General features: G+C 42.1%; 1 protein-coding gene, 2 long non-coding RNA genes and 1 pseudogene across 19 annotated transcripts in view; 1 reads left to right on the plus strand and 3 right to left on the minus strand.

Moving 5' to 3' along the window:
- Positions 1-1916: 1916 nt before the first annotated feature.
- On the minus strand, positions 1917-15692 carry LOC148005615 (uncharacterized). The gene is made up of 4 exons (XR_015620607.1): positions 15526-15692; positions 14572-14655; positions 9075-9213; positions 1917-4190 (listed from the first exon to the last, which is right to left on the minus strand). It is a non-coding gene; the product is annotated as an uncharacterized LOC148005615 (long non-coding RNA).
- Positions 15693-55886: 40194 nt separating this feature from the next.
- LOC148005616 (uncharacterized) lies at positions 55887-116131 on the minus strand. Of its 6 annotated transcripts, none has more exons than XR_015620600.1 (7): positions 116059-116131; positions 98681-98806; positions 97871-98031; positions 86018-86345; positions 84449-84582; positions 69143-69264; positions 55887-56260 (listed from the first exon to the last, which is right to left on the minus strand). It is a non-coding gene; the product is annotated as an uncharacterized LOC148005616 (long non-coding RNA). The 6 variants fall into 6 exon arrangements; XR_015620602.1 differs by lacking the exon at positions 55887-56260 and adding an exon at positions 56796-56918; XR_015620603.1 differs by lacking the exon at positions 84449-84582.
- Positions 116132-121575: 5444 nt separating this feature from the next.
- On the plus strand, positions 121576-123067 carry Phb1-ps14 (prohibitin 1, pseudogene 14; annotated as a pseudogene).
- Positions 123068-133988: 10921 nt separating this feature from the next.
- LOC148005617 (uncharacterized) overlaps positions 133989-144179 on the minus strand; it is a 20641-nt gene continuing 10450 nt past the window's right edge. For 2 of the 12 annotated variants that reach the window (XM_087551732.1, XM_087551730.1), the window contains 3 exons: positions 138289-138370; positions 137050-137233; positions 134006-134997 (listed from right to left, as the gene is read on the minus strand). In XM_087551732.1, the coding sequence (XP_087407858.1) occupies positions 134966-134997; positions 137050-137233; positions 138289-138370 (298 nt within the window). In that variant the 3' untranslated portion in view covers positions 134006-134965. Of the gene's footprint in view, positions 134998-136644; positions 137542-138288; positions 138498-144179 lie in introns of those variants that run through there. The other 10 variants (XM_087551737.1, XM_087551736.1, XR_015621393.1 and 7 more) reach the window with 8 other exon arrangements.

Raw genomic sequence — 144179 nt, forward strand, 5'->3', positions numbered from 1 at the left:
ACTCAAATGATGTTTTACTGAGGCAAGACCCATGGGAGGACAGGATATGTAATGATTGGAGAAAGTATAAATAAGATCAATGGACAGTCACAGGGTGCTTACACAGCTAGGGGTGCAACACTCTGTCTGCCTCAAGTTTTCGTTGATCTTCACTTCATTGAGAGGGATGTCAGAGAACTCACGGCCTTCCTGAGGGACCTGGTTGCTTCAGCTGACTCATGTTTATTCCACGGATACCTGACAGTTTCTGCTGGATGGTGCTGCCACCGCTGATCCGTGTTTGGTATTCTGACATTACTGAGCCTGCCAGCTAGTATCCTGATAACTGAGATTGGAATTGTCACAAAGAACTATTTATAAACAGGCCACACCCCTTGTCCTACAGGCCACACCTCCTTGTCCTACAGGACACACCCCTTGTCCTATTTACCATCTTTTCTCCCCTACCTTTGGACAGTGGGCTAAAGGGTGTGGTTGATATTTGAGAACCCTTATTAAAGTACATTTAAAAAAAATGTAAACTGACACTAACTGGTAAGGTTGATAAGGGAACAAATTCCTTACTCTGGAAACATTAAATTGCACTTATTTCACTAGTCATTCAACACTCAACAGAACTGAAAGATGTGTCCACACCACACTTTATCTACTGCCTCTGTACCACTGAACCCCATCTGAGCTCAGCTACAAAACCTGATCTCCATTGAAATGGGAGGCTTCATTTCCAGTCATAAACATCCCCTGGTAGACAACCTACAGAGATGTAAGGATTTCATGGTGAATGTAAAATTAGACTTGTGGTAGCTCTCAGAAAGGACTGCTGTTTAAAAATTCTCTTTAGTTATTGCCAAAACTGTTAGCCATCACCCTTAAAATTCCTATCACCATCCAGAAAACAGCTCAATCCTTTAGGATACTTGAGATCTTAAAGCTAAAGGACTTCTCTTTCTAGATGGCTTGTGCTTCTCTTTTCCCTCTCTTCCCTACTCCAGTATCCACTAACTGAAAGCCCATGTACTTAAAAAATAGGCTTCAAGTTACTATGGTGCCAGGACTCCTTACATCTCCATGAAGTCCCTGTAGCAATTCTGTATTCTCCATAGCTCACAGCTCTACCAGCAGGGCCCCATCACAACTAAGGAAGACAGAGTTACATGTAAGAAGCCTGCATTTCACTCCCACGTGTGTCCACGTGTGACCATAGGCAGGTCAGCATGCCTCCCACTTCACACCACTGTAGAGTTGAAGTGCTCAAATGAGAGTGCAGGCTCCAGTGAGGCCTATGACCATGAGGCCCATGCTTGCTGGCAGCCTGCACAGTGGAGGTCTCAGGCCTCCCTCAGTTACAGCTGGAGCCCTTGACTGGCAGACTCTCTGCCATTCCTTGTCTGGTTGATCTGGGCAGAAGTCTGAGTGTGCAGAGGACAGTGTGCAAGTGTTAATCCCACCAACAGACATTAAAGGTCATTACCCAAATGGCTGTTCGCTGAAGCGGGGTTTGAAAGAACATCAAACATAGGAGAAAATGGGATTTACATAGCTCAAGAACTGCAAGGCTACAGAGCTTTCAAGGGTTGGGAAGTTTCCAGAGGAATTTTGGTTACACAGGAGCTTGGCAGAATATCTCACATTTCTCCAGTAGAACATCTTATCAAAGTGGAGGCCAGGGGATATGGTGTGGAACATGTCAAATTTCGGAAAACTGGGTCAAGACCTGGTCAAACCCAAGTTTTACAGAAAACAGGAAAAAACTTATTTTGACCCCATTTTGACAAAATGGCTTCTAATCTTAATATGGAACCAGGGCAGTGCTTCACAGAGAACAGTGTGCAGAGGGCATAGTTTGAAGAGGGCACAATGTTTTCAAAAGCCATATTAGGGGCTGGAGGAAAGTCAGAGAGCCAACCAAGTTTTCACCTGGGTATTCATGAAGCTCATTTTTAATCTGAAACTCATCCTGCAGTTGGCTTTTCACAAAATAAATTCTCTATACGTCAAACAAGGAGAGCTGGGAGCAACTGGAAAGCAGTAGATGAGGAAACAAGGAAAAAGCAGGTCCCCTGGGCTGAGGATGCCTGATGCTGGGGAAAGGCTGGCACTGCGCAGCTATGTTTGGCCACCATGACGTGTAGTAGGGTTCCAGGTTGAGGGTCAGAGACTAGCAAGCCAATCGTAAGAGGTCACAGCGGCCACCCATTTAAATGACAAGATAAAATGGTATTTTCAAAGTACAAATGGAGGATCAATTTGATGCCATTTTGATGTCAGCAGGCAAAGCACACTCTGTTCTTACTCAGAAATGCCTTACTTGTCGTGGTAATAAATAAAAAAGCCGCTCGGGCTCCCTTTGACCTGGGTGGACTGTGAGCCATTCCAGCATGGCAGCCTGCCACCCTGCCCTGCCCTCACTCAGGGTTCCTTGGCAGGTTGCCACCACACCAGGCATACTCATCCCAATTCCATGGCCAGCCCAGTGCATACTGCCATCACACTTTCTTAAACTCAATCAAGTCTCCACATGAAAGAACACATCATACAATAATCTCTGATCCAATTGATAAGATATAATTTGCCCATTGAGACAGCACAAAAATCCTATACACACCCATCTCTTAAAAATAGTCATAACAACCTGTATCTATGCACAGAGAAGAATCTTAACATCTGCCACCTTGTTCTCCCAGCTTCTTCTCCTCACTCTGGTGCACCCTCTCTCCTGCTTTTCCCTCCCTTTTAAAACCTCTGTTCTCACCTCCCTTCCTTATTGTACAATGACAGGCCTCCTTTTATCTTGTCTGCCTTCACCTGTATAATGACATCAACCTACACTTCACCCTTTCTGTCTAACTAAAAAAAAAAAACTTTTTTTCTCAAATATAAGCTGAGCACAACTGTTATCATTTTTCAATTTAAAAGTATAATATATACCTAACTCCCAGTCCAACATTTTATCAGTTAAACAGAACATTTAGTTATTTATTCCAGCTTAAGAGAGGCTTAAAGTCTATGTTATATCCTGGCTAGCTTGTGTACTATCTGATAACTATCTAATTAAATGTGTATTCTCATCATTAAACAGCCTGAGTAGGCTGTGACTATAACTTCTTTCAACCCTGTCAGAAATCTGAGAATGACCAATATTATCTGAAAATATAGAAAGCCTAATATGGCTCTCGAATTGAGGCTGGCTGAAGAGACAATTGTCTACTTGTACAGTTCCTGAAGTAACATGTGAGAGCAGGTCTTTAGCCTTCTGGCCTAGGATTATCTGACAGACTTTTGAAATACAGAATTTCAAAGGTCTGATCACTCTGGCTCAGCAGAAATTATCAGTTGACTATTCTGCAATGTTTCCTCTCTGGACAGTACTTCCTCTGTAGAAGAAACAGGCAATTTCTGCCCATTGGCTACCTAGTCAATGTATTACCTCACCTGGAGGTGAAGGTGTTCAATTTCTTCTTTGAATCCACTAAAGGGGAGCTGTTAGGAGCAGACATGTCTCAACAAAAGATAAATAACAATAAATGTCATATTTTGTGCATTTCTATCTATACAAAGTAATCTAGACTGTTGCTGTTAACTAGTCTCAGCTATTTCTGATGAGAATACTTTGAAAATACCCTAACAGTAAACTATAAAATCATCAATTTGTTATTTGGCCCTTAATTCCCGTGTTTAATCATCTCAGATTAGTTTGCAATTGTATTAATAAAAGGACTGGTTCCAATCCTTGTACTTTTAAATTTTTTGTAACAATAGAGGAAAGTTATGCCAATGAAAATCTTAACTTGTATCAAATAGACTCTATACCAATGTAAAGATTATAACTTTAGCTTTGTAACAAATGTAAGTATTTTTACCAAATGAGATTATGGCTGTACAATCAATTCAAGCTAATTCCTCCCTGTTAAATTATGACCATTTCTAAATTCTCTAGAAAGGCAACCTTAGAATAACCACTTTCAGCTTCCCAAAGTTTAGGGAATCAGGGCCATGACTCTTCAATAACTTCTTCAAGCTATATGTGGACATTGCGATGCCCTTGGGGGCAGGGGAAGGGGAAGGGAAAATGAGAGAGTTGTTGTATCCTGATGTCTGTCTTGACTGGAACTGGCTGAAAGTCCTTGAGATCAGGAATCCAATCAGGCCAGTTCAGCATTCTGATAATGAGCTTCACAAAGCTGCACATTCTGCAATATATAAATTTCAAAGCAGAATTTTAGTATCAAGATATCTTTTTGTTTGATTCTTTTGAATTTAGTTTGTCAGGTGGTCTCCCTTTATCAAATCTAATCAGTATAACTCTGGAAGGTGTCCAAAGCCTAATGACCCTTTTTAAAAACACAAAGACAAAACCTTTTCCCAAAATACCATGTTCTTTAGTCTGTAACCATAAAAGCTTGTATCTTGCACTCTCTCCCAGAGAAATAATATAACTACAAGACTCATAGTCACACCCACTATGAAAATTAAAACAATTTTTCAAGAAAGGAACTAAGTTAAAATATACTATATGAGCCTATTTAGGCTTTTCTAATCTGTCATGCCAGGAAATTAACCCAAAATTCCCGTGGAGCCCACGTTTAGAGAATATGAGTCTCCTGTTGTGGTAAATATCAAAAATAACCACAAATCCTCGCTAGTTGCCATCGACAAGCCATTGGCATTAGCGGGTTAATTTATAAAGCAATCTAAACATCTTTTTATTAATACCAATACCAATAAGAAGTAAGCAATTTGCAAACCAAGATTTTAGCCCAATATACATCTATTTATTAAGCTCTCTACCTGGAGCATAGAATTTTATTTATTTATAACTTCTATAATATATGTCTGTATTCACTCTGCCTGGTGTACAGACTTTTATTTATTTCTACTTATTTACTTTATCTATTTCTATTTATTTAGTTCTAAATCGTGGATGAAATTCCATGATTTGGACAAACTCCTTATTCTAAAAGCAAATAAACCAGCCTTTTAAATAAATAATATTCTAATCAACATCCACTAAGGAAGCAGGCAACTTCCATTTTTTAGTTCTCTGTGGCTAGGAGCAACCTGTTAGCTCAGTCTGAAGAGCCTGAGACTCTTAATGTCAGGGTGGTGGGTTCATGCCCAACTTTGGGTGCCACTTGTTGTGGTAATAAATAAAATGGGCGCTTTTCATGACCAGTTCCTGCGTATACTGCTCCGTGCTTTCTCTCCTGGGCTCCCTCTGACTTGGTCTGTCTAAGAACCATTCCAGGATGGCACTCGGTCACCCCACCCTGTCCTCACTCACAGTTCCCTTGGCAAGCATACTCATCCCAATTCCATGGCTGGCCCAGTGCATGCCGCCACCACACACTGTCTTGAACTCAATACAGTCACCATATGAAAAAAACACAACACACAAAAATCTCTGATCCAATTGATAAAATATAATTTGCTCATCGAGACAGCACAAAATCCTTAAAAATCCAACTCTTAAAAATAGTCACAGCAACCTGTATCTATGCACAGAGTAGAATCTTAACATCTGCCTCCATGTTCTCCCAGCTCCTTCTTGCTCCAGCGCTCTCTCTCTCTCTCTCTCTCTCTCTCTCTCTCTCTCTCTCTCTCTCTCTCTCTTGATTTTCCCTCCCTTCTAAAACCTCTGTTCTTGCCTCCCTTCCTTCTTATTCAATGACAGGCCTTGATTTATCTTGTCTGCCTTCACCTGCATAATAACATCAACCTACACTTCCTCATTCCTGTGAGACTCATGCCTCTCTGGAGCCTGCCCTATAGTTGAGGATACTCAAATTTATGATGGAATATCTTATATAAATAAGTGAAATCATAAAAACTATTTAGCTTAGCAACAAAATCTTTGAAATTTGTATGATTGGCAACCTCACATCTGCAAACTCTCACAATGAACCAATCTTTTATTGTGAGGTCCAGTTGTTTGTAGGTTTCAACCAAAACATTGCTGGGGAGCCCTCATTAACTGTCTTTAGAAATAGGAAACACCAAGACAAGATGAAGCTCCCTTCTCTCTGAAGCCTTGGTCCCAAATATCATGGCATACCAATTACCTTGTCTGTGCATGTGAGAGAGATTTTACTAAGCAGTCACAACTTGCCTATAACTTGTCACACAGACTAGACTAACTTCAAATGTCTTGAGAGACATTATTTACCTTGAAAATTTGTATTTAATGAACCCAGAAAACTGTGAAGAAGAGTATACTGCAGAAACAAGCCCCTGCCTGTACTAGGTTTTATTCAACATGCATTCCCATATCACTCTCCCCAGCTTGAACTTGTCTCTCTAAACAGCCCTTCAATGAGAAGGCCAGTTGACATCTCTAAAGTGGATTGCAAGATCTTCAATGACTTACTTGCAACACATGAAATGTGTATGCCAGCCCACATTTCCTGAAGTTTAGTGCAAATGATACTCTACTAAAAGGAAAACATAATCACTTTTAAGGCAGAAAGCAGCTTTCTTGGACACTCAAGAAAGATGAGAAATTACTGGTCACAGACAATGGCTATGTTGAGAATCATGGGTGTTTCATACTGGGTTACTATAACTGAAAGTTTACAGAGGCTCAACCTCTTCTCATGACCATCCCCTTTACATAAACCTACGTCAGTCAGCAGCATTTGACTTTCATTCTCTTGCTTCCACAGACTGCTCAGCCTCAGTCTGCCAAGCTTGACATTGATTTGTCCTTGTTAATGCTAGCATGTGAGCTAAAGAGTTAGCACGCAAGAACGGCATAGGAACAGCTGAACCCACCTCTGCTAAGGCAGGAACTGCCACCTGCCTCTCAGGCTTACACCCAACTCTGCAACAAGGAAATAGCAACAGTCTTAGCCTGATGATCTAACACTCTTCATCTAACTGTTGACACTACTGCCACCCTCTCACAGCAATTCCTCCTTTAACACATTTTGATTGTGTTAATAGGGACATATCATAACTTCTGAAACTATCCCTATTGGAAAACCTATTGCAATGGTTACAGTAACAGTGGTCACTATCCTAGCCAGAATTCCAGGCCTCTTACAACATTTTGCAGCCTCCATGAAGGGGTACATGCCAGTAAAATTTGACCAGGCCCACTAAAGAAAGAACTTAGAAGAAAGAGTTGATGACTAGGAAATTGGCATTCTTGTAGCACACACAAACACACACACACGCTCACACATGTACACACAGAGAACATTATGAAACATATATGGATAAACTGAAAAGTGAATTTCCCATCAGGAAATGTGTCCAGAGCAATTCAATAAGAAGTGAAAGAATGAAAACCATTAAAACAAACAATCAATCCAAACAGAATAGCCAGAGCAATGACAAGAAGCAAGCTCAGTTTATGGGTGAAAGAATGTAACCTCATGGTAATATAGAAGGAATACGACTGGTATCTTAAGAAAGCATGATCTTCAAACAAGATTATAGCCTTCCTTTTTGACAGGTCCCGTCAAATGCACAGACCAGCTTCCATTTTTCTGTGCACCACACTCTGACCTGAATGTTGCTGGTGAAGCATCAATAAATAAATGGGTTCTGAAATCTAAGCTAGACACACTTGCCTTACTGTGTTGCATGTTGATATCTTTACACAGCTTCAGTGAGTTTTATGAAAGCCACAGTGTCACTCAAAAAACAGTTTAACATCTTGATCTCATCCAGGTCAATGTTTTCTTTGTACTTTTGAATCAATAAAGTTGCTCTGTGTGTGTGTGCATGTGTGTGTGTGTTTGTGTGTTTTATAAAAAAGCTATAATGCTTTCCATCACCTTCCCCCCCAAATTCACATTCATGTTAAAGAACTCAGTGTCCAACTTCTCAGCACTTATGAATATCATACAAGCATAAGGAAATAAGACATCAGCAATATCACAAATGCAATGCTGGCTATTTAAATACAGTCAAATCTCTATCATTTACACAAATGGATTCAAATTACTAACATATGTTTGCATGTGGTCTCTCAGGTGCATAACAAATATTAGTTGGTGTAAATACCAAGTCAATTTTAATAAGTACTATTTGTACAGAGTCTGAATTGTGCTACATGCTAAGTACAAATTTGTTGAACTAATTAAAACTATAAAGTCACAATGCATACATTAACATAGCCAAGCAAAAGTGTTAGTATATCCTCTTGTACATTTTTTCTGTAAATATAGTATCAAGTTTGAGTGTCGATTGACCATCATGTTCACCAACCAGGCTGTTTCAATAACGAAATCAAAAAGTATCCATTTTAGGCTTTCTTGTACCTGTGCTTCAAGTGCTTCCTGAACAGGTTACTGGATGCTCTAAATGTGTTATTTCCATGTGTATGGTTCAGATTACTTTTAACAACATGATTAAAAGTGATTGGTTCAGGATAGCTTCAATCAATTAATCCATTAATTAATCGAGTTCATTAAATCCATCAAAAAGTTGAGTTCTCAACTGAGTGGACAATAGAAGGCAGGAGTCTAAGGGAGGGAAAGCTTCACTAGCAATCTGCCTTTCAGGGTATATTTGTCCTTGACCCCCTCTTGTTCTTTCTACTCAGCTGGATGAGGTGACCAAATCTGCACTTTCTTCTGCTTCCCACCATGAAGTTCTGCCTTCCTGGGGTTCAGAAACCACAGAGCAAAGACAAGTACACTGAAGTCCCCCAAATTGCCATTCAAAACAAGCCTGTCCTCTTTCTAGTCAGATATTTTGCCATCCCAACAAAGGCTAGCAAACACACCATGCATGGCCGCACACTACTCTAAACACACAATAGACTTGTCTCATGTAGAGACAGCGTCAGCCGGCTTTATTAGCCCATGTTACTAATATTCAAATTATAAAAATGAGCTTATTTCCATCTTTATTCAACAAGCATTCTTTGGATAACAATTGACTTTCTTTGTACACCAACGCACACTGGCACTTAAACAGACCCTAATTTTTAAAGTCTGTGTGGGACCAAGGCATTTGTTGCAAGCCTTGCTGGTGCTTACTAAAGTCTGTGTGACAATTACAGTCCTAATTGTCCATTAGTAAATGGCCGTTGTGGTTTATTATGAATAGATCACTCTCCCATTCACCTTTGTTCATTTGCTGTGGAGACACCTGGAGGGAGGATCATCTTGCAGCATCCTGATAGGCCATTGTTCATCGCAGGCTGACACATATGGTGCTAATGGCAGGAACAATTAAAGGCATAGATAAAGTCATGAGAGGTGCCTGGGAAGACAAAGCAAGTGCCATTATATCACTGGGTGAAAGAGAAGACTCTTTCATGAAGCAACAATGGAAACCAATATGGTATCCTTTTATGTTCCTCGCCAGGAAGAAGAAGCCAGAAGAGCTGAAACCAAGTTATGTATTAAGCAGAAAGGCAAGGAGGAAGAAAGAATGAAGGAGAAAGGGGAGGGAAGAAGAAAGAACCCAATTTCCAAAATTCTTAGTGACCAAGTAATCTTTCTTTGCTTTGGCTTAGTCATACTATATTTTGCTTTAAGGTTTACTGCTAACAGTGATAGATCTGTCATTTTAAATTGATTGGCAGCTTTCTTATCTCTAGTTCATATACAGTTAAGTTTCTTTTACATACAAACCCCATCTACAGAGGAAGAGCGAAAAGGTGTAAGAAAGCTCAGAACGATCTCTGTTTTGAGAAGCATGTCTTTACACCTCATTAGTAAGATCAGAAAAGTAGCTGGGCTTGTATTATCTCTCAAACTTTACATATGTGTGCATGTTAACTTAAATAGAAAGGCGATTAACATGTTGTATATGCTTATAATCAAATGGTGCATGTTAGACATAGTTGGGAAAAAATATATGACTCCATCATGACTTGGGAATGTTGGACGGCATGCTCCATGTTTATGGAAGTTCCCACTAGTAAACGAATTTAAGGGCATTTGAATTCTACTATGTGAGTTCCATATTGACATTTCCAATTAAGAGACATATCAACTATGGTTTCAAAGTAGAATATAACTCTAATCTATTTATAAATAGAACTCACATATGTGTTTATTCATAATAGAAGTCACATCTCCTAAGGTAGCAGATTATCTCCAAAATCAGTAAAATTCGATTTGTTCCTGAGGTGTCTATTCCCTAATGAAGGCAATAAATAGTATTCCCATCTTTTAGAAAAATATAAAGTTGATGCCTAATTTCCTCTTTCTTCCACCCATTAATCCCATAGCCTTTTGCCCATTGCTCACTAATTACAATTAGCATCTGAACATTATTGAATGCCACACATGAATGCAAGGAAGCAACAACTAGGCTATGACATAACCTTCTATTCTGACATTCTAATAAGTAGATGCATTTCAATTATTTATGATATACTATAACATGCCAGTAAATGCTTTCTAATGCTTTTTGTAAAGGCAATGAAGTGTTGATAATTTTAAAACTCTTAGGTCTTGTTATTAAGTTGTTCACTAGAAATGTAGTGAGAGCATGGATTGAATTATGAGAATTAGATCTCTGGAACTGCAATGTCAGAGCCATTGCAAGGTTACTATTTCTGTAACTAATTGTCCTAGGAAGGACTTCATTTTATCCTGTGCTGACATCATTGCTCTTACATTGCTCCTTAGAAGGGACTTCCTTCACGTTATCAGTAAAAGCCACATGCCTCTTTTATGTTCATTCCAGTGACTCACATTTTGGGAAAGAGCCTACCTCTCAATGTGCCAGTAATGGATTGAGTCCCTTTGGATCAGTAATTTCAGTTTTCTAGACTCTTGCCATTCGGAGTGTAGTTGGAGTTTAGGTTGTTGTTGGTGTCTGACATTGGGCACCCAAATAAGTGACTGTCCCATTGTGGAGAACAGCTCACTCTGACTTCTTGCTTATAGGCCTGTGGTTGGAGAACTCTTGCCGTCAGCCTAATGCCCCTGACCTGATCCCCCAGCTCATTACTAGACTTTCATCCTTACCTGCTTTAATATGTTCCCATGACCTGCCCAAGGTTCATTCATTCTCTATTCTGGACCCTCCCTTCCCAATCAGATCTTTCAGGGAAACCACTCATTTTGGTCCCATCTTGTAGAGTGGGAAGAAAATCTGATGAAAAAAAGAAAACACACACACACACACACACACACACACTGTGAGTTTTATTTGATTTATTCTTTAAATTAATTTCAAGACATTTAGAATATTATATTGATAAGTAAAAATAAGATACAAAACTGCCTAAATGAAAATTTATTAGTATTTGTTTGAAAAAGTAGTTCTTAAAATTGAATTAAAATCCAGCTGCTTAGATACACTAATAAGCTATCATTGTTTTAATAAGTGCACATAGCTAACATCTGCCACAGTGTATCACATACACCATCTGATTCCACACTGGAGAGGATGGTGAAGTATGTGCAACCTTACAGTCCCTTTTTTATTTGCTCCTAATAGCAAACTCTCAAAGCAGGGCATTGTCTTAGTGCTTTTCCTGTTACTGTAATAAAATACCCAGGCAAAGCAGCTTAAAGAAGAGAGGGTTGTTCTGGTATCCAGTCTGTCATGGCAAGAACATCAAGATGTTAGGAACTTCTAACTGCCGGTTAAATTGCTCTCCACAACCAGAGAGCAGAGTTAAAATTAGGTCATTAATATTCAGGATTTAAATCATCATCTTTCTGACTCTAAATACTCACTAAACTATGTCGTAAAATTATTAAAAAGGGTGTCTTTTATCCCCACTAGATCCGGTACCACAGTGCCCCATGATAGCTGATAGATATCTTGCCAGAAGCACACATTCCAACTCCGTGGCAGCCAGTGTTTCTGCCGCCACACACTCTCCCAAATTCTCCACAAGAAAGAACGCACAACACAATAACCTCTGACCCAATTGATAAGATATAATTGCCCACCTAGACATACAGAGCCCTGTACACATCCGTCCCTTAAGAGCATTCATAACAACCTGTAAATACAGAGTGGAATCTCAACCTCAGCCTCCATGTTCTCTCCACGGCTTCTCCTCCGTCTCCTTCCATTCGACTCTCCTCCTCTTCCCTCAAACTTTTCTCCCTCCCATCCTTCCTTCTCGTCCAGTGACAGGCCTCGTTCTATCCTGTACCCGCCCTCACCTGTATGACATCCTACAAAACTAGATTCTGAAGCATTAACACTGTGAGCATGTCCCTTGACATACAATTTTGTAGTGGATGACTTGTTTCTACTTCTTGACTCCATGGATGAGGCTAAGTATTTTAAGGTGTAATCACTAGTCACTTTAAGGTCTGCCACCAGAGGTGTCAGGTCACAATTTTGTTTCCTAGAAGAGTTACATCACATCTTTGGGAATCAATAGTTTAATGCTAAAATTATGAATAAAATAAGAAAAACTGAACTAATACTCTTTGACTCAAAGCTTTATGTATAATAGTCATTTTGCAAATAAGGGGAAGAATGGAGATGATTTGGTAAGTTGTTTCTGAACTATCCTCCTATGTTGAGCAGTGTCTTACCCTAAGCATCTTAATCCCTTCATTTCTACTAAATTCCTCCTTGATTTACTGACACCGTCTCCTACTCTCTTGATGCCTTATGCAGTATGGAAGTAACATGGTCTCCATGGTGTGCATGACCTGGTCATTTATACTGTCATCCGGAAGATGGCTTTGTTTTAAAGTAGCACTGGCCTTTGACTCAGATGCAGAGCTCGGGGTTGCTGGGATGGCAGCTTGATGGCGTGACACATATTCCAGACCTGCAGCTTACCTGTGCTACCAATTGTCTACAGTTAGAGCATAGAGCATACAGAAATTATTCAGGGGAGATGAATGTCTCATAAACAAGATTAACGATTCGCTTACAAAGTCACTGATTCCCCAAACCAAATTTTTGAATGATTTACTGAAGGTTTTGATGCCCAAAAGATGAATATTCAGTACCAATGTATGACTTCAGTTTGCACCCAAATTATTCTTCTTTTGATCACATTGGTTCTGCTTGGCCTCGCTTTAAAATTTGTTAGGGAAATCAGCACTGGTCAGTTTAATTTCCAAAACCGCCATGCCATGTGTTTGAGAGGTGGTGGTGGAATGGAGTTGCTGTTTCTCAACTGTGCTCACAAAATCCCTCCTCTCAGTGGGAACCCATTTCCACACAGAGTGGTCCTCAGTGTGATGTGCACACCCAGACATCCTGAAAGGGCTGACTTATCACCCTACACCCGGCACAAGACAATGAGCTCTGTGGAGGATTTCCCGCAGTAGCAGTTCTAGAACACAAAGACGGCAGAGAAAGGGGAAAGGGAGAGGGAGAGAGAAGAGGAATAGATTTTTATCTGTTGTTTCTTTTCTTACAACAAAAGATTATTAGCTAATATAGAAGTCTTTTTCTGTTTCTCTTTTTGTTGTTGTTGTTGTTTTGTTAGTCTTTTGAGACAGGCTCTCTCACAGTGTGGTTTATATTGGCCTCAAAATCATGGTAATCCATCTGCTGTCCATTTTGCTTGTCCCATTTCTAAAGAGAATCTATAACGATGTATTGCTGTGACAACTCTCTGGGGTGCAGGAAACCATTATTGCAAGGAAGTTCATGCACTGCTATCATTTAAACTCCTTTAACATGTTACACCTTTAAAACACATAAAGTAACTCAAGAATATGTAATATATAAAGTAGCTCCAGAACATGGCAACACTCTCCACCTACTATACAGGTGTACTGTTAACCCAAAGAAGCAAACATAAAATTTATAAGTTATAAATAAACAAAGACAGTAGTAGTTCTGATTGACTATATGTCAGGCTCTTACAAGATTTTTTTTCTCTAACTACATTCTTCTACAACCCTGTGGAGAAAACCTGGGGCTTAACCCATGCTAAGCAACCACCTTACCACCTCAGTCACACCTCTTGGCCAGATTACAATTTATTTTAAATTTAACTTTCAAGTCTTGTAAGAGCTTTCTAGTTCATCTGTTTATCTGTTTTTACTTAAGAAGATTATAGACTGTTTAAGGAATTATTATGTTTCACCCCCCCCACCCCCCCAGAGAGCCTAATGTAGTACTTGGTAAACAACAGATTAAAATTAACAAATAAATCACATCTCCCATCTTTATTTACTGGATGTACTTCAGGAATAAGGTACCAGAAAGACATGGGACTAATGGCTAGACCCCTGAAAGATGGGCAGAAGTTGAGGAGCGATAGCTTGTGTGCTCCTGTTCATGACAGGACTGTGTACAAATGATTGTTAGCAGTGCAGATGCTCTCTGCATTTCTGTCTCCCTCCCATGCCTTCATGTCCTACTAGTTAATTGAATAAAACCTGTAGGCCAGGCAGAGAGGAGTATAATTCAATTCTATCACTAAACTCTATCAGTAAAATTATATAAAATTATACTGCATTAACTCTATATTAATCATAGACTCAATCAACAGGATTGAAAGGCAAAGCAAAGCTAATCGATTTATTAAGGATATTTTATGCTTTTTGGACCTATTCCTTAAGCTTCTTCATTCAAAGCTAATTTGTTTGAAAGCTTTACCACTCTATCTGAAAGATAGTGGGCTCCGGGGTTCTCAGAGTCTGTGTATATGCACCCAAAAGTACTCACCACTAGTGGCCTGCTTATGAATGGACGAGGGAGCTTCACCCCAGCTAAATAGGCTTTCCCAGCTCTGACACTCTGAAGCCAACACTGTCGATGAAATGAATGAGACATAATTACATGTATTCCCTCGCGCCTGTGCGCACACAGCACACCTAACATGCACTTCCCCACTGAGACCTCTGTATAAATGCAGCTGTCTCTATATTTTGTATACATTTCAGAGGAAGATGTTCCATTGTAAGTCACCCTCCAACAGGAAGAACATAGGATTAGATCTTGTTGCTACTTTTATTTGTTGTATTTTTTGTTGGATTATGTTCTTGTATTATAGAGGAAAATATGAAGGACTTGGTAGCCTAGGTGATATTTCACTAAAAGCAAGCTAGCAAAAATATGTATTTATTTATCCAATGGCATGTATAAGTAATGGGAGAAAAAATGTCACCCTACTTGTACACTTCAGTCGGCCTCAGTGCACTCACAAAAGTTCAACACTTACTTACAATAAATGAAATACCAGCGGGGCCTATCGATGATACATGGACCTGAACTAGTATGTCAAAGAAATCAGGTTTGATATTTTAACCAGGATTATGATAAAACCTTTCACTGTTTGGGCTAAGAAACAAGCATTTAAAAAAAATAGATAGTCCTTAGAAAACACTGTTAAATCTCTCAAATCTGATGCCCCGTTGCCCATACCCAGCACCTGTGCCGTGACCCTGCAAGTTAAAGTCTCCAGGACACAAGGTGGGTGGCCAAGAGAATCCACTAGGCCATTGGGGTTGACCCCAATTATCTTTTATTGTAAATGGGCCATATGTCAAATTCCAAGATAAATTGGAAACATTTGATCCATCTCCTGTCCTGGATTGATCTTGGAGCTCACTTTCCATGCTTTTAGGCCTCTCATTTAGGACCCTTTGTCTTTGTATTTTCAGGAAAAGGCGCACTTGCCTTTATTGGCTGAAGAAGATCGTACTGTTAAGAATACTTTGAAAAGAAGAGACTTTAGAAGCTGGAGCATACTCTGTGGAAAAATAGCAAAAAATGGCCACACACAAAATTTAAATGGCCACACACAAAATTTAAGATTATTTTTACACCGACTTCTTCATTGGAATCTACAGAGAAAAAAGGAGAAAACAAAATTCATTACCATGCTCACCCATCCGTGATGGTGGCTTCAACAAATCTCCCTATTTTCCCAAGCAAATATCTGCTACCTTCATGCAAACCAATACAAATAAATACCTCACACAGGAAAAACAATGCCCTCGTGGGCCTTTAAGGTATATTTGGAACAATGTTTTCATAAGATAGCCTACTAAACCAGCTACAGGACTTTGATTTATTCAAAAATGAAAATAATATTAAACCAACATGATCCAGAAGCAAATAGATACTGCATGCATACTCCAGACGATATGATTTTCATAAAACAATTTGACATTAAAACTAAACAGCTTAGCAAAATAGGACATTCACGCCCCACCCCCCACCCCCAATTACCGTGGACCACAGCAACTCCACGTGCACGTCTAAGTTTTAACCACATATTTACTGTCTGAGGAAGGGCCCTGCAAAGCAATGCTTTTGACTTCAAATTAAGGACAAAATGAGATTTTTATTTTATCATCTAATTTGAAAGGGGTTTTGTCAACTTCATCAAGCACCTGCAATTAGAGAATGTGTACAGTTTATTAAGTGCGTTGTCTCTCTTTGTTTTTCTTTTCTATTCTTTCTGTTTTACAGGCTTTTCTATGGACATTAGCCTGATTGATTGCCTTGAAACACTATGGCCACATTTGTATTCATTCAATTATCGCCGAGTCATTGGTTCTGAAACCAGAGTTCTCATTTCTGCCCCGCAGAGGACACAAACAACTGCTTTTTGCAGTGGGAAGACAGCACAGAGCAGAACAGGGATGCAGTAAGAAAGCAGGAGCTCGGTGACCAAGACGGGAGCCGGCTGTCATAAGAGAAAGCCGAACCCTGCTCACTTCCTGTTCGACCTCAGGTGCTTCTTAATTTTGAATTCTGTGTCATGAAGGAGTGATGAGAGGTAGCTGTCATGCTAATGGCCTCACGTGCCCTCTGGGTGCCCTTGAGTCACCCCTAGTCATATCCACTGACTGCCTCCTCTCTGTTCCAGGCCTATTCCTCTCACGTGACCCTGTCTTCTTTCTGATGTGCTTTCCTTCTCTGGTGCTATCCTGTGTGTTATATAAACCCACAAAGAGAATCACTGGATGCTGAGGAAGAAAATGTTGAAACATTTAATTTACCTTAAAATGTACACACACACACACACACACACACACACACACACCTAATGGTTTTTCCACAGTAAAGCATTAATAATAAGAACGAAACAAGATCCTCATAGTGTCAGTGGTCATTAATGATGTATTCATTACCAAAATGTGTAAGCGTGAGACCAATGATGTATTCCTATACAAATGAATTAAAATATTAAATAGTGGGAATATATGATGAATTTATTTTCCTTAGCAAGCTGGCCCTTTTTAAGGACTTATTTCTGTGAATAGTATCTTATTTAGGAGACCTAGAGGCTTTGGCCACATGAGTCATCACAGTCCTTACACTGATGCTTTAAAAGGAAAACAAAAGAGAATTTTAATTTCACGAGAACGACAAGATAAAGTGACCATCATTGGGACATAAGAAAAAAAGTAACCAATTGTTAGGCTCCTAATTGTTTAGCCAGTCATGATTTCAATATGACCTAAAATACATGACATTATATGTTTATAATAGAAATATAAAATCTATTTTGAAAAGCAGTTTTCTGAAGTTTCGGGGAGAGAGTGAACTGGTTCATGCAGTAATTACTATCATCCTGACCTTTATCACCAACCGTGCCACGGACCCAGAGCCAGCATTTACGATGACCTCGAGATAGATGATAGGCTTATTATGCACATAGGCTCCTCAAGAAGCATTCTGAACCTTAGAAGCAGATTCCGTACTAGGAAAACATCCAGTTGGTGATCACAAGAACCCTAAATTAGAAGCTCCCACTCTGAGGTATGTACCCAAGGTGCTTCAGCATGCAGACAGGTAAGCCCTGGCTATTACACAAATGATTCCATCTTTAGGACCAGTCTTCATGTAGCTATGAGGTGAGGGTCCCTAACAGACTTACACTCCGAAAAACTATTGCTCGGTATAAATTAGCAAAGTGAATCAAATGATTTATAGTTAACTCAGTCATTATTGACACATACAACTTTTCAAAGAAATATTATGTGTTCCCTTAAGATTGAGGGACAACTTGTTTAAAAGGTGAAATATGATATTCCATTTACAATAGGCTAGAATCCTGTGTTATAGAAAAATAAGGGGAAATGGGGGAAAATGCAGAGAGGGCATGAAAGAGGAGAAAGAAGAGAAGGAGTAATAAAGAGGAAGAGAGAAAAAGAGGGAGGGAAAGAGGAACCAAAGGAGGGAGAGAGGACAGGGAGGGAGGGATGAAGAGAGGGAAGGGAGGGAGGGAAAGAGGGAGGGAAAACATCAGATAAAATCCAGAATATATTCTTTTATGGTCTCTGTTTTCTTGTGAAAAGTTGTGTTCAAACCTGTAAAACCATGTATAAACATAAGGCGTGAGAAGAGTCAGAGTCTGTTTAACCCAAGCTCCAAATGCTGGCTCTCCAGGTGCAAATTGCCACAATGACACCAGTATCTTCATTGTCTTTAGAAATACATTTTAAAATTGTAATGGCTACCCAAAGCAGAAATCTTATATTCTCGTCATTGCTATTTTATGACAATCCCTTAGAAAAATAAACTCTAATGTCCTCCCTCCACTATAACCTGGCAGTCTACTTCAGTTCAAAATACAAACTCATTTATTGAGCCCCAGCTCAATGTGCTCTGAGCAGAATTCCAAGGGTCAGGAAGGAAAAATGTGATCGGAATTTCTTGAAAAGGGAGAGAAGCAGCAGGTGGGTTTTGTCAAGTGGAGCACTGGACCCAGGGAATGGGATGATGAAGGACACAGGAAAGCAGGTTGAAGCTAAAGTATTAAAGAACACATATTTTGTGAGAAGAAACTGGAAGTTTAATTCAGCAAAAGAGAATTACCATCAAGATGTGTGTGTTTGTGTGTGTGTGTCTCTATCTGTGTGTCTGTGTGTCTGTGTCTGTGTGTGTGTGTGTGTGTGTGTGTGTGTGTGTGTGTGTGTGTCTGGTGTGTGTGTCAGTGTATGTATATGTATGTGTGTCTATGTGTGTCTATGTCTGTCTGTGTGTGTTTCTGTCCATGTGTCTTTGTGTGTGTGTGTATGTGTGTAAGTATGTATGTATGTGTGTGTAAGTATATGTGTATGTCTCTGTGTATGTCTGTGTGTGTCTATGTCTGTGTGTGTGTAAGTATGTGTGTATGTCTATATGTCTGTGTGTGTGTTTATGTATGTCTGTGTGCTTATATATGTGTGTGTGTACATATGTACATGTCTGCATGTATATGTCATATGTGTTCATTTTGCTCCTTGGTTGGCTTGTGGTCACTGGTTTTTTTCTTGCTGTTCATTTAGAAGAAATATGTTGAGGTTTGAATTGCTTCCTACATCCAAGTCTATCTAACTGACCTTTTAGAGTTGGGGAGTACAGTGAGGAGAAATAAAACCAGGAGTGAGGCTGGGAGGAAGGGACCGATGAGTGCTGATGATAAAGAGGACAGCCATGACAAATGAAGATACAGCTTGTGTGACAGCAGCAGAAATGGGGAAGAAGGGAGACAAAGAGAAACAGGTCAATGACACCTGGTCAATGGCTCAGACTTGAGGGTATAAACAGTGTCCTGATTTTGAGCCCTAGGCTAGGGCTCCCTGAACTGAGATATAGAAGCCTTTGAAGTAGATTTGGAGGGGACAGCACATTCCATTCAACGTATGTAACCCAAGGTTCCCCAGAGCACTCTAGTACAAGCACACTGGAAGCTTAAGAGAAGCAGAAACTAGACATGCAAATCTAGAAGTCTCTCCATAGCTGAAAGCCTTGACAAGGATAAAATGCCTTGATGATACGTTGATTCTGAAAGAAATGTGGAGATAGAGGAGGTGGACCTTAACTGCAGCTGGGTTTCCTGGATTTTGAGTGCACTTGTCCCAAGGTACCCAAACCTTCCTTTTGTTTTCCCCAACTCATTTATAACCCAAACACTCTTCTATCATTACCCCATTGGACACAGTTGTTATTCAGACATTCAGACAAGAATGAGTGATTACAGTTACCTTTGGCTTTTCTTGACCTCCAAATTCTAAAAACTGTTCTTCATGGATGTATCTTTTGGCAACTCCATCCCTGAGTAAAGGCCTCCACTATATCTGATAAGAGCTGTTGAGACCTAGCCCCAGGTGCGCTTAGCATTCCTGCCCCAATCCATTCTGTCTTAGGTTTTCCTGCTATGAACAGACACGATGACCAAGGAAACTCTTCTAAAAGGACCACATTTAATTGGGGCTGGCTTACAGGTTCACAGGTTCAGTCCATTACCATCAAGGCAGGAAGCATGGCAACATCCAGGCGGTCATAGCACTTGAGGAGTTGAAAGTTCTACATCTTGTTCAGCAATCAAACAAAAGAAGATTGATTCTTCCATGCTGGGTGGGGCTTCACAGCCCAGCCCTACATTGACCCACTTCTTCCAACAAGGCCACACCTCCTAACAGTGCCATTCCCTGTGTATGGGTCAAGCATATTCAAACTACCACACTTCTTTTCATCATTTCTCAGTTCTATCTTTCTCAGAGTGGAAGTTTGTCCCATGTGGTACCCACAGTAAACTATTCAAAGTGAAACTGTGGCAGAACTTCTTACACATAGATGTCTTTTCCTCCTGAATAAGTGCTGGTGGTCCAATGTCACTTATGGGAACTCCTCTGTGATATTGGGTTTTAACTATCAAATTGATATAACCTAGAATCAACTGAGGAGAGTCTCAGAAAGGGACAAGGGACATGCTTTCTCTTCTCTTGACTATGGATATATTATTACCAGGTGCTAACCTGAAATTCTGAGCAAAATTAAACTCTATTCCCCTAAGTTGTTTTTTTGGTATGGATATTATTTTAACACAGAAACAGGAATGAAACTAAGATTCTGTCTTCTTTCGTCTTAGTACTTAGTCTCTGCTGAGCTGTGGCCCTGTGATCAAAATGCCATCTCGAGGTCCTCAGCAACTGTAAGGAATCTTGAGTGGAGCTAAGGAATCCTGAGAAGCATGCTGAAGATCAATGGCAAGGGTGATGACGGGATCCTGATGATAACTGCAGAAGGTAAAGACCTGGAAAACAACAGCCTAATGTGATATTGCCCAAGTCCCTACTGTGCTACAAGAAAGGCCTAGATCTGCCAACTCAGAGCTTCTCTTCAGGCGTGCCATGACACACACCCTTGCTGCTTCCATTCAAGCTTCTAACTGGCTTTGTTAAAGAAACTTGAAGGTTCCTGATTTGTGGATCTCTCTCTGGATGAATCAGTCTTGCTCATCTCTGATCCACTGCTGAGAGCCATGTAATCACCATAGAAGCCTCCCTCCTGTAGGGGCCAAGGCCTAACCTCTAAAGCCATCTCATTAGCATTGCGTATACAGTTCCTAGGTTGTGCATATATTCTCCTGTGTATACACAGCTCCTGGGCTCTGTGTATATTCTCCCAGAGCCTCATATTTTCTGCCACAATCCTTATTGTTTTCTACATAATATCAACTATCTGCTATCTGACAATTTGCAGCAGTGGTAGATCTTACTAGCTACCCAAGTCTTATTGTACCTTATGGAAAACATTGTAGTTAAAACGTAATTAACAATATCATCCTGAAATGCAGTCCTGAAAATGTTTAGACCGCCCAAGGCAGTGATAATCTGTGAGCAAACAAAGATTTCAGAAGGTAGAACAAAGCTGTCAAAGTGTGTCCTTCTTCCAGGCTCAAAACACTTAGAGGATTCTCACAGAGTGAAGGCCTGACACTGTCACCATTTCTAATTTAAATATTTTTTATAATCATAGAACTTGTATGTTCGTAGGTAGGGTGGTCATGTGAAAATCATGCTCTGCCATTTCAGAAGGAATGCGGAGAAAGATGAAAGGTAACTCGGACATCCAGCTCTGCTGGAGTGGGAGGTGTTACCACGCCTTCTCCAGCTCACCACAGACCGGCTGACAAGAACCACAGGCTATATCACTGAAAGGGAGGAAGCCACAGAGCAGTGACACTATCTAGTGCTTTCTATGGAGAATAACAGAAAATGGGCAAAAGCATTGGACAGTGTGGGTCTTCCAGCAAAGCAAAGCAGGACAACAGTAGAGGAAAGGCAGGAGTGGAAAGAGAGAAGGGGGCTTCAGCTGGGTGTTGGCAGTATTTAGCTGCTTCAGAACAAGTCAAGAACAGCTGTAGTTGTGCCCAAATAGACATTGGGTTGATTTCTTGTATGAGGTAAGAATTCCTTCCCTCTACGTATACAGAAGCTTCAGAGTTTGTCGTACTAAAATGAATATTTCATACACATGCCCTTGACGGTGTAGAATATTGTGTAATCATAAAAACACAGTTGAAGCAACACCCAGTCTGCTTTCCACCAGAAAACAGCTAATGAGAAGACAGGTTACCAAAATCATTTGGCTGACCTATCACCACCAAAATTTTACTTCCGGGTTAGAGGGTTGAGCGTGGTTTGTTTTCTGAAAAGTACCATTGAGGTAGTTTCTAACAGGAGCATAAAACCTATTAGGTCTCCAGTGGTGCCTGAATGAAAGGTGCTGTGTACTAAAATTATCGAATTTCACCATATGCTCCACTCCCTCACAGACGTGAGAAACAGCTGGGTCACCTTTGGCAAGCAAAAACCTTAATTCTCTCAAATCAATAGCTTTTAGGAACCACATTTTATACCTGAAGAACTTATTTCTGACTTTTGTTCAGAGTGGCTATTTTCTATATTCTTACCTGCATATGTCAATTTTCTTTTCTAATGGCATTTAAACTATTTTGGAGGAAAATATAGAGCATATCTTTGTCACCTAAGGGAAACTTACCCATATAGGTTGGTACCATACTAATTCATCAATATCCAGAAGTATTATGAAGAAACTGTTTGAAAATTCTAGCATAGTACCAAAGTTTCATTCATTCACCACATGATTGATTGCATATACATGGCAAAAATGGATTCATATTTCAGAATACACGTTACTTTATATCCCTCAAAGACAAAGTACATTTGCACTCAATATGCATTTACAGGATAATATGACACAGGTGTGGCAATGTTAGAAAGGAGACAGCCAGCCATAAAGAAGAAAAATAAAGGCTTTCTTGAGAAGAAACTCAGATTTCAGAATGGAGTTCTGGATTTGGAAGCAGGAAAATAGCCAAGTGTGAAAGATGTTTTTCATATTAGAGGGAAACTTAGGCAACCAAAAAGTCTCATGGGCGAGCGTCTTAGCAGGACGGGTAACACAGAATTTCATTTATAGCATCTGAGGTGCTGAGTTAAGCAATAGAAGTCCAAAGACAGCTGATTAGGGAGCAGCTACTGCAGTACAGAGGGAACTTAAAGATGACATACTTGGGGAGATAACACACCCATTCCACCCCTCTATAGCACCCCACATGTCTACCATGTTAAGACGTAAGGTTCTGGTCTATTCACCATTCCACCCCTCTATAGCACCCCACATGTCTACCATGTTAAGACGTAAGGTTCTGGTCTATTCAAAGTTGATATAAAATTTTGAAGTGTGTCAATATTTATAGCTCACCCAAGTCCTTTTTATCATTATATTTATGCACATTCTTATGAACAGTATTGCTTCACGTTAATCTCTAAAACAGAACTCATTGGTCCTTAAGATCTGTTCATGCATCACACCTGTTAGTAATCTGTAAGATGGGAAAATAAATCATACTAGCCATTAGATCAAAAATAAAAACTACAGTGAATTTTTTCTGTCAAGATTAGAAACTGCACACACCAGAGAACCTCTTTCTGCAGTTGGAAAATGCCAGGAACAACTGTTTGAACTGAAAACAAGTGCATACTTGTGAATGAATCTTATGGGAATGAAATGAAAGATATACGGGAGACTGTTTGTCAATGTACCAGAGCAACAATGATGAACGGGACATTAATGAACAAGCATAGCATTTATAGAACAAAGTGGCTTTACACAGATCTCTTATTTAATGAGATAGTATTAGTTGTATGGATTTTGTATCTAGTTATTGTAACAAACCTACCAGGCAGATACCCTGGAACATATGTTCCCCAAAAGCTTTCGATTTGATGGTTAGCCAGTTAAGACCATGGGCTCAGGTTAAGCTAGTATTAGTTACAGTACTGAATAGCTGGATGGATTTAGACAAGCTCCTTAACGTTTCTATGTTTTTGTGATTCTTAGCAACAGGAGAAAAAGGTTAGAGAGAAGCAATGGTTACTACACCTAATCCATCTAGAAGAGTGCTGGAATATGTTGCACCTTCAAGCAGGAGAGTCATATGATAATCACCACCTTAGAAAGGTCAATCATATCTCACATGATAAAGACAACTTTGAGAGATCCAGGAACTCAAGGAGCCTGCAACTCTCAAGGTTCAGACTTGCGGATTGAATCCCTGCATGTGGAGTCTATAGCTGGATGAATATGAAGTCTTCACCAACTCTTTACATAGAAAAGGGCTGCCATTTACAGGGCTGGGTTTTATAACATTGAAGTCACACTTATTTTTAAATTTGAATCTGTATGCACAACTCTGTACATAGCTCTGACTGATATTTTAGGATGATGTCACAATTTTATTCAATACATAGAAAGTAAAATTCTAATTCAGCTTTCACTGGAATCATTTCTCATGACCAAACTTTCCTACCCTCAGTGTATGCAATCTCTGCCCTGTTACATGTTTCTCTGCAGAATATGAGATATCTAAAATATATCCTTCATCTCAAAAGTTCTTTTGGTGGCACAGAAAACCCCTTGCAGCCTTTACCTGGAAGGCAGAGTTGGTGTCTCTGCAGGCTTGGTGTAGCCAGACACCAAGTCCGGAAGTGATGGAAGACAGCAGCTTCTGTTGGCAGCAGTGGGGACTGGAAATAAGAATCTATGAGGGCGGACAGGGACACCTTCAGTACCCTCTATCAGGGCTCTTGCTGAATTTCAGGGTGTTTGACCCTTTTAGAACCTGCCCTTGACTGCTATGCCTCTTCTGTATTTCCATCCTTCTACAGTTTGATTTGACCCTGAGGCTCTTCTCACCTTTGACTTCTCACCTCTGACCCTATGGCTTAACTCTTAAGTAGACTGTAGCACTTTAAACAGCATTTGTTATCTGACCTCCATGCGTGCTCCCTTTACGTCCTCTTCAGCTGCCTGCTTCTACCTCAGTTTAGAGGTAGAGGCTCATTGGAAAGAATCCTTGACCTGTGCTGTTCCCCCTCCTCCTCCCCCTCTCCCACCCCTCCCCCTCCCCCACCCCCTCCTCCTCCCCCTCTTCCTCCTTCTCCTTTCTCCTATTGTAGGATTGGAATAATAGAACCTTCACTTGTCTCTGCTAGCTCTCAAAGGAATACCCACAAATTGTTGTAACAAAGCCGGAATAGTTCATGAGTTCATGTCAATAAATTCTGACATTGTGAAAAGACAACTTGTCTGTAGATGTTTCTGGCAGGGGCATACATGACAATTTGCAGAATCTAAACAAGAGGGTTTAATAGGCTCCACAGAGGCCATCCATTCTTTGTGTTGACTTCAGTTACATATTCCTTTTTGCACAGAACACTTCCTTTGCCTCCCAATGAGTTTTCTCTAAGGATAGGCTCTTCATATTTCTGATATCCTTTCCCATGAAAAGGACTGCTGGTTGTTTCTACATAATCTGCCCCTGACGGACTTGCCTCCCTTTATAGTCTGGTGGCCTGTAATTCTGTCATGTGCAGATGACTTTTCTACTAAGCAGATCACTCAAAGGTCACAAACACCAATGTACCTAGAGCACCCTACACAGTAGCTGGTGAATAGAGGTCCAAATAATTATAATGAAATATGAAGAAAGGAGTAATTTGTAGGCTCTGAAGTTAGATTCTGTTTCAGCCCTCAGCTCTGCATTGCCAATGGCAAATGTCTTGATCTCTTCGAGCTTCGATTTTGTTTTCTGTGAGAAGGGCATTTGAGTTTACTATGAGAATGCAAGCCATTCTAACACAGTATCTGTTTCAAGACCGACAGATGTTAGTTAACTCTCCATCTGTTTAGTTGTGGAATAAATATTTATCTAGAAGCCAGAAACCTATTGTATTTATTACCAATGAATTGTTATGAAAATTTTGTCCTTGGAGTATTTTTCGGAAGATGGCAGCTGTCTATGGGAAACAGCATCCAAGGAGAAACAGGTATAAGTTTAAAGTCCTCAGGAGTTTGGAGGTAAGAGGAGAGAAATAAGAGTTTAAGGAGTTAGGTTCTAGGCCCCTGTAGGTAACTTTAGCAGCTTTTGTAAGCCTATGACTGGATCAAAAAAATCAGACAGGAGCTATGAGCTGAGGAGTAACAATAACTCCTATAATTTAATAGGATAACTCCAGAGCCCAAGCTGATCCAAAAGTCTGGTGACTATTACAAAGCCCTATCAAGTAATAAAAATTACCCACACAAGCAGACAATTCTGTCTAGGGTATGAGACAGGTATCCAGAAAAGGATAGGGCTTGATAGGACAGCTGCAAGTCAAAGCACTTGCCTAGAATCTATTATCCTAATCCTTTAATTGGGGAGAGGAGGCAAAACAAAACAAAACAAAACAAAACAAAAGCAAAAATAAAAACAAAAAACCCCAGCTTAGATGATGTTATAGCTGAGTGAGACGGAGACAGACCATGGTATCCGTTTGGTATGAACAATGGCAAGGGGGAAAGTGGGAACCTGAGAACAGCTGAAGCTTATTCTGGTGTATCATCATCTGCACATAATATGTGCACTGTGGACAAGAAACCTACAGGGATATTTAATAACCTGGAAGACAATGAGCGTCATGCACCAAAACTACAGCTCAGCCACTTAGACGCAAAGGAGAAGTCGAAAGCAAGGCGGAGATGCTGAGCTGGACCTGGTCTTTAAAAGGATAACTTTGGCATCATCAAAAAGCATGGACATCCAAGTTAGAATCAAGAAGACTAATAAAGCCATCTAACCCTTCATTAGACTAAAAAGACTTTCTGCCATTTTTTCTACAACACAGAGAAGGCATAAATCAAGAAACACTTGGCCGTGAGCTTGACTGTATTCTGAACTGACGATAAGAGGAACGTGAAGCTGAAGAAAAGTCAAAGGGGCCAAAGGTCAGCTTTGGAATGGGTCACTTAAACAAGAACATGGTGACAAAAGATACAAGTGTCCATGGAGAAGACAGGTGATACAGATTCTGCTGAGTATGGAACTTTCTTTAGGGGTGTGTGTGTATATATGTGTGTGTGTGTGTGTGTGTGTGTGTGTGTGTGTGTGTGTGTGTGTGTGTGTGTGTGTGTTTCCAATAGGCTTTAGCAATCAGAAGCAAAGCTAGGGTTGGTCTAGAATTAACACTCATTGGACAGAAGAGACATCACGATTAACAGGGGAGGCAACCAGAAGATGTCTATAAACAGAACAGAAGGAAATGTTGGGTTCGGGGCCTGGAAAAAATGCAGAAAAGCAGAGGAGAAGTTTCAGAACTGCGACTGCAGCCCATGAGGACATTGACCCTAGAGAAGCAGCCAACAATGTCCCTGCTTAGGAGGCTCCAAGAAGACAGACAGATCACTGTGTGCTGAAGAACTGGGGTTTGAGAATAGAAGATAGCACACACCATCTCAGGGGAGGTGGCCAGGAAGCCCTCCTTAACCTGAGCTGGGAGAGCAACTTACACCTAATCCTCTCAGGAAACTCTTGCTCCTCGATGGTCCTGGTGGGCCATGAGTAATCTGGACAGTACCTCATAGGGAGGGCACAAAGTCACTTTTTATCTAGGTCCATGAAATAGATGGACAGCTGCAGCCGAGCTTCCTGGGGCAAGACCCTTGGCTGCACTAGGAACTTGTCTGCTCTGCCTTCTTTCCATGCTGGCAGGATGGAGGATGAAAGGCCTGTACAGTATTTAGTTGAGTCATCAAAGTCAAATGGGAAACATTTTTTCAACAATAAAATTTTAGTCAAGCCAGGAAAGCCAAGGCCCCAAGGGGAATAGCAAAGGCCAGTACTGACACAGGGTAAAGTTTGGATGAAGTGGGATATTGCTAACTTCATTCACATGGCTGCCTGTGTTTCTGCAACAATCAACGTGAGAAAGGAAAAGCCAGAAAGAGTTGAAGCACAGCCACCACATGGCCATGTCTTCCAGGCTGGCCGGCTTCATTTGGTCATGGAAGATGGTGGGGTTAAGAACAGTAATATACAGATTCCTCAACATTCGTGACACTGGGGAAAGCATCCATTTGACTTCTATAAAGATGTGCTGTTTCTCAAAATGCAGCATGTTGCGGGACACTTAAATGTGTGCAACTAGAGTTGGTTGCATCAAGAATCCTATTTTTGCCTCCCAGCGGAGAGCCTGCATTGTCCATCCGGGCACACCTATCCCTGTCCTTATTCATACATGGACAGACTGAAGGGATTTGGAGATGGGCTAGTTGCAATTGTTTTGCAGAATCAGGGGGTGGTTTTATTTCAGACCTTGCCTTTATCTTATTTCACAGCTTGCTAGCATGTGCTTCCACAGGAGCTGCACAGTTCCCGTGCATGAGGGGAACCATCCTCACTCACCCCATGTGGGTTCATCAATACCTCCCTTGGACTGCAGAGCCCTTAGCCATTTACCCCTCAAGACATTTCTCATCTAATACTTTGTATAGATTTTATACTTAGAGTATGTCTGTCTCTCGGCATCAACCTCCACGAGCAGGGTACAGAAATAGAGAGACCTTGTCACCTTCCCTTGATGCCACTAACCCTTTGGCAGTCAGCCTGACAAGATGAAACAGCCAAGTGAGTGTGGCTCGCTTGTATTCAGACAGTGATCTCACTGTCACTAGTCACACTTTACACACTGTCCTTTCACAAGCACAACCAGACTCTGTGACAGACATTCAATACGGTGAAGTCAACTGATGATAGCCATGCTTGGAGGTGTTCTAAAATGATATACAAGGTTGTTGTGTGTTGAGTGTAGAAGAAATTAGATTGGGTATCTTCAATAGCTATAACCGGATAAATGCGGGGAAAAGTCACCTTTGAAATTCCTCCCATTACAGGAAAAGGAGGTTCACTTAAGAATTTATTAGAATGATCGGAAGGTGTTCTTTCTACATCTGTAACTCTGCTTGGGCAGCTGAGCCTCAACCATGACTATATAGGATTATACCAGCGCCTGCTGACAAGATTGAAGAAAGTGAATACTAATACCAAGATGTAGCCAGTACCTGCTCTGGGGCAGACCCAGGGCTATATGTTGTGCTAAACCTTGCCCTACAAGGCAAGCAATTTTATCTCTGTTCCACACAGGAGGGAACAGAGCAGTTTATTCAAAAGTCATAACATTTGCAAGTGTTCCAGAACAGCTGTTTGGGGATTAGTTGTGATTGGGAGTTCAGAGTCCCCCTCCCAGTATAAGTCAGCATCGATCGAAGCTCTGCTTCACCATGGGTCTTCAGTATAGGGTCATTTATGTTTGCTCCATAAACTGGAAACATTGATATCCAAACAACCTGTTTGGAATTTAGTTCTAGTGCCTGAGCTCCCCTCCTTCACTCACTTCTTATGGTTTTGAAGTGTCTGCTGTAAATAAGTTAAGCAGTAGCCAACTGAATACCAATAACCACTCAGAGAAACAACCTTGCCTTTTTTATGCTTAAAGTTCTTGGGGGAGTGGTGAGCGTGGGGTGGGGGTGGGTAGGTTAGTGCAAATTCTCTGAAGTAGATTTCCTTTGAGTAATCTTAACTGCCAGAAGATGGTAGGGACAATCTAAGGAGAAATGGAAATCAGAGAAATGTCAGTCTGGGTGGCCACATGAAGGAGCCACGGTTGTGCTGAATGGAAAAGAGAGGTGGGGACCAATAGAAGAAAACAAACAAACCAGGTTGGTTGGTTATATTAGATATGAAAATTCTAGGGCAGTTGTAAAATGAAATTGAATTCTTTGATCACCACATCAAAGCTGGTGTTCTGCACCTCCTGTAACGAGCCTAGCGTACCCTAGGGCATCTATGTGAGAAGTGATGCTCTCCCTACTATAGCACCTTGACCAGCATTGGGATTCATAGCTGATACAGTCTTCCGGTTAGAGACTATTGAACATGCAAACCTCATCGTATTCATTCTTTGTTCACTGCTCCATATCCACAATAGCCTATCAACCAAATTCATGGTTTCAACTGTATATGTTGAGCTGCTCGGGACAATTACTGGAGACTAAAAATTCTGAGACACTTCTTAGAGTATCAAAGAGGGTGTCCACAGGTTTCATGAGGATAAGCTATTGCTTCTCAAATGGAGTGGTTAATATTTCTTGGCAGTCTCAACCTGATCTGGAATCACCATGAAAATACTCTTCTGGGTATTTTTATGAGGATAATCCCAAAAAGGTGTGAGACAGAAAGACCCACCTCAGGGGCACCACTGCTCACAGAGAGCTCAGAGGCTGCACCAGCATTCTTGGGTCTTCAGGACCCTGAACCAATTTGGTTTGAGGTTCAAAACAAATGTTCAAGTCCCATTGCAGACCTATAGAATCAGAGAGTCTGTTGAGAAGAATTCATACATCTCTAGTTTTCACACTCGAATTTGACTATTGCTGAGCTCTAATGATTGTAGCTGAGACTATAGCAATGTCTCTAGCAACAAGAAACATTGGGGGTTGGGGAGGGGGAGTGTTCATCCTTGCTTGTGTTACAGTGGACTAAGAAACCTGACCTTGGAAGAAGTAAGAAGCTAGAGTATTGAGGATATAAGGCAGTGGTTTTTAACCTGTAGGTATGACCTCTTTTGGGAGTCGGATGTCAGACATCCTGAATATCGGATATCCATATATTCATAGTGGTAGCAAAATTACAGTTATCAGGTAGCAATGAAATAGTTTTAAACCACTGATGGTTTGTGAGATATTTTAATAAAATCACTTTATTCTAATCACCACAGCTGATTTAAAGAGTCTTGTCAAGTGCCCACAGACCTAACCTCTATCCATCCCCGTGAGCTTTTCCTTAACTTAGAATGGTCATTCTGAAGCAATGGGACTTCAGTAAGAATTTTATAATCTCACTACCAGTTACTTAATGTTTTATGGTTTTTGCTAGTTCAATACCTAAAAAGCTGAATTCATTTATCCAGCATGAAAAAAGAAAAGACTATAACAGACCTGAAATTAGGACAAAACAAAACCTTTGTAACCACGTTGATGACTGCTGTGTCCTTTAGACCACCCGGTCTCTCCTTATCCCCCTTGCTCTTTTTTCTAAACCTCACACATACCCACTTACTGTTTACAGAGACACATGTTATATTACTTTGGCAGTACGATACAAGACTGTAGTTCTCCTAGAGGCTCCCCAGTTCAAACTCTGGAATATCCACCCAAAATCAGAAGAGGGAGCTAGGTATTCTTGTACACTAAGTCAAAAATTAGTTCATCATAAGGCTGGAGATATGGCTCAGCCTTTAAGAGTACTTGCTACTCTTAAAGAGGACGTGCTCCACTCCCAGTACCCACATGGTGGCTCACAACTGCAGTGCCAGGGAGCCAATGACCTCTTCCAACCTCCTCAGGCCTACATGTGGTACACATACATCCATAGAAAAACATTCCTATACATAAAATAACTAAATATTTTTTAAATCAATTGGTTCTGCTTTTCCAGAGGAATGTTATAAGAAATCTACGCTTTTTTTAAAAAAAAATTAATTTTGATAGCTGTTGGAAACAAACCCTGAAGGTATGTCTGTCCACCAGCACTTGCTATTGTTTCATGTAGCACAATCAGACCCTCGGCTGTGGAACTTGCAGTTGTAGACGTCTGATGTGTTTGTGTTTTGTTCTGAGATAGTAAAATATTACTATGGGAAGGAGAATTATTATCTCCTCCTTGGCCATTCCTGTGTTCCCCACTTACCTCAATAGAGCCCTGTTTTTCAGGGAGGTTCCAGTGTGTTCAGTTACCAAGAAGTAATATGCAAGCACATTTTGCAGCCCCCCTTCTATCATGGAGTAATTACATGAAATAGTTCAGACAGCAACATATGAGTAGAGAGAACAAAACCACACTTCAAATATATCATGTGTTTTTAGTTTTTTCCCCGATTGTACAGGGATACTGTAATGAATTACATTGTACATAACAATGATTGTAGACAAGTAATGTAATGAGTGTAGTGGTTTTATTAAGAAAATAATACAATAGCACTAGTGAATGATCAAGGAGGAGAGAGGTAACACTGCCGGGTCCCAGTATTATTGTCAAATGCTCTGCTAGCCGTTTAGTGTGAAGATCTCAATTACCCTGCAACTCAGACATGATTTTTTTCCCATTTTTTTCAGGGAGGAAAACTGAGATTCAAAGGAACATGTAACCATGTAACTGTTCTGAGGTCATGGGAGAATCAATGCCACTTTTTGTTTTTAACCATACCACCAAGGAAAGCAGGTCTGAGGATAGACTACTGCCGTCCAGAATCATCAACCGCTGGGGCTCCTGATCAGCGTGCATTGCTGTAACATCACATTGGCAGGTCAAGAAATAATGCAAGCCACAGGGTTGATAGACGATGAGCCAGACGGGCCATCAGGAAGTCAGTGGCAGCATTCTGAGCCAACTTTAATGATGTAAGGGAGTGGAGACACCCAGAATGGCTCTTCTCACCCTAGGCCGCCCTCTTGGCACACAAATCTCCTACTGCCATCATCTTGCAGAGGACTGAGATTTCCTTCCGATAGCGTCTTCAGCTCTGGAGCACACATGAGCAGCCGGACCACCTTTTAAACACTCCTATGGATGCTAAGGGGAGTTCAGAGATGTGTAGGAAGGTGGCTGAGCTCAGAGTCAGCCTGAGGTTCCAAGGCTCCCTGCCAAGTTTTCACCTATATCAAATCATTCAGCAGGCTTAAGCGCTCTGCCTTTACCCCAAGGAAAAGACTTAATGTGATTTAACTACAGTTAGGAATTCCAGTAGACACTTACTAATGCGGCATAATGCCTTCCATGAGTAGATGAAGAGCCGTCATCTTGCTGACCTCAGAGCTCCACTCACAGAACAAATCTGGGCCACTTAGGTAAAGTTTAAATGTATTTCGTATAAAAGATGCAATTGTGGAAAACTCATAGATTTATAGATCTAAGGTCTCAAAAAAATTACACAGCTGAGTTACATCAACCAGGTTAAGTCTTTTATAAAACCATTATAACATCTTGCTCATAACTTCTCTTTGACTTCATCATGTATGATATTTAATAACTTGAAATGTGTGATGGGGGTTAAGCTGCTAATGAGAAGAGAAGGGGGAAATTCCTGAAGCAAAGGGTAGGGGTGAGAATCTCTGGGATTGTAGGACTGTATGAAAGGAGAGAGGGGTCTGGAAGAGAGCACGGTGCTTGCTAGAGCCGTGGGACTTCAGGGTGTGCGATTATAGCTTGCAGTTTGTCTGTGATCTCTTGCCAAAGTTAGATGACTTAGCAATAGTAAGAATAAAGCAAGGACTTACCTTACAACCAATATGACAGGAAAATCACTTTACAGTATTTTTTTGCAGGCAATGGGATATTAAAGACAATCACCCAGACGTAAAATGGAAAGGTAGCCCTGTTTATACTGAAAAGCTAGAGCAGGGAATTGGGGCAAAGAACACAAACGAGAAACAAAAATCAAGACCCAAACTTCAAGTTGCTATCAAGTGCATCTACTTAGAAAAGCATAGGCAAACATTTCAGCTTAAAAGACAAACTTAGGAGCTACTGCTTCAGGTAGGATGGTTTAGTAAGTTGTGACTTCAAAGTGAGTCTTATGGAAGTTGAATGGGGGCAGATGCTATGGATTTTCTTCAGCAGGAGTGGTGGAGGAAAACAGGTTGTGGCCATCAACTTGCCTGCCTCCTTGGAAGGATGGTGTAAACTGTATTGTATGCTATGAGTAGACTTACGGAGGTCTTTAGGGATCCAGGTTGGTAGATGGGGTATTTTATTAGTAACATAAATGACCACAGGACAGAAAATTCTTCAAAACCAGCCATAGATGATCAAAAGTCAAGAGCTTCCAAACTACACAGAATCTTGCTTTGTAATTGGATGAATGAGGGACAAAGGACAACTGGAGACGGGGGAATATTGATTGGGAGACTTAATAGCTGAATTCACTCCATGTTTTGTCACTAGTATAGAGAGGAGAATAGAGTTGCCAATTACTCTCCCTCCAAGTCTGTTCCATTCTCCCCATTTCCCTTTCAGTAGATCCCCATGTTCTTCAGGGTAGTTTCAACATCTTTCCAAAAACAATGATAGGCAAACACAATTTTCTACCCTAGCCTTACACAGGGGAGCAATCACATGAAATAGTTCAGAGAGTAGACATATGAGCAGAATGGAATGGACAGAATTTCCAAAGCCCTTGGAAGACTGCAACTAGGAATGGGTGTTTTGCCCCTCCCCTTGCCCTTTAGACACAGATGAGACCAACAAGTACACACTGAGAATGGAGAAGAGGAAACCCAAGTTCACTTTTCTAATGAAGTTACCATGGTAACCCTGGACCACATTCCTCCAATCTGCCTTTTCCTAAGATAAGAAAGATCTCCAGTATGCAAGTCAGATGTTGGTAAAGGGAAGAAACTAGGGTGTGTGGGTCTCTATTCATCACAGCTGTGCAATTCCACACTTGCTAGAGTATAAGGTACGTATTTGACATTTCCTGTACTCTGGTTGCACATTAATCCTTAGGGTTTAATAAGTCTCAAATATTCCAAATGTAAAATTTCCAAGCAGGATCGTGTTAAAATGGCTGGAAGCACCTGATCTTATTCTCTCTAAAGGTAACTATGTATCTAAAGGAAAGAACAGGAATATTAAGTTAATAGAACACCGCTTAGGCCCTCTCCCCAGGGAGGCTGCTTAGGCCCACTCCCCAGGGAGGCTGCTTAGGCCCACTCCCCAGGGAGACCGCTTAGGCCCTCTCCCCAGGGAGGCCGCTTAGGCCCTCTCCCCAGGGAGGCCGCTTAGGCCCTCTCCCCAGGGAGGCCGCTTAGGCCCTCTCCCCAGGGAGACCGCTTAGGCCCTCTCCCCAGGGAGACCGCTTAGGCCCTCTCCCCAGGGAGGCCGCTTAGGCCCTCTCCCCAGGGAGGCCGCTTAGGCCCTCTCCCCAGGGAGACCGCTTAGGCCCTCTCCCCAGGGAGACCGCTTAGGCCCTCTCCCCAGGGACGCTGCTTAGGCCCACTCCCCAGGGAGACCGCTTAGGCCCTCTCCCCAGGGAGACCGCTTAGGCCCACTCCCCAGGGAGGCCGCTTAGGCCCTCTCCCCAGGGAGGCCGCTTAGGCCCACTCCCCAGGGAGACCGCTTAGGCCCACTCCCCAGGGAGGCCGCTTAGGCCCTCTCCCAGGCCCTCTCCCCAGGGAGACCGCTTAGGCCCACTCCCCAGGGAGGCCGCTTAGGCCCTCTCCCCAGGGAGACCGCTTAGGCCCACTCCCCAGGGAGGCCGCTTAGGCCCTCTCCCCAGGGAGACCGCTTAGGCCCTCTCCCCAGTGAGACCGCTTAGGCCCACTCCCCAGGGAGACCGCTTAGGCCCACTCCCCAGTGAGACCGCTTAGGCCCTCTCCCCAGGGAGACCGCTTAGGCCCTCTCCCCAGGGAGGCCAGGGACAGGCAAGGTACCATGCTGGGGCTTGCAAGTGGACCACTGTGAACTGATTGTCATTTTTACAATTACAGCTGAAGCACACTCAGAAAAAATAAAATGCTATTTAAAATAGTTATGGTACAACACAACATAAAGTTTTAGATACTTTTCAATGAAGTAAAAAAAAAAGGAAGACAAGAAAACAAAATTCTTCCAGAGATTTGAGGAATATTTTTAAAATAAATAATTTCTATAAAGACATTATACAAACAAAAGAGAAACTAAAAAGGGAGCCATTACTGTAAGATGGTTCAATGGCTTCATTTCTATTTTACAAGTTTGTATTTTAAGATTCTGTGTTTGTCACACATGATATGTACTCACCAATAAGTAGATATTAGCCCAAAAGTTCTGATTATTCAAGATACAATCCATAGACCACATGAAGCTCAAGAAGAAGGACGACCAAAGTGTGAATGTTTCAATCCTTCTTAGAAGTGGGAACAAAAATATTCATAGGAGGTGATACGGAGACAAAATTTGGAGCAGAAACTGAAGAAACAGCCATTCAGATCCTGCCCCACCTGGGGTTCCAGCCCATATACATATAGCCACCAAACCCAGACAATATTGCTGATGCCAAGAGGTGCATACTGACAGGAGCCTGATATAGCTGTGTCCTGAGAGGCTCTGCCACAGCATGACAGATACAGAGGCAAATGCTAGCATTGAACTGAGAATAGGGTCTCCACTGGAGGAGTTAGAGAAAGGATTTAAGGAGCTGAAGGGGTTTGCAACCCTGTAAGAACAACAATACCAACCAACCAGAGCTCCCAGGGACTAAACCGCCATCCAAAGAGTACACATGGACAGACCCATGGCTCCAGCTGCATATGTAGCAGAAGATGGCCTTGCTGGGCACCAATGGGAGGAGAAGCCCTTGGTCTTGCCAAGACTGTACCCCCAGTGTGAGGGAATGTCAGGGGGGCAGGAAGGGGTGTGTGGTTGGGTGGGGTGGTTTATGGAGAAGAAACAGGAAATTTGAAATGTAAATAAAAAATATACAATAAAAAATTGTCCATTGAACTGAGAACAGGAACCCCGTTGAAGGAATCAGAGAAAGGACTGGAAGAGCTTGAAAAGGCTCGAGACCCCATATGAACAACAATGCCAACCAACCAGAACTTCCAGGGACTAAGCCACTCCCCAAAGACTATACATGGACTGACCCTGGGCTCCAACCTCATAGGTACCAATAAATAGCCTAGTAAGAGCACCAGTGGAAGGGGAAGCCCTTGGTCCTGACAAGACTGAACCCCCAGTGAACGTGATTGTTGGGGGGAGGATGGGGAAGGGAACACCCATATAGAAGGGGAAGGGGAGGGGTTAGGGGGATGTTGGCCCAGAAACTGGGAATGGGAATAACAATCGAAATGTAAATAAGAAATACTTAAGTTAATAAAGATAAAAAAATTTTTAAATTTTGTGTTTGTGGAAATTAGAAAGAAGCTTGGAAGTAACTTCAAGTCACTTTTCTGAGCTATTCTGTGGGTCTTTGAGTTCAAAATATGAATTAAATGCTGCTCTTTCCTAACTGAGTTCCTCTGTGCAGATACTACAAGCACCTCTAGAGAACAGGTTAATGGAGATCTTACTTTAAGAAAAACCCAAAACCATGACCAAGTAGGCTTCATCCCAGGCATGCAGGGATGGTTTAATATACGGAAAACCATCAACGTGATCCATTATATAAACAAACTGAAAGAACAAAACCACATGATCATTTCATTAGACGCTGAGAAAGCATTTGACAAAATTCAACACCCCTTCATGATAAAAGTCCTGGAGAGAATAGGAATTCAAGGCCCATACCTAAACATAGTAAAAGCCATATACAGCAAACCAGTTGCTAACATTAAACTAAATGGAGAGAAACTCGAAGCAATCCCACTAAAATCAGGGACTAGACAAGGCTGCCCACTCTCTCCCTACTTATTCAATATAGTTCTTGAAGTTCTAGCCAGAGCAATCAGACAACAAAAGGAGGTCAAGGGGATACAGATCGGAAAAGAAGAGGTCAAAATATCACTATTTGCAGATGATATGATAGTATATTTAAGTGATCCCAAAAGTTCCACCAGAGAACTACTAAAGCTGATAAACAACTTCAGCAAAGTGGCTGGGTATAAAATTAACTCAAATAAATCAGTAGCCTTCCTCTACACAAAAGAGAAACAAGCCGAGAAAGAAATTAGGGAAACGACACCCTTCATAATAGACCCAAATAATATAAAGTACCTCGGTGTGACTTTAACCAAGCAAGTAAAAGATCTGTACAATAAGAACTTCAAGACTCTGAAGAAAGAAATTGAAGAAGACCTCAGAAGATGGAAAGATCTCCCATGCTCATGGATTGGCAGGATTAATATAGTAAAAATGGCCATTTTACCAAAAGCAATCTACAGATTCAATGCAATCCCCATCAAAATACCAATCCAATTCTTCAAAGAGTTAGCCAGAACAATTTGCAAATTCATCTGGAATAATAAAAAACCCAGGATAGCTAAAGCTATCCTCAACAATAAAAGGACTTCAGGGGGAATCACTATCCCTGAACTCAAGCAGTATTACAGAGCAATAGTGATAAAAACTGCATGGTATTGGTACAGAGACAGACAGATAGACCAATGGAATAGAATTGAAGACCCAGAAATGAACCCACACACCTATGGTCACTTGATTTTTGACAAAGGAGCCAAAACCATCCAATGGAAAAAAGATAGCATTTTCAGCAAATGGTGCTGGTTCAACTGGAGGTCAACATGTAGAAGAATGCAGATCGATCCATGCTTATCACCCTGTACAAAGCTTAAGTCCAAGTGGATCAAGGACCTCCACATCAAACCAGACACACTCAAACTCATAGAAGAAAAACTAGGGAAGCATCTGGAACACCTGGGCACTGGGAAAAATTTCCTAAACAAAACACCAATGGCTTACGCTCTAAGATCAAGAATCGACAAATGGGATCTCATAAAACTGCAAAGCTTCTGTAAGGCAAAGGACACTGTGGTTAGGACAAAACGGCAACCAACAGATTGGGAAAAGATCTTTACCAATCCTACAACAGATAGAGGCCTTATATCCAAAATATACAAAGAACTCAAGAAGTTAGACCGCAGGGAAACAAATAACCCTATTAAAAAATGGGGTTCAGAGCTAAACAAAGAATTCACAGCTGAGGAATGCCAAATGGCCGAGAAACACCTAAAGAAATGTTCAACATCTTTAGTCATAAGGGAAATGCAAATCAAAACAACCCTGAGATTTCACCTCACACCAGTGAGAATGGCTAAGATCAAAAACTCAGGGGACAACAGATGCTGGCGAGGATGTGGAGGAAGAGGAACACTCCTCCATTGTTGGTGGGATTGCAAACTGGTACAACCATTCTGGAAATCAGTCTGGAGAATCCTCAGAAAATTGGACATTGAACTGCCTGAGGATCCAGCTATACCTCTCTTGGGCATATACCCAAAAGATGCCCCAACATATAAAAAAGACACGTGCTCCACTATGTTCATTGCAGCCTTATTTATAATAGCCAGAAGCTGGAAAGAACCCAGATGCCCTTCAACAGAGGAATGGATACAGAAAATGTGGTACATCTACACAATGGAATATTACTCAGCTATCAAAAACAATGACTTTATGAAATTCGTAGGCAAATGGTTGGAACTGGAAAACATCATCCTGAGTGAGCTAACCCAATCACAGAAAGACATACATGGTATGCACTCATTGATAAGTGGCTATTAGCCCAAATGCTTGAATTACCCTAGATGCCTAGAGCAAATGAAACTCAAGACGGATGATCAAAATGTGAATGCTTCACTCCTTCTTTAAAAGGGGAACAAGAATACCCTTGGCAGGGAAGAGAGAGGCAAAGATTAAAACAGAGACTGAAGGAACACCCATTCAGAGTCTGCCCCACATGTGGCCCATACATATATAGCCACCCAATTAGACAAGATGGATGAAGCAAAGAAGTGCAGACCGACAGGAGCCGGATGTAGATCGCTCCTAAGAGACACAGCCAGAATACAGCAAATACAGAGGCGAATGCCAGCAGCAAACCACTGAGCTGAGAATAGGACCCCCGTTGAAGGAATCAGAGAAAGAACTGGAAGAGCTTGAAGGGGCTCGAGACTCCATATGTACAACAATGCCAAGCAACCAGAGCTTCCAGGGACTAAGCCCCTACCCAAAGACTATACATGGACTGACCCTGGACTCTGACCTCATAGGTAGCAATGCATATCCTAGTAAGAGCACCAGTGGAAGGGGAAGCCCTGGGTCCTGCTAAGACTGAACCCCCAGTGAACTAGACTGGTGGGGGGAGGGCGGCAATGGGGGGAGGGTTGGGAGGGGAACACCCATAAGGAAGGGGAGGGGGGAGGGGGATGTTTGCCCGGATACCGGGAAAGGGAATAACACTTGAAATGTATATAAGAAATACTCAAGTTAATAAAAAATATAAAATATAAAAAAAAGAGTAAATAAAAAATCTGTGGCTCCTGGTAAAGAGCTTACTTAAAAAAAAAAAGAAAAACCCAATAGCCTTGTCGGGCATCAGTGAAGGGAGAAGCCCTTGATCCTGTCAAGGCTTGATTCCCCAGTGTAGGGGAATGTTAGGGCAGGGAGGTGGGAGGGAGTGGGTGGGTGGGTGAGGAAGCACCCTCATGGAAGCAGGGGGAGGGGTATGGGATAGCGGGTTTCTGGAAGGGAAACCAGGAAAGGGGATATATCCGATAAAAGAAAAAAAAGGGTTGGGGATTTGGCTCAGTGGCAGAGCGCTTGCCTAGGAAGCGCAAGGCCCTGGGTTCTGTCCCCAGCTCCAAAAAAAAAAGAACCAAAAAAAAAAAAAGGAACAAAAAAAAAAAAAGAAAAAAGAAAGAAAAATCCAAAAGAGGAGAAAAAAGTTCAGAGGTATCTGGAGATATGCCATCACTGTCTTGCCCTTCCCCCCACATCAGCTACTTTAAATGAAGTCCTTTATTGATGCTGACACCAAACATCAATTCAATTCTACAAAGCTGATTGTGGTAAGGTTAAGGTAAAGAAAAATTCAGTTCCTAAGAAATCAAGTGAATAATTGAACCCACCCCACACTCCTATGGAACACTGACTTACAGTAGAGAAGGGGACTGTGGCCTTAAATACAGTCTCTCCAAAGACATCAAAGTGGTGTCGAGGCATCTCTGACAGCACTAATCACTGGGGAAATGCAATTAAAACTAATGTGAGCTATGACATCACATCTGTCAGGAGAATTAACTATCCTGATTGGTGTTGGAAAGAGTGGAAAAGAAAAGGAAACCCAGGCAGCATATACTAGCTGGTCTAACGTCCCTGACAAATATACAGCAGAGACCTGCCTGGTCTGGCCTTGATGAGAGAAGTGCCCCTAACCTGTAAGAGACTGGAGGCTCCAGGAAATATAGAGGCCTGGTGGGGTATGGGGACTGTGAGGATGTGGGGACATCGTTTTCGAGATGGGGGGAGGGGGGAGGAATGGGATGAGGAGCTGTTGGAGGGTAGATCTGGAGGGGGATAATGAATGGACTGTAAAAAGAGGTTAGAGATTAATAAGAAGAAGAAGAAAAGGAGGAGGAGGAAGAAAAAGAAGAGAAGAAGGAAGAGGAGGAGGAGGAGGAGGAGGAGGAGGAGGAGGAGGAGGAGGAGGAGGTTGAGAAGAAGAAGAAGAAGAAGAAGAAGAAGAAGAAGAAGAAGAAGAAGAAGAAGAAGAAGAAGAAGAAGAAGAAGAAGAAGAAGAAGAAGAAGAAGAAGCAGAAGAAGAAGAAGAAGAAGAAGAAGAAGAAGAAGAAGAAGAAGAAGAAGAAGAAGAAGAAGAAGTAGTTGCTGCTTCTTCTTCTTCTTCTTCTTCTTCTTCTTCTTCTTCTTCTTCTTCTTCTTCTTCTTCTTCTTCTTCTTCTTCTTCTTCTTCTTCTTCTGGGACAAAAATGGAGAAGAGACTGAGGGAAAGGAGGTCCAGTGACAGGTCCGAATCTCAAGGGGAAGCTTCAAGATCTGACACTATTACTGATGCTATGGTGTGCTTACAGATGGGAGCCTGGCATGGCTGTCCTCTGAGAGGCCCTACCAGCAGCTGACTGAGACGGAAACAAATACTTACATCCAACCATTGGATTGAAGTCCAGGACCCCTATGGATGAATTAAGGGAAAGATTGAAGAAGCTGAAGGGAAGAGCAACTCCTTAGGAAGACCAGCAGTCTCACCTAATCTGGACCACTGAGGTCTCTCAGACACTGAGCCACCAACTAGGCAGGGCTGGTCCGAGGCCACTGGCACATATACGGAGGAGGACTGCCTGGTCTGGCCTCAGTGGGAGAGGATACATGTAATCCTCGAAATATTTATGGCACCAGGGAAGGGGGAGGTATCACCATACCTCCTCTGAAAGGATCCTCTCAGAGGTAAGGGGGAAATGGAATGAGGAACTATGGGAGGGGGACCAGGAGGGGTGCAATGACTGGAATGTAAATATATAAAATAATTTTTAAAAATATTACAAGGTGGAAAGGTGGTCATTCATGTTCTAAGCTGGCAAAGAGCTGGCTAAATTGTGCCTGTCTCCTGAAATTATGAATAATTTACAACTGAAAGAAAGAAAGAGAGGGGGAGGGAGGGAAGGAAGGAAGGAAGGAAGGAAGGAAGGAAGGAAGGAAGGGCAGGTGGGGAAGAAAGAAAGAGAGGGAGGAAGGAAGGGAGGGAAGGAGGGAAGGAGGGAAGGAAGGGCGGGCAGGTGGGGAAGAAAGAAAGAGAGGGAGGAAGGAAGGGAGGGAAGGAGGGAAGGAGGGAAGGAGGGAGGGAAGGAGAGTACCCATATACAATGTTGGAAGTGGATTCTTCCAAAAGCTAAAAATCCACTGGCCATATGATCAAGCAATTCCACTAATAGGTATTCATTCAATAGACTTGAAATGAGACTCCTTGTGCTCAGGACCAGCCTGCAGACTCAGACCATTGCAGAAAGCCACATCTGATTAAAAGATAGAGAACTGGCCTCAGGGTGCTGAAACCCAGTTGTACTTGTAGGCAGGACTCCTCCACCTAAGGCTCAGGGATGGACATCAAAGAGTGGAAGGAAAGACAGAAGAGCCAGAGAGCCAGGGAGTCTCCTGGGTGACTGTGTCTTCTAGCTATGAAACGGAGGCTACAGCTATGCAGGCTCAGCCACAAGGCTAGAAATGGCAACACCAACTGGCATCACTGTGTCGATGAGGGAGATCTTACAAAGCCCCGAGTCAACTGAGTTGCAAACTCAGTAGTGTGTGACCTTCAAGGGAGTGTAGTCAATGAAATAAGTTATAAAGTAGAACAGAAAACTAATGGCTTTTCTTTTCTTGTTGCTGTTGGTATTGTTTTGGTTTAGTTTTTCCAGACAGGGTTTCTCTGTGTTCCCTTGGTTATCCTGGAATTTGCTCTGTATATCAGGCTGGTCTTGAACTCAGAGATCTACCTCTGCCCCTGCCCCTGCTCCTTCCCCTGTCCCTACCCCTGCCCCTGCCCCTGCCCCTTCCTCTGCCTCCCAAGTGCTGGCATGAAAGAAATGTGCCAGCACTGCCAGACTTGTTCTATTACTAATTATGCTGTGGAATTTTTCTTTTTCCGATTCTTCTTCTCCTTCCTTCCTTCTCCTTCTCCTTCTCCTTCTCCTTCTCCTTCTCCTTCTCCTACTCCTTCTTCCTCTTGTTTTTTGCTTCTTTGTTTTCTTGTCAGGAGATAAGTACACAAAAATATATAAAATAATGAAAATGTAAAATTCAATGTAAAACTTCACAGTTTCAGAATGGCTACTCACCACTCTGCCGTGTGTATGCGTGCGCGTGTGTGCGTGTGTGTATGTCTGTCCATGTGTTACTTTTTTGTGTGTACATGCAGTAGAAGTGCATGCATGCTTTCATGTATATTGCTGGGCATATACATGCATACGTACACATGCTGTGAAACTTAGAGGTTGATGTGAGATGTCTTCCTCACGCACTTTACCCTTTTGTCTATTGTGAATAGTTATTTTTTCATGCAGTATATTCTGAGACAGTCTTCGATCCTCCAGCTCCTCCATAATCCTCCCCACCTCCCTTCCCATTCGAAGTCAAACCCTTTCTGTCTCCTGTTAGCAGCCAGGCATTGAAAGAATAATTTTAAAAGATGAATTAAATAAGATAAAACAAAAACAAGCAAATCAAAATAGGATTACTATATTTTAAGAGCAGGAGTATCACTATGCTACCCAACCTGGAAAACATCATCCAACTACTGATCAGCACGAGAGGTTTGATCTACTCCATTTCTGACCCAGCAATTCATCCTTCCCTTATGAAAAGTGGTAGCTCCCCTGTTCCCTGGAGATTGCCATCCTTATTCATGCTGAACTTACTGTGGACATCTGATCTGCACAGTACACTATAAGCCTAGAACTTCGGGACTGGGGCAATCCTCCTGCCTCAGCCTCTTGAGTAACTAGGACTACAGGGATGCACTACCATGCCTAGTTCCAGTCTTACTTTTTGAGACAGAGTATCTAAATGAGTCAGAAGCTCACCAGTTCAGTCAGGGTTTATGACTAGCAAACGTCCATGATCTGCTTCCCCAACAGTGGGTTCCAGATGCACACACACCCAGCTTTGTTACATGCTTGGTAGGAATCCAAACTTGGGTATTCATGCTTGCCTCAAGCAGGCATTTTATTGACTAAGCTGCCCCCAGCCACATTACCTCTCAAAATCCCCCACAGTGTCTCTTCTGGAAGACATTTACAACTATGGAAGAAAAGAATTAAAGTACCAAACAACTGGAATAGCAGCTAGACTTCCTTCCACCATGGAGAGCAGTAGCACACCATAGGCATCAGGTAAGCACCATCGTAAGCAAGCACATAGACACCAGGTTGGACTGCCTGGGATGGAATTCTATTCCTACAATGAACTGCGAGCGGAAGTTTTGCAGGCAAAACTCTCACTGTCCTGTGGTCTCAGGAGAGCCATCGTACATGCCCTTAGGAATTAGCTTTCAAAAAGCTGAAAGGCAAAACCAATTTGTATTCCTAACATCCTTTGCTTTAAACCAATTTTGATTAAACACCGTTTTCTAAAGACGATTTCATACAGTGAAGGTGGAAAGACAGCAGTTGATCATGTCAAAGATGATCTGTGTTCTGTGTGGCTACATAGCATCTACTTATGTCTGTCTTTGTGTGTAGCCATCAATCTACATATTTTTTACAATGACTATTCTCTTACAGCTTGTGTGGTAGGAGGACACTGGGGCACATTGTGACATCGCCCCTGGGAAAGAGCATGACCATCCTGCTTCAGCAGTCTTACAAGACCCTGCCTACAGCAAAGGGACCTTCTGGGAATGAGAGACACAGGCCCCTCGGGTGACAAGCTGTGACCAGTCTGCTCTCACATGACCTCAGGAAACCCTTCAAGGAGGCCAAGGTGGGGGGAGATTCGCTACAGACTCTGAACTAGAGGGTAGGATCAGGAGACAAGGCATCTGCTCACTTTATATATTGACCCTGAAGGGGGAAAAGAGGGACAGAGAGGTTAATTCCTGTGCCTCTTCTCTTGCCCTGATAGACCTCCGTAGAAGTTAGGGAAGAAAATGTCACTTACACAATGTACTTTTCCCCCTCCCCCAATTTCTGTACCAAGGGATTTTTTTCACATGACATTTATATATTTATTGTAGAAATTTCCATCAGGATCCATTCTAGTAACCACAAGTAAGACTTGCATTTTGGGTTTGGAGTCAATCATGTGGGCAAACCCCAGCATTTGTACAAGCAAAAGTGAGGGTAGTAAGGAATGCGGTCTCATTCCACTAACGGTGGAAAAACCCATCTCATGAGATCAACATCCGCATAGCGGCGGCGTCAGCCTGGCAGTGAACGGCTGCGCCATGTTGCTTCAGGCAGACGGCCAAGAGCAGGTGTCTTTCCTTCAAAAGCCTGTTAGTGCATTCCACGGACAGAATTGGACCACTCACAAATTATTCCAGGGAACAAAATTATTTCTCAAATTACCAACATGTGGAGATGGCTCCAAACTGGGTCATGGCCCCATGGGATGACTGCCACCACGGTGCTTTGCTACTAAGTCCGAAAATGAGAATGTGCTATTAGAGAAAAAGAATTCTCTAACTGCAAAATGATTTTTCTCTCTAAAGAGAAATAATCCCATATTTAAAAGAAATCATACAGCTGTCCCCAGGCCCCACATTCTCTTTCTATAACCATATGATGATTTACCTTTTTACCAACTATGACTTAAGGGATATTTTCATATCTGTGGACAATCTCTGGAGCACGGTGATCCCTACAGTTTAATTTTAAAGATTCATTTTAAGAATTCTTTTGCTCCATGTGGGTCACTGAGTTTCTCCTCACAAAACCCTTGATTCAAATCCATAGTTGCTCTCAGGACTCCTGTATGAGAGGCATCCTTCAAATTGGACCTCAACAAATAGCCAGGTCTGCCCTGTTCCCCAGCCAGGAAATGGCCATTACCAACTTTCATTCCGAGTCTTTTCAAACGTATACTTTCAAGTAAATATTTCCCTTGTCAAGAAAGAATGTCAGTGTTTCCCAAAGAAGGTTATTTTTCCTGCATGTGACATTTTTCAAGAAGCAGAGGATCTAAGTTTACCACAAGTGTATCTTTTGAAAGCTGGACACACTATAATTATGCATGACTTATGGAGTGCGTTAGGCAACAGTGTGCGTAAGCAAACAGAGGGGCCCTCAGCTCTGTGACTCAGGGTCTCGTGGGGAAGACCACAAGTTCCAAATAGGTGGTAAGCACTTTGCAGATGACAGAAAAAAGAAAGCATGGTTCTGTTTTCAGATTAGCTGAGCAAATCTTAGATTTGTTAGGAAAATAAAATTTGATGAACAGTATCACACCTGTTTGCCTCTGCACGCGGCTGGAGGACTTTTCTGGATGAGAGCCTCCACTACTCTGCTTTGGCTTCTAGGTACATCTCCGCAATGTCAGCCTGCTCTCATGGAGTGTTCTGACCTTCTGGGTCTTTTTGTCCTGCCTTGTATAAGTCATTGGTTTATGACCAGTGCACCTCAAGGTCCTCAACTGCATCTACAGAGACTAAAAATCCTGCTCCCATGTACAGGTACTTAGCACATATTGACATTCAAAGTTATTGCAGCCATGCCAGGTTGAAAATAACCAAAGTATCTTCTAAAGGTGGGAAGTATAGACATCTTGAATTTCTAATTGTATTATCAATCTGTCTATTGAAGTTATGAATAAATCAGCTTTAACTCTCAGCCAATTACAGATAAAAATGAACTCTTGGAAAACCCGGTGGTTTCAGAGAATGCCAGAGGAAAATTAGCAGCCTGCCTTCCAGGTAAACAGCATGAACTATTTTAGACAGTGGGCTTAGAGCAATTTAAAACTTGTGCTTTCCCACAAAGCCCTTCTCAAGTATTTCCACCTTCCTTGTCTCTTCGGGGAAGCGAAAGCAGTCATCGAACCCAGATGCACTGAAAAAGAAGGTGCCTGAACACAGCCATGGCTCCCCACTTGTCTGGGTCCACAGTCACCACGGTGGCTGTCGCTCCTAAAGCTTTCCTGCTGGCGGACCAATGTTCTTCCTCTATTGCATTGTGTCAAATCTTCTTCTACTTCAAGACAAAACAATTCTTCAAGTCTTCTTTCGCTTGCCGTAGAGAGGATGCCATTTTACACTGATTGCATTTACTTCCACTCTTTAAGTGACCATAACAAAATCTGTTCAGCTGTGGCTAAAATAGCACACTTTCTTCCCATTGTAGTGGAGGCCGGATGTCCCAGAGCAGGGAGTCAGTGTGGTCCAGGTCTAAGTAAGAGTCTTCATCCTAGCCCACTGGTGTTCTCACGTGGCCCTCTCTATGTGTGTAGAGATAGGTTTCAGTACTGCTGAGATTAGGACCCCACTTCTACGATCTCATTAAACCCAAAGACTTCCTGATAAGCCCTATCCCAGACATCTACCCTGAGACCCAGAGCTAGAATTCTGTATGGATTTTGGAGTAGCACAATTAGCGTGTCTTCTATTACCTCATGTCGATAAAGAGGATCACACATTTCTTTCTTAAACTTTAATAGCAGGGAAACTGAGGTGCATGTGAGCTGGATGACTTTGGCCAGCCAGCTGACTTCGGTGAGCCCCAACTAAATGTCCCAAGTCAAAAGTTATAAAGACAAGCAAGGTGCAAAGGCAGTTGTAAAAAGCATACCATTCGACACATTTGCTCTCTCTCAGAGATCCTTCCTCCGCATTGAAGACGACGTTGGTATTGCTCACCTTCCCACAGTGTCTCATAAAGCATCCACAGATGGCACAAAAGCACGTGGCTTCTAATAATGTCTTAATGTCTTGATTCACATGAGCTATCTGCACACTAGTTACTTGAAGCTTGAGGAATGGAAACAGTTTAACATGGCATCTCTTCTCGAATGCACTGACTTGAGAGGAGGAGAATCAGCTGTTCTCATAGAAAGCTGTCTAGTTCTAAACCAGAGTCGTTAAGGAATACACAATTATTCCTGGTGCCAATGGCATGCGCATTTATGAACAAGCAAATGATAGAATAGGTGGGGATGGGTGCAGATTTGTGCAGTGAGCTTCTCATCAAAGCGCCCAGCATCAAATATGAAAGCCGCATCCTTCAACTTGACATACCAAGATTTCCACAAATATAAAAAGTACAGTGAAGGTGAGGGAGATGGCTCGATCTGTAAGCGCTTTCCATGCCAGCACAAGGACCTAAGTTTAGAGTCTCAATGCCCCTGAAAAAGCCAGGCACAACAGCAAACATGAAATACCAATATTACTATGAGAGAATTATATCAGAGATATAGAAGTAAATACATAGAGGCAAGATACAGGTCTGTGGTCACCTGTCAAGTACTTCAAAAACTAAACGAATATGCTCTTCTGTCATGATGAACCTCTTATTTTGTATACTAGCCAAAAACTTTAGTAAAAAAATATTAAACTAGTTGTTTGTTCTCCAGATCTACCAAGAAACTTAGCCATCGTAGATATAATCAATCTATAATTGGTCCTTTGGAACACCTTACCTTCTATATTTCTCTGTCTAAAGTAATGTCTACAATTACTAATTCACACCTCTCAGAAGCAAGCACCTCTGCTGCAGCATTTAATCGTGTATGGTTATCTGGTAGTGTCTGAACAGCAGATATAAAAAGACATGGGGAAAATGTAATCACAAATCTGTTTAGAAAAACACTCCGCTCTTCCCATTCTGCTGCTGCGAATGCACATTAACTGAAGGAATAGTCAGAACGACATGAATTCTCCCCAGCTTCAAAACTGACAAAAAAGTTATTGGATGGGTCAGTTGGATTTCAGCAGCTGCCCTATCCATCTTCTGACCCAGGGTAAAGGCCAGGATGTTCCTTCAGGGGAACTTGGTCCAGAGCTCGCCAATGTTAAAAGCAGGATTCAGGTGGGGCAGAGAACAGCAGCAAACACATCTACACTCTGTATAGATGTCAACATAAAGGACTTGCCGAAAGATTAGCCAGTTCTCGGCATGCCTGGCATGGTGATTAGGAAGCCAGAGGAGTTTGCTGTGGTGTTTGGTTGCTTGGCTGGTTCGTTGTCAGAGTGCTTAGCTGTTTGTTTCTTTCCTTTTCCTTTCCTTTTCTTTCCTTTTTCTTTTTTATCATTTTACACGCCCCCCCCCCAAGATAAAGTACAGGAAGCCAATTCAGAGCAGCTAGTAAATTCAGTCATTTAAAGAGGCCCACACTTCCCCCTCCACCCCCTCCGCACAGTTCTTTTCCCCACCCCCATCCAGGGGAGGGGCAGCCAGCTGGAGGACAAAAGTGACCTTGGGTTTAAGTGGTGGGTTTAGCCTTCCTGGGGGCTCTTATTCAAATAAAGCTTCCTGTTTAACTACTCCTGTGAACGATGTGAGTACGTGAGGAGTCCAAACACCAAGAAAGCAAATCTGTCACACTCCGGTGCCCTCCCCTGGCTCCTGGGACGCCATCTTGCCTCTGGAAGCTATTAGTCGCCATCTTCCAGTTTGCAGTTATCACAATAAATTTATTATTTTATTTGACAAATAAGTCTGCAATTGACCTTTCAAGATTAGAGAATTTAAAAACATGTGGGGTTAGAAAAGATGCTAACCCTTATGACAGAAAAGAAGACTGAGCCTCCCCTTAGAGGACGAAGACAAATGAGGCGCACGTAAGTGGAGGGCACATCTGTGAGTGCTCACGCGCTCACACAATTATCCTGGGAGTCCAGAGGAGAAAATATGTGGTTTCTACCTGGAGTATGGAGGGCCAGAGACAAAAGGGCAGTGTAGTCAGTGGCCGGCACCTCAATTTTAGGAAACAGAAATTGCAGATATAATATTTTCCCGTTAATAAAGAAATAAGTGTTTCTTTTTTCTAAATGCATTACAAAAAAATTGCCCTGCCCTGGAAATAGCTCACTATTAGCACCTGGCTCCACGGCTCTCTGGATACTCAGATATATTTCCCCACTAAATCTCTTTGCAAAAACCAAGTCTGTTACCACCAACTCCACTGCTGAAATGTGGGGTTGAAAGCGTCAGAAAGCCCAATTTGAATAGACTTAAACAAGAAAGGATCCTGGTCCAGAGGCTTAACAATGTCTATGCAGTGTCTGGGATACTTGCCGTCCTGCTTTCTCACCACCGGGCTCCACTTCTGCGGGGTTAGGAGGTGATAACCTTGAGATGGTGATTAGGATGTGAGATTCCAAAGCCTCAGAAGGAGATCAGTACCACTGTAAAGCACCCAGTGAGTCACTGGTCCTTTCCAACACTTCAAGAGATAGTGAGACATGGTCACATGGGAAGCAGGCCCACTTCAGACCCAGAGATCTTGGACACTCCACATCCAGATGTATGAAAAGCACATTTCTGTTGCTCCCCAGACATCTGTCATAGCCATCGTAACCATCCAAGTCTCTGTCCCACATACTCTGCCTTCATAATGGCTCCCCTAGTTGTCAGGTAGACAGAGATACGATGAGCCACAACAGCAAAAACTGCTATATCCTCTGAGACTTAAATCGCCAAGGAAAGAGGCCCCACCTGCTGCGTTTGCACAGGACGAGGGGCTGGTTCCGGGTGGTTGTTATGGTCATCTTCAAACACTCTAGTTTGGCCAGGAAAGATAAAGCACTCTGGAATGAAAGATGACCGGAAGGGGAAAATGTCTATCTCTGTAGGTAAGTGTGGCAGCTTAAAAGAGGTGGTCCCCATAAGCCTCGGATATTTGGATATTTCATTTCCAGTTGGTAGCTGTTTGGAGAGAGTTAGGAAGTGTAGCTTTGCTGAAGGAATGATGTCACTGGGGTGGGCTGTGACAAAATACTGGGCTATTTCCACTACCTGTCATTTGAGCCCTCAGAGAACGATTGTTGGCCTAACCAGAATCGCCAATAGTAACTCCATGTTGATTGGGGCCCCAGCGACATAAATGTAAACACAATTCTTACAAGCCATGCATCTTGCTATTTCCAGTAAAGAAACCAAAGGGTCTGTTATAGATTAATGATATGTAAGACAAATAATTCTGTTGCTAGATCTGGACGACAAACCACCAGCTTAATATTTTTATTAAATTTTTTATTAGTATAGGAATAATGGATTTCATCATAATTCCATGCACATATCCCTGTCCTCAGCTCTTACTCCCTTCTTCCTTCCAACGTGGTCTTGACCGAGCTAGTTATATTTACCAAGCCTTGGTTTATCTACAAGAGGACAAAAGTAAAGATTGAATAAGTGTATGTCTTGGCTGCAAGTGTTTTACTTACATAGTACGACATTTGAACAGTTCCCAATTGACTTCTCCCAATTCCTTCTCAGAGAGAAAGAAGATATCCACCAGTTGTACTTCCCACTACAGACAACTGAAATTCAGTAGTCAGAAGACAAGCCCCTTAGCTTAAAGGCAGTATTCATTGTTAAATATAAATGCTCTCGTTTGAGGATGTGAGTAGAGGGAAGGGGACGAAAGAAGGGAGCCTTCAACAGATATCTCAAGTCTCAGTGACATCATTGCCTCAGCAGTGGAGGAATCTGATCTCTCCCTGAGCCTGAAGCTGGTTCTTCCAAATTAATTAGTCAAGGGCTTCCACCCTCCGCCGTTCAGCTCAGCATCCAAGAGATCTCGGAGCCTCAACTAGCCTCCAGATTCTGGGCACAATACATCCACAACGGAGCTAGTCAACTTCAATATCCACAAACACTTTCTTTTAGTTTTTGGAAAAACTAGCCTTTAACATAACAAGACCAGTCACAATGAAGATGACTTAAGACTCTCCCTATAGCCCTAGCAATTCTAGTCCTTTGTAAACAGCATTTTAATAGTGATAGAACTCCTCCTTTTGGATGTACGGAAACTAGAAAACTGAATAATTTCCTAAGACCACAACACACAGGGGTGACCAGGACTGTACCAAAATAATGGGATATGCTTAACCCAAAGCAGTCTCCAAGTTATTAGCAGAACCAGGTTCCCAAGATTTTGTCCCCACAAAAACTGAGACATGCCGTCCCTGAAGCATGCTTTAAAAGTCAAGCAGACTGCACAATGATGACACAGGACAAACTCTCCCCTTGCCTGGTAAAGGGTGAAGAGGTCGAACTGGTTATTCCCAGGTCTAATTTCCGTGCTAAGTGATCCCTGTTACCAGTGGGTGCTTCGCACTGATTTTCGGTTTTACTGTGGCTTCATCGGCTCCTAGGCACAGCCCTCCTTTCAAGCCACTGGAATCATCTCAAGGAAGACAGTAGACTAAGGAACTCCAAAGGCTTCCTCCCTGTCTCCTCGGTAGGCATTGACCAGGGCCAGTTTCTAAGTGCACAAACTTTTGGCAGAGCAAATCATTTGGATTTATTTTTCCCAGGGTTCAAACAGGGAAAGGTACAACAAAGAACTTGTGAGCAGGGCGTGGGAGGCGATGGGATATGTGAGGTGGGTAGCTCATCTCCTCATCTCATACCAAGGGGCAGGCCACCACTGCGGGACAAGTTCACCTTGTCAGCAGCTTCTGAGACAGCAAGTTTGAGGTGTGTGGGCGTTCGTTGGGCAGGCTATCAAGCCTTCGCAGCTACTCTTTGCAGCAGGTAAAGAAGAGGGCCGCTCCTGCTGGCAAGGTTGACTCGCCAGGTTTTTGTTTAGTTTGGCGGCCTCACCCCACTTTGGAAAAGCATTAATCAGCTCATACCGGTTCTTCTAAGGCATTTGGGCTTTCTGTAGGGATATTTCTCAATGAATGTAGTCAGACAGAAAAAAAACAAAAAACAAAATAATTGATGGTTTTCTTTAGATTTTATCGAAAGAAGTAGAATGCATCCAGATAAAACCTTTACTCACTAGATCCTAACTACTTTGGTGATGGGGTCAATCCTTCAAGGGTTCCAGTTTTCATAAGTGAGATTCAAATGTTAAGGAACAAATGCTATACAATAAGGATGTAGCCAGGTCTTTGGTGTCTTTTGTCACTTTTCTGAACAAGGTGACTCTTCCAGGCAGCCAGCCCCATTTCTCCATCTGAATAAGAAAGACTTCCAGCAGAGGGCCTGCCTTTGGATGGCCTATGTCTTGGGGTATTTATCAAGAATTCTATATGTAAGAAATAAACTCTTCTTCTGTTTTTTATGCAATAGGGCTGACGCCAAGAAGATAACAGTGTGTGTCACAGGCAACCCTGCTGGTACACCAGTGACGTCATCGTTGGAGCTGCGTTCAGAAACCTCACAGAGCTCAGTGATCATTCTCGCTAACTCTCCAGCCGACCTAATTGTTTCCTTCTCACTCTCTGCCAGTTTGTGAAGAAGGAGGGCATTGCCCAGCCTCCTGGGAATGTGGAACAACTGTTCTCCATAGGTGGAAGGTGGGAGAAAAGGACTGTCCCTGCTCTCTGTTCTCACACTGCAAGTGCACAGGGTGTGAGAGGCTGACCTTGCTCCAATGCACACCCTGAGGTGATGCACCGTATACACTCCATATTGCAATGCCCATTTCCTTAACTGGCCTAGAGTCATCAGCTTTTAGAGACCCCACAGGACCCATTTGAAATGCAATTTATTAAAATTTATCAGTAATTTATTAATATTTCTTCCATTTTATAACTCCCAAGAAGGGGTTGGGGATTTGGCTCAGTGGTAGAGTGCTTGCCTAGCAAGCTCAAGGCCCTGGGTTCGGTCCCAAGCTCCAAAAAAAAGAAAAGGAAAAAAAAATAACTCCCAAGACTCTCGTGCCTAGCAGCTCATTCTTTTCTGGAGGGAAGGGTGCCCAGGAACCATGGCTTAAGACTGGTGAGTGCTGTGTCACATGATGCTAATCTGAAGCAAAATCAAAAGGTGACAAATGGATGTTTCTAGGATTAGTTCTCAAAGAGAACAAGAGGAAAAATCAAAAGCCCAGGCGGAAAAAACTCCCCAAATTAAACTTTTTCTACTTTTCTTTTTAAATTTGTGTGGTGCTCTCTCTCCATCTCTCTGTCTCTCACTTTCTGTCTCTGTCTGTCTCTGTGTCTCTGTGTCTCTCCATCTCTGTCTCTGTCTCTCTGTCTCTCTGTGTCGCTCTCTCTGCCCCTCTCTCTCTCTCTCTCTCTCTCTCTCTCTCTCTCTCTCTCTCTCTCTCCCCCTCTGTGTGTGTCTGTGTGTCTGTGTGTCTGTGTGTCTGTGTGTCTGTGTGTCTGTGTGTCTGTGTGTCTGTGTGTGTGTCTTCCTCTACTACTCTCTCTCTCAAGTTTTCCATCCACTTGGATTGCTGGCCAGCAAGCTCCCATCAGTGCTGGACAGCTTGACACACATGCTTATGCCTAGCTTTTAAGTAGGTGCTGAGATCTGAACCAGTAGTTCTCCCAGTAGTCAATCTTACATACTAGATCGGTGGTTCTCAATTTCCCTAATGCTGCAAGCCTTTAACGCAGTTCCTCACGTCGTTATCTCACTGCTACTTCATAACTGTAATTTTCCTACTGTTATGAATCATTATGTAAATATCTGATATGCAGGCTATCTGATATGTGACCCGAAGGGGCAGGAGCCAGAGACTGAGAACCCCAGCACTAGAACATCTTCACCCTATTTTTTCTAGAATTCAGTTAAATCACCAGTACCCTTTAATGGTAACAAAGTAATCTCCTTAAACGTGGTAAGCATCGACTCCAATCCAGCACCTTTCCTGCAAAGAAATTGCCACAAAGCAATCAGATGGTACCAACCACGCTGAGGGAACATGGGAGGTATCCTCCATTTCTTCTGGGTCACAGGGGCTGTTTCTCAGGCAGCATTCAGAAGACTCGGTTGTGCTGACGATCAGATGTCTAGCCTGTCCGTAGTGCGTGTTGTCCAGCCTCATATTCATCTCACTGATTTTTAAATCAACACACAAAGCAGTGCAGGAGTCTCCATACCTTGTACTCAGTTTTAGAAAGTGGTGCTTTCCAGCCCAGCTCGGGGTTTGTGCCATGACTACCATGTATGCTGTGCGTGTATCCATTAAGACTGCCGCCTTAAGCTGCTTTGCTGACAGCCAAGGGAAGAAGTGGTGCTGTGCTCTCTTGTCTGTCATTACTGAGGAAACAGCTTTGGTTCAGAAACAAAAGGAAGAAGATTCTAGAGCATCTCTTCCATGCAGAAAGGTATAAGAGGTGACCCAAGCTAGAATCTACTCAAGGATTGGTATAAAAGAACCTGAGACCATGAGCCAGCACAGCAAGAACAATAGGTGGAGTTTCATAGTGGGGATAATTCTTAAAGTCAAATGCATAATTTGGGGAACTAAACTTTTCCATCAACTTTCTTAGTACCTAAAAGGTACTAAAAAACACTATGAAATAAATGTCAAAAAATAAATAATTTTTCTTTTTTCCCCCCTTGGAGTAAATAAACTTTATCATGGGGACTTTTTGTGATAAAGAGAACAGTTATTAATACTTATCAAGAACTTAAGGTTTCACTACACGCATGATATCACGCTCTAACAAGGAGCCTTGCAGCCATTCTTGAGTTAAGTCCTATGACTAACTCTAGCTGACACTAGAGTGCAGAAACTGGGCAAAGTGCTTCACTTCTGTATGTCTTGAGTTTACACAGCTTGTAAGTGCAAGAGCTATTGCTTAAGCCCAGGAAATCTGGCCCCACAGCTGGCCCGCTTAACTGTTCAGCACTGTGCCTCCTCAAAATTTTACACTATAAATACTTGTGTAATTTGGCCGGACCCATTATATCCATTAATATTGCCTCCATAAACTGAATCACTGTGCCAATGTTTCTTATTCCTCTTTCTTTTGAGGAAAAAAAAAGGAAAATGTAAAATTAGAACAGCCTCCTGCTCTGTTTCTCAGTGAATGACTTTATTATCATGTCAGCCAAGATTGAAATCCCCATTTCAAAAAAAAGTCACCACCACCCACATTACCTCCATTGTTAATATTTATAACATGTGGTGAAAGGGTTTAGAACTCGGCTTCATTGTTCCAACAAAAATTCAAATCCTTCCAAATTGGCTAAAAGGTTGGACTCCTAAGATCCATTCCTCGGTTGTAGGCCTCTTGCCAGTGCTTCAGACAGAGTCTCGAAATCTGAATGTTATCAGAGCATCTTTCAGCTGGCTAGGAAGAGCTCCAAGTGTCAAACGACCCCTACAGTGCATCTCCAAAGCGTATGATTCCATCACATCTGTCTGTAGAAATTTAGCCAGATGTCACTGTAAAGAGAAGAGGCCAATGAAGAAGGGTCTGTTTATAGTCCACTAAGAAGGTTACCAACTTCAACATAATTCAGAGGAGCCCAAACCCGTGCCTTCAGAAACATCTAGCCATAATTCTTTAGCACTGGCACTTAACTTCATGAATATGAAACCCAAAATTTTGGTTAAAGTGGGAAGAGTGATTCCCCACCTCCCAGTGTTTCTATTTCTCAAAGAGAGAATCAAAACAAGCCAGTGTCTAGGAGGATTAATCCATGATCAATCACTGTGATACCATAAGAAATAGTAATCAATTAGTAGGATGCTTTCTGCTCTTATTTCTCTATCCCAAAGGATAACATCAAAGAGGGTTCTGTTTCAGGCGTAGAGAGCACTTCATTTTCTCATTAATCCTTCAGTGTCTGGATGTGCAAGAAACATGGATGAGCTGCCTCTGTCAGTCTCTCAAAGCCACATACAGGAGAAGCTCGCTGTCTGCCAATGTCCTTGGTAGATAATCCGTTTGGTAGCCATTCATGGAAGATTTGCTTACTCCTATTGTTCATCCATTGGCCATCTCACTGAATGCATGTGTACATATGTACACATATACATATGTATCCTCACATGCACAGCAAAGAGTCCCCGCATTCATCATAAAGAAAGACACGCTGTCCTTTTAGAAAAACAGACAAAAAGGAAGTTGATGTGGATGGTACTCTTCAGAAATAATCTCAAGACACTAAAAATAACAAAGACAAAACCAAGTCTGCCGCCTACCTAATCAGTCCTGATCTGTCTCCAACATGTGCTTCAGCTTGAAAAAGTCTATCATAACTGCATGCTAAGGGCAGCACATCCAACTACACGCCATCATGTGATTAGCTACCCAGGCTCATAGGATACAAGTGTTTCAACATGAACAAATCTCATACAGAGTTCAAAGAAGAAGTTAAATAATGTAGCTTGTAATCCAAGTGAGTATAAATCTACACGCATGTCCTTATTACAATGGTGAGCCACTTTCTTCAGTCTCCATGGGGACTGACAGGGACAGCACCAGTTGCCGTGGGATCAGGAGCTTCTTCAGCAGTGGAGATGTCATCAGATCCAAACTGGGTGGCATTCCTACTCTAGTTTACTTCCCCTGCCTTTGCTGGGATCAAATGTAGGGCCTCTCCATGCCAGGCAAGTGTTTTCCCTCTGGACTATATGTCTCCTGTCGATTTCTGCTCCACTCTAGAAGGGGGCTGCTATCAGCAGAATGCCCAAGACAATTCAACTTGTGCCTAAGCCCTTAGATAATAGTCCGAACACAGTCTCCCTCAGCTCATCTCAGTCTGAACTGAAGAATGGACACAGTGCTGCTTTCCTGCGTTCTTTTAATTAAAGGAGTCACAGGTTCAGTTGAAGGTTATGACTGAGTAAAACAGGAGGCAGAAGGATGGAGAAATAATGTTTGCAGCCTTCCCTAACCTGTAGAACCTTTAGACTGCCTCCAGGAAGACATAAAACAGCCAAAACAGGACTAAATTAGCACAAGCAAGTGGGTTAACCAGGACAGGATAGAAGGAGACAGAATAAAACGGGATCTGGCCGGGAAGATGTCCTTAGCTGTAGTTGTGCCTTAGGCTGCTTTGGGCCAAAGCTACACTTTTCAGACTCACGTTGAGTCTCTGTACAGCAGATATAAGTACAATAGCTTCTACTTCTTTAACGAAGCAACCGATAAATTTTTGTGTGTGGGTATGTGTGATGGCACATGTGTACCTGTTTGTGTTCATGCATATGTGTATGTGTGAATAAATGTATATATACATACATGTGTGTATGCATGTGTGTGTTTGTCCGTGTGTGCCTGTGTGTGTGTGTGTGTGTGTGTGCGTGTGTGTGTGTGTGTGTATGCATGCATGGGCAAATTCAGGTCATCAGCTTTGAGCAAAGTGCTCTTTCCCTCAGAGCCACCTCACAAGCCCCTCCCCAGTGTCTTTGCATTGTCACACTGAGTGGGATACACAGACTTCATCGAAGGGTACCACTATTCTCTTTCTCTGCTTCATTTTGCATGTGCTTTTTATTTAAAAGCTAAAACACTGTTTCCTCACATAGAAAACTAATAACAAATTGAGTCACCTAATTGTTCGGGTTACCTGCCTATGGCTGTGAGACTAAAGGTAAGTATAACCCATTTCGAAAGTTATCGCTGTGGCCTCCCTTAGGTGAAGTGGGGCTAATTGTGATGGTACAACACCAGCTGTTGCATAGGCCAGCCTAGGCTAGGGCTGCTGCCTTCTCAGAGTCTGGGCTGTCCCAAAGAGTTGTGTAGGACCTAACTGTCATAGGACAGTTAGACATAGGAGCCATATGCAGGCATGAACTCTCCACAAACAGCATTTCCATGCTCAATATGCAGAATCCTGGCTTCTAGTGCTGCAGAATCCAGGTACTCGGGGAGAACCTAAAAGCCAGTGGGCAGGCAGCAGGCCAGGAGTGTGCCTGCTGGCAGAAAGGAGAGCTCGAGAAATCCCATCTCATAGATATCTGGCCCGTAGGAATGAGAGCCAGGCTGAGTGGGGACACTGGATTTCCTAATGACTAATGTGAACACCGTCTTTCAGTGCCTCAGTTTCCCCCAACACAAAACAGTATCTGAGTCCTAAGCCACGGGAATGAGTAAGATAAGACCTGAGGGTTCTGAGGACCATGTGTGAGAGCTATATAAAGATAGAGGGTATCACAAACGCCTTCCCCGGGATAAAAGGTGGCCTACAAAATCTTGCTCCCACTCATTTGAGGGATAAGAAACCAAAACTTGTGTAATGATACTAACATGCACCAACTCTAAACATTGGTCCAGTTGGGATGCTGACACTTTATGACAACACAGTATACACATCATCAACAGCAAAAATAATAATTCTTCCTGCTTCTCAGAAGCTGGCCTTGCTGAGCAAACTGTTTTCTGAGTCGGTCAGACAGCAGGCAGCAGAGTTTCTTCCTCGGCTGCCAGCCGTTTCTACAAAGCCATGTGTTTTTTTCAGAGCAGCCTATGGTGACACGGCACCCCAGACATATGGTGTCATTATTCAGCCGACACAAATTTGACACTTAAGGGAATTTATGATATTTTGCTTTGCTCCTGGTGCCTGTGAGGCTCTGCCACTGTCTCTTCATAGAGCTTGTCACAGATGTTGATGTATTTTCCTCCTCCACAGCCAGGTTTTACTGCGGAAACTGATACAACTTCACGATAGAATTTCTACATGAATTATTCACGCACTGCACGCTTTCTGCACATCGGGGCCTGAAGAAATGCACACAATTTCATCAATAGTCTTCCTAATCCTCTGTCCCTGCACAGTTTCTCCTGCTTTTAACTGTTTCTTTTATTGCCTTTGTAATCATAATGTCTTGCATAAAGTATTTCATAGTTAACTACTGAGGCAGTGTGATGAAACTGACCCCTACGCGAATAAACCAGAGAGGCTAAATTCTCATCAGCTAAACTCTCACTCAGGAAGAAGAGGAGGAGGAAGAGGAAGGAGAGAAAGAAGAGAAAGAAGAAGAGAAAGAAGAGGAAGAAGAGGAAGAAGAAGAGGAAGAAGAAGAGGAAGAAGAGGAAGAAGAAGGAACGTGAAGTCAGTTCTACTTGTAATGATTTATTGAGACAATTCCTGAGATATCTCAGTGTTTGTTGTTTTAGACGGAACGGGTCTCTCTTAATGCTAATACCGTGTGTGGAGATGGGTTTTTAATTGAAAAGAATTTTCAACATGATGGAAAAGAGTTGGATGAACTCATCACTAGCCTCAGAGTAAAGATTAATGAAACAAAAACACATCAAGCTGCTTTACTACCTGGAAAGCTGGAAGGAAACCTCGGGTGACATTATGGGCTGTGCTATATGGGAGTGAACAGCCTTACCAGGACACAGTAAAGCCCACTGAAGAATTAAGCGCTGTAATTAAAGTTTTTAAAGCACACTGCCCTACTGACCTCTAAGATTTAAGACTTTGCCTTGGGGTCATTTCATGACCTACTTTTTGTTTTGCTTTCTTTCATCATTTAAAAAAAAAAAGCTCCCAACTGAAATGATTTTTTGACATCATTCAGATAAATCTAAGTGTCTGGAAAGTTCAGCTCCTCCGCTTCTGTCTTTGTAATTTAATGACCTGCTCCAGGACACAGTTTCAAGTAAGAGAGCTCCTTTAGAATTCACTTTCTACTTACACAACACCGACATCCTGACTTGTTCCTAGAACAGATGGCAAAAGAACTGCACAAAAGCACAAAGAAAGATTAAATTCTAGCTAATGATGATTATTATTTGAGCAAATATAGACTAAGTGCAGTCAACCTCATTTATGAAGCTTTGAGGTCCATCCGTGCATAACTTCCCCATTAGTTGTCAATGGTCCCAGACTCTTTGCAGTCTCTGAATACCTCCGCCTCAAAGTTGTATCCAACTACAAGTGCTTACGTGCCCAACTTTATACCCTGACTTCTTTGAAATATGCCTCCCCTTCAAATTGTGTGGCATTCATCTGTCCGGATCCAAGATCCAGTGCGTTTATACAGATATTCATGAAATCAGGTATACAGAAGTATCCATACCAATCTCCTCTTCCTCTCCCTCTGCTTAAAAATCTCTGGTGTTCCTTATTACCTTATGAATAACCTTTTATTTATGACTAGGTGAGTCAGATACTAGATGAACGATAGATTGACAGATGGATGGGTAGGAAGCTATTCTAATTCTGACATTTTAAAATACCAGTTCATTGAATTGCCATAATAGTTCTGTGGGACAGTAGCTCCCACTTCCCCCTTTCATAGACAAAACACAGAGAAGTTAAAACATCTGTTCAACCAGGCAAAGAATGGTGAAGCCGTGATTTCAACCCAGCCTTTGTCCAAGCGTTATAACATGAGGCCACAACCTAGAATAAGTAGCACCCATATGACATTTTATGTTTTTAAATATTTTAAATTTATATCTGATTTGGCCCAAAACTTCAGTCAGTTGCTGATTATCCCTAAATTAATTTTATTTTCTTACATTTCAGTATGAGACTCCCTCTTTATGCAGACTGCTTTCCTGTGCCTCTGGTCCCATTGTTTGTGATGCTTTTCTTGCCAGGCCTACTATCCCATTTCCTTAGCTTTGGCACTCATGTATCAAGACACACAGATCATAGCATTTAGCAATGTAACACTTAAATCTCTTGCAGACTATGACACAGCTCTTCAAGGAAAGATTGTTTTCAAGCAATCCCCTTCCTCTTCGCCTTCTCAATATTTGTGAAGACACATGGCAACTGACTGCACTCTCTTCCCCAAAGCTCCTCAAACTCCTATGTTTTTCTGAAGCAGGTTCTCACAGATGGTGTGTCAACTGTGTTCTCATGGTGACTGAGGTGGCTTAAGAGAGGTTAATTATCATACCTCACCTCACAAACCCTCAGACCCATCGGATTATCAGTTCTTCAAAGGCAGATTCTTTAAACCTTTTCCTGTATTATATAGTGTGGTAGACAACATGTGTTAGTTTTTGTCAGTTTGACCCAAACTAGAGTCATCGGAATAAAAGGAATCTCAGTAGAATTGTTTCCATAAGATTGAGCCATGGACAAGTCCACCAGGATATTGTCTTGATTAATTAATCATAAGAGAAGGCCCGCCCTCCATGGGTGGTGCAGCTTCTGGTCAGATGGTACTGTGTTGTATGTGACATCAAGCTGAGCAAGCCATGGGGGAAAGACAGTAAGTAGAATTCCTTCAAGTCTGCCTCAGCTCCTGCTTTCACTTCTCTTGTAGACGGGTGTAACCTCTCAGCCAAATGAAGTTTTTCTTCTTCAGGGTACATTGGTCATAATGTTTTCTCACAGTCAAATGGCACTGCCACCAGATGCTTTTTTTTCATCTATTCATGCATTCATTCAAAGACAGTCCTTCGTTGTTGCCTAGGCTGGTCTTGAGTTTTTAGGCTCAAAACATCCTCCTGCCTCAGCCTCTTAAGTAATGTCAACTATGGGTCCATGCCCTTAACAGAAAAATTTAATACATTAATATACAGTTAATCATCATATAGTTCTATTTTGCTTTTTACGTGCTGGCTTATTCTACTAGGTTTATTTTCAATCAATATTGTAATTCAATAAAAACAGATGTTGTTTCTTCTTTCCTTGCGTTTTTCATCAAACCAAGCACAATACAATACTATACGATCAATCCCCACTAAGTGTTTGCTGTGTGAATGAGTGAGTTATTAAAATTTCCTCAGGAAATGAGGATCTGTGGCCTGAATTGCCAAGTGTTAAAAATGGCACCACTCAAAAATATATAGTCAACCACACATTAAAAAGTACTAAGAATAACTCAATATTTCTTGTATGGAATGGTTGCATTTACTTCTTGGAATCCATATGTTAAAGTCTCCCTCTGCTTTTCCCATATGAACACTTAAATGCAGGGCTCACAGTGTACCTGGCTTCCAACCAAGCACATTAGTTATTTTGGAACTGTAGAATTAATAGTCATTCTCTCACTTGCAGATCTACCTCAAATAAAATTATATTTCATTTGGATTAAGGGTTATAACTCATAAACTCAGCCTCAGAGCTCTCAACCGACACAGCTCTGGAGCGTGAGTTCCACTGTTGGGCTTCCGGAGCTCAGACAATTACGATGAGCTTGTCTTGCTACACAGAGTGTGGAGATATAAATGGGCCTTTTCCTTACACTAAACCCAGGATTGTGCGGTGGTAATATGACTCTCAGGCCAAAAGCCAAAGCCATAAACAAATGCTGGAAAACATTCTGATAACTCCAAGATGAAAGTGAAACTTCAGAAAAGATTCAGAGCACAATATACAGTTATCAAATAACTCCAAGCTGCTGAAATGAGCAGTAGACTGTCGGAAGTTAGCGTTATCCAGAACTAAGTCTATTTCTACTAAAAAAAGAGAAATATTGTTAACAAATATATTTTGACAAAATGTGTAATATTATATATGTATATCTACATATATATGGTGGGGGTGTTTGTATGTAGGTATACATGTGTATGTGGAGGTTAAGTCAAAGTCACATATTTTACTTTATCTCTCTTCACCTTGCCTTTTGAGATGGAATTTATCGTTGGGCTTGGAGCCTACTTATTCCACTAGGTTAGCTAATGGGTGAGCCTGGGGTGTCCACCTATTTCTGCGTCTCAGTACTAGAAGTCACAGATACATTTTGCCATACTCAGCTTTTACGATGGTGACGAGGATCTGAATTTGGGTATCTTTAGCCAACACTAATTGCGCTATCTCCTCTCCTGACTATGATGTTAAAATAGAAAAAGGATAGATAAGAAACCACACTTCTGCTACATGTATACTATAGTATGAAACACTATTTAGCTATAAAGAAAAATGAAATCATGGAATTTTCAGGTAATGGATGGAACTAGGAAAGATCGTACTGAGAAAGACAATCTAAATCCAGAGAGGTGGACACCTTGTGGTGTCTCTCATCTGCAGATCCTGGCTCCAAATCCTCAGAGATAAGTATAGACCTTTCCCTGTACCAGAGACCATTCCAGAAAACTGCAACTGATAAAATGCAGACTTGTGAAGCAACTGCAGGGTGGAAACTTTGTAGGGTTTTTGGTTTGGTTTCGTTTGGTTTGGTTTGGTTTGGTTTGGTTTGGTTTTTGTCAGTCATATTTGGTTCTATCTTTGGCTCTGAGCTATTCAGCTCTGGTTCCTGACCTTCTGGGCAGTGCCAGGAGTAGGCTCCTTCCCATGGCATGGCTCTCAAGCTGGACTAGTCATTGGTTGTCCACTCCTACCATTTCTCTGCCACCTTAACCCTAGCACATCTTGTAGGCAGGACAAATTGGAGGTTAGAGGTTTTGTGGCTGGGTGAGCATTGCAGCCCCTCCACGGGACATCTTGCCTGGTTATAGGAGATGGCCAGCTCTGTATCCCCCATTACTAGGAGTCTTTGCTAGGGTCACCCTCATAGATTCCTGGGAATTCCTACCTCACCTGCCAAATGCCAACTCCAGTTGTCTCTCCCTGCCCTCTCATCCTCCATCCTCCCCAGACCTGATCCAAGTGCTCCCATACCCACCCACCCCCAATCCACCTATGATATCTCTTCTAATTTCCCTTCCCAGGGAAATCCATATGGTTTTATTTCTTAAGTTAGGTATACCAAGGAAAGATAAATGGTAACAGATTCCTTACATAGCAGCCATAGTAAAAAAAAAAAATCATGATTCTCCATCAGGGAGCAGATAACTGATTCTTTCTATCCCTCCGATCACAGTGCACTTGAGACTCTCAGGCACCTTTTCAGAGTGGAAGAGGTCATGGAGACAAGGCCATGTCCTGTGCTGGTACCGCAGCCAAGTTAAAGGCCAGTAGGTTATACTGATAGTTACCATGTTAAAAAAGTTGTCTCGAGTTTTATTGCAATCCAAGCTGGTGGCTTTTAAGTGACTACACTAAGGCAAACTTGTTTGCAATTTAAACACGTTTCCATAGTCAAATGAGTAGATTTTTTCATAAGAATGACTGTCATCAAAAACAAACAGAACAAACAAAAAGACCCTGCAGGAACCTGTTGTTTGTATACTGACCATGGGCAGTTATAGGACCTAGAGAAGGTTCCTGCCCTCCAGAAGCTCCCAGGCCCATAGAGAGCACAAGTAAACAAACCCAGTTTAAAATGAGAGGTAAGTGTATTTAATTCAGTTCATAAGTCACTTTCACAGAGTGAGATGTATCTCCCTAAAGTGATAAGCCTAAACGTGTATTAGAGCGGCTGATGTTGGCCTGGACAGTGCCAGGAGAGGGGATGATGTCACTTACTGAATTTGGCTACTCTGGAGGTCAAATAGAATAGAGGAGGAGGTGTGGTTTCAGGCACATACTTGGCATGTGGGGGCAGAGGAGCTCTGGTTAGCTAGCATAAGCATGCAAAGCAAAGACACTCCAATGCTCTCTCTTGGCCGCTGTGCCCTGCATGGAGATGCTGCAGGCAGTAAAAGGGAAAAGCCATGCCCTTCAGATTCCCAGTCTGTAATTTTATCATGTGGTAAACATCACACGTGTGCCATCCACATCACAAGACAGGCCAGGGTTTGGTTACACGCTGGGATCTCTAGTTTTTCCAAAAACAAGCAGGAATTGGCCCTCTGCACAATTGTTTTATGGTTTCTCCACTTGCCTGTATACAGACGAAAACAACATCCAGAACAACGTAATCACCCTGGGAGAAAGAGCAGGACACAAAACCATATATCTCGGTATTTGTTGGAAATTCCATTTAATCTTGCTTTATAACCAAATAGGCTTTGTGTCAGAGGCCACGGTCTTTTGTAGGAAACTTGCTTTTACAGCTTTTATAGACAGTTAGGGATGAGGAGAAGTCAAGGAAATCAACCATAACGTGAAGGTGTCCAAGGTGTGGTTCACAATTCAGTCTTTCCCTCACAGGATCCTATTTACAAGATCTAAAGAAGCACTCGGGGCTTCCTGCCACTTGTCAGACCATCTCACTAAAAAGTAAATCTCACATGCTGAGGGTTTTCACTCTGACCTGTGGAGACAATGGTTCTACCTCTTGTCAGTGCTCAGTCTATTGTGATGGTGATGGTGAGTAGTGGTGATGGTAAGTGGTGATGGTGGGTGGTGGTGGTGGTGGTTGTGGTGGCGGCGGCGGCGATTCCTATTAGCCTTATTTTTGATATCTGTCTAGGCCTAGTGATAACCATTGGATTGTTACAGAGTAGACAATAAAAAGGAAAGGACAAAGTACATCAGCTTTGAATGTTGGTAGATTCTGACTTGAAAAGCAATTTTACCATGAATGAAGAGGACAGAGAAGACATACGTGTATAGAGGGCACAGGTGTCTGAAGTACTTCGGCTGAAGGAGGGACTTCCCTCAGATAGTCCAACCCTGAGTCACTGCCCTCTTAGACCCTGGCTCGGGCTTGTCTTCAGAAATAATTCGCCAAAAATACGCGCACTTCCATTCCAGGAACGCTTTGTCTCACTCAATGCCTTCCTTATACAAATTCTACTTTCAGGGGTTATTTTCATGAGCATAAAATGACTATAATACAGAACATCCTCTTCCAGAAAGTGTGTTAGACAATATGGTTGAAACATAAAATGTACTGTGCAGGCTCCTGTGAAGATTTAGGGGATGAGGACTTGCCACAAGAAGTAAATCACTGGGGGTGGGCCTTTGCTGGGCCCTGTGACTGCCTTGCTTTCTGCTTCCTGTCCAGCATGACGTAAGCTTTCCCACCGTACCTCCTCCGCCATGGTAGAACTTTCTGAAACCAGGAGTTTACATAAGCCTTAAACCTTTAAGTTTTTTGGGTCACCATGATCATAAATAGCTAAGAGAGAGACAAACTTGAGTTTGTATGTGGAAGTTAAATCACAAATCACTGCTGCGTCTCTAGCTTCATTCTACAGAATTTTCCCCATTCACGTGGGATGTCCGAATGCCCTCCTCCTCCAATATTGCATAGCTCCTGGTTTCTTCTCCTGCTGTTGGGATGAGTGAAGCCTCCTGTCATGTTTGATGGCATCAGCCCCCATATCCTTGCCAGTCTCATTAGTGTGCCAGCCACCAGGGCAGACTGTGGTCGTTTGAATGAAAATGGCCCTCAGAGGGTCATATATCTGTGTACTCAGTTCTGATTGGTGAAGTGTTTGGAAGGATTAGGTATGTCCTTGTTGGGGTAAGTGTGTTGCTGAGGTGGGCTTTGAGGTTTCAAAAACTCATGCCGGGCCCAGTCTCATGTTCTCATGTCTGCTGCCTAAGGATATAGACGTGAATCTCTCGGCTACTCCTCCAGCACTATGCTTGCCTGCGTGCTGTCCTGCTCCTTGCTATAATGATAATGGACTCAGCCTCAGAGGCTGAAAACAAGCTTCCAATGAAACACTTTCCTTTATAAGAGCTGCCTTGGTCATGGTTTCTCTTCACAGCAGTAGAACACCAAGGTCCACGCATTATGTCAAAACTGCAACTTGCCAGTTGGTCACATATGTCCATATGTCACCACAAAGCACGAAGTCTCCTCTACTGAAGTAGTGAGACTGCCTTTCCTGAGAGGCCTTGGTTAGAGTTAGCATGTGATTGATGTTCTCTGAAGCTGTTCACACCATATGCCTTGCTCCATTGTATATGGGGGTCCAACTCTGTTACCCTTTCTACCAGTTCAGTATGGTCCATAGCATCTTAGACATTTTCATCTAATGTTTGGATGAAAGTCCATGTGTAAGAATGCTTGGTCTCTTGCTGGACAGTGTTTGGTTTTTACAAGCTGGAGCTTCAGTGGTAGGGTGTTACAGTGCTATAATCTGACCGTGGTTCTAACCCTAATCTTTGCTTTCTTACTTGCCTAGATATGAGAAGATCAACAAATAGTACTGATATGACAGCTGCAAGTCACTCCCACGTGCACTTTCCAACCATGAAGTGCCCTCAAAGCATGAGCTGAAAGAAACCCTTCTTCCCTGAAGTTCTTATAAGTGTTTGATCACATTGATGGGAAAAATAACCAGTCCAGAAACTGATGCCTCATGGGTTCCTTTCCTCAAGACAAACCGTGTTGCCCTTATACAAAATCAGAGGCTCATCCTGAATGGTGGTACTCTCTTTCAGAGAGGCTCAGTCTGCTCTGTTTGAGATTTCAAGTTCCATTTTAACCAAGTTCACACTCCTTTCCTTATTAAGCTGCATCACTCTCCAATTCTTTCTCACTGTAAATTTGGATTAATTCTATCAGCAATAATCTTGCCTGAAAAACATTGTCTGAAAGTTTCCTCTTCCAAACAAATGAGGCTATGACTTTTGAATTCAGAATTTAGCCTCCTTTAAATCAGACACTGCCGGAATGTAGACTGACTGGCCTCCATCCATTACGAAAAGTCTTTGTCCACCTCTGTATCCCTGGGAGCCCAGATGTTACTGCCTAAACTATGACTTCCCACTCTAGGAATTCTCTACCCTGCCTTCCAAACCCTCGATTTCTCCCACCCGACCAGTTCTAAAGTCCATGGAACCATGTGGTTGGGCTGATCATGGCGTCGGAAACAACCCAATCCATCCAACAATAAGCAATTCCAACCTTTCTGGAATGAAGCAAAACGTGCTGAGGTGTTTGCTGAATGTAGAGGTGGGTATAGAAAAAGTAGTTGCGAATATTAGTTGTGGCCATGTGACCAGGTATATAAATTATGAAAACAAGGATAAGAATAAAGAGTATTTCCTTCCTATTTTGTAAAGAATATGCTTGTATACACACACAAAAAAAGCATCTATTCACTCTTTTCCTATTCCTTTGTCATATACTGTAATATGAACTGAGAACTTGAGGTTTGTTAAATTTACATTATTATACCTACATTACGTGACCTCAAAAAAACAAGTAGGAGCTGCACTACCTATTTTGGGGAGAACTCTGGTGTGTTTTTATTTGTATCTGTGATAGTCTTACATCAGGAAGAATTTTGACTTCTTTATTGTCCATATTTAAAAATCAATCAAGAGGTAGAATATGTGGTTGGGTATCAAATTACCAAAGAGAGGATTTATGAAGTTAGTCTCGGTTGTAGAGCATATTGACTAATTTACTGTGGGGAAATGGGTGACTTTTAGGAGACAAACCTTGGGTATGTATTTGACAGTATTTTCAGAGAGAAATCAAAAGGGGAAAGTACATTCAATATAAGTGGTGCCTTCCAACAAGCAGTGTGTATGCAAAGAGGTCTGAGGAAAGGATGTGTGTAGTAGGCCTGCTCTTGTGTGAGTGCCTCTTGCTCCAAAAGAGGACTTCCACTCTGTTAGATACTACCTTGGTCTTCCAATGTGAACTCCTTACCAGGAACTCAACAGGGTTCCATCAGGCTCTCAGCAAAAGACTTGATTGCTGAAGTGTCTGTCCTTTTTCTTGGGCTGAGCAGAATTCAGCATGTAGACATCCATTGTTGAAAAATCCAGTCCCTGTAATGAAACTCAAACCTATAATAAACCCCCTTTCATATTCTCTGACTCCCTATCTCTATGTCTCTCTGTTTCTTATCGCTCCCTCCCAGCTCTGTTTCTTTCTTTAATTATTTTATTTATTTACATCCAAATGCTGCCCCTCCCAGTCCTCCCTTACAGACTTCTTTCCCCCCTCCTTCTCCCCTTTGCCTCTGTGATGGTTCCTCCCAGGTATCCCCCAACCCTGGGGCATCAAGTCTCTACAGGATTAGGTGCATCCCGACCCACTGAGGCCAGGCAAGGCAGTCCTCTGCTACATATGTGCCAGGGACCTCATACCAGCCCGTGTGTGCTCTTTGGTTGGCGGCTCAGTCTCTGGGAGCTCCCAGGGGTCCAGGTTAGTTGACACTGTTGTTTCTTCTATGGGGTTGCCATCTTCTTCAGTTCCTTCAATTCTTCCCCCAACTCTTTATAGGGACCCCAGACCTCCATCCAGTGCTTGGCTATGGGTATCTGTATGTCTCAGTCCACTTAGAGAACTCTAAAACAAGCTCTCTTGTTTGTTTGATATGGTTCCACTGGGGTCTATAGCCCAGTCTCTAAGAAAAAGAAGCTCACTGCCCCAGTTTTATTCTTTTTGTTGTGATAAAATGGCCTGTCAAAAAGCAACTTAAGGCAGAAAAGGTTTATCTTTCTTATGGTTCAAAGTCTCAGCCTATTATCATGGGGAAGTCAAGTGAAGAACTTGTAGTCACATCCACATTCAAGAGCAGAGAGAAAATGAGCACAGCCTACGTGTGCTCAGCTGCTTTGGCACACTAACATAGGCAGGACCCAAACTCAGGAAATGGTGCCACTCACAAAGAGTACTTTTCCACCTCTATTAACACAATTAAGGCAACCCCACAGATGCTCTCACAGATTGACTTGATACAGACAATCTCTCATTGAGACTTTTCCCAGGTGATTCTACATGGTGTCAAGTTGACAATTAAAACTAGCCATCACAGGTACTACCAGTACTTGGACTGAAATATTTTCCAAAGTTTTGGGCAGAAACAGCTTGACCCTCAATTTAGCAATGTTCAAAGGCGGGACTTACAGGAAGAGTTTGCTTCATGATGGTTCTCATCTTTTTAATATGGGTTCATAATTTGATGGGCTGTGGTTGGGGTACCTCAGAAGTATAGTGCTTATAAAGCAAGTGTAAGACCCTCAGTTGGATCACCAGAACCAGAAAAATAAAAGAACATAGCTGAATTGCATCTTGGTAAACAGTGGAAGCTAAAGCTGGAGGAGACTAGGGGAAAAGGCAGGTCCAGAGGTGAGCCCATGACAAGTTAACTCTGTCCCATGTGAGCCATCTAGTGACTCTCCCATGCTTTCCACAACACAACATTCTACTTTACTAGAGACCCATAGCAATCAAGTCAGCCAACCAGGAACAGAAACCATGAGCTACAATAAATATTTCCTCTTATAAGCTGTTTTTTCTCAAGTCTTTTCAGAGCAATAGGGAGTGACTGAAACAAGCCTAGAGAAAACAAAGACAGACAATGCACACACAGAGACTGCTCTGCCTCCTCCAGCCAAACGTTGTTCTCCTCCCCTTCTGTGCCACAGAATGAGTCACCCTTTCTCAGGAGGCTTCCTGGACTTCTTTCCAACACTTCCCACACATGTGCATCACGAACTTTTCAGATACACTCAAATCTCAGAGAGTGCATAATGTGAGTTCGCACGGAGGGATAGAAATGTGTAACTCACAGCTTCTTCATAAATCACTTTAACAAGTGTTTAGAAATAGAAGAGTACTTTGCTTCTTAAAAATTCTGTTTGTTCCTCCTCCTCCCCTCTCTAGATGTATAACCCATTTTTAATTCTTGTCATCCTTACCAAAACTAAAAAGATTGATTTGACTTGATTGATATTCCATACCCTATAAACATTCAATCTACAAATTTTCAGCCTACAGAATTTTTTAATTGGTTCCCTATAAGCAGAACTTTCTTTCATCAATTGATAAAATGTACAGGGTACACTAATTTGCAAAAATAATATAATTTGTGGAGAAAACTTACTGATATCCATGCCAATTTATTTTGACTATTAACATTAAGGATAATTCATGTCATAAAGCCTTTATTCGTAGGAAGACATAGAGGCAATGACATCAAACCCTTGCAGTAATGGTAGTGAATGCTAGTACATGCTAGATTGTCTTATTAAACTGTTTCCTTCAAACTTAGCCCTTTAAAACATAAATGATTATATTATATTTAGCTATACCCACAAGAGAGGACACCAGAGCGTGGAAGAGCTCTTTTAACAACTTTAGTTGGTTTCTAGAAGGAGTGACTTACACCCTGCTTCTCTCGGGAAATTTGTTTTTCATGGTACTCCAGTGAGTTCTCCAGTTGTCACTAGTCCCTCCCAGCACCTACTACAGCTTCTCATTGTCCTCGGTGATGGGTTATTTTGTGCTTCTTCTCCCAGACAAAGAGCTGCCACCAACTGAATGATCTCAACAGCCACAGGACAATCTGGCCAAGGTCAGTTTAGAAATCACTTTAGAAGGAAGGACCTCTTTTGAGTAGATTTAATATGCTTTGTGGCAGCCTCAGCACATGTACAGAGGACAGATTGAAAGACCTATGCATATGGTGCATGCATGACAGATTTCAACTAAATAACCCCGAAGGCATATGCACACTCCTCCACAACTCCAACAGTCTTTCCCACTCACTCCCAATGAGTTTTCCCATGAATCCATGAATTCTGATGAATCTTTTCAACTTGAACTTTGCAGGGTTTTTTTCTTACACATGCTAATAATATTCATGGAATCCAGTAAAGTCTTGTTTAACCTCAAATCATTTTAAAGTAATTATATCTTCTTAGTTTTTAAGAGTCCATTTTGCTGTCGAAAGATAACATTTTGACAGCAAATGTCAAAATCAATGTCATGTGTAAACTTTGTGCTTTTGCTTTTATACACCAGAAAATATTAAAGGAAAATGAGAAATCAGTGGGACTTTTGACATCTTTTGACATCATGAGATGCTTCCTTTTGAGACACCAGGACAGAGAAGCAGTTGCCCAACACACCAGGCAACGGAGTCCTAATTCTGTGATCTATTCTCTCTGTATGCTCTGCTCCCACTGCCTATTGCTCCCAAAATGATGGCACCAGAACCAGACATTCATCCATCATCCATCTTGTTTTATTAGACACAGAACTAGTAGAATGACATCAACCTTGGTCTCTGCTTGCTTCAGTACATTCAAATAGCCATGTATTATTCATATGCCTTACAAGAAGCACATAGGGATCTCCGAGAATGCCTATGGAAGGATAACTGACCAGCACTGAGTCACCTCTAACAAGCCATATATGTTAAGCCAAAACCCCATGTAAACCAGCGGTTCTCAAACTGTGAAGCAAAACTCCTTTAGGGTCACACAATCCTTTCACAGGAGTTGTATATTGTTGACATCCATGCCAATCTATTTTAACTATTAACATTAAGGATAATTCATGTCATGAAGCCTTTATACGTAGAAATACATAGGAGACAATGACATCAGACCCTTGCAGTAATGGTAGTGAATGCTAGTACATTCTAGAATGTCTTATTAAACTGTTTCCTTCAAATTTAGTCTTTTATAACAATAAAAAACAATAGAAAATTCATAACAATGGAAAATTACAGTTGTGAAGTAGCAACAAAAATAATAATTTTATTGTTGGGGATTGTCACAACATGAGGAACTGTATTAAAGAGCTGAAGTATTGGGAAAACTGAGAACCACTGATCTAAACCAAAGCACAAGCTGCCTGTTATTACGTCTTTCCTAAGAGGTAAAAATTAAAACTTATTCTCTAGAAAATTCCTTAAACACAGGCTAACCCTTGGTCTCCTTTTTCTTCATTTCCTCAAGGCAAAATACTATAAAGAGGACAAGGAGGAATCCTGTGAGCCTGGACAGTTTAGTTGTTTTGCTATCTGCTTATTCAAAGGGGTGCCTCTCAGAAAAAGCAAGGTAGGCTTTTGTTTTGTGTTTTTTTGTTTTTTGGGAGGGAGTGGAGGATGGACAGAAACAACTCCAAACTCCTTTTCTCTGTGCAGATTACAACATTGCATTATCCCTGAGTATGGTTTTGGACCACCCTGTAGACAGGCCATTTAAAGAGAGCTTTTTTTTTCCTTTTTCGCATATCCTGTGAATGATGAGGAGTCAAACTTCATATACCAAGGAGTATTGAAAACAAAGAGATTTGTAGTTGACATGTATCAAGAGATTTTTCTGTGCTCGGACCATTTGACCAAGTAATCTCACTTTGGGGATCCTCTCCTAGAGAAAGAACCTGAAACAACAGAAAAGGCTTTAAGCACAGACTCGACTGCCCAATTGGGCCTAAAATCCAGAATGGCTAATAAACTATCCACTTAAAGGAGTAGTTTATGGCCTTGAAGTGTAGTTATGAAAATTTTAGATCATGAAATATTTCCCTCACGTTGATTAGAAAGTGAAAACAAAAACTATGGGTTTGAGTTAGTAATTTTTTAATAAAAATAAGGAACTTTTGAGAGCAAGGAAAAAAACAGAAGAAAACATGAGAACTCACAAAGAAAAGACTTTGGAGATTATTCTTAAGAGTTGTAGGACTCAACCAACCAACAATGAGGAAAATAAAATGACCGAGGCCCAGACCAAGGGACTCGAGCTGGGCCTTCAGTTTCTCTCGGTCTCTTGCATAGACAGCACCAGTAAATGCTTCTTTAGAATAGGAACATGGGTGTTTCTCATTGGCCCACACATTGTAGCACATGAAATTGCTGGTATTTTACCATTCTGACCAATAAAAACCAGCAATTTTATATGCTTCAAATAGTCAAGGAAACTTGACTCTACGTGTCACACAAGATCAGGATGAGAAGACCCACGGGGAGCTTCCTAAAGCTGTCCCTTCTTCCCCTCACTTTCTCTTCTCTCCCTCTTCTCCTAATGTCTAAATAAACAACCTGAAGAAAATCCAACTGGATGCTTGACACCTATTTCTAGGGTGATAAAATAAAAACAAGGCCCACGACTGACTCCCCCTCCATGCACACACATGTGGCCATCATCATATAGGCATCCTACAGGGCTTGTACTAGGACACTTGGGATTCACCTCTTCTTTATATGTCACTAACAGCATCGTGGGGAGAGACCTGAGAAATCTGCTTTACTACACATGACACCTGGTGAGAAAACCACCAGGAGATTTAAAGATTGCGAAGGACTTTTCTATCAGAAGTGACTGAGATTCTGTTTCAATAACCTGATACCACACCTCATGGTCTCCCAACTCACCTTCCTTAAGTTCAGAGTAGAATATTCATTTTAAAACACTATCTTTAAGTTACCTATACAAATATATCTTCACATAATATCTTCAAATAAATACTACCCTTAAAGCTAAATCTATAGTTATACCGTAGATAAAACACATGCATCACAATGTCTAATCACCTCTGTGGGATGCCTCGGCCCTTTCAGAATTTCAGAGCACAGTTAGTCTTAAGTGGGCTTTTAAAATTAACCCCCAAAGGAGTTGTCTATGGCAACTGGACACATGTGTGCATGTGGTGTGTGTGTGTGTGTGTGTGTGTGTGTGTGTGTGTGTGTGTGTGTGTGTGTGTGTGTTCATGATGGTGCTGAAGTGAGGCTAAGAGAGGGCATTGGCTGCCCAGAGTTCTTGTCCTACACTTAGGAGCCAGTGAGTGAACTTAGGTCCCCTTGAATAGCAAAGGGGACATGACCACTGAGCCACCTGACTCACCCCTCATTTACTTATTCAAATCGAGAACCTAATCTAGGATAGTTACTAGTGAGGATTACTGCAGTAAGACAAAGGAGATTTTCTTCAGTTTTGTGACACAGTTCTACAACCAAAAGATGAGGACCACATATGAAACATTAAGAGATGGCCGCTTTTACTGCCGGATAAGGGCTCAGCAATAAGCCAGCAGTACATTCTGTTCTGCCATCGCTTCATTAGCAAAGGGGATTTGTACATCGTTTCTAATAACATCTTGTTGATGGGTGGAACTAAAAACAAAGTTTAACCATTTATATCCAGAAAGAGGGAAAAAAACCTGTTCTAAACACATACCTGTTTTTAGTATCTATTTAAAAAGCAATATAAATTTCTGTGCATGAAAATATATTTAATTTTTACCAACGTTTCAAGACAGATGTATGTTTTAATGTAATGGATCCACGAAAAGAAACAAACTTTTCAATGTTTGTTTCTAATGTCCCCATGAATTTACTCCTTTGGTTATTCCCAATGGCACTGCTCACATTGGCCTTAGAGACACAGCGGAAAGGACAGGAATGAAAATAAAAGTATCGCCATCGCCTGAGGCCTTGTCATTAAAAAAAAGCATTGTTCTAGTTAGGCCTCTACTGCTGTGAAGAGACACCATGACCACAACTCTAAACAAAACAAACAAATCTTAAGTTGACTTTAGACAATGTTATAGTAATTATATTCTCATTTTCTGGGTATTATCAATACATAGAAATTTTAAAATTCCAGGCTATAATAATAGCATCAGAGGTGAGAATACATTCTGAAACGTCACCTCTGAAATTGACACACACACAAAAGACAAAACATGAGCTTCCTGATCCTCCCAGTGACTCAGTGTTTGAGGCAGTTTTCACAGCTGTGGGCCTTCACTAACAGTAAAAAAGGGAAAATTGGATCCCTACTTAGCAGCATGAAGAAATTATAAATCAAAAAAATTGAACTCTGATAGGTAGTAAAAACCGTTTATGGTACTGTCCAGGGAAACTAAAATCCCAATTCTGAACACTTATGATAGATATCAAGAAAGATAAATTTGGATTGCATTACTGTTTATTGAACACCTGTGTACCACCCACTGTGGTCATCTTTCATATGTTAACCCATTTACTTCCTCAGAGCTCTATAAAATGTAATAACCCAGATGAGGCTCATAGACATCCAGGGGATATGTAGGATCACCCACTAGAATCCCAATTCTTATTATTTTGTTGCTCTTTTAATGGGGACTGGTCAGTAAGGAATCCATTTTCAAATGTCATAAGTTTGTGCTCATAAACAATTTGTCTTTCACTATAAGATCAATTACAAATGAATTTGTACATACATGCATACATACACACACTGCACTTATGAGCAAACATACAAACATACACATACATATACATATGCATACAAATGCATGCACACATGTATAACACATATGTACCTGTACACACAAACACACACATATACCTACTTTCACTCAGGTACACACTTAGACACACACATAAATGCATACACACACATGCACAGACACCCAGTTCCACACTGAGTGTGATGGGGAAGGATCTGGTGGTTAAGAAGTCAGGAATGACTGGCATGACCTGTCTGATCAGTCTTAAAGAAGTTGTATTCTTCTATGGCAAGCCAGGGAGGCTCTCAGCACTTGTGTTACATCAAACAAGACAAAACTGGCTTCTTCTTCTTCTTCTTCTTCTTCTTCTTCTTCTTCTTCTTCTTCTTCTTCTTCTTCTTCTTCTTCTTCTTCTTCTTCTTCTTCTTCTTTTTTGACTTTTTTGACTTCAGAAATGACTACACTGGTCAAATCCTTCTAAACCTACACACCCAAATGCAAGGGATGAGAAACTTAACTCTTGCCTCCTAACTTTGGCTGACTTAGTCTGCTGACCGGCTTGTCAAATGATGGATGAACAGGATGTATTGAATTCAGAAATTATTTAATACATTGTTCTGTTCATAATAGAAGCTACAGCAGTTATGCTTCCAAATCCATAATGTTTCAATATCAAAATACCAAAGCAATACAGGAGAATTTACAAATTTAGCCAAGAAGAGTGGAACTTGTTATGCTTCCGAATATCTGCTGTGACCAAGTGTATGAATTAGGCCTGGTCTGCACAGCTTCTGCACGGTTTCGGCTCCCTCTTCGCCCTCTTGTACTCCTTATGCTCATGCGTGGAGTTCTCCTGAGTTCCCCTATAACCTTGGTTCTCAGCCTCCCTAAAACTGCAGCCCTTTAACACAGTTCCTCATGCTGTGATTGCCTCCCCACTAGAAAATTATTTTTTTGCCACTTCATAATTATAATTTTGCTGCTGTTATGAATCATAATATCTGTATCTTCTGATAGTCTTCGGTGACCCCTGTGAAAAAGTCATCAACTCAAAGGGGGTTGTGACCCGCAGGTAGAGAGCCACTGCCCTGCAGGAATACAAGTTTCTGAAACTGTCTTGTGGGAAGAAGAGAAAGCTGACAGTTTTAAAGTGATTTCTGGAAAGCATAGAAACACAGAGCCCTCTGTAGACGTCAGTAGAGATCGTGAGGCTTCCGAGCCTCCTATTTCACTGATATCACCTTCAAAGACATGGCCGTGGGTTATAAAACAATCCTACGTACTTAATTAGTGTGTGGTAGTTCTTCAAAGTCCACACCGATGGCTCAGCTTTGACAGGTTCTTTCTACATGATTCTTGGTAGGAAGTAAAACTTGTACATTACAACATTTCCATCAAAGCCGTTTACAACACTCTAGCTAAGTGATTCTCCGTTCATGCATTTATGTGACAAGTGAAATCATTGTAGACAACAGAAAGAAGTTGTTTAAAATATACTGCGTCGTACTGTGTAGGTGCTAGTCGGTGCAAGCGAGACAAGACTGAGTACTGAACAGGACAGAAGGGCCTGCCGTGCTTACTGAGTTAGAAGTCGGTATGATTACAGTATGATGATAACGGCTTTGTAACAAACTACCGCCCACACTGCTTAAAAAGGCAATCATTTTATGTGTTTAAGGAATACGAGGAATCTGTGCATAGATAGCAAAACTGTCCCCTCTTAATGATGCCTTGTTCTCTGCTGAGAGGACATCATAGCTGGAGGCTTTGGAAGCCTTCCTTCATAACCAGCACTGGAATTAGTGGCTAGGGACTGTTCTCCAGAATGCTACACTTGCCTATGCTTTTCCTGACTTTTCTGAGAGCACATGGCATGGTGGGCTTGGCTTTCTCCCAGCACTGAAGCCATGGAGTACTTAAATTCTTCTTCAGCCACTCAGGGGGACAGCACTGAAGCCATGGAGTACTTAAGTTCTCTTCAGCCACTCAGGGGGACTGTAGTCACAAGTGCCCTTCAATAAGAGCAGTAGCGCTCCTTCTTGACTAGGGTTCAGAAGACGCCATTGCATTACAGTTGCTGAGCTGAAGTGTTCTAAGCCCACATGCCCAAATTCAAGGAGAGAGAAACTGAATCCTCTCCCCTTGAGCACCCTGGGAAGCAGCAAGGGACTGGTTAGAAGCTGTGCGGGAGAGGTTGGGATCTCTCAGGGATATGATCTGTCGCGGGTCATCTTCGCTATCACTTATCGTGCTTATTGATAGTCAACGGGAAAATAGAAAAACAATTGCAGCAAAGTGCACTTTACTCTTGCAGGTGGCTGCTCATGGTGTTTTCAAACCAGCTGTACAAAGAATCCTCTGACACCTTTGTTAACTCAGAGGCTTCCAAGAAAAGGCCTGGAAAAATCCAAGCTTTGACTCAACGCTGTAGTAAAGGGAGCAGTATTTGCTACATGGTGGTAGCTGTGTGCGCTCTCTCAGATCTGTCTGGCTATCCTTTTCCCTTTTCTCTCCATAGCTGTCAGAAAGCAGTCATCTGTGTAATTAATGAGTCTGTGTGATCAGGAAGTACTTCTTACAGTTAGGAAACATTGAGAGCTGAAGGAGTCTTGGGAACCCAAGATACGAGTTATCACAATAGGGTTACAGAAACATCTGTGGTGTGGTCAGATACACGTAGGATGGTAAGCAATGTCATCTTTGGAAAATATGAGTCCCAATGTTCAATGACACTAGGATTCAATTGGCAAATATAAGACAGTAACGGGACAAGCAATTTCCTCCCTCTTCAGTTCAATAAATAAGATTTAATATCTAAATTATAAGCAGAGGTTGATTTGAAATATGAAATGGTTGTGTAATTTTACTTTTAATCTTCTTTTTATGTCTATTTTTATCTTGGAATATAAAATTATTATGTTTTTTTCCCAGATTGGAAAAGAAAATTATAATTATAGACAGGTAAGAAATGCTGAGGATGGGAGAAATAGTCCTCCTCAGGGAAGAGCACACCAACTGGTTATCCAAAATCAATAGTCAGACCTGAACAAGTATATACAAATAACATTACATAGACTGAACTGGCTATATCTAGGAATGCATGCATATGTAAATAACAACAATCAATGAAATAAAAGAGGCCATGAATTTGAAAAAGAGAAGGGTTTACGGGACACAAAGGGAAGGCAGACATGATAGAACTATATTAGAATCTCAAAAAAAATTAAAGAAAAAAGAAAAAATCTACCAGTTTTACCTTAAAATTACCTTCTTTGGAGCACATTTTAGGATATACAGCACTAAATATCAATATATAAATAACTTTAAACCCAACCCATGTGGCCAAGTGCTCTACACTGCATCATTGTCCTCTCTGTTCTGAACACGAGGATTTAAAGCACTGTCGGCCTTTGCTTGGGTTTTCATAGCTACGATGCCTCAGAGTTAGAATAGTGTCATAAATAAATAAAATAATAAATAAATAAATAAATAAGGCATTGAAATGGCCTTCATACTAATAAAGGCATTCAGTAATGCCGCATACAAACATACCTTAATATTTAACCACAGAGTTGAATATATATATTACATTCTATATATCCTGTGTGCTGGGTGTTGGGAGGGTGCCACTGCATACGTGTAAAGGTCAGAGGATAGTAGCCTGGGGGACATCCAGTTTGGTGACAGGCACCTTTATACACTAAGCCCTCTCGCCAAACTCTAGCCATGGAATTTCTGGTCAAAACCTACTTTACTTCAGCCCATGATGTCTTCATATGTGGAAGAAAGAGGGAAAGCCATTAAAAATGTTTTAATTCTGTAAAGGTCAGTTAGAATATGGAATACAGTCAGCCTTTGTCTGAAAGGCACCCGACAAATTCTCTACATCGGATCCAATTCATCTAATGTTTTCTAAACAGCTAGCATTAGCACTTCCTTCTCACTTTCAGAATTTACTGCTCAGCTTGTGAGGGCCAGGACAGAGCAGAATCCACATGACAAGAAGAAGGTGTGCCTTCCTCCTCCCCCAACATCTCACGGTGTAGCTCTGTCTGGCCTGAACTCCCAGACATTCACCTGCCTCTGCCTCCTGAGTCCTGGCCTTTAAAGCACCTGCCACCACTGCCCAGCTCCCTCTGCTCTCTTTTTTATTTAGCAAACTGTGCTAATAAGAAGAAACTATTGTTTCAGACAAGAAGGCAAAGACGTAATAACTGGCCATCATCAGTATTATCTAATATTTATTAAATTATAGAAATTCCAATTTCATCCAATGAGAACGAAGAGTCACCTGTCAGTTGATAAAAGACAATGCTCTAGTCCATACTAATATCTTTAGAAATTAAATTCTTTAAAATAGCACTTGGGAATCACTAAAGTATTCAGTCGTGTACCGTCTTCTCCACTTCTAAGTGGAGAGGCAGGACGGATGTCTCTCCCTGTGCATCTCTACATGGCCCCTGGCTAGGTTTTCAAGGAGACTGACAACTCCATCATTAAAGTCTCTCCTGCAGGAACGGGAAGCACGGGCTTACTGTCGGGCTTCATTTGCCCCATGCTTCAGATTGAAATGTTTTTACATTTTGCAGTCTCCACATTGTGAGTGGAATACTGGACCTCAAGGCCCCTCCCACACTTCCAAGCAGCTTCCGTTAGGCGCTTCCTCCTTTGACTGTGAATACAATGCCTCTTTTGCCATACACGGCTCTTACAGAGGCTGTGGGAATCATATATTGTAGGAAATGCGAGAAAATGGGGACCAGAAGGACTGAATGATGCTAGGAGACTCCATCTATTCTCTGAAAACAAGTCCCTCTCCTCTCCGCAAAAGTCCAAGAGCCTTAAGCAGATTTGCCCACTGGGTATTTGTCAGTGCATCAAGAATTCGCCAGTCCTGGAGATGCCATGCACACGGTCTGCCTGCCAACACTTTCAAGTCTAAAGAAAGGCTACAAATGGTGCCCTGGAGGGGTTCCAGGCCTGAATCCTATATAAGTAAATCTGGGTTCTAGTCGTGATGATTTATGCATATCCAAGAGATCCCATTTATTTCCTTATAAGAGGGGTTAATCGTAGGCTATTAAAGATACAGAGTGATCTGGTAGCCTCCATCACTCGGCAATGAGGCTGGAGAGAGTTCCACAAAGTCCCATTTGGCAACGTTGATTTAACACCTCATAAAAAGCCCAGGTCTTTAGAGGAGCGCTCTGCCTCTCAGACTGGGGACAGAGTGAGAAGAATTTAAAATAGGTCAATTAGCCAGCATTGTTTTAACTCTAAAAGCTTGTCCAGAGCACAGTATGGCAGACTTTTAGATGTTCAAAGAGAGCTAAGAATTTCTTGCCGGCACATCCAGACAACTGGGTTCCATCAAAACCTTGTTTTGCCTCTACATGTCTTTCAGTGTTTTACAAAATTGATATCCAACTGTTGGGTTGTTTATAAATAAAGCTTGAAGATGTAACTACCTTTGTTCTATTAATAACATTATATTTTCAAAATAGTTCTCTATGATTAATTAAGACAATGCTGAAATACCATTTAGGTTCCAGAAAAGCCCTAAGACACAATATTAGATTTAAAAGAAAAAAATTAAACCTCCTACTGCAATATACTTTCTAGAAAATCAAGGGAAAAAACTGAGAGTTTCATTATATTGATAATAACATCCCTTCCTGAATGCAGTTGACAAACTGAAAATTCCCCTCAAATCTACTCCCTTAAAAGTGCTTTCAAGGATCCGTCTACATAAAAATAGTTGAAATATTTGTTCCTTTTAATCTTTTATCCAACACTTCATGATTACAAGGAATAGTAAATATGCCAAAGTAACAGAATATTGTAAATTAGGCACAAGACTTTTTAAAAGAACACTTTTATATTTCCCAGTTCTTGGAACCGAAGACCATGTCTCTCATCACAGCTCCTGGACCTGTAAGTGCCCATCTCTCCTGCCGCAGGAAAGCTGTCTGAAGTCCTGGAGACCAACGGGAAGAGAACTGAGCTGGAGGGAAGGATTACACAAGAGGCCTTGTCTGTGTGGCCAGAGGAATATGGCCTAATGGAAACCATCAGGGCCGTGATCACCCAGGAGTAGGCCGGCTCTTCAAAGCTATCCTAAATCCTTCACATTCCTCTCTGTCCCTCCCCCTCCTCCCACATCTCCAGAACGTGCCCATCTCCTGCAAACCGGAAGAGCTCTCCTCTCCATTCCGTGACTACTGAGTTACATACTGTTAGTTATGTTAATATCCTCGTTTCTTAGATGTCTTCTCATTTGTATTACGTCAATAAATTATAGCTACATGAAGCCAGTATGAAATGCTGTCTTCAACTAAATGTATAATACAAAATGATTAAATCAAGTCACCTAACATATCCATCACCTTTTTTTTTCAAATATCTCATTGTAAAAGATCATCTTTCAAAATGAGATATTTGAAATTTACTCTTGGTTACTTATGTATAAAATACAATAATACACTATTGTTAGCTGTGTCACTCTGCTACACAATGAACCTCAAAATGTTCTCCCCACCCCAGCTCATTGAAACTTCCAGGATTCCACCCTTAACCTCTACAGTGTGCCCTAGGGGCTTAGCTTTTTCTTATTTGACTTATCAATTAGATCATGTATACACACACGAATAAAACACTATTCAAAGAAGAAATTAAGAAGAGAACTTAATTTATAATAACAACCAAAATAAGTGAGACAAATCTTCAATAAAATAAATAAATGAGTAAAATACTAAGGTATACATTTAACCAAGGAAGTAAGAGACTTCTACACTGTAAATCATAGGGAAAAAACCTCAAATTGTAAGCTATCCCATGTTTATGGACTGATAGAATTAACTTTGGAAAATTACCCATGCTATACAAACACATTTGAAACTTATTCAATGCAATCTCTACTAAAATTACAAATTTATTTCACATACACACAAAGACACGGGGTGGGGGGTGGCACAATTATTAAACTGGCGTGACTCAAAGCAGGCGACATCACTGCCTTAGGTAAGTCTCTGAAACTGCAGAACTGGTTCCTCCAATTCCTGAAACCCAAAGCTGCCTGAGAAAGTTCTCCATCCAAGAAGTACCCCGCGATAGCCTCCAAATGGTGCTTTAGAGGCCATCTTTATTTGCTTAGCTGCTTGCTGGTCAGTTGTTTTTGTTAAGGAACAATCTCACTATTCACATGGCTCAGGCTGGCCTTAGACTCAGCTTTTAGCAATCCTCTGCCTCAAACACCCGAGTGCTGGGATTGCGAGTGTGGACCAGACAACCTAACTCGAGAACATCTTTTAGAATAAGTAAAATACCAATCTTTCACGATTTGTACTGGAGTAGAAAAATATAGCAAATGAGATAAATGGAGACAGTGCTGGCAGAGGAACCACAGCTATAGACCTCGATTACCTTAAAATCATAATATGCTCTCAATTCCACTCGCTCTGTAGTATTGGAGTTTTTGTTGCTCTTTTTTTTTTCAGTTTTAACAAAATCTGACATACAATAACAATGTAATACCCTTAATCCCTGAATATAAGACTATTTGGATTGTTTTAAGACAATAAACTACATTTCTGCCAATCAGTAAATTAAAATTTAAAAAACTAAGCAGCCCCATTAAAAAGCAATGTATGCTCTTAAATATTCTGTTGTTGTTCTAGCAAGAACTTGTTCTAGCAAGATCTAAGTCAGTTTTGAGTGGTTCTTTTATGTTAAAATTTTGTATATTTTCCTTCAGTGGTATGGAATTAGAGTGTCTCCAAATTTTATGGAGCAACATAGTATAGAAGAAGCAGTTTTATATGATTAAATTAGGACTGCCAAGAGGAGAGGCAGATCAAACGTAGAATAATAAATATCATTTCCTTTAAATCTCAACTCCTAGTGAAACAGGTTGATTGGGATACTGCTCAGATATTTATGTTCCCAGAAAATGGCAATTGTGTTGTGTGAGAGAGTATAGCTCCCCCAAAGCATCTGGCTACTCACGTTTATTCATCGTGCCAGCAGTACATTACCCTCATATTTCTGTACCTCAGAAATATACCATTGAAGACTTTCTCTCTAACACTGGTCACACTAGCAACATCTTTCCTACTGCTTCTCCTTTGAATTGAAAAACCCTGAAAAAGGAAAGAAACCTAATTTATCAATGTGTCTCTAGGCTAACATTTGACACATAAAAGATTCACTATAATTTTGGATGAAAGGTTTCAATAATGACAGAACTATAGTTTCAGGCATTTAGAGAGCTTGTTTGGAAGTTCATGCAAGGAAACCAACTGTTTGTATACCCTTGACATCAGTCCAGAAGGGGGGGGGGGAGATCACTCTCTTCAAAACAGCATACATCTTGGGGAGGGGTGCACATAGAACAGTGGGGAAGGAAGGGCCACCACCTAGTCAGTCATATCAGCCCAACCAACCTGATATCTGAGGTAGCAGATTTCATAGCCAAAATAACTCAGAAAGAATCCGAAAACAATGTTTAATGATACACATTGGACTAAAAATGATAATGCTATAAAATGACCACACAGTATGATGACTCTAAATTGTGCATATGTGTTCATGTGTGTGAACTGGGCATGGGGTGGTGGTGGTGGGGTTAAATGTGCAGGTGCACATGCTTGGGAGTGCATGAAGAACAGAGGTCAACAGAGTCATCCTTCTGTCTTTCTTTTCTTTGGAGACAAAATCTCTCACTGACCTGGAACTCACAAATTTGGCTAGACTGATTGGCCAGCATACCCAATGGGGAGCCAGAATGGTCTTCCTTTTGCACTATGGCTTGCAAGCTAAGAAACAGGGTACTGTGAGAGATACATCTTAGAGGGCAAACAATTTTTTCAATGACTTGCTATCTAGGGATTGAACTTTGGCTTTATAGAGTCATGCTTCCAGCCAGGTCACCGAACTTAAGCAGGAAGCTGCTTCTTGATTTCGAAGTCTGGAAAATTCATCTACTTCTCAACTCTCTGGGCAAGATTGGCCATAACTACTAAATGTAACCATCATTTAATCACTCTGAGGATTCAACCAGTGTAAATAAGAACTCTAGTCCAGACTCTAAGTCTACCCCAGTACATGGTTGGCATTCAATAAAGAAATGCACTCCAAGCTGACTGATTGCTGATGCTAAATTCCTAAGCACATTCAATAAAAATAGTAGCCTGCCAAGCCATCAAAATAACAGCAAAGTAGAAGGTATGTCAGTATTTTATATGGCTCTGCCTGGCCAGTTAAGAACCAGGTGTTCAAAGCTTTAACTGTTACTATATATATGGTTCAAGACAGACTTTTATATGTGCTTCCCTGAAGGTAAAGTGCTCAGCTTTGAGTCAACTTTATAGTCCCTTTCTGCTTTCACCTTAATGGATAACATCCGTCCACAAATTTGTAACATCAGTGAATTCAAATAATGACTGGTGAGAATTCCATTCCTATTTGAAGGTTAAGTCATTTTCAACTTCATTTCAGAGTGTGCTTAATCTAAAAGTTAATCAATCTCAACTTAGAGATTTAACAAAAACATAGGAGAATAGCTCTGAGACCAACCTGTTTCCCTAAAGACTCTGAGGGAAGGGAAAGGGGTTGATCTCTTTATTGAATCCAGCGCAGACAGGCAGCTATTCCTCTGACCAGCTGGTACAAGCCTGGGAGGAAGGGTCTCCAACTGTGCAGGTAGAAAAGCAGGGAATGTTGGTCTTCTTATTTCCTAGAGATCAATCCTTCAGGAAACATTGGAACTGGATTTATTCAGTATGTAATCTGATGTCCTTCTTGCTCCTGTCTCCTGGTGCTGAAATGTTTCCAAGGATTTCACTCAAATTCTACAGACCTTGGGTTTCTTAATCTTCCCTTATCTGCCTCTATCTATAAATACCTGGAGGAAAAGACAAAAGAAAAAAAGATGGAGGAAGAAAACAAGAGGAAGGAAGAAGAAACAAAAAGGAAGAGAAACTTTTCACTTGGGTCACATGAAGAAAAATCATATTCTGATTTTTAGAAAGTTGATGCAAGGGACAAGTGTTGTGTACTCCCAGGGGAAACCCCAGGTAGGATGGAACTGCCCATGACAGATCTGAATGACAGCCATATTTCTACCATTTTTGTTCCTAAATTTTCACTCTATTCTCATGAGTATGTTTTAGATAGAAAACATGATCCAAACTGTAAAAAGAATTTTCTGAAAAGGAATTTTAGAGTTAACTTTCTAGCAAGCCTGCTCTCGTCTCTATTCCTTTCCTGGGGTCTAGCAAACACTTCCCCATCCTTGCTGATTGTGTCTAATGTTGTTGAACCATTACAGATTACTCATTCTTGAACCACCCTGTGCACCTATCTATTACATGCCAGGAGCTGGGAAGTCAATTTACCTATATGTCAGGGCTGCCAACATGGACATTGCTGCCTGTTATGCCTTGATTAGGTCCCTCATTATTTAGAACTGGCGTTATTTCACTGAGCTTTCTTTAGGTCTCAAAGAGTCCACAGATTCTCCATTGGGAATCTCTTTCAGAACTTACTAAGTCTTGCCAGAAACTCTATCCTGCACACATAGTGCAAGAAACCTAAGCCTGTATCTTAGTGTCTTCCTGGAAGGTGTTTCTCCATAAGTGCTCAGATTTGAGCATCAGGCTTTTCCCAATACTTTTGCTTTTCTGGTAGTCTTATAAAGGACATCTTCCACCTTTTCCCAAAAAGCTTCTATCCTTGCTTCCCCTTCTCCACTCTACTCTGCAACTTCTCTGATGCCTAACCTTTCCTTTCTAGATTCAGGAAGTGAGGCAAGGAGGCATTAGGCTTGCTATGTGTAAGTTGTTCATTCATACACAAAAGCATACCAGAGGGCAAAATCAGATCCCAATCTCTGTTTTTAAAACCAAAAGCTACATGTCAGAATTTTCAAACCTAAAATCCTCTTTAATTCATAAACTTTTGGACTAGTCGCCCATCTGACTAACTAAAACCAAGCTATGCTCTGTATGATGGATAAATATAGTCCTATGTCAACTTGACAAAAGCTAGAGTAATTTGAGAATGGGTGTTGTCATCCCTGGGCTGGTGGTCTTGGGTTCTACAAGAAAACAGGCTCAGGGCAGGACCCCTGCGCCTGAGACACTGCCGGAACCTGAAGGAAACAGACCGGATAAACAGTTCTCTGCACCCAAATCCCGTGGGAGGGAGAGCTGAACCTTCAGAGAGGCGGACACGCCTGGGAAACCAGAAGAGACTGCACTCTGTGCACATCCAGGCGCCAGAGGAAAACACCAAACGTCATCTGAAACCCTGGTGCACGGAGGCTCCTGGAAAGAGCGACGCAGATCTTCCCGGTTGCTGCCACAGCGGAGAGGACTTAGGCAGTACCCCACGAGCAAACTTGAGCCTTGTAACTGCAGGTAGGACCAACTTTTCCCTTGCAAGAAACCTGCCTGGTGAACTCAGGACACACAGAGGCAAAATTCCTCTAAGGCCGGGCACTTCCTGTGTTTACCGGAAGTCCCACACCGGCGGATCCCGGACCGCAGCAGCTCTCTGCTCCCAAACCCCGTGGGAGAGAGACCTCACCGCCTGATCAGGTGGGCACTCCTGAGGCTGCAGAGCGGAGGAGACCACCAACACTGCCCACCCCTGCCCACATCCCTGGCCCAAGAGGCAACTGTATAAGGCCTCTGGGTTCCCGTAGGGGAGGGCCCGGGAGCGGCAGGACCCCTGCGCCTGAGACACTGCCGGAACCTGAAGGAAACAGACCGGATAAACAGTTCTCTGCACCCAAATCCCGTGGGAGGGAGAGCTGAACCTTCAGAGAGGCAGACACGCCTGGGAAACCAGAAGAGACTGCACTCTGTGCACATCCAGGCGCCAGAGGAAAACACCAAACGTCATCTGAAACCCTGGTGCACGGAGGCTCCCGGAAGGAGCGGCACAGATTTTCCCGGTTGCTGCCAAGGCGGAGAGGACTTAGGCAGTACCCCACGAGCAAACTTGAGCCTTGGAACCACAGGTAGGACCAATTTTTCCCCTGCAAGAAACCTGCCTGGTGAACTAAAGACACAGGCCCACAGGAACAGCTGAAGACCTGTAGAGAGGAAAAACTACACGCCCGAAAGCAGAACACTCTGTCCCCATAACTGGCTGAAAGAAAACAGGAAAACAGGTCTACAGCACTCCTGACACACAGGTTATAGGACAGTCTAGCCACTGTCAGAAATAGCAGAACAAAGTAACACTAGAGATAATCTGATGGCGAGAGGCAAGCACAGGAACCCAAGCAACAGAAACCAAGACTACATGGCATCATCGGAGCCCAATTCTCCCACCAAAGCAAACACGGAATATCCAAACACACCAGAAAAGCAAGACCTAGTTTCAAAATCATATTTGATCATGATGCTGGAGGACTTCAAGAAAGACATAAAGAACTCCCTTAGAGAACAAGTACAAGCCTACAGAGAGGAATCGCAAAAATCCCTGAAAGAATTCCAGGAAAACACAATCAAACAGTTGAAGGAATTAAAAATGGAAATAGAAGCAATCAAGAAAGAACACATGGAAACAACCCTGGACATAGAAAATCAAAAGAAAAGACAAGGAGCTGTAGATACAAGCTTCACCAACAGAATTCAAGAGATGGAAGAGAGAATCTCGGGAGCAGAAGATTCCATAGAAATCATTGACTCAACTGTCAAAGATAATGTAAAGCGGAAAAAGCTACTGGTCCAAAACATACAGGAAATCCAGGACTCAATGAGAAGATCAAACCTAAGGATAATAGGTATAGAAGAGAGTGAAGACTCCCAGCTCAAAGGACCAGTAAATATCTTCAACAAAATCATAGAAGAAAACTTCCCTAACCTAAAAAAAGAGATACCCATAGGCATACAAGAAGCCTACAGAACTCCAAATAGATTGGACCAGAAAAGAAACACCTCCCGTCACATAATTGTCAAAACACCAAACGCACAAAATAAAGAAAGAATATTAAAAGCAGTAAGGGTAAAAGGTCAAGTAACATATAAAGGCAGACCTATCAGAATCACACCAGACTTTTCGCCAGAAACTATGAAGGCCAGAAGATCCTGGACAGATGTCATACAGACCCTAAGAGAACACAAATGCCAGCCCAGGTTACTGTATCCTGCAAAACTCTCAATTAACATAGATGGAGAAACCAAGATATTCCATGACAAAACCAAATTTACACAATATCTTTCTACAAATCCAGCACTACAAAGGATAATAAAGGGTAAAGCCCAACATAAGGAGGCAAGCTATACCCTAGAAGCAAGAAACTAATCATCTTGGCAACAAAACAAAGAGAATGAAAGCACACAATCATAACCTCACTTCCAAATATGAATATAACGGGAAGCAATAATCACTATTCCTTAATATCTCTCAATATCAATGGCCTCAACTCCCCAATAAAAAGACATAGATTAACAAACTGGATACGCAACGAGGACCCTGCATTCTGCTGCCTACAGGAAACACACCTCAGAGACAAAGACAGACATTACCTCAGAGTGAAAGGCTGGAAAACAATTTTCCAAGCAAATGGTCAGAAGAAGCAAGCTGGAGTAGCCATTCTAATATCAAATAAAATCAATTTTCAACTAAAAGTCATCAAATAAGATAAGGAAGGACACTTCATATTCATCAAAGGAAAAATCCACCAAGATGAAGTCTCAATCCTAAATATCTATGCCCCAAATACAAGGGCACCTACATATGTAAAAGAAACCTTACTAAAGCTCAAAACACACATTGCACCTCACACAATAATAGTGGGAGATTTCAACACCCCACTCTCATCAATGGACAGATCATGGAAACAGAAATTAAACAGAAATGTAGACAGACTAAGAGACGTCATGAGCCAAATGGACTTAACGGATATTTATAGAACATTCTATCCTAAAGCAAAAGGATATACCTTCTTCTCAGCTCCTCATGGTACTTTCTCCAAAATTGACCATATAATTGGTCAAAAAACGGGCCTCAACAGGTACAGAAAGATAGAAATAATCCCATGCGTGCTATCGGACCACCACGGCCTAAAACTGGTCTTCAATAACAATAAGGGAAGAATACCCACATATACGTGGAAATTGAACAATGCTCTACTCAATGATAACCTGGTCAAGGAAGAAATAAAGAAAGAAATTAAAAACTTTTTAGAATTTAATGAAAATGAAGGTACAACATACCCAAACTTATGGGACACAATGAAAGCTGTGCTAAGAGGAAAACTCATAGCGCTGAGTGCCTGCAGAAAGAAACAGGAAAGAGCATATGTCAGCAGCTTGACAGCACACCTAAAAGCTCTAGAACAAAAAGAAGCAAATACACCCAGGAGGAGTAGAAGGCAGGAAATAATCAAACTCAGAGCTGAAATCAACCAAGTAGAAACAAAAAGGACCATAGAAAGAATCAACAGAACCAAAAGTTGGTTCTTTGAGAAAATCAACAAGATAGATAAACCCTTAGCCAGACTAACGAGAGGACACAGAGAGTGCGTCCAAATTAACAAAATCAGAAATGAAAAGGGAGACATAACTACAGATTCAGAGGAAATTCAAAAAATCATCAGATCTTACTATAAAAACCTATATTCAACAAAACTTGAAAATCTTCAGGAAATGGACAATTTCCTAGACAGATACCAGGTATCGAAGTTAAATCAGGAACAGATAAACCAGTTAAACAACCCCATAACTCCTAAGGAAATAGAAGCAGTCATTAAAGGTCTCCCAACCAAAAAGAGCCCAGGTCCAGACGGGTTTAGTGCAGAATTCTATCAAACCTTCATAGAAGACCTCATACCAATATTATCCAAACTATTCCACAAAATTGAAACAGATGGATCACTACCGAATTCCTTCTACGAAGCCACAATTACTCTTCTACCTAAACCACACAAAGACCCAACAAAGAAAGAGAACTTCAGACCAATTTCCCTTATGAATATCGACGCAAAAATACTCAATAAAATTCTGGCAAACCGAATTCAAGAGCACATCAAAACAATCATCTACCATGATCAAGTAGGCTTCATCCCAGGCATGCAAGGATGGTTTAATATAAGGAAAACCATCAACGTGATCCATCATATAAACAAACTGAAAGAACAGAACCACATGATCATTTCATTAGATGCTGAGAAAGCATTTGACAAAATTCAACACCCCTTCATGATAAAAGTCCTGGAAAGAATAGGTATTCAAGGCCCATACCTAAACATAGTAAAAGCCATATACAGCAAACCAGTTGCTAACATTAAACTAAATGGAGAGAAACTTGAAGCAATCCCACTAAAATCAGGGACTAGACAAGGCTGCCCACTCTCTCCCTACTTATTCAATATAGTTCTTGAAGTTCTAGCCAGAGCAATCAGACAACAAAAGGAGATCAAAGGGATACAGATCGGAAAAGAAGAGGTCAAAATATCACTATTTGCAGATGACATGATAGTATATTTAAGTGATCCCAAAAGTTCCACCAGAGAACTACTAAAGCTGATAAACAACTTCAGCAAAGTGGCTGGGTATAAAATTAACTCAAATAAATCAGTTGCCTTCCTCTATACAAAAGAGAAACAAGCCGAGAAAGAAATTAGGGAAACGACACCCTTCATAATAGACCCAAATAATATAAAGTACCTCGGTGTGACTTTAACCAAGCAAGTAAAAGATCTGTACAATAAGAACTTCAAGACACTGAGGAAAGAAATTGAAGAAGACCTCAGAAGATGGAAAGATCTCCCATGCTCATGGATTGGCAGGATTAATATAGTAAAAATGGCCATTTTACCAAAAGCAATCTACAGATTCAATGCAATCCCCATCAAAATACCAATCCAATTCTTCAAAGAGTTAGACAGAACAATTTGCAAATTCATCTGGAATAACAAAAAACCCAGGATAGCTAAAGCTATCCTCAACAATAAGAGGACTTCAGGGGGAATCACTATCCCTGAACTCAAGCAGTATTACAGAGCAATAGTGATAAAAACTGCATGGTATTGGTACAGAGACAGACAGATAGACCAATGGAATAGAATTGAAGACCCAGAAATGAACCCACACACCTATGGTCACTTGATTTTTGACAAAGGAGCCAAAACCATCCAATGGAAAAAAGATAGCATTTTCAGCAAATGGTGCTGGTTCAACTGGAGGGCAACATGTAGAAGAATGCAGATTGATCCATGCTTATCACCCTGTACAAAGCTTAAGTCCAAGTGGATCAAGGACCTCCACATCAAACCAGACACACTCAAACTAATAGAAGAAAAACTAGGGAAGCATCTGGAACACATGGGCACTGGAAAAAATTTCCTGAACAAAACACCGATGGCTTATGCTCTAAGATCAAGAATCGACAAATGGGATCTCATAAAACTGCAAAGCTTCTGTAAGGCAAAGGACACTGTGGTTAGGACAAAACGGCAACCAACAGATTGGGAAAAGATCTTTACCAATCCTATAACAGATAGAGGCCTTATATCCAAAATATACAAAGAACTCAAGAAGTTAGACCGCAGGGAAACAAATAACCCTATTAAAAAATGGGGTTCAGAGCTAAACAAAGAATTCACAGCTGAGGAATGCCGAATGGCTGAGAAACACCTAAAGAAATGTTCAACATCTTTAGTCATAAGGGAAATGCAAATCAAAACAACCCTGAGATTTCACCTCACACCAGTGAGAATGGCTAAGATCAAAAACTCAGGTGACAGCAGATGCTGGCGAGGATGTGGAGAAAGAGGAACACTCCTCCATTGTTGGTGGGATTGCAGACTGGTAAAACCATTCTGGAAATCAGTCTGGAGGTTCCTCAGAAAATTGGACATTGAACTGCCTGAGGATCCAGCCATACCTCTCTTGGGCATATACCCAAAAGATGCCTCAACATATAAAAGAGACACGTGCTCCACTATGTTCATCACAGCCTTATTTATAATAGCCAGAAACTGGAAAGAACCCAGATGCCCTTCAACAGAGGAATGGATACAGAAAATGTGGTACATCTACACAATGGAATATTACTCAGCTATCAAAAACAACGAGTTTATGAAATTCGTAGGCAAATGGTTGGAACTGGAAAATATCATCGTGAGTGAGCTAACCCACTCACAGAAAGACATACATGGTATGCACTCATTGATAAGTGGCTATTAGCCCAAATGCTTGAATTACCCTAGATCCCTAGAACAAACGAAACTCAAGACGGATGATCAAAATGTGAATGCTTCACTCCTTCTTTAAATGAGGAAAAAGAATACCCTTGGCAGGGAAGGGAGAGGCAAAGATTAAAACAGAGACTGAAGGAACACCCATTCAGAGCCTGCCCCACAGGTGGCCCATACATATACAGCCACCCAATTAGACAAGATGGATGAAGCAAAGAAGTGCAGACCGACAGGAGCCGGATGTAGATCGCTCCTGAGAGACACAGCCAGAATACAGCAAATACAGAGGCGAATGCCAGCAGCAAACCACTGAACTGAGAATAGGTCCCCCGTTGAAGGAATCAGAGAAAGAACTGGAAGAGCTTGAAGGTGCTCGAGACCCCAAAAGTACAACAATGTCAAGCAACCAGAGCTTCCAGGGACTAAGCCACTACCTAAAGACTATACATGGACTGACCCTGGACTCTGTCCCCATAGGTAGCAATGAATATCCTAGTAAGAGCACCAGTGGAAGGGGAAGCCCTGGGTCCTGCTAAGACTGAACCCCCAGTGAACTAGACTATGCGGGGAGGGTGGCAATGGGGGGAGGTTTGGGAGGGGAACACCCATAAGGAAGGGGAGGGGGGAGGGTGATGTTTGTCCGGAAACCGGGAAAGGGAATAACACTTGAAATGTATATAAGAAATACTCAAGTTAATAAAAAAAAAAAAAAATTTAAAAAAAAAAAGAAAGAAAACAGGCTCAGCAAACCATGGAGAGCAAGACAGTAAGTCACACTCTTGCATGGCCTCTGCATCAGTTCCTGCCTCCACATTCTTGCCCTGACTTCCCTGGATGATGTACTACAAGTTATAAGATAAAATAAACCCACGAGTTGCTTTTGGTCATGGTGTTTTATCAACCCAGTGGAAGCCATAGGCACTACAGAAACATTTTAAAATAATATCGAGCCAACTGTGGTGATGTATGCCTATAACGTGGGAGGTTGGGATGCAGGTGGATCAGGAGTCCAAGTTCTGCCTGAAAAAAAAAATAAATAAAAAATAAATAAGAAAAATAAAACCCAGTGGTCCCAGTAGTAAAAAGACCAAAACTGTGAGCAAAAGACCATGAATTCGACTCAGTTCCAAGTAACATCACTACCAAGTCACGACAGATGCCCACTCATCTGGGTAGACCCTTCACTAACATCACCTTGGGGCCCCCAATTTCCCTGGAGACTATCACATACGCTTGTTATTTTGAAGGCATCCTTAGGGTTTCAGAGATATCTGCTAAATTAGCAACACTCTTGGAACTGGGCCTGCTTTCTGCAGTGCCCACCCTCCAACCTCACCTTCTGCAGTGCCCGCCCTCCAACCTCACCTTCTGCCCCTCTGTGCTCTCAGACTCCAATACCATCCTACTTCCCTTGGCCAAAACCCCCAGGAATGGCATTTTTTAACTAATCCCAACAGGAATTACAACATCAGACAGAATAGTCCTACAAGTATCATAACTACTTTGAACTGGTCAGCAATTCCAAAAGGTAGTGTTCGAGATACAATCTCATAATTGCCTAAGATGTGCACATCTGCTAATGATCCCTTCCACATGCTATTCCTTGTTCCTGCATACAGTGTGGGAACCAGAAAAGGCATGCCTACATCCTAATACCCATTCTTCTTGCTCCTTGTTCCCATTCTCTGGCCTTCACCTCACAAGAAATGCCAAAATGCAGTACCAACAATGATTCAAAGTCCAGGCATGAAGCTGCACATGTTACACTGACAGTTTGCTCTGATGTTTGTGGATGAAGTTATTCTGGCACCATACAAGTCCTGGAGTATAGCTACAAAATACAGCTATTAAATAATTGCACGGGTCTTTCAGAGTTTCCCATCTGAAAACACCCATTCAGATTGGAATTCCATATTCATTATGTCCGTGCCTGCATTTGACTTTCGCAACTCTTCAAGCCAATGGTTACATAACTAGAACACAGAGCAAGTGAGCAATGAATGCAAGTGAGCTTTATAGACATTGTACCACAACTTCCTTTAAATTCCCCCATTTCGTTGTTAATGCCATTAAGAAATTTATGAAGACTGTTGCAAATGACCTCCATAAATCACTTGAAGTCTGACAAATTGAAATACGTGACTGGGGTATCATATCTGTAATGTATTTGACTCAAGAAGAGTAGCTGTGTTTTCTATCAAACTGGATTTGGCAGTTCACAGAGGCTTTACAAATCTCTGGTGTCAGCCCTGTGCGAAAGCACCGTTTGTTTAGGGCCGATTTGAAGAACATGGGCAAGTAAGAAGGAGTAGGTCCAGATGTTCTGCTTAAACCCAGGTGTGTCAGTTGGCCTATTTCAGGCTGAGGACTTTTCCAGAATGCAGGAATGAGCACCTGAACAAGATTATATGCAGATCTAAAACCCTCCAGCAAACCAACTGCCTTCCGTCTAATCTCCGAATTCAGTGACTTAAACAGATCTTAGGTGAAACTGGCCAAACTACAGACTCCATCAGCTACTGCCTGAACTGACTGAAAAGGTTCACAAAAGCCCAAGGTGCAGTTTGATCTTTTTAAATGAGAAATATCATTCATCAATATAATTAAATCAACGTAAAGAGCACTAAAGTGACTGAAACTTGCCAAATTAACCTAGTCAGAGTTTGATTACATATCCAAATAAATACACCCCCCCACACACACACACATCTATATATCTATATATATCTTATATCAATTCAATACTGAAACCAAAATCAAGAACTGGATTGCTAAAATAAACATGGCTGATTTTGTGATGTTGTCCATGATAGTTCATGGGTACTCTACAGACTTTGGCTGTAAACCAGTTTGGTGTGTGTAGATGACTTTTGGCTGCATTATTAAAGGAAAATTCTTCCAGTAAAAAATACACAGGACCCCTTTTGATATAGTAAACAGATGTTAGCCTTTTGTTGTAAAGCGCTTTTGATTCAGTAGATGTCAAATATGACTTTAACAGACAGTTCCTGTCTACAAAGAATACTTCACATTTGTAAGACGCAGGTAGTGACTCAAAGGTTTTGAAGGTTTGGACGTTTTCTTTTCTTTCTGAACTTAAACAACTAATGAGGCACCATTAAAATAAATGGCTTTGGAAGTCTAGCCTTGACACTTTAATTTAAAGATGATCTCTCTACCTTAAATTTTCTCTGATGAATGATTTTGCAATGATAAAAACTCTAAAGTTAAACGTGTTTATCCAACCTAGACACCCACCCAGAAAGTCTGTTGTGCTTTCTCGGTCTGTTAAGTTCTCATTGCAGCTGCAGGCTAGAAGTGTTGAGTGATGGAAACCACAGTTATACATAGGTGGTTTCTTCAAGGAAAGCTGTTTTTCTGTGGCCAAAAGAATATGTCAAGGACTGCAAAGGAATCGTTCTTTTGTGCCCTAAAGTTTTATCTTTAAACGTTTTTTGATAGAGCACATTCTAGGAAGAAATCCTGTTAAACAAAATCAGAAGCTACCTTCAAAATGTCTGACTAAAGGGCTATGATACAAGATACAATATCATGTTCTTTCACTGACTTAAATAATCTCTGTTGCAGCCTGGGCAACCTTCACATCCTTCTGGATACCTTACCTATTTAATTATTTAGGGTGTCTTGAACCCAAGGCTGACCTAGAATTCACTAAGCATCAGAGGCTGCCCTTGAACTCCTTATCTTCCTGCTTCTAATGTTGAGATTACAGGTGTGTACCACCATACTTGGCTTATATCATGCCGGGGATTAAACCCAAGGCTACTTTATGATGATAAGCAAAAGTCCTGCCAGCTGTGCTCCATCCCCAGCCCTCTCCTCCCTGCCAACAGCATTAAATGTTTCTCCCTTGTTTTTACACCAGCCCTTAGCTAACGTAGCTCTGTGGGAACTGCATCTTCCCATTATTTTAAGTAGTTGATTCCACATCAGAGCCAAAGGAAAGGTAGAATCATTATTTAGGGTAAATAATAATAATAATTAATTAATTCTTTTCAGTTAGCCTAGAATTTTAAAATGTATTGAAGTTGGAATTAAGTCATTCTGTGTCTTAGAAAGTACAGAATATGGTGCATGAACTCTTTCCTGGGGAGAAATGAATAAACATCTGCTCCCCTCACCAAGCCACACTTTAGTAACAATTCCACCCAAGTCCAACTTGGTGTGTCAGGGAGTTTACCGAGATTTCTTACTGTGCATGGATGACTCCAAAGCAGCCACATCACCAGACATCTTCACTCCATCCACGGCTTTCCGGGAGTTCCATAGATGAAGTGCTCTCCCTTTCACACTTGGTGTCTGTCCTCTCTAGCACCTCACATACCACACAAAACTTGGTCATAACGACCTAGAGCTGAGAAGGAGGTATAAGAAGTAGCTGGAATCTCAGGTACAAGTCTATGACCCTCACCCACCCTGTCTTCTGTAGGGAAGGCCAACAGGTCCACTCTTAAGTTGCTCAAACATTTACTTCATGACCGTTCTGATGAAGATGATGATGGCTGCCGTGCTCAGAGGGCAGCGATCACAACAAACATGATATTGGCTGTTGTTATTTTGTTTTGTTTATTTTTATATTCTGACTGCAGTTTCCCCTCCCTCCTCTCCTTTCAGTCCCTCCCCTCAACTCCTGAGCCATCCTCCCCAACTTCTCCTCCCAACCAAATCCTCAAGGACAGGCCTCCCATGGATATCAGCCAGCCATGGCATACCGAGTTGTAGTAAAACTAGGTACCTCCTTTCCTATTAAGGCTGGACAAAGCAACCCAGGAGGAGAAAGGGGTCCTAAAGCAGGCAACAGAGTAAGAAACAGCCTCTACTCCCACTGTTAGGAGTCCCACAAGAAGATCAAGCTACACAACTGTAACATAGATGCAGAGGACCTGGGTCAGTCCCATGCAGGCTCCCTGGTTTGTGGTTCAGTTTCTGTGAACCCCTGTATGCCTAGGTTAGTTGATTCTGTAGGTGTTTTGTTGTTTTGTTTTGTTTGTGGTGTCCTTTACCGTCTGGCTCCTATAATCTTTCTTCTCCGTCTTCTGTGGGATTCCCCCAAGCTCTGCCATCTGTTCATCTGTTTCCATTAGTTGCTGGCCGAAGCCTCTCTGGTGACAATTAGGCTAGGCACCAATCTGAGTATAGCAGAAGATAATTAGGAATTCTTTCATTAACTCCCTTCTCCCCTCCTTTTTGACAGTTGTATATGGTTCTATCCTAGGTCTATGGGCTATCCAGCTTCTGGGTCCTGGCCCTCTAGGCAGTGTCACAGAAAGGTTCCCTCTCATGGCATGGGACTCAGTCTGGACAAGCCATTAGTTGACCACCCCCACAATTTCTGCGCCACCTTTACCCCAGCACATCTTGTAGGCAGGATAAATTGTAGGTTGAAGGTGTGGCGGGGCTGGTGTCGAATCCCTCCATAGGAAATTTTACATGGTTATAGTAGATGACTAGTTCAGGCTCTGTATCTCAGTCCCCATTACTGGAAGTCCTAGCTGGAAATTTCCACTCCACTAAGTTTCTAGATCTTCCCTGAGATGCACCCCCCATTCTAATTCTCTAAGTATTCTCTCCCTCTACTTTCCCCAAACCTGATCCCCACTGTTCCCACCTCCTCACCCAGACCCTTCCGCCTTCCACTCCCCCATCCAGTCCCTTCCCCCATCTACTCATGATGTCTATTCTATTTCCCCTCCATTCATGTGTCTGGCCTTGAATCTCTGGTATGTAGCTTCTTTGGGTCTACCGATTATAGCATGGTTGTTCTTTACAGCTATAAGTGTGGTACATACTATGTTTGCCTTTCTGAGCCTGGGTTTCCTCACTCAGGATGATCTTTTCTAGTTCTATCCATTTGCCTGCAAATTTCATGATGTCATTACTTTTAATAGCTGAGTAATACTCCATTGTGCAAATGTACCATATTTTCTTTATCCCTTCTTCTTTAATAATATCTTAAGTTATTTCATTTCTAACTATTACGAATAAAGCAGTGCTATGAACATAGTCTAGCAGGGGTCTTTGTGGGATAGTGGATCATCCTTTGGGTATATACCCAGGAGTGGTATACCTAGGTTTTGAGGTAGATTGATTTTCAGTTTTCTGAGGAACTGCCATATTGATTTCCAAAGTGGCTGTACAAGCTTGCACGCCCACCTGCAATGGTGCTCCACATCCTCACCAGTATGAGTTGTCACTTGTGTTTCTGCTCTTAGCTTTCTGATAAGTGTAAGATAAAATATCTAGGTCACTTTGATTTGCCTTTTCCTAGTGACTAAGGATTGTAACAGATATTTTTAAACACTTGGTATATCTTGTGGTGGAAGAATATAATCACTTTTAAATGTACCCTATTTAGAAAGTATGAGTAATAGCATATTTAATGAGGTCCCTCATATGTCCATTTCCTCACAACTAACACCTCAAATTGTACCTTAATTTACAAAATGTTTATTGAGACATACAATTCAATTAAAGACGTAATCCTGGGTTATGGAAGGTGTTTAGCAGAAATCCAGTGAGAAGGGTCCTTACAAGAAATACAGAGGTAAACTCAGAAAGGTCAGACCACATGAAGTGAAAGGCAATAAGTGGTTTGTAAGTTAATACATTGGACTTTATGAAACATTCTAGGTGAACCCCAGGATTGTAATATACATACACACACACACACACACACACACACACACACATGCACACACACATGCATATATATATATATATATATATATATATATATATGTATATATATATATATATTCTTCTCTTATCCCTGGCTACTTAACTTAGATTGTGATACAAATGGAGTTACAGAATGAGTCTTAACCCAAATTCATTTCCAAAAATTTACTACTGGGGAAGAGATTGTGTACAAAGGCATGGAATGAAGATTCATCTCTAGCCTTGGAAACCAATGAAGAACTGGGTCTTAGTAGTGAAAGGCTAATTACCTTGCATTTTACTACATACAGACATCAGACTCCTACAAAGTATAAAAACATTAACTCCTATCTCTTTAATCATGAGATGGCTGAAGTTAGACAGCACATTAAAGTCACTTCACAGATGCAGACCATGCTATGAAGTTTTGGTGGTTTAAATGAGAATACACAAATACAGAGAGAGAGAGAGAGAGAGAGAGAGAGAGAGAGAGAGAGAGAGAGAGAGAGAGAATGAAAATAATATATTAGAATGTTATGGTTACCAGGAAGTGGAACTGTTTGAAAGGATTACAAGGATTAAGAAGTATGGCCTTGTTGGAGTAGGTGTGGCCTTGTTGGAAGAAGCATGTCATTGGGTTCAGTAGTTTGAATAAAAGTAGCTCCCATAGGCTCATATATTTCAATGCTTAGTCATCAGGAAGTGGCACTATTTGAGAAGGATTAGAATATGTGGCCTTGTTGGAGAAAAATGGTTACTGGGTGTGGATTTTGAGGTTTCAGAAACCCATGCCAAGTCTAGTGTCTTACTCTGTTTTATCCTATAGATCAGAATGTTGCTCTTCTCCAGTACCACATTTGCCTGCCATCCTGTTCCCTGCCACCATGCTCCCTGCCATAATGATAATGGCCTAAACCTCTGAAATTGTAAGCAGGCCCCCAAATAAATGCTTTGTTTCATAAGAGTTGCCTTAGTCCTAGTGTTTCTTCACAGCAACAGAACATTGACTAAGACAGATGTTGGTTCCAGAGTATATAGTGTATTGCTGTGATAGGCTTGACCAGGCTGTTTGTTGGAAGACACAAGAAGATATTGGAAATTTACAGTAGAAAGCAGTTGAATGACTTAAACATGGCTTAACCAGCCATATTATGCACCATTTTGATGACAGTGGTGCTAAAAGCATGTAAATAATGACGGCCCAGTTCAAGAAATTTCAGAGGAGAAGATTATTAGTAAGGGGACTAAAGACCTTTCTTGTGGTATTTTGGCAAAGATTGTGACTGCTTTCAGCCCCACGCCTGGCTAAGTCAAAGAGTTTTTGATTAATGGCATTGGCAGAGGAGATTTCAAGATATCCTTGTTTTAATCTATTGTGTGGCTTTTAACAATCACTCTTGTGCAGATCTATGATGAAAGGAACAATCTGGACAAGGAGAAATACAAAATGTGCAGTTTGAGAAGAAAAGGAGCACCAGGAAAGTTAACAGAGCTAAGTCATGAATTCAAGGAGATAAAAAGCTTAAGACAAGCCTGAATACAGGGAATGATGACCTCAGAGGAAAATATCACGCAGTTAAGCTTACAAATTATGAAAAGGAATTTTAAAAATATCTTAATCAGTAAAGGAAACCATTGACAACAGAAAGCTAAATTTACTCTAAGGAGGGAGCCAGCTTCCAGCCCCAGCGGCAGTAGAACTTGGGAACTTCAGTCCTACAGCTCTAGCTTTAGAGTCAAAGGGTTATAGAACAGGATTATAGAAAAGGATTATAAAATCTCCTTCCACAGCTAAGAAAAGCCACTGGGGCCAGGTATATGTCAGCTCTCCCCGTATGAAGGCCTAGAGAAGCCATTGAATAAAGCCATGAAAGTGAAGCCTGGGTTGCCTTGGAAATGCCAAGATGTTAAAGATCCCAGAGCTGTGATTTGCCAGTCAAGGAGAGCTGCTAACAGGGAATAGAACCAGCCCAAGAGAGAAAAATTATGTTCCAGTCAATAAAGCTAAATAGAGTTGAATATCTGAAGAGAACTTTGACATCACACATAGAGATTCAGACTCTGGAGTTTGTCCGGTATTTTGTTTTTGGTCTTGCTCTGTTCCCGTATTTCCTACTGTGCTCCTTTCTTCCCTTTTGGAATGGTAATGTATATTGGAAGCATGTGCTTTGCTTTTTATTTTTATTTTTCAGTTATAGTAAGTAAGTGATTGCCCTAAGTCTCAGAAGAAATATTGGGCTTTAGACTTTTAGGCAGTCTTGAGACTAAAAGTCTATAGGACTCTTCAAGTAGGCCTTTTGTATTATGATGTGGCTGCAAGCCTATGGGGGCCAGGGAGTGGAATGTGGTGGTTTGAATGAGAATCCCCCCCCATAGGTTCATATATTTGAATGCTTGGTCACCAAGGAGTGGAACTGTTTGAAAGAAGTAAAAGAATTAGGAGGTGTGGCCTTGTTGGAGTAGATGTGCCATTTTTGGAGGAAGTGTGTCACTAGAGTGGGCATTAAGGTTTATTTTTTTTTCATCTTTATTAAATTGGGTATTTCTTATTTACATTTCAAATTTTATGCCCTTTCCCAGTTTCCGGACCAACATCCCCCTATCCTCTCCCCCTTCCCTTCTACATGGGCTTCCCCTCCCCATTCTCCCCCCCTTATTGCCCTCCCCCCAATAATCCTGTTCACTGGGGGTACAGTCTTGGCAGGACCAAGGGCTTCCCCTTCCACTGGTGCTCTTACTAGGCTATTCATTGCTACCTATGAGGTTGGAGTCCAGGGTCAGTCCATGTATAGTCTTTAGGTAGTGGCTTAGTCCCTGGAAGCTCTGGTTGCTTGGCATTCTTGTTCATATGGGGTCTCGAGCCCCTTCAAGCTCTTTCAGTCCCTTCTCTGATTCCTTCAACGGGGGTCCCATTCTCAGTTCAGTAGTTTGCTGCTGGCATTCGCCTCTGTATTTGCTGTATTCTGGCTGTGTCTCTCCGGAGAGATCTATATCCAGTTCCTGTCCATCTTATCTAGTTTGGTGGCTGTATATGTATGGGCCACATGTGGGGCAGGCTCTGAATGGGTGTTCCTTCTGCCTCTGTTCTAAACTGTGCCTCCCTATCCACTCCTAAGGGTATTCTTGTTCCCCTTCTAAAGAAGAAGTGAAGCATCCACATTTTGGTCATCCCTCTTGAGTTTCATGTGTTCTGTGCATTTAGGGTAATTTGAGCATTTGGGCTAATAGCCACTTATTAATGAGTGCATACCATGTGTGTTTTTCTGTGATTGGGTTACCTCACTCAGGATGATATTTTCCAGTTCCCTCCATTTGCCTATGAATTTCATAAAGTCATTGTTTTTGATAGCTGAGTAATATTCCATTGTGTAGATGTACCACAATTTCTGTATCCATTCCTCTGTTGAAGGGCATCTGGGTTCTTCCCAGCTTCTGGCTATTATTATAAATAAGGCTACTATGAACATAGTGGAGTATGCGTCTTTGTTATATGTTGGAGCATCTTTTGGGTATATGCCCAAGAGAGGTAGCTGGGTCCTCAGGTAGTTCAGTGTCCAATTTTCTGAGGAACTTCCAGACCGATTTCCAGAATGGTTGTACCAGTCTGCAATCCCACCAACAATAGAGGATTGTTCCTCTTTCTCCACATCCTCGCCAGCATCTGTTGTTGCCTGAGTTTTTGATCTTAGCCATTCTGACTGGTATGAGGTTCATTGATGAGAGTGGGGTTTTGAAATCACCTACTATTATTGTGTGAAGTGCAATGTGTGCTTTGAGCTTTAGTAAAGTTTCTTTTATATATGTAGGTGACCTTGTATTTGGAGCATAGATATTTAGGATTGAGAGTTCATCTTGGTGGATTTTTCCTTTGATGAATATGAAGTATCCTTCCTTATCTTTTTTGATGACTTTTGGTTAAGAATCGATTTTATTCAATACTAGAATGGCTACTCCAGCTTGCTTCTTTAGACCATTTGCTTGGAAAGTTGTTTTCTAGTCTTTTACTCTGACGTAGTGTCTGTCTTTGTCTCTGAGGTGTGTTTCCTGTAGGCAGCAAAAATTCTGGGTCCTCATTACATATCCAGTTTGTTAATCTGTGTCTTTTTATTGGGGAATTGAGACCATTGATGTTGAGAGATATTAAGGAATAGTGATTGTTGCTTCCTGTTATCTTCGTATTTGGAGGTGAGATTATGTTTGTGTTCTTGTCTTCTCTTTGTTTTGTTGCAAAACGATTAGTTTCTTGCTTTTTCTAGGGTGTATCTTGCCTCCTTGTATTGGGCTTTACCCTTTATTATCCTTTGTAGGGCTGGATTTGTAGAAAGATATTGTGTAAATTTGGTTTTGTCATGGAATATCTTGGTTTCTCCATCTATGTTAATTGAGAGTTTTGCTGGATACAGTAACCTGGGCTGGCATTTGTGTTCTCTTAGGGTCTGCATGACATCTGTCCAATATCTTCTGGCTTTCACAGTCTTTGGTGAGAAGTCTGGTGTGATTCTGATAGGTCTGCCTTTGTGTCACTTGACCTTTTTCCCTTACTGCTTTCAATATTCTTTCTTTGTTTTGTGCATTTGGTGTTTTCACTATTCTGTGATGGGAGGAGTTTCTTTTCTGGTCCAATCTATTTGGAGTTCTGTAGGCTTCTTGTATGTTTATGGGCATCTCTTTCTTTAGATTACGGAAGTTTTCTTCTATGATTTTGTTCAAGATATTTACTGGTCCTTTGAGTTATGAGTCTTCACTCTCTTCTACCTATTATCCTTAGGTTTGATCCTCTTGTTGTGTTCTGGATTTCCTGTACGTTTTGGGCCAGTAGCTTTTTCCATTCTACATTATCTTTGACAGTTGTGTCAATGATTTCTATGGAATCTTCTGCTCCTGAGATTCTCTCTTCTATCTCTTGTATTCTGTTGGTGATGCTTGTATCTAAGGCTCCTTGTCTCTTCCTTTGGTTTTCTGTATCCAGGGTTGTCTCCCTTTGTGTTCTTTATTGTTTCTATTTCCATTTTCAATTCATTCACCTGTTTGATTGTGTTTTTCTGTAATTTCAGGGATTTTTGCGTTTCCTCTCTAAGGGCTTCTACTTGTTTACTTGTGTTTTCCTGCATTTCTCTAAGGGAGTTCTTTATGTCTTTCTTAAAGTCCTCCATCATCATGATCAAATTTGATTTTAAATCTAGATCTTTCTTTTCTGGTGTGTTTGGATATTCAGTGTTTGCTTTGGTGGGAGAATTGGGCTCTGATGATGCCATGTAGTCTTGCTTTCTGTTACTTGGGTTCCTGCACTTGCCTCTTGCCTTCAGGTTGTCTATGGTGTTCCCTTGTTTTGCTATTTCTGACAGTGGCTTGTCCATCCTATAGGCCTGTATGTCAGGAGTACTATAGGCCTGTTTTCCTGTTTTCTTTCAGCCAGTTATGGGAACAGAGTGTTATGCTTTCAGACGTGTAGTCCATCCTATCCACTGGCTTTCAGCTCTTCCTGTGGGCGTGTGTCCTGAGTCCACCAGGCAGGTCACTTGGAACAGAAAAGTTGGTCTTACCTCTGGTCTCGGGCCTGTAGTTGCTCCTCATGTTTTAGCTCTCTGTGAGGGCACCAACCAGAAGGTTCTGCCCCTCCTTCTCCTGGGTCCCTGTGTGCAGGGGGCCCAGATGGCACTAGGCGTTGTCCTCTAGAGTCAGAAATGTGGGCAGAGAGCAGTCTCCTCTGCCTCCCCAGGTGTGTCTGCCCCTCTGAACGCTTAGCTCTCCCTCCCACAGGATTTGGGTGCAGGGAGCTATTTGACCAGGTCCGTTCTGATCCGGGCACAGTCTGGACTGCAGGGTTCCTGCAGTTTGACTGCCCCTATCTTCCTGTGCTCAGAGGCCTACAGTTTCCTCTTGGGCCAAGGATGTGGGCAGAGGTGGGCAGAAGTGGCGGTCTCTCCTGCCCTACAGTCTCAGGATTGCCCACTCATCTGGGTGAAGAGCTCTCTCTCCCACAGGATTTGGGAGCAGGGAGCTATTGGCCTGGATCAGCGAGGTTCGGGTGCCTGAGCATTAAGGTTTTAAAAGCCCACGCCAGCCCCAGCATTGCTCTCAGTCTTGGTCTGTGCAGATCAGGATGCAGCTCCAGCACCACACGTGTCGCCATGCTCTCCACTGTAGTATAAATGGACTAGACCTCTGAAGTGGTAAGCAAGGCCCCATTTGCACGCCTTCTTCTAAAAGAGTCTTCTTGGTCATGATGTTTCTTCATAGCAGTAGAACAGTGACTTGGATGAGTTTTGAGCTAGGCTTTCAGAAAGTACAAGGGATTCTGAAATCCTTGAAGCACTGATTTTGAGTCACAATTCTCATTGTTTTACCAACAGATGGCAAAGTGCAAGCTTTAGAGACTAATAATAAAAAAAAAGCTGATATTCTTTAATGCACTTATGTGAGCACGGTACATTCAGCCACCACTTAGATTTGCCAATCCTCCTTGAAGACTCTCCCATGATCCACTCTCACCTAGCAGCAATCTCTCTAGCTCCTTTATAGATTTTAACAGGTATGAAACAAAGTTGTAGGGTCACAAAAGGTTGCCTTCAATCTCCTGGAAATCCCAGTATCTTCTATCTTACAGGATTAGCTGAAAACCCAATGTCACAATGTCTCTAAATCTAGACTCTTTCAAATACACTCCCATCACAAATAGTGACTGGATGCATGTTACATGGGCATTAAAAGACCCTAATATTATAGGCACCACAAAATATTTTGGTGGCCCCTTGTGGGGATTATCTTCTCAAAATCTAAAGATGCAACTTTATTCATGCTGTCTCTTCCATTTTTCTATATACCCTTTCTATATAAATAGAGGCTGCCTCAATCTTGTTTTCTATGCCAGCAGGCCATTCTTCAAGTGACATGGCCTGAAGGGGAATGACTGAAAGATGAGAATATAAGGAAGATAGGAAAGCTGTGGTCAGGAGATATTCCATAAACTATTTCTTATGCCAACTAAATTTATTAAGAAGTACAGCTTATATACCATTAGGGTTGAGGGGAAGAGTTATGAGATTGCTACTGTGCAATTATACAAAGTCAGTAGGAAACTAATCAAGCAATATTACACAAAGAGTATCTCAAGAGCATCAGAGATCAAGTCTCAAGTCTTGGGACTAATAACCTTATCCCCCTTAAGGTGGGAAGACTTGGGTTCTCAGGAGTCAAAGCCACATCTCACCCAAGGTCCTGGCCCCAGGTCATTACTGGTTCTCCCAAACTTGTTCCTGGTTTTAGCCAAGGAAGTATGTATCTTTTCCATACTTTAGTTCCTCAGGGAAAGATTGAATCAATCAAACCTCAATAGTTTCATTTCTCTGCTGTTACACAGTTTCATCATTAGATGAAGATACTATAGAAGTTAGTAGAATAAAATGATTTCTTATCAGTCCATGGACTGGAAAATCTAACACCAAGATACCAGCCCCTGGAGAGCACCAGCTGCTTCATCATTCTCAGTGAAAGGGAAAAATCAGAGTGAAGAGTGGAAAAGAGACAAAGCAATAAACTCTATAACAAACCCACTATGGCATTGGTTCATTCATAAAATTGGAGCTCTGATGACCTAATTATCTCTCTACTTTATGTATTTTTGTTTCAAAACAAAATAAATAATGACAAAGCCCACAATATACAATATTTGACCTTGTCAAATCAGGAACAGATAGACTTGAGTGCCTAAGTTACTAGCCTTATGTATACGAAGAAGGGAGGAAAACAAAGCTAAACCAAAGGCAATAGATAACAGCAGAGAAAACCAAGTGGGAAAGAGGCACTCAGTATTTCTGTAGAGTTATTGTACACTATAAGTTGTGGAGCAAGAGGAGCTCTAAGATAAAGGACATGGAGGACTCTAATTACTGTAGAGTAATACACTGTAAGTAGAACTCTGAGATAGGACGACTGAGCCAACTGATGACCATTTATACAGACGTCTTCAAAATCTCCTTTGTTCTCCTATGCCTTCCATATTCTTCAACAACTGAGACCAGACATTTCTACCAGATTCTTCAAACTGGGTGTACAGTGCTCATCAACAGGCTCAGTCATATCCTATTTTATAACTTTCTGACTCCACAAAGACAGAGTTAGCCACCTGCCTTTGTTCTTATTAATAATAGAGTAGATGGTTTTCTGAGGTTCTTTCATTAGAGAAACACTTTCTGATAGAAGAGTCATCCCATCTCCAGACCAGAGGCATGGCAGCAGAGTAGCTTCAAGTCATAATTAGTAGAGTTACAATAGAATCCAAGCTTCAGATGTCCAAAGAACACTCCACAGAATTTGTTGTAGTGGCGTTTTGTTTGTTGGTTGGTTGATTTTTGTTTTGTTTTGACTTTTTCTTTTCTTCTGTTAGCTTTTTGTCAATGTTCTTGCAGATGACTTTCAAGGCTTAGCTTCTGCTGGAGCATTTCTCAGAAGAGATTCAAGAACAAGTCCTCAAGAACAACCATATTATAGATAAAGCTGAGGTATTCTGGTGTTAGTTCATCACAGTTGACTAGGACAAAGTGATGTCATGAACATAGACTGTAATATTATTTTTCCTGTTACTCAAAAGGTTGAAGAAATCCCACCAATGATGAGTAGCAATTTCTTTAGTTCCAACAGCATTTAGCATTGGTAGTGTTTGACTACCAATGGTTTTGCCATCCTTGGTAAAAGAATTCTCTGCATTTCTCCTTGGTAAAGTCATCAGAATTTCTAGTTCATGCTTTATTGATAATACTTACTTCTTCCCAATCAACTTATTTCTCCTTAAATTTCTTGATTTCTCTTTATTTCTGTTGTCTCCCAAACCTGTATACATCTTTGTTCTTCCCAATCATGTTCCTTTTACTTCTCTCCTTCACCTTCTCCTTGTCACCGCCACTAATATCTTTCTCGAATACAAGGTGTACTAGTTACTTTTCTATTGCTGTGATAAAAGCCTTAGAAAAGGCTTATCTGGGTTTATGGTTCCAACCTCTTATTAAAGTCAGTCATATTCATGGCAAAGTGACATGGCAGCAGGCAAGTCTGGTGGTTGAAGCAGGAAGTTGATAGTGCACACCTTAAATTGCAAACATGTAAGAGAGAGAGAGAGCTGGAAACTCCAGAGGTCTTTTAATCTTCAAGCCAATTCCCACAGTGAAACCCTTTCTCCATCAAGACTGCACTACTTAAATCTCCCCAAACGGTACCACTAACTGGAGAAGCAATGTTCAGGTATCTAAGAACAAGAGGGCCATTGCTTACTCAAACCACCACTCAGGGTAATTGGTTAAGAAATCCAAGTGACTCTTCACACTTTGCCCTACTTCTTCTCTCAACATGAAGGTCAAAGGTCACTTGGGTACTTCAGTGTATTTAGTAGGAGAACTCCAGCAGAAGAGTCATAGGAAATCTGTTCACCATCATTACGGTGCCTAGAGGAGGCAAACACTTTCCCTGCCACTGGGTGCCAGAATAAAAGCTGATGCTGAGTTCAGTCTAGACACTGTCAGTACCAGCCTGAATAATCTCCACACATGCTTTGATAGCATATTGGGTGATCGTTCTCAAGAGATCTAGGTCACCTTTGGTCACACCTATGCCTGTGTGCACCGAAGTCATGGTGAAATTCCTGAGGGTTTTAAATAATGTCCAATTTACTACCGTTCAACTTAGAAGAGTCAACTTTCAAAGTAATTCCTGTTGAAAACATGAGAAGTATTAAAAATCAACTCTGGAAACCTTCTACATTGAAATAAGAGGTACTGATAAGAAACGTTAGTTTAGAAATTTTCATATCTCCTTACTGCATTTCTTTAGGCATTCTGAAGGACAAGCTGCAAGTACCAGAGAAGAGAAAGAGCCTGGACTGTCTGTGTCTGATTTGCACACAGCATCAGGACTGCCTAAGGCTTACTCCCCAAGTACCACTAAAAATCATCTCTCTCTAGACTGAGTATAATAATACTTGCACGCAGTCTCAGAACTCAGGACACAGAGGCAGGCACATCATAGCAAGACCATGTCTTAAAAAACAAAACAAAACAAAACCTGTTCACTGTGGGAAGAGGATCAAGGATGGGGAGAGAGAGAGAGATGACAGAGACATGTGATGAATGCCAGGAATCAGACTTTGCAGATGAACATCAGGATGAAGATCTGAATTTATTGCACAGTGCATAAGGAACTTATACATTGTATGTGAGCCAATCACAAGCCCGTAAATACTCAGCCAATAATTTCTAGCCACACCTTCATCCTGCCCCAGTGAGAGCCCTGCCTGATGAGGTAACTAAGAAGAGGAGGGGCATCAGCACCTGCCAGGACCTCTGTGAAGCTAAAGAAGCAGCCACCATCTCAGCCTCAGCTCCTTTTTGCTGCCTCACCTATTTTCCAGGAGCCATCTTAGACCTAAGATCTAATGTGTTGTAGAGCAAATCAGGACTCTTTGAAGAGTCTCAGGAACCTGTGGTACCTCACCCTCCATCATGCTTTTCTCTTCACACGGTTGACCTCCACATCCCCCACAGATCACCACACTTTCACTTTCTCCCCTTTTTAAAAATACCAGCAGAAGTTCTATGGGAAAAGCTAAGACTCCCACCATTCACCTTCTTGTTCTAGCACCCAGTCTAGGGCAGGGAGCACCCTTCCCATCCTGCTCTGCATCCTTGCACACAAGAGGAGAGTGTGCTCAAAGGTAAACGCAGTTAGAATAAACCAAGTTTGCACTGGTTCCAGTTTTAGGATTTTAGTAACTCTGGTTATGCACCATCTTTTTTTCTCATTGAGTATCCAAGCATTTCCTTGGGTTTATTTGTCATTAGCAGCATGCATCTAAGCAGTGGTTCTGAATAATAGCTACCGGACACCTAATCAAGCATGTGGGTTACTGTTCATGTTGCTGTGACACAGAACAGTTCAATGTGGGAATGGCTTATTTGTTCTAATAGTTTGAAGTTGCAACCCATCAGGCTGGAGATAGCATGGTGGCAACTGGTCACACAAAGTCTGCAGCCAGGAAGCAGAAAGAGGTACATGATGATCAAAGCTTGCTTGTTCTCTCACCATTACTCAGGCTTGACTCCAGCTGCAGAATGAAAGCACCCACTTCAATTAACCACAGCTAAGAAGTCCTCTCAGACATCCCAGAACTTATCTCAAAGGTGGTTCTAGACCCTATAGAGACAATGTGAACCATTAGACCAGGTAAGCCTCACTTTGATCTTTTTCAAATTTGGAAAAATGGTACTTGCCTCAAAGGGGAATCAGGGAGGAATACAAGTATTCAGTTCACAGCCTGGTCCACAGAAGAGCCAGGAAGGTAGTTGTCAGTACCTGATCTAAAGACCTGAGAAGATCTTATCATGGTAAACCTGAGATCACACATTCACACATGGGCAGTGTTTGTGACTGCAGTCTGTCTCGGCTGATACTGACCTGACTGAATAAGAGCTCAGACTCAAGCTCCTAAGTCAGAAAGGGTGTCCTTTTCCCCAGAAGACCTCCATCTCACCTCATATACCATCTCCAATCCTTCCTGAGAGCCTATCAGCTAGACACAGTTGATCACGGGTTTTCTCTCTACCCACCTTCCTGTGGTGATGCTTCACCCATTTGTCTCCTAGTGCTTTCTATTCATCCCTTTGTCTTTGTTTCTTTCTCAGATGTGACTGACTCACTGAAGAAAGGGAACTTGGCCTGAAGATCCCACACAAGTGCTTCCGTGTCTCCTTGCTAGTTAAGAGTGTTTTTATTTCCTTTAGATAATATATGCAAAAAGAGTGCAGGGCAGTGTAACATCCCTCCCTCCAAACAGTACACCCACAAGCCATGCCTCCTGTGAAGTTCTTACGAGAAGTCATTCGTGCGCGTGAGTGCATGCGTGCGTGTGACTCCTATCTGGTATATTTGGTGAATCTATGATTAGCCAATTACTAACTTTGCATTTCACATATACTGCAAATTGTTTATTTTTAAAGTCCATTATGAAACAGGCTGACCACATAAATTTTGTATTCGTTTCTCAGCTTTTTAGTTTCAGCCAAGGATAGGGGAAGAGTGTGGTTCAGTCTGTAGTATCAGAAGAGAAAAATGCAGAGAGATTCAAATAAAGGAAAAAGAAAACTTAGTCCAATTCATAAATTCTTTCTTAGAAAGGGCACAATGGCCATTTTAGTGGATCCCAGATTCACAGCTTCCCTCAGTGACATTGCCCCTCCATCATCTGACTGGCTAAATCCAACACTCCACTCCACACGAGATGCTCAGGCTTGGTTCATTTGGATCTCAAAAGCATGAACGAGATGAAAGAACAAAGTGGAGAAAGAGTCGCCATGCTCGCACTGAGTTTCATCTTTTCGTGATTATGCCTATAATAAAAGTGGAAAGTGTTTGAACTTATGAGACTGAATGAAGGCAGCAGCAGACTGGTACCTCACTGCAGCTGTGGAGCCAAGACAGTCCCTGCATCTTTGTAAGCACTGTCAGGTGCTCCTGCTTCCAGGGGAAAATGGTAGTACAAAAATTATGCCCCTGCCCTCGGGGGAATGAGAACCACATAAACTGTCTCCTATAAATCATATTTTTGCCCATCTAAGTAGATCAGACAAGGGAGAAGGAAAAAGGGGCTCTCTATGACAAGAAGCTTTGATCATTCTGATCAAACACAGACCACCTATCAGCCCTCCAAAGTGCCACTATGCCTCGTACAAGTTTGCAGTGCTGTGTTATAATAGCTACCAGTCATTGTCGCTGAGATCTTTTAAAAGGGGGTTGTAATTAAACATATGATTGGGTCCAGACATTCTAATCATCCATCTATCTCTGCTGCCAAGTGGGCCAGCAGCCTTCTGGAACCACCCTGGGACACAATTTGCATGCTGACTGAATTCATGGATGGAGCAGATTCACTAGGACATCTGTTGCCGATTGTTTTGGTCCTCTGCTTTTCAGACTCAGATAGGAAAATACAGAAAGTAAAAGGCAAATTATGGAGCCCCGGGCAGGCATTGATTGATATTTTTCTTTCTCTCACCAGCTCCCTGGAGCAGTACAGACACTAAAAACACCCAACTTTGCAATCCCCTTGGCCTTGAAATGACACTGCTTCCCAGCCGATTCTCACTTAATGCTATTCACTTTGGCCTTGAAAGAGATCTTCACTCCCATCTCCAAAGCCTACAGACATGAGACAGTAAGAAAGGAAAGGAGCTGCCTTGACCAGGATGCTGATGTGGGAAAGAGACAAGACCCCAGAAGATCCCATGTTCACAGGGAACCTGAGGGACTCACCTAGCAAATCTCCCTCCTAACTCTTGGAAATCTTAGAGGAATGAGATATTAGAAGCATGAATGACAAATGTTAGAGAAACATGTAAGGGATCATTACCGATGCAGTTTCCTCAAACTGGCTATGGACAAAACAGCGCAGACATGGGATCACCTGATACCACCGTGGATTCGATTCCCTCAGCTGTACCTCAGGTGAGGGGTGGGGAGAGAAGCAAGAGTTGGGAATACACTGGAGCTTGTACTCAGTGGCATCAAGATTATTGTCGATTATTGCTTTTCAATCCTCTGTCCTAGAAGATGTGGACTGATCTTACGCTCCTCTTAGAAATGCACCTATAGTTCAAAAACAGGAGTCCGTTGTGACAGCTACCCAGCCAGCACCCTTTACCCTCCAACGCCTGTTCCCAGGCTGCTCTGCACCCTGTGTCCCTCTCATTGGGACCACATCACAGTTTTTTCATCACACAAAAAACTGATCAAATTGAGGAAGTTCTGTCCTCTGCGTAGTCTGTGAGACTGAGCAGAAGAGCAGCAACATGACTGCTTCAGTTTTTAAAATGGTCCTACTTGAATTAGCTAAGATTTGTCTGGAGCAAATATGGAAACCCACAGTTTGAGTTCTCCCCTGAATCTCAGTAAATTCAGCCAGCAGGCCACCGGGTCAGTGTGGCTTTTTTTCCCACTATATACATTCCCATCCTATATAATAAGTGTGATATAACCCAAGAAGTATGAAAGCTGTAATCACAAACATATAGAAAGAATTGTTGCTAGGAAATAGGAAACTAAAGGGAGGCATATGTTCCATTCTGGAAGGATCCTCTAGGTAAAACTCTGAGTTCTAAAAAAATCATCTGAGAGAAGTGAACATTCCCATTGAAAAATCCACCATTATAGGCCCCATACCTACGTTGTGGAATCCTGAATCCCTTGATCACTAAAATGATCATCACCAATATGAGTCTGTTTGTCTACACAGGATTCCCAAAGACCTTCCGGGTGTCTGAGTATTCCCTTTACCAAGAAATCAGAGAAAAGTTTACATGGAGCAAAGGCTCTACATAGGTTTTAGAGCTCAAAACAATGGCTAGCTCCTCCTCCTCCTCATACATTTCTGTGTTCACCCCAATGTCCTTGATTCACAGAGAACTGAACTGAATATTTTCTTGCTGTAAAGCAAGATTTCCTTCAGACCTCCAAAAATCACTCAGAGATCATACTACTACTTTCTATAGTCAGTCACCTGCATTCCAAGTAGAAGCCTGTTAGGAAAATTCATTCTTTTGTTTAGGTAAAAGTATCTGTTTGACCACCACAGTCACTAGTAACCATAACCATAACATCTCTCTAGACACAAGCTGAACACCTGAGTCCCTGGCCTCTCCTCATACATCCTAACTCTCTAGTTTGGGTAAACTATTATCAGCCATTATTTCTTCCTTATGAATTTTTTAATCATTGTATTGCTAGGAGGCCTGAAGAATCTTCTTCCAGAAAACAAAAGCAAAAACCACAAAAACAACAAACAAACAAAAACAAAACCATGTAGTCATCTCATATTCCTGATTATCCTAGACTTCCCATTTCAGGCCAAGCCACATATCGAACATCCCAAAGTCATTAAATGCTCCAGAAAGTTATACTAGCATTTCTTCTGTGAGAAGAGAATAAAATCCTGTAGGTAAAGTTTCAATCTTTCTGGACATAAATAGCAATGCCATCTTGACAGCTATAAGAGAAAACACATCACAGAGTCTAACGACAGAAGGACACTCTCATGCCAGGCTCTTGCAGATAGGTGACACTAAGTTCTGACTCTCACAGAATGAGGCTTCCTTTGCCTTGTTGGTGTTTCCCCCTAGTCAGAGGCCCATCATACGCTTTGATGTTTGTTCTCAATTAAAAGCCAAGGAACATCTCATGTTTATCTGACACTTCCCAGATTTTCCATACCTAAAAGCAGATGAGAACTGTGCACAGCTGATTAAGTCATACATTTTGACACATGTCTTCAGAATAGATATCATCCCATCCTTTTATTTCACAAATAAAGAAACTGAGGCCCTGTGACGATTTGCACTTGCTTGGCCCAGAAAAGTTAAGTATGTTTTCCAACACCATGGCATCCAGAGGGAAATAAAAATCCACATCATAGTAATCCCAAACCAGAGCTCTCCCCTAACCCACAGACCTAATTCTTCCTGCTTTCAGTGGCATTTACCCTCTATCAACCAAGGGACATGCCACTGTCTGAGCCTAGCCAAATGCAGCTGTCAGTTTTTAGTCTAACTTGGACCAAGCTTCACCATTCCCTGTGAGCTCCAAAGTGAGACCTGGAGCAGATTTAGAAACTGTCCAATTACAAACACAAGACAACACAGGAGCATGACTTTTCCAGATTGTCACACTTATTTTTACCAAGACCTACCTCGGAGTTCCACACCGGTCTGTCTCCCAACTAAAACTATAAGCCATGTGATATCAGTGCTCTGTCTTTGTTTACCCATCTTACAGTTATTGGCCTGTTATACTCCTCTTTATGGTCCCTAAATCAAACATTGATGGCCCAGTTTCCATTATGCACTGTGGGGATGTGGGGCTCTGTTGCCTGGGGCTCTCCACAGAGATCTCTGGCCTGGCTAGCTACATGGGTTTGGGCAAGGGGGAGAGAACTCAGGCAGGGATGGGGAACAGCTTTCGCTTCCCCCACTGCTGATCCTTCTCCTTTCTGCTGCTGCCACTTCCATTGATTGAGCTGAGCAGAGCCAGCAGGAGACTGACTAACTGGCAAGAGGTGCAGAGGGAGAACAGATCTCTTCTCCAAGAGACAGTGTTACAGCTCTTATGACAGAAGTTCTAAGACAATGGAATAATTCCTGCACACTTTTAACCATGAACATGATTCTTTTTTTTTATCCTTATTAACTTGAGTATTTCTTATTTACATTTCGATTGTTATTCCTTTTCCCAGTTTCCAGGTCAACATCCCCCTCCCCTTCTATATTGGTGTTCCCCTCCCCACCCTCCCCCCATTACCGCCCTCCCAGCAACAATCACGTTCACTGGGGGTTCAGTCTTGGCAGGACCGAGGGCTTCCCCTTCCATTGGTGCCCTTAATAGGCTATTCATTGCTACCTATGAGGTTGGAGCCCAGGGTCAGTCCATGTATATAGTCTTTGGGTAGTGGCTTAGTCCCTGGAAGCTCTGGTTGGTTGGCATTGATGTTCATATGGGGTCTCGAGCCCCTTCAAGTTCTTCCAGTCCTTTCTCTGATTCCTTCAATGGGGGTCCTGTTCTCAGTTCAGTGGTTTGCTGCTGGCATTCGCCTATGTATTTGCTGTATTCTGGCTGTGTCTCTCAGGAGAGATCTACATCTGGTTCCTGTCAGTCTGCACTTCTTTGCTTCATCCATCTTGTCTAATTGAGTGGCTGTGTATGTATGGGCCACATGTGGGGCAGGCTCTGAATGGGTGTTCCTTCTGCCTCTGTTCTAATCTTTGCCTCCCTATTCCTTCCCAAGGGTATTCTTGTTCCCCTTTTAAAGAAGAAGTGAAGCATCCACATTTTGGTCATCCCTCTTGAGTTTCATGTGTTCTGTGCATCTAGGGCAATTCAAGCATCTGGGCTAATAGCCACTTATCAATGAGTGCATACAATGTGTGTTTTTCTGTGATTGGGTTACCTCACTCAGGATGATATTTTCCAGTTCCCTCCATTTGCCTATGAATTTCATAAAGTCATTGTTTTTGATAGCTGAGTAATATTCTATTGTGTAGATGTACCACATTTTCTGTATCCATTCCTCTGTTGAAGGGCATCTGGGTTCTTTCCAGCTTCTGGCTATTATAAATAAGGCTGCGATGAACATAGTGGAGCACGTGTCTTTTTTATATGTTGGGGCATCTTTTGGGTATATGCCCGAGAGGTATACCTGGGTCCTCAGGTAGTTCAATGTCCAATTTTCTGAGGAACCTCCAGACTGATTTCCAGAATGGTTTTACCAGTCTGCAATCCCACCAACAATGGAGGAGTGTTCCTCTTTCTCCACATCCTCACCAGCATTTGCTGTCACCTGAGTTTTTGATCTTAGCCATTCTCACTGGTGTGAGGTGAAATCTCAGGGTTGTTTTGATTTGCATTTCCCTTATGACTAAAGATGTTGAACATTTCTTTAGGTGTTTCTCAGCCATTTGGCATTCCTCAGCTGTGAATTCTTTGTTTAGCTCTGACCTCCATTTTTAATAGGGTTATTTGACTCCCTGCGGTCTAACTTCTTGAGTTCTTTGTATATTTTGGATATAAGCCCTCTATCTGTTGTAGGATTAGTAAAGATCTTTCCCCAATCTGTTGGTTGTCGTTTTGTCCTAACCACAGTGTCCTTTGCCTTACAGAAGCTTTGCAGTTTTATGAGATCCCATTTGTCGATTCTTGATCTTAGAGCATAAGCCATTGGTGTTTTGTTCAGGAAATTTTCTCCAGTGTCCATGTGTTCGAGATGCTTCCCCACTTTTTCTTCTATTAGTGTGAGTGTATCTGGTTTGGGTAAGTACTTCCCACTGGTTTGGTCTGAGAGTTAGGGAAGGCCTCACCTACATATTCAGGGGCATGGTCCTGTTTTTACAACTGATCTGTCTGTGGTCATGTCCTCACCTGTGGAGGACGACCTTGGAACATTGCTCTATGCGACTGGTCTGTCTCAAACCTCTCTACAGGGGTCTGTGGGGGCTGCAGCTAGTGAGGCCTTGATCTCCTGGAAACTGAGAATGCACCTGCCATCCCTTTTAGGGTCCCTGGGGATTCAATCTATCTTGATCAGGAATCAGGGTACCTTTCATAGCCTGCTGCCCGACAATGCACCTTCCCCCATTCATCCTCCTGCAAGGCACTGCTCATCTCTGCTACATTTGCTTTGCATATATTCCTAATACACTTCCTTTCCCTTACCTGTGAACTACACTTGTGGACCAGACATATTACAACTCCTCTTTCTCACACAGAGCATGTTCACAAAGTCTCCATATGACTGTATAATGCCATTATCTACTTATAAGTTTCACTTCTGAGGAAATACTTCTGAGGGCATTATTCTTGGAGAAACCAGAGACTTAAAGAGCTAGTTATCACGTCAAGGCTGATAGTCATCATATGCTAACTGCCTCCTTTATATATAGTGGATAACCTTGTTCCTCTCGCCTATAGCTCTTCATTTTATATAGAAAAGAGATATGTGTTCAATCATTTGGCAAGTATTTATGCAGTGCTTAATACATGCTGCTTACTATCCAGGCATTGGAGCTACAGCAATAAATTAATGTCCAAAGCCCAACATAGAAAATTGTAAAGAGCTTTTATGGCCATGCCATGACTAAATCATAGCTCAGAGTAAGTTAGGCCTTAAGTCCCATTCTACTTTGCTTTCTGTTGCCATAATAAATCACTAAGCAAAATCACCTTGGGGAGGATAGAGTTTATTTGGCTTACATGTTAGAGTTTATCATTAAGGAAAGCCGTGGCAGGAACTTGGGGGCAGGAACTGAGACAGAAACCATGGAAGAATATCATGTACTGGCTTGCTTCTGCCTGGTTTTGCATAGCTACCTTTTTTACCTCCTGAAGCATGGTAATACCCATAGTTGACTAGGTCCTCCTACAATAATTGGTAATTTAAAAAGTAACTCATAGACAAGCCCACAGGCCAGTCTGGTAGAGGCATTTTTCAGATGCTTCCTCTTGCCAAGTGGGTCAAGTTGGCAGCCAAGATTAATGCCCCTTCTTTGCTTCACAACTTCAGTTGAAAATTTGTGGAAACATGAAAGGAAAAAGACTGGAGATGCAAAAATCTGATGCTAACGTAAATAAGATCCATGCTCTACTCTTGTGTCTATCTCTAACTGCACTTATTTAAGTAGTTTGAATCACAACCTGAGTTGTAGGAAGACATGATGAGGAACTGTTCACATTGTGTGACACTTCCTTCCTCGCTCCTCATGAGCATCTGGCTTTGTAGCTCCCCAGTATGAGAACATTTCTATTCTACTCGAGTATGTGCTGCCAGTGACTTCTAAGCACTACGAGTTTTATGGAGTTTCTGAAGACCAATTCCCTCCATGAAAATGTAGCAACACTTTCCAAGCACCACAAAGGACTTGAATATAATTTATTCACTAACTTGAAAATTGTTAAATGTGTTCACTGTTCAATGTGAGCACTGAATATAGCACAGATTAAATATCCCTAATCTAAAAATATTAAACCCAAAAATCTAGGTAGAAAATTTCATATATACCCTGAAATCTTATTTTGTATACAAAATTACCTTAAAATATTGCATAAAATGACCTTTGGTTTATGTATATAAGGTATGCATGAAATATAAGTAAGATCTCATCTATAAGATCTCATTATTTAGATGCAGGTAGTTAATTCTAAAATAACTACTTGGAGCAAGAGAGGAAGGAAGGAAAGAAAGGACAAAAGGGAGGGAAGAAGGGAGGGATGGAGGGAGAAAGGGAAGAGGAAGAAGGGAGGAAAAGATGGGAGGGATGGAGGGAGGGAGAAAGGAAGGAGGGAAGGAAGGAAGGAAGGAAGGAAGGAGGGAGGAAGGGAAGAAAGGAAGGAGGGAAGGAAGGATGGGAGAGAGGGAAGGAGGAAGGGAGGAAGGAAGGAAGAAAGAAAGGGAAGGGAAGGAAGGAGGGAGGAAGGAAGGAAGGGAGGAAGGAAGGAAGGAAGGAAGGAAGGAAGGAAGGAAGGAGCATTTAAGCTGACGGCTCCTTAGGACTGATGCTGAAGTAGTCATTTGGCTTCCACATGCAAGTGCCTACATGGGAACACTCTCAGACACAGGTTCATATTAACAAGTCCTTACTTTTTTGTTTGGATGATATCAACCCAGACTAGTCCTAACATTACAGCCATCTTCCAGCCTCTGCCTACCAGGTGCTGCGATTAAAGGTGTATGTATTTAATTTTAGTTATAATTTAATTCATAGGCATCTTCCAGCTTTGCTAATTTCTTGGTCTTCAGATTCAAAGTCCCAGTGGAGTGTTAGATTATGCTGGCTCAAATGTGAACTATGCTGGGACAGGAGACCTTGTGAGGGGCAGATGCCACAATTTGCTCGGCCTCTGCCTGTAGTACCCAGACTGAGTTAGCAGTGAAACTGTTAATATAGAACACTAGAGGACTGAAAGAAAATCAAATACCAAATTAAATTAATAGCTATATTTAATATAATAATTACCTATAATTTAATTATAATTATAACTTCATGCATTTATTTTTAATTAGAAAAGATTCAATACTCTGAAGGCAACTGATGTGCTTATTAGCAGTTCCCAACACCAGCCTTCACAGTGATGTTTGTTTGGTTGTTGTGTAGCAAATGACATGGGCGGTTTTTTGAAACCATGTTCTTCTTAGGTTACAGTCCTGCTTCCCAAAAGGGAGAAAGGTTGGAGTCTGAAACTGGTGACTCTTCATTAAATTAATTTGACAGTTTCAATGGTCTGCATTCGTAAATGACACAGAACAATTATTACAGGAATGATCAACTCTTGTTACTCTGCGGTTTCTGTGTCTCTGTGACAAAAACCATTGCAAAAAGTGACAGCAAGCACGTTAGGAGTTTTGTTTTGGCTGGGGTTTTTTTTTTTTGGTGGGGGGTGGGGGGGGGAGGATGGGGGGTAGGGAGGGTCTACCATGAAGAACAGATCAAAAGGATGCCTGGTAGTTACAGCTGTCCTTATTTCTGCTTCTATAGTTATTAATCTATTGGGTAGAATAATGGCATGGTACTGTTTTCTAGGCTCATGATTCTATTACTTTAAAAAAAAAAATGATTACTGTCCCAAACCCCAGCAGTACGGCTAGAAGAAATCAGCCACTTTGGTAGTGATAAAAACTTTGAATTAAGAGTGACATCCAGGGGGGAATTCATGCGGAGGTCAGAGTGGAAACAGGTGTGGGCGGAAGCAACAGAAGCAGTCATGGCTGCCAAAGTGTTTGAGTCCATCGGAAAGTTCGGCCTGGCGTTAGCAGTTGCAGGAGGCGTGGTGAATGAACTCTGCTTTATATAACGTGGATGCCGGACACAGAGCTGTCATCTTTGACCAATTCCGTGGCGTACAGGACATTGTGGTAGGGGAAGGGACTCACTTTCTCATCCCTTGGGTACAGAAGCCAATCATCTTTGACTGCTGTTCTCGACCACGGAATGTGCCGGTCATCACTGGCAGCGAAGACTTGCAGAACGTAAACATCACACTACGCATTCTCTTCCGGCCAGTGGCCAGCCAGCTTCCAGCTTCCTCGTATCTACACCAGCATTGGCCAGGACTATGATGAGCGGCTGCTGCCATCTATCACCACAGAGATCCTCAAGTCGGTGGTGGCTCGATTCGATGCTGGAGAATTGAGTACCCAGCGAGAGCTGGTCTCCAGGCAGGTGAGCGATGACCTCACAGAGCGAGCGAGCAGCAACATTTGGGCTCATCCTGGATGACGTGTCCCTGACACATCTGACCTTCGGGAAGGAGTTCACAGAGGTGGTGGAAGCCAAACAGGTGGCTCAGCAGGAAATAGAGAGAACCAGATTTGTAGTGGAAAAGGCTGAGTAGCAGAAGAAGGCGGCCATCATCTCTGCTGAGGGGGACTGAGCTGATCACCAACTCACTGGCCACCTCTGGTGATGGCCTGATCGAGCTGCGAAAGCTGGAAGCTGCTGAGGACATTGCTTACCAGCTCTCCTGCTCTCTCATCACCTACCTTCCAGCAGGGCATCGTGCTCCTCCAGCTCCCCCAGCAGGGCCAACCAGGCCATGGCCTCCATCGCTCTGAATGACGCCTTCCTTCTGCCCCACCCCAGAAATCACTGTGAAATTTAATGATTGGCTTAACGTGAAGGAAATAAAGGTAAAATCACTTCAGATCTCTTTAAAAAAAAAAAAAAAAGAGTGACAATACAAACCCACACTCAGAAGTGCCTCGCCTGTGCATGAGCTGGAAGACGCTGCAAACGACTTCCCTGTAGAGTATCTCTACAAAATGAGAGCAAAGCTAAAACTTTAAAATCAATGAAGAAAATTCTTTTCTCACTCTGATACCTACCTACTCCATGGTCTGTTCTCCCAGAGCTCAACTGATACGTTGGTACTCTTGTCATACATACTCAGTAACCTTTAGGAGCTGTGCGCACAGAATAATAAAATTGGAGAATCATAAACAATGAAGGAAAAGCTTGGCCAACAACTGTGTTCAGAATAGCAGTATCCATGGCCAGGAGTGCACAGAGATGGCCATCTCACATGCCACACAAGTGATTCCTGGAGATGGCTTGCCCTGTTGCTCAAAATGGCTGCATGGGACAGCACTGGGGTGCTTGCGTTACTTTTGTTGTATTCATTTGGTCGGGTAGGTTAGACTAGGGGAGATGGTAGCTGATGTTTGTTTGTTTGTTTGTTTTTTGAGACAAAGTCTGTCACATCCAGACTGGCCTTAAACTCCTGATCTTCCTGACTCGGCCCCCAAGTGCTGGATTTCCAGGCCCAGATACAATGCCTCTCATTTGTCAGTTTCTGGCTTTCCTTTTCTTCTCTCCAAAAGAAGCCCACTGCTATGGAGCCTATGGGTCTGCACAGAGCCAAACCCTGAGGCAATTCTTTTTCACAACATTTAGAGACCACTGAACCAAAAATGAACTCAAAGTTCCTACCAGGACACTTGGGAGTGGTGGCTGACTTTGCCTCTTGGGACCTGAACACTGGTATACTCTTAAGCCCAATGAAAAAGTTTTCAGCTTTTACAAAAGACAGAAATATATGAATGGTCAGTGCCAAAGAATACACAAGTAGGGCAATAAGTGCAAGCTTATTGGGACAGCTAAACTCAGAACCGCCCCAGGAAATGCATTCTCCGAAGAGTGCTAGTGCCTCAGGTCCATGGGAGTGCCGTAATTGAGACATGCTTCATGGAGAAATTGGATAATTAAAGAGCAAGTATTCAATCAAGTTTGCCTCCTGATTGAATCTACAAAGTACTGAGAATATACAGGGTGCTAAAAGGCTGTGGGCAGCAATGTTCATTACTGCCAACTAAGAAACGAGCTCTTTTGAAGTTTGAGTAACTTTCAGTGCCTGGGCGTTAGAGGCAGCATCATAGACCTGGCGGCCATTATTTAATGTCCCTGGTCTATCCATGTTTCCACATTCCTTTCTGCTCCCACCAGCCATTCTTTTACCATCGTTTTAACTTCCTCCAAAAGATCCTGTCAGGACTTCTGTTGACCTTGGGTGTTGATACAGGATGATAAGTTGTCTCCTGGAAGTTCTCTCACTCTTTGCCATTCCTGGCTCTGTGAGACAAGGGAGTGGGGAGTGTTTTACAAAATTGGTTTTTCCTTTGTCATTTGACTTTTTATTTATAGGACAGAAGCGCAAAACAAAATATTTTTACATGAGGAATTTAAATGTAAATTGAGGTGTGTGTGTGTGTGTGTGTGTGTGTGTGTGTGTGTGTGTGTGTGTGTGTGTGTGCAGGACAGAGTATGATGTCAGGTGTCTTCCTGAAACTATTGAGATCTTAGGTTTTGAGCACAGGTCTCTCACTAAATCTGAAACTTGCTGTTTCAGCTTGATAGTCCTGCCGGTCGGCACCTCCCGCACTGTGAGTGGCTCTTCTGTTGTCTCTTCAGGTCCAAACTCAAGCCCTTGTGCTTTTATCCTGAGCATTTTACCATCACGGCATCTCTTAGTCTTCTGTGGAGTTTCCAGTACAGCTTCATATATTTGAAATTTAGGTTCTTAGGTAGCAGACATATAAATAATACCAGACATTTTGGGGATACCATTTGGGAAGTCAGCCTTGAATGACATCTGGAGAACCTGGCGGGTAATAAGAAACTTAGAAAGGGTATCTAACAAGGAGCACAAGGTGACAACACCACTGCCAACACAAGCTCCACCACTACTACCATTGCCTCTGCCACCAGCCACCTCCATCACCACCACAGCCTCCACCACCACAGCCTCCACCACCACAGCCTCCACCACCACAACCTCCACCACCACAGCCTCCACCACAACAACCTCCACATCCACCTTCACCACCATCACCACAGCCTCCACCACCACAGCCTCCACCACCACAACCTCCACCACCACAACCTCCACATCCACCATCACCACCACCTCCACCATCACCACCACCTCCACCACCACCACCACAGCCTCCACCACAACAACCTCCACATCCACCTTCACCACCACAGCCTCCACCACCACAGCCTCCACCACCACAGCCTCCACCACCACAACCTCCACCACAGCCTCCACCACCACAGCCTCCACCACCACAGCCTCCACCACCACAGCCTCCACCACCACAGCCTCCACCACCACAGCCTCCACCACCACAACCTCCACCACAACAACCTCCACATCCACCATCACCACCACCTCCACCATCACCACCACCTCCACCTTCACCACCACCACAGCCTCCACCACCACAACCTCCACCACCACAGCCTCCACCACCACAGCCTCCACCACCACCACCACCACAACCTCCACCACAACAACCTCCACATCCACCTTCACCACCACCACCACAGCCTCCACCACCACAGCCTCCACCACCACAGCCTCCACCACCACAGCCTCCACCACCACAACCTCCACCACCACAACCTCCACCACCACAACTTCCACCACCACAACCTCCACCACCACAACCTCCACCACCATCACCACCACCACCACCACCACCACCACAGCCTCCACCACCACAACCTCCACCACCACAGCCTCCACCACCACAACCTCCACCACCACAACCTCCACCACCATCACCACCTCCACCACCACCACCACCACAGCCTCCACCACCACAACCTCCACCACCACAGCCTCCACCACCACAACCTCCACCACAGCAACCTCCACCACAATTTCCACCACCATCACCACCACCTCCACCTTCACCACCACCACAACCTCCACCACCACAACCTCCACATCCACCATCACCACCACCTCTACCTTCACCATCTCCACCACAGCAACCTCCACCTCCACCATCACCACCATCACCACCACCACCTCCACCAGCACGACCTGGACCACCTCCACCTCCACAACCCCTGCTGTGATAGGCATCTCCCAGCTTTGCTGATTTCTCAGTCTTCTTCATATTCAAAGTTCCAGTGGAGTGTTAGATCATGCTGGCTCAAATGTGAACCATGCTGGCTCCAGAGAACTTATAGGAGGCAGATGCCACAACTTGCTCTGTAGCACCCAGACTAAGTTAGGAAACAAACTGTTAATATAGAACACTAGAGGACTGAAAGAAAATCAAATACCAAACTGAAGAGATATAGAGGAAATAACTGTATGGAACACCGGCTACTTGAGACCTTCCAGAACCTTCTAGAAACTAGGAGAAACACTGTCCCCTAAAATATCATCTTGAACAAAGAGGACTAAGTCCAGCCGGTGCTAGCTTAAGATGGTGGAGCACCTTTCAATCTGGACAATGACGGTGGAGGTGGGCCTCTGCCAGCTGCTGCCTACTCACCTAACTTCCAGTCTTTGAGTGCGATTTCTAGTAGTTCCAGAAGCTGCTAACCCTGTGCTACCAGGGAGAGGAACCATTGCCAGGCCTCTTGGAATTGTTACAGCAGTAGTGAAGAATCTGGAGTGACCCTTCTGTTCTTCCCTTTTGGTTATTAGGCTGTAGAGACAACAGATCCCATGGTATTGGGATGTTCTCAAGAAACTCTCAGGGAAACCAAAAAAGGGCTGGGAGCCCAGTGCCAGCCACATGGAGAACTGGTCTCTGAGACTGACTTATTAGACAGCCATCCAGTAAGAACTAGAACAGTAAGGACCACACCTTGACCAGGACTACTTACTTAACCATTCCCCTTGACCTCTTAATTACTTTTCCTGTTGCTAAGATTAATTAAGACATCTTCCAGGGTCACACTTGGTAATGTTCTGTCAGGTGTTGCCTGCAAACAGCATATAATTGCTCATTTCCTAAGAGAAATCCATCCTTGTTGTCTTAATAAAACTGGGAACTGCTTCTCAGGTTGTTTTATAAGACTATGCAGAGTAGATGGGTTCACACTAATATTTGTGAACAAGATGCTGGTTGCAAACTGTAATCCAGACAAAACCACTGCTGCCTTCGTGGGCCTTGACCACTTTGGAGAGTGCCCACAAAAGGCCTGTGGAATATTTCCTTCTGGGATCTGAGGCACGAGACACAGTGGCAGCTAACAGCAGCTCTGTCTTTCTGGAGAGACTGACTTTTCTTTATTTTTCCAAAGTTGATTGGCTTTCAGGAAACTGAAAATGGCAGTAGCAATAGCAAAGATAAAAAAAAATCCTGAGAAAGATTACTGATCAGCCTACCATGTCTCCAGCCTACAGAGAAGTTGGCAGAAATCAGTGTGGACTTAGAGAAGGTTGAAAGACCTGTTTCTATGGTGTGAAATTAGACACACACCAAAGACAAGTTTAACTTCCCAAATTAATTTTAGTTCAGCTGAATAGTCTGGGAAGAAGAGTCTGTCTCTACCAGCCCTGGAAACAAAACAAAAACAAGTAAGCAAGCAAGCAAGCAAAATGCCCAAATGCATAACAAAAACTCACCTTCCCCACTCCCTACCCCACCCTCCTACCCCCAGCACCTTTTAAAATCCCTTCTTGGCTTATCAGTCTCTGCATTTTTCTCACACCAGTGAAGGATACCAAATATGCTCCGCCTTTGTGGATCACAAGCAAGACTAATTCCATTCCAAAGATCAAAGCCCTTTTGTGTTTGCAGGGCTATATAAAAATAAGCAAACTTCAGTTGTCACCCAAGCTTCAGACAACACTGGAGGGAGGGCCCCTGTATTCTCAAATACACGTTTGGAATAAGAAGCGCCATAAGCACCCCATACAATTTTTATTATAATTATTATTTTTATAAGTATAATTACATTATTTCTTCCCTTTGGTTCCTCCCACCCTCTCTCATGTACCTCCTTGCTCTCAAATTCTTGACCTCTTTTCCTTTAATTGTTTTGTGTAGACATATTTACATGTGTAAGTATATGTATATTACTAAATATATAAACAGTGTGCTCTGTTTCTCCAGTGTGCATATAAAGTGTCAGAGATAGCCACTTAGTAACTGAGGAGCTCTTAAAAGGATGATGCCTTATGTCTAATTAGAGAGTTGTTGGTTACTGCCTATCTATGCATGCCACTACTGCACCCTTGGTTATCTTGCCACACTGGTCATTGTGGTTCATAGGCCTCATGACTGAGTAAGACTGTTGGCTGCTTCCCTCCTTTGTACATTTCCAAGGTACCTCCTGTTTCCTCAGGGACAAGGCTATCAGGTCAGATCCAGCTCAGGTCATCTGGATCCTGTATCCGAAGTGCATGGTGTGTCTTCAGCAATAGGGACTTTCCTTTCACCTCTAAGGGGCAACCAAGAGCAACAGCAATAGTCTGTAACGTTTGGAGAGTCTCTGACAACCGTGACCAAGAACTGAAGGGGCATTTCTTAAGCCTGGTCTTGGCATTTTTGTTATACAGCCTTAATTAAAGTTGGAGACCTGCTGGAGACCTGCTCCTGTTTCTTCTGTTGATGACTAGCATACTGGTCTGACAGGAACTGTTCTCATCTGGCAGCCAAAGCCCCCTGCCTCAAAGCGTCTGAGCTGTAATGACTCCCCAGAATTGTAATGCTCTTCAGAAGTGTCTCTCAGCTCATATCCTGTTTATCCTGCTTGAAAGTTGACAATCACAAGTTGATAAAGTACCCTGTTCATACTTTTTACTGTTTGGAGGAGGATGGGATAGGAATTAGGATAGGATGGGAGACCAGTGGCTTCAATAGAGGCTTTCCATAGTGAGTGGGTTTATGCCCCAGATAACATGAACTCTGCTATGAGGATGTGTAACGGAAGGACTACTAGACATAGCTAGTATTCTGTATCAAACATTTACAATTGACAAGATATTTCCAGTGGCTAGAAAAGAACTTGGACACACAGCTTTGAGGAGAGGGACCTTGAAATTTGTTCTTGGCCCAAAATTTGTCCTTGTTTCTATCTAGCCTGGAGACCAACAGCAACAGGAAACAATCAGGGACTATAATTCTGGGTCTAGTTTCTTGTTATTTTTCCTACATTTTTACACCACTGCCTAGAAGGTTGAGCATGTGACCTAAACTCCAGTCCATAGACTAGAGTAGAGGGGCACATGGACACTGTTTTAGACATTGTTCCATTATGAAGAGACGCCATGACCATAACAACTCTTATAAATGAAAGCATTCAATTAGGGGCTTGCTTACAGATTCAGAGTTTTAGTCCATCATCATTATGTGATGAAACAAGGTGGCAGGCAGGTGTGTGGTACTGACAAAGTAGCTAAGAGTTACATCTTGTTCTGAGAGAGATGAGGCCTAGCATAGGATTTTTAAACCTCAAAGTCCAATCCCCAATGACACCTTCCTCAAAAAAGGCTACGCCCCTAATCCTTCTCAAATAGTGCCACTCCCACATAACTAAGCATTCAAATCCCTATGGGAAGCATTCTTATTCAAACTATCACAGATACCTCACAGTAAGCCAACTGGATGGACCAGCTCACCTCCATTCCTCAACCCAGAAAATCCATATTAACCCCTAGACAATGAGCTCTGTGGCAGTACTTTTTCTTACTACACTGGAACTGTTTTTTATTCCCAGCTCTCAGGAAAATGAAAACATCCACAGGTCTGTAACAATCCTTCTTAAGAACCCTTGCTTTGTTTATCAAATTCACTTTTTTTTTACATCCCAACTGCAGTTTCTCCTCCCTTCTCTCTGCCAGTTCCTGCCCCCACCTCTCCTCTTTCCCCCATCCACTCCTCCTATGTTTCTCTTCAGAAAAGGGTCAGCCTCCATGGATATCAACCAGCCATGGCATATCAAGTTACAGTAAAACTGGGCACTTCCTCTTCTATTTAAGGATAGATGAGACAGTCCAGTAGGATGAAAAGGTCCCAAAGGCAGGCAACAGAGTCAGAGACAGCTCCTGCTCCCACTGTTAAGACTCCCACAAGAAGATCAAGCAACACAAATGTACCATATGTGCAGAGGGTCATGTCAGTCCCTTGCAGGCTCCCTGGTTGGCAATTCAGTTTCTGAGTCCCTATGAGGCCAGGTTAGTTGGTTCTATGGACTTTCTTGTGTTGTTCTTTACCCCTCTGGCTCCTACAATTTTTTTCTCCCCTTCTTCCATGAGATTCCTAAGCTCCTTCTAATGTTTGGTTGGGGTCTCTGTATCCCTTTACATCAGTTGCTGGGTGACAGCTCTCTGATGATAGTTGGGCTAGGCATCACTCTAAGGGTATAGCAGGTATCATTAGGAATCAATTCATTACCACCACCTCCATTTTTGACATTGGTGTGTGGTTTTATCATGCATCTCTGGGCTCTCCAGTTGTTGTCTCCTGGCCTTTCAGGAAGTGTCATGAGTAGACTTCCTCTTAGGGCATGGGTCTCAAGCTGAACCAGTCATTGGTTAATCACTCACACAATTTCTGTGCAGCACATCTTGTAGGTAGGACAAATTGTAAGTCAAAGGTTTGTGTCTGAGTTAGTGTCGCAGTCCTTACACTGGAAGTCTTGCCTGATATCAGGAGATGGCTGGTTCAGCAGTGTAGCCTGCACTCCTGGGAAACTTAGCTGGGTATCCCTCACAGATTGCTGGGAATTTCTACAGCCCTAGATTTCTAGCTCATCCCAGAGATGCCCCCAGATTCGTTTTCTCTCCCAGTCCTCTCTTCCTCTGTCTTCCCTCATCCCAATCCTTTCTACCCCTTTACCTACCCCATCCCCTCCACACTCTCCTTTCCCCTTCCACCTGAAAGGTCTATTCTATTTCCCCTTTCCAGGGAGATTTATGCATCTACTCCTGAGTCTTTCTTGATATTTAGCTTCTTTGAGTCTGTGGATTCTAGTATATTTATTCTTTGCTTTATGGTTAATATCCACTTGTAAGTATATACCATGTTTGTTTTTCTGGACCTGCATTTCCTTACTCAGGATGATCTTTTCCAGTTCCACCCATTTGTCTGCTAATTTCATAATGTCATTTTTTAACAGCTGAGTAATACCCCATTGTGTAAATGTATTGCTTTCTCTTTCTCTGTTCATTCTTTGAGGGACATCTAGATTGTTTCCAGTTTCTGGCTATTATGAATAAGGCTGCTATGAACATAGTTGAGCACGTGTTCTTTATGGTATGTTGGAGCATCCTTCGATATGTGCCCAGGAGTGATATATCACTCCTTGATTTCCAACTTTCTGAGAATTTATTTCCAATTTTCTGAGAAATTGCGATATTGATTTCCAAAATGGCTGTGTTTTCACTCCTGCCAGAAATGGAGGAGTTCCCCTTGCTTCGCATTCTTGCCAGCATGAGCTGTCACTTGTGGTTTTGATCCGAGCCATTCTGGCAGGTGTAAGATAGGATCTCAGAGTCATCTTGATTTTCATTCTCCTAATGACTAAGAGTGTTGAATATTTCTTTAAGTGCTTCTCAGCCATTAGAGATTCCTCTGCCAAGAATTCTCTATTTAGAACTATACACTCTTTTTAATTGAATTGTTGGGTTTGTTGATGTCTAGTTTGACTGTCAGACGTGGGGTTGGTGAAGATCTTTTTCCATTGCATAGGTTGACATTCTGTCCTTTGACGGCATTCTTTGCCTTACAAAAGCTTTGCAGTTTCATGAGGTCCCATTTATTAATGTTTATCTTAGTGCCTACACTATTGGTGTTCTGTTTAGGAAGTTGCCTCCTGTGCTAATGCATTCAAGACTATTCCCCATTTTCTCTTATATGAGGTTGTATATATCTGGTTTTATGTTGGAGTATTTGCTCCACTTGGACTTGAGTTTTATGTAGGATGATAGATATGAATCCATTTGCATTCTTCTACATGCAGACATCCAGTTAGACCAGCACCATTTATTAAAGATACTTTCTTTATTCTATTGTATATTCCTAAATTCTTTATCAAAAGTCAACTGTTCATAGGTATGTGGGTCTTTGATTTGATTTGATTTAACCTCTCTGTTTTTATGCCAATACCATATGGTTTTTATTACTGTTGCTCTGTAGTACAGTTTGAAGTCAGGGATGGTGAAACTTCTGGAAGTTCTGTACAGGATTGTTTTTGCTATTTAGGCTTTTTGTTTTCCCATACAAAGTTGAATATTATTCTATTTCTGTAAAGAACTGTGTTGGAATTTTGATGGGAATTGCATTGATTCTGTAGACTGCTTTCAGTAAGATGGCCATTTTCACTATGTGAGTTCTTTGGATCTGTGAGCATAGGAGATCTTTCCATCTTCTGTATCTTCTTCAATTTCTTTGTTCAGAGATTTGAACTTCTTTTCAGACATGCCTAAATTCATTCTTTAGTTGACATGTGACAAAGAAACCAGAAGCTACAAGTCCCAGGGGCTTTGGTGGCCACTATTTTTCTGGGCATCTAGATCTCAAGCTACTGGTCACGTGAAGTCTGGATGCCTCTGTCATCACCAAGAAGCCTCTTTCCTCATGTCATGATTTCACTTGATTGTTTTCCTAAAGGGCCTAACGGGTGACATTAAGCAGAGACAATATTCATTTTCAAATGCCTGTCAGGAGAGGAGTTACTCTAAAAAGAGACACTTGTGCTCTTTCTTCCATCTATCAAACTCCTGAAGCTAAGGACTCCACAGAATTAATACTTCATCAAGAATTCATGCTGGAGGAGGGAAAGGCTACAGGCTCAGTGCAGCCCAATGAGGCACTTAACTCTCAGAAGAGACTTCAAGTGTTCTGACAACTTATAAACCATATTTCAGAATAGACCAGAGCTCAGACGTTGGAGGCTTCGGTGACTGGCACCATACCTTGTCTAGGGCTGCTTAGTCAGGTTTATGTCTTGCCTTCTTTTTAACATTAAACCTCATGTCAAGTCCCTAAGAACACAAAGATGGGTCACTGGAACTCATTTGTTTCTCTTTCCAGTACACTAATTTTAGATAAACCCTTCCTCCTCTGCTTTTTATTGTTGCTTTGAGTACAAGAGACAAGTGACCAGACCTCACTAGCCTATTAGGGATTATGAAGCCCAGGCTTTGACCCTACAAGCTCCCATAACTATTACATGACTTGTCTGGGAACAGGCAAGAATAGGAGGATGGGATGGCCTATCTAGAGTTCTTAGTTTGAGAGAGTATGTGTTTTTCTGGTCACTCTACACCTCACCTGAACGTCATTGGTATCTTAGCAAGAGAAGTTTAATTCAACATTTGGAAAATGAGTCATTGTTTTACTTTTAAGGTTTAAGAAGTTTTTCATTAGGCAAATGAAACAGCTCAGTGGGTAAAGGCATTTGCCACCTAGACTGATGACCAGAGTTTTATCCTTGTAATATTGTTTTCTACCCTCACAAGAACACCATTGCATTTCAAGACACCTGAACATGCATGGCAAAAATGTACATAAAAGCACGTGAATGAACATGAATAATATAAAAATAAATCTTTTTTAAAGAACTATAAAAATGCATTTTATCCTGAATTTTTCTTAATAAGAAACCTTTCGAGTTGTTGGTCAGGACTATCCAAGATAATTCCAAAACACACAGCTTACTGTTGCTGCCCGTAGTAACCCCTGAGATGGAAGGGAAGTCCCTATTGTGGACACCATGTATTTCAGAAATAGGGCCAGAGAACCCTGAGCTGAATGACCCCTCCATGAGGACTAGTTTTACCAATTAGATGCAGAGCTGTGAATACCAGCCCTGATGGATAAATCAATAAAATACTCCTTCAACTGAAGCTCAATGTAAAAGGGCAGGCAAATTATGAGTCAAAAGGTTAGGGACTGTGAGATTGTGTTTCCTAGTAATATGACAAGGTATCTCCACAAAGCCTCACCAATATGACCTCCCAAAAACAAGCTGAACAATGACATCAGCGGGCATGCCAAAGTAAAGAGGAAAAAGCCAGTGAGACCTCAACCTTACACAAAGAACTATATAGGCAAGCAAGGATGAGAGCAGGAGATGTGTTCTCAGGAACGGGCACACTAATAGGTTGTCCAGTGTCAAATGGCCATCCTTGAAAACACGTACACAGTGGCACTATATAGACCAAACAGGTTGTATTTAGGAATATATGTTGTATATACATATAAATTATGAATTTAATAAGAATTAGTGAAAAAAGATGCCATAAATTAGAAAAAGAAGATAGAGTAGCAAATGGAAGATTTGGGGGAGAAAAGAGAAGAAATTTTGTAACTATATCCAAAAAAATTGTCAACGTAAATTCATTAGGTTAAACTTTATTTCAATGAAGTGATTTTTTAAAAAAGAACAGGCGTTAATTTTCAATACATTCATGTATAATATATTATGTAATACATGTAAATCATAATGCATTATATATTAAAGAAAGATCACACATACATATATTGAAACATTATATTGCTCTTAAAAAGTATGAGATCCTAGACAGGCATGGTAATTTATGCCTGTAATTCCAGCATTAAGGAGACTGAGGCAGGATAGTAGCCAGGTTCAAGTCCTGAACTATGTGGCAAGACTTTGTCTCCAGAAAAAGAAAATAAAGGCCAAGAAAGTAATCATGTCACATGTCACATGTCACAGCATGGATGAACCCTAATGATGCTGAGTGGATTAAAATAAAAAAAAAACAACCACAACCAACAACAAGGCAAACACTTTATGATCCAGTCATGCAGGTGTCAGACCAAACTCACAGAAACAGAACCGAATGGTGGCTGCTACAGTGGGCAGAGCCAGGCAAGAAAGAACTCAAGCTTCATGGCATTTCCATTCCAAGATAGAAAACCTGACTCAGTGGCATTGAACTTCATACTTCCAATGGTCACAGTGGTTGTCTGTCTGTCCATCTGTCCATTCATCCATCCATCTGTCCATCCACCCGTCCCTCTAACCATTTCTCTTGAGTTTTTGAGACAGTCTCACTATGAATCCTTGGCTATTCTGGAAACTGCCATGAAACTAGGCCGTCCTCTAACTCTCTAAGCTGCCTTCACCTCCAGACTGACTGCTAGGATTTAGTGGATGCGTCACCACAAGATGGTACATGGAACGGTTTGGGGGCACACGAGTGCTGTTGTTGTTGTTGTTGTTGTTGTTGCTTATTAACTGGTTTGTGCTTCCTTCCTCCCTCCCTCCATCACTTCCTTCCCTCCTTTCTTCTTTTCTTTCTTTTTTATAACCATATGTGGTAGAATTTCAAATTTATCCTGGATGTTCCACTTTGAAACAATTTCCTGAAAGAACACACGAAAGAGTTTATTAAAAGAGTGTAGGAGCACAGGCCTCATTTACAGGACTCAGCAGCACAGGGTCTCATGGGAAATGAACTATTACTAATGGGTTTTCTTTATGTTCACTGTCTGAAAAGGGGTATTGAAGTGGAATATTGTTTAGAGGTACAGGGAAGAGCACACTGCACATTTTCTATATCTCACATGCTGTCTGTGGTCCTCCACTTTTTAATCAGCTTCACTAGACCCATAACAGAGGAGATTGCCTCTCTCCACCAGGTTTCAGTTCTTGACCCTGAAGTCACAGGCTAAGACACTCATTACTGCAAGCCAGGCTCACCCTCAAGGTACCTTTTGCCCTGGACCAATAAAAAAAATCAAGCTTGGCTAGTGTTTTCTAATCTCACGTGCATGTGATTTTCAATATTTTATAATAAGGTAAAAGCTTTTCAGCAGAGCTTACTCAGCACTGTAACACATGGCAGAGGAATGGGACTTGTAATTCCACTGACCTCCTGTTCAGTTGATGAGGAAGCTAAAACAATGGGGGTACCATTTCATTCCCACACTGTGAATAACAAAAGTCACTCTTCATATTGTCTTCCTACCAATTGCTTAGCGTGTTTGCCTGATGTGTATTTTATAAAATAAAAGAACTTGGTAATGACCTACCTTACAACTTGATGGGTTGATACCCTCTGCAAGTCTCATATTAGAGATCTCACATAGCAGATATTTACATTACAATTCAGAACAGTAGCAAAATTACAGTTATGAAATAACAATGAAATAATTTTATGATTGGTGGGTCACCACAATGTGAGGAATGGTATTAAAGGGTCAAAACATTAGGTTGAGAACCACTGCTCTAATCTTTATATTTCTAGCCTACCTGGGTTTCTATATTAATAGGGTTATAAAATTATATTAGTTCATAGTTTCCATTATTACCACTTTTCTTCCATAATGTTTGCTCATGCTGTCTAGTGGAATTTTCAGCAAAGACCTAAGAATATTATTTTTAAAACACTGAAGTTATACAAAGATTTATTCTTGGTATTTTCTCCATTCTCTACATTCTCAGAAGCAAGCAATGGGAAGAGGGGAGGATAGTGAGGGAGAGAAAGGTGACATTCCTTGAAGACAGAGCTGGCTTCAACGTCACCCAAACAACCTACAGGACTATTCCAGCCTGCCTTACACTAGTGAGTCTTTGGTGTGTTCTAAAGCTTATACCTGTCCAATGACTCAGATCCCTGTGAACCTCTCACTGTGTTAGCCTAGTGTGGGTGGGTCACCTCACCACAGGCTTCAGAAGCTCTAGCAAATTAGGAAAGACTCCCTATGAAATCGTCTTTGAGACTTGACAAAATCCACACCCCACCCTCCCACCCCCAAATAGAGAAGAATCTTAGCTTTGGCCTTTAACAGGTGTGTCGAACAGAACCAGCCTACATGCAAATAGAGAAGCTCCCTGAGCAGAACAAGGGGGTTCTATTCAGCCTAGAAAAATGAAATCATATCTTCTGAGGGGGGAGGTGAGGAGGAACTGAGACCATTCTGTTAAACTAAAAAACACGAAGATTGCATGTCTTTGTAAGAGTCCATCAGAAGACCCCCCTCCAACTCAATAAGGCCACAGAGACCAGACTCGCTGCAATCCACAAGAGGTTTATTGTTCCAACGTACGTTGGGGTCCCCCAGGATGCAGGCAAGAGGAGACCCTGAGTTCACAAAGCATACACTTTTTATAAACATTTGGGCGAGGAATTCGGCAGTCACCTGAGTTCCCTTCAAGTTTCTGCAACTTCTGCTTTATATCCTTGCAAGACTGATCTATGAATGCTACTGTCACCATAGCCTTATGCTCCTCACTACCAGGGTCATAAGGTGTAAAATGGCGAAAAGCTTCCATAGGTCATTCTAGGAACATGGAGGGAGACTCCTCAGGGTCCTGTATAACCTCTCTTAACTTAATCAAATTGGTGGGGCATTTTCCAGCCCCTCAGAGACCTTCCATTAGAGTCTGACGATAGACCTTCAGGCACTTGCTACCTTCAGGGGTATTGAAGTCCCAGTCTGGCCGGATGAGTGGGAATCCAGCCTCAATGTTGACAGGCAGGAGTGAGGACCTCCCATCCCGGCCTGGATCATTCTTTCTGGCCTCTAGTAGGATTCTCGGTCTTTCCTCAGTGGTAAAGAGTACCTGCAAGAGCTGCTGACAATCATCCCAAGTGGGCTAATGAGAAAAAAGAAGAGAGTCTAGAAAATCAATAAGGGCTTTAGGGTTACCAGAAAAGGAAGGATTGTGGGTTTTCCGATTATAGAGGTCCGCCAAAGAGAATGGCCAGTATTGCATTCTGATCATCAACGGGCCTGAACCCTTGCAGAGAGGGCCACAGAGGTCTCTGGGGAGGTTCCCCTTTTGCTCCGAGTCCCCTGGGCCGGCACCTCCGGAACCGAGAAGGGAGGCCTGTGGAACAGAGGAGTCGCTCCAGTGCCTGACGGCGGTGGCAACTCAGGGATGCCGCTTTCTGCTCCCTGTGGCTGAAGGAAAGGGGAATAGGGCAAAGGGAGGTGTAAAAGGAGGAGATCGACATCAGGGCCTGATAAGACAGTCTTCTTGGGGGCCTCCTGGATATCGTAGGTCCCCATAGACAGGGGTCCTGCAGAGGAAAGGAAGGAACGGGCCCAGGAAGGCGAAAAGGTAGCTAAATCCTCCCAGACAACAATATACAGGACTTGGTCCAGGTGACTCACAGACCAGATCCCGAAGATCTGCATCTTGACACCTTTGATAATAGGAAGAGAAAAGGGCCACTCTGATGAGTATAAAGTCTGCCACTTTCCCTTCTTAACTTCCACTGACGGGTTGTGAATTCTACTTTTATCTTCCCTCCAATGGTCTAATGTCAGAGTCAGAGGGGTGGAAACAGTTTGTCCCATGATCTCAAACAAAAATAGTCCAAGTCCAAAAACATAGCAAAAGCAAAAAAGACACACAAAAAAACTGACCACCCAGTGACTGGCACAGAAGAAAATTACAGACTCAGATGGCCGGGGGCGGGAGCCCCCTGTGCCCAGATTGAGACGAACCCCATCAGAGTCCTTCTCCCAGTGGGAGACTAGAGCATCCTCTGAGTACCCCGTTGCCGCAGTGCTCTGGCACCTCTGCCTGCCACTCTGGCAACTTAAGATCAAACTGAAACTACAGACCGAATGCGGGCACCAGAACAGAAGAAAAATGCACACAAGACACACAGGCAGAGACGACAGACAGGGATCTCAGGTTACCTTGCTCGAGCGGTCAGTCCTCCGATCCACGGCGTCTGGATCCAGAGGGAGGCTTCCCGACCAACGCACCAGATTTAAGAGTCTGCCAAAAGACCCCCACTCAATAAGGCCACAGAGACCAGAACCGCTGCAATCCACAAGAGGTTTATTGTTCCAACGTTTTTATAAACATTTTGTCAGGGAATTCAGCGGTCACCTGAGTTGGATGTCTGCAACGCACAGCAACATTTAAAATTATTGGTCAACTTGAATGGGCAGATTGTCTCCTTCATTTGGCCCTGTCCTGTCCATCTTGTGGAATTTGTGATATTTCCTGGCATTGTCTTTTTTCCTAGTCACTTCTCTCTCTGTCCTCACTCTAGGCAGGGTGGTTCCCTGTTTAGACCATTTCCTTATCTGTTCTTCCTCCAGGCAGGGTGGTGACTTGCTATTTCTGATGGGGTCCTCACATCTTTTCTCATGACCTGAGTCAAATTATTTTAAAATTAGGTAAAAGTAGGGGGCAGTGTTGGTATCAGGAACCTCTCTTGCCTCCAGCAGCACTGCTTCGCACAGGCTCTGCCCGCAAGCGACAGGGACCCCGCCATGGAAACGGCCATACATTCCCAGAATACATCTGGTTTAGCTCCCACAGTCACCTGGGAGCAGTTACATCACAATTCAAATAAAAGGCAGACCCCTTCTGCCCCCTTCCTCTTCTCTTTTTCTCTCTTCTCTTTCTCTCTTTCCTCTCTTGCTCCCCCCCCCCCCGCCCCCGCATCTCCCAATAAACCTCTTCCATGTAGAACCATGTTGACCTGGTGTGGTTTGTGTGGACACAAGCCGCAATTTCTATCCCAACAGGGTGACTGTAAGTGAAGAGGCAGGAAATGGGGGGGGGAGGGTCAGGCCAAGAGAAGAGTGTGTGAGGGTGATTATATTCAAGATACACTGTGTCCGTCCATGTACAGAAATATCCTAATGAAGCACATTACTTTTTGACTGGTGTAACACTAATATTTTTTCCTTAAAAAGAAAGGAAGTTTTGTGGTTGATATTTATGGCATCCCTCCAAAGTTCCTTGACCCATGCTTGAAATAAATTAGCTCAAGGTCCTTAAGGCAGAAGAAGGCTGCAAGAAATCTTTAAAAATTTCTCTTTGGGAATTCTAATAGTCCTTGGTATCAGTAGCAGAAATAAGGAAGCCCTAAATGTGTTTTAGGACATCTATTTACTATGTATATGATATATAACTCATTTACCATTATATTATATAATAATATTAATGTACATAATATACTAAGTTAGATACACTAGTCCTATGCAGTAAGTACTTAGACTGGCCTTTGTCTTTGGTTCCTGGGAGCTAACCTCCAACTCTCTGGACTTTCTTGAGTGGTAGGAGTGTCTGATACCTAAGGTTTTTGTCAATGAGATGACTCAGAAGTAGGCCTGGTCACACGACAAAGACCAGCTGCATTTACGTGACAGAACCCTAATAGAAACTCTTACATGACCTAGTTTCTTGGGTATTAGTGCACCTGGTGATCAGGAGAATGAATACTGGGTGCACTGAGATTTCATCTGTGGGCCCTGTCCTCAGCAGTTGTTTATCTTCCTGATACAAGCTAGTCATCCGAGAAGAGAAATAAGGAACTCAGACTCAACTGAGAACAGGCCTCCATCAGATTGCCTATTAACAAGCTTATAGGACATTTTCTTGATTGTGATTGATGTGGGAGGGCCCAGACCATGTGGGTGGGGCCATCCTTGAGCTAGTGTCCATGGATGCTGTAAGAAAGTAGACTGAGCAAGCCATCAGAAGCAAGTCAGTAAATAGTGGATCTCCATGGTCTCTCCTTCAGTTCCTGCCTCCAGTTTCCTGACTTCACTTTTTCTTACTGATAGACTCTGACCAAGCCTTATAAACTCTGTCTTCCCCAAGTTGCATTTAGTGATGATGTCCTTATTATAGCAAGAAAAATCCAAACTAAAAGAGATCCCTCTCAGATCATGCCTGTGTATATCACATTAAGTATAATAAATTTCTGAGTTCTGTCAGTTTTTCAAAAAATTATAAGACATGATGATCTGATTGTCTGTTGTCCAGTTGTATATTATTCAATTTTACAGAAGGATGACTAGCCTGTAAGTTCCCAAGCTTAAGGGTAATGTCTGAAGTGTCCACAATCTAATCTTACCTCTGGTCTTTAATCCATCACTGCCCCCACCTATCTCAATTTTCAGACTATTTGCTTCCTCAAACATAGGCACCTATGAGGAAAAGAAGGGCTCAGAAATGTAGAGTTCTGAGTCCTGAACTCATTCTGTGTGCATTTATTCTTTCAAAATAAGAGGTTCCTTGACCTGTATGGGAAGACACTCAGCAAACCAAGGAACTAGAATCCTAGGTCATCACATCAAACACACTGAATATTCATATGACCCCATATGAAATATGATTTTGACTTGGGGAAAAATATCAAAATGCAGTCTTATAATTTTGTTCTTGGAAATTTATCATTGAATGATTCCTTGACAATTCTTTAGTTTATATCTTCTCAGCAACCACGTGACTGCTTGAGAAAGACATTTACTTTTGAGGAACTGGAAAAAAATCTAGCCTACAAATTTGTTTTTAAATGAAACTACTATGGATTATAAATTTAGCAATTAATGACACTGACAGGATGTTCCATCTTCTAGACTTTTCACTGAGTTTGTCATTGTTTGCAGTTTTTTCTCTCATTTTCATGTTAACTTGTTTTTGTTGGCCATTAACTATTGTGCATATTTTATTGTGCATAACTATTATGTCCTTAGTGAGACCCACATTGTAATACTTGTGTCCAAGAAGTGGAACAGCTCTGCCTGACACCCCGGTGGGGTGGCTAAGGCTAAGGAGAAGAAGTTGATAGTATGAGACAGTCTCTATTATTAGCTTACATGTTGGTTTATGTTTGCTTTTCATTTCCTCGTTTAAACAAAGATCTGTTTATAGAATCAACCATTGTGGTTTGAATGAAAATGGCCCCACAGGCTCATAGAGAGTGGGACTATTAGGAAGTGTGACCTTGCTAAAGTAAGTGTGGCTTTATTGGAGAAAGTTTGTCACCTCACCGTGGGCATGCTTTTGGGGCTCAGATCCCTGAGTCATGCAAATGACTCACAATTTCACTTCCTGCTGCCTGCCAATCCAGATGTTAGAACTCTCAGCTACTTCTCTCGGAAGTATCTTATGTCTGCCTGTGTTCCACAGTGCTTCCCATCATGGCGTTAGTGGATTAAATCTCTGAACTCTAAGCCAGCCCTAATGACATGCTTTGCTTTAGAAGAGTTGCCGTGGTCATGGTGTCTCTTCATAGCAATAAAAACCCTAAAACAGCCACCTATCCTTATCTTTGTTTGGTTGAATATTTTCAAGAGCAACTTGGAGGATAATCAGGCTAGGAAAAAAGAAAGAATGCATATTGTTTCAAAAAAAGAAAAATGAGGTTTTTCTGGCCTTGGTGGGGACAGAGTGACATGGTTCCTGCTCCTGGGACAGGGCCCCATTGTGAGCCTCCATGAGTGTTGATGACTGCTATGGGCATAAGGCTTGTTTGTATGATAATGTACAGATTTTCTGGAATGGGTACTAGCAGTGGAGGTCTCTTTCCTCCCAATGAATGTCCTCCCTGTTAATGTTAATGGCTCCATGATAATTAGAAACAGCAGGAGTCCAGGAGTTGAGGCTGTGGTTACATCTCAGCGAAATAGTAAACACTGGACCTTCCGGACAGCCCTTAAGGCTATGGGAAAAAGCTCTAAACATGTGAGTTCAAAATATATATAATTTCTCAACTATGCAAAAATAAGGATGCAATATGAATTCAAGAATCTCAAGGAAAAAAGCAGCTGCACTGTGAGCCAACTTGTTAGAAAATTACTAAGGAAGGAGATAAAGAGATTTAGGGAGCGACGACCACAGAAGATCCCACTCAGTAAAGTTTTTCGTTTATGTTTAAAAAGGCAGATAGATTCCTGAGTTTAGGGTCAGCCTAGGACAGAGCAAGGTTAGACCCAGGCTTGGTGAAAATGGCTTCAGGGCAGAGTCCCACCAGACTAGTTTATTGTCTGTGTTTAACAAAGGCCCACAGTTCTCTGAATTCTTTTGCAATGTTAAGAAAAATGTGTACTTGCTGACTCCTAAGAATCAAAGGCTGGGGTCACGGTCACGGGATGCTAATTCATAAGATAATCAAAAGGAAACCTGGAGTAAGTGACTCGATTGATATGTAAAATAAAAGACTGGACCTGTTTCTGCAGGAGATGAGCTATCCAGGTAACTTTTTTTCATTAAAAAGAGAGAACTGCTTGGAGAGTTAGCACAGACAAGCAGGACATGGACAAAGACATCTCTTAGAAGAGCAAGCAATCAGGATATAGACAAATCTCCAACAGGTCATCAGCTTAGACCCATGAATTGACTTCAAGTTGGCCTTTTTGCCACTCCCAGACACCCCTTTTTCAGAACCCCTCTCCAAGCCAAGGCTGGTTCTTGCACAACTTTAAGAGTATTATGCTGTTGTCAGGGATTAATGCCTTTCTCATGGAACTGTATGTGTTAATGCAAATCAGGTCATTATGGTATAAGGCTGTCCCTCATATTTTGTCTCCTCTTCTGTTCCCATTTCTACTTTTCTGCTATTCTGACACAGCATGAAACCCTCACCACATGAAGCCATCCTGGAACCATGCGTAAAATAGTTTATTTTATTGATTATTCGTTATCTTACATATTCTATTAGAGTGCCACAAAAATCAACCACTATACCAGGCAAGGAGAATAGGTTCCAGAAATGGGGAAGAAAGGAGAGTTCTAATTTATCCAGTCCAAGGGAGTTAATCAGGCAAGTTCAAGTCACTGAATTTTCTACTCTGGGTTGATGACCCCCTCTGTGATCCAAATTTCAGTGTGTGTGTGTGTGTGTGTATGTGTGTGTGTGTGTGTGTGTGTGTGTGTGTGTTTGTGTTTGTATTTCTGCCTGATTCGTCAGGCTACAGCTTTCTCAACTTCATGCTTAAGAATTTATCCAAGTATTGACTCTGGCTCTCAGATGGTAGGGTATTGGAGAATAGTAGAACTAGAGTTTTAAAAAGGTTACTCATTGTCAGAGTCCGGATGTGCAGGGCCGGACGTGCCTGAGGGAGAGCCAGAGATAGGACTTGCCAAACCAGCTATCAGCCCCAAGGACATTTACCATCTGTAGCCACCCACTCCTCTTCTTTCACTCCCCAGAAGTGTGTCATCCCCCTGAGTGAGATGAGCCACCCTACCTGCCTGCCGAGCTGCTAGAGAGCACGTACTCCTTGCTGATGTAATTTCGCGCCAAAAGTAACTGTGCACCATTTGAATTGACTAATCATGTGTAACCTCTCGAATGCCCCTAACCTCCCCTATATAAACCCCCGAGTTTGGAAGCTCGGGGTCGACACCTCTGTCTCCTGCGCAGGATATGTGTCGACCCGGAGATCCCCGTAATAGATCTCCGTAATAAACCTCGCCTTTGCTTATTACATCCAAAATGGTCTCTCTGTGTCTGGGGTCCGCGATTTCCCACGACTTTAGAAAGGGTCTCTCTTCGGGGATCTTTCATTTTGGGGGCTCGTCCAGGATCTGCGCGACCACCCCAGACTCTGAAGACCCCTTGGAGGTGAATTGGATGTTTGTCTGAGTGTCTCTGTGTGAGCGGCACCGCATTCGTCAGTCTGTGTCTGTCTCTGTTTTGGTTCCGCCGTGTGTGTATATATGTGTGTCTTAGTACTGGTCAGTGTTAAGAGGGCAGATGTGTATTCCTGCCCTGTGCTAAGAGGGCAGATGTGTATTCCTGCCCTGTGCTAGGAGGGCAGATGTGTGTTCTTGCCCTGTG

The sequence above is a fragment of the Rattus norvegicus genome, chromosome 5, assembly GCF_021556685.1.
Source record: "Rattus norvegicus strain SHRSP/BbbUtx chromosome 5, alternate assembly SHRSP_T2T, whole genome shotgun sequence".
Lineage (NCBI taxonomy): Eukaryota > Metazoa > Chordata > Mammalia > Rodentia > Muridae > Rattus > Rattus norvegicus.